The following is a 123,197-nucleotide window of genomic DNA, read 5'->3' on the forward strand; positions in this document are numbered from 1 at the left end:
TAATGACATGTAACACACACAGCCCATCCCCCGTTAGCATTAAGCTTTGTGTCTAGGAGAACAGACTCTACTACAGGGAGGTTGGATCTCATTCAGAATTAGCCAAGATATACACAATAATGGAAGCAAAACCTTTACTGATCAAGTTACACATCACACGGGTTCAGTAAATGTTTTTCCTACCTGTTAAGAGTATGTACACTTCTGGTTCCATCTTTGTTACACTGCCTGTTCATCTGCAAAGTGGTACTGAAATAAAAGTGTTTCCACCCCTAGTTGCAACAGTTAAATCAAAATAGAGTAAAATCCTTTCTGTAGGAGAACAAGGCTACAGGTGATTTCTAGCTACATTTTGTCTTTGGTTCAGGCAGTGAAAAAGGTGGCATGTGATCAGATGAAGATTGGAGAGGAATTGTTGTACATTTCAGCAAGGAAACTAATAGGAGATATTCCGGGCCTGTCCTAGTACTGGAATCATGTTAGCAGCTGGTTATTAAACAAGTCATTACCAATAGACTTTTTGTGTAGCCTCCCTAATCAGCGTGGACTGGGATTTTTTAAAAATGAGAACTCTGCTAGCCAAACCCTATTACAGACTAATAGGTAGTCTACAGCATGATTTTATAACATGGAGTCTGATCCTATGGGCATCATCAGGCACAGGGGTATCCCCTGGGACTTCAACAGGAGCAGGACTGGATTTAGGGGTCTCAGGGTACGGTGGGAGTAGCCTCTCCATAATGCTGAGGCAAACCATTCTGGGACCATACACACAGATAGGGCCTCCATGAATGTGAAGTGCATATGGCTCCTTTCGTGCTACAGAAGCCCAGCATCCAGAACTGATTTTCAGGGTCAGTTATTGAACGTTATTTCAGATCACACATTTATGGTAGCAGATGCCAGCAAGAGCCAAACTTTTAACTGTGTCCGGACAATGCTGGAGGTATCATTTGGTGTAGACAACTGCTCCATTGCTGACTGAAGGCGTCCATTAAAGTTTGATTTGTGCTTTGAGATCCTCAGATAACTATAAAAGGGCAGAGTATTATTACAGTACATTGTTGAAGAAAAATGAAACTAATTTCTTATTTATGTATTAGAGAAAAATCCTTACAACCCGGGACAAAGTGAAGATCAGCAGAAGAGGAGGAGATAGGCATCTGGTAGACACTTTACCCAACAGTGCCCAAATCAGGGGTGGGGAAGGTAAAACAGTAAAACAAGAAGCTTCTGGAAGCAGCAATAGAGCATCATAAAGTGTCCCACATGGCTGCAGCTATTGCTGCATGCTGCAATTTTGCTAACAGTGCGATCTAAGGGAAGCAGCAGGGACAAATACATGCATTATCCCATGTTCATCTGCTACTGTAGTATCCTGTGTGGAGTTCTGTCTGGCTCCTGCCACCTTCAGTTCTCAGTCCTACCCTCCATTTGGATGTAGGCCGGGGGAGGAGAAGAGTATTGTGCTGCTATGTTCCCTGATTCAGGGTGTGGGGTTAGTACATTTATCTGTGCAGTAGTGGTGGGTGGGTGGGTGCCAGTTTCTCACTTATCACCTGTGTGCTTTGCACTACATGGTACATCCCAGCTAAGGGCAGAGCCGGGCAGCCTGAGGGGTTCCCAGAGAAGCCGTTGACGTACCCCTTTAGAAAACATGAGCCACTTGAACTCCTCCGACATTCAGCTCAAGTGAGCACAAGGAGCTGTCTCAAGGATTGCAGGCGTGACTGCAGACCTGTAGCAAGCTACCCTGGCCCAACCCGGCTGCAGAAGTAAGGAAAGGGTAAGATTTTATCTTAGAAAAAAAGCTTGTAGAAATTAAGGTAAGGAAATGTGTTAAAGTTGTTGGAAAGGTTAAAAACAAATGTAAGGTTACTTTCCTTCTGGAAAAGTGACCATTTGTGTGCGTTAAAGTGCAACTTTTCTTTTTCTCAACCAGCTTTGCCCTTGGAAAGCCATGCTTACTCTGGCCAGAGGGAGGGAGCTTGGCTCTTGGCCTCCTGCCACATTAGAAAATCCCTTTAAAATGGTGTTTGTTAACCAGTCTATTGTGCTGCCAGCATTGGGCAGAACATTGTTCAAATGTGTTGGTTTTTTGGGTTTTTTTAGAGCCCCGAGTTGGGGGAGGGAATATCTTTTATTGGACCAACTTCTGATGGTGAGAGAGACAAGCTTTCAGGCCACATGGAGCTTTTCTTCAGGGCTGGGAAAGGTTCTTTTAAATCAATTAATGGTCAGTTTGCTAACCTAGCAGCCAGTTTAGTCTTCAGTCCTGTAAGATGCTGACCACTTTAGCTTAACTTTAAATCTTTGAGCAGGGTCATTGAAATCAGTGTGCACAGGGTAAAAAGCCTGTTTGCCTCCTGTGGGATTTGGTTCTTAGAATATGAGTCCCCACTAGTATGTTATAAAGTGATAAAGTGAAGGCAGGTTATGTTAAACTCATGCAGGTAAAGACTGACTCCCTCTGCACTGGGGATAAAACTTTTTATGAACAGTTTTAAACACTGTTCAAAACCAGTTTGGGCTAATCTTCTTTCCTGGTCAACATGGGCAGGGTTAAGTATTTCACAATCATGTTTAAAAAGCTCCTGGAGACCAGTGTTTAGGCCTAGTGCACATAAACCCCATCTTCGCGAATGGGTTGTAAAATGGGATTCAGACTGATTTGACTATAGAAAGATCTGCTGACTATATTCCTGTATAAAGTCTCTTGAAATAACAGCTGTTATGATTATTTTGTTTTGGATATTTACCTGGCAAGGATTTAACCTCCCATGTAAACAGTTTTTTTAAATGATTTGGATAAATAGTAATCTCCAGTAGCCTGGTTTACACAGCATTTTTTTGGTGCGGGCAGAGAGGAGATTTCCCCACCCTTGTATTACTCTACCTGTTCCGCTCCATTGGTGGGTGCTTTAGGGTATGTCTACCCTGAAACCGGACGATGTACTTTCCTGCTCAAGTGGACGTGCCAGCTTGATCAGTGTTGGTGCAGCCATGCTAAAATAGCCGTGTCGTCTCGGTAGTGCAAGCCGCTACCCTGTGATCCCCTCTGAGATGGTAGGTGTATACTTGGCCAGCCAGCCCTCCTGCTGCTACACTTCTCTTGATGGCTACTCAAGCTGGGAATTATGACTTCCTCCTCAACAGGGCAGAGCCCTTTTACCACCATGCCATCCAACTCAGCTCAGAGCAGGTCTTGATGATAGGAGGTAAAAATTCCTCTGCTTTGCCTCCAGTAGCTCTCCCACCATTTCTGTCACCAGCAGAGGTGCACCAGTGGTTCTGCAAAGATGGGTAGATTTCCTCAAAATTGTTATTGAAGTCACAGCAGATGTGGGCAGAGCCTAACTCTAGGCTGGAGCCAATTCAGGGCACTTCCCATGTCCAGAACCAGGGCATGTCTCCTCAGATGGATTTAGAAATGTCAGTTGTGTTAAAATCTTTAAAGGGCCATGGTCAAGATTAGTCCTAATTAAAAATCCTCTATTAATAATGCCTTAAATTATGAATATAAAATTCTCATTTCATTTTCACCTTTTATGCTGTTTGTTTTTTCTCTTCACGGATGGTCCAACCCTGCAAAAGTTTACTCACATGAATAATTCTCTCTCAGGCAAGCACGTCATTTGACATCAGTGGGATGTCTCTTGTGAATAGGAGTTGCAAGATAGTGTCCTTAGGTTGAGCAATAAAACAAACCTGGTCAGATTAGCTGGTTTTGTTTATATTAGTAGTTATTTTTCTGCTTCTTGTGGGGTTGTAACTAGTATAATATAATGGAAATGAATCCCAAAGAAAATTTTAATTGAATATTTAGAAAATAATGAAAAACATTAGGGTAAGTAAATAAACAATTAGATGTTGTGTTTGAACTACTTGACATGGTTTTAAATGATAGGAAAACATTCTAAAATAAGTCATCTGAATCTAGGATATGATGGCTAATTCTGTGAAAACAACTAGTTGCAAGAGAATACAAAAGGGTGCTGAAAGTATTGGAAATATGAGCTACAAAGTCACTTTTAAAAGGGCCGTTTGTTAGATGGATAAATACAAATACATTCAAGATAATGACTGCTGCAAAATTGTGAACAAAGAAATATAAGTAAACACTTTAGGGGTTTTAATCTGAAAAGGATAAGTATTCAATGATGTACATATGCTGCATTTTAACTGATTGTAATTTTGTAAATGAAAAGATTTAAATATTCAGAAGACTATAGAAACATTGTAGTTTATTTTAAAGAGAATACGTTTGTTATGAAACTTCTGGGGAGCATTTACTTGAAGAGAAACAGAGGAAACCCTTCAATCGTGGATGTAAGAAACATAGGCTTTATGGTATTGTAATATTAGAGTTTATGCATGTGTTATGAATTATGAATGGTGGCTGTCTGGGTAGTAAAGTGAAAGGCTAATTAATGAACAGTGATGTTCCTGAGTGTATCTGCAATTTCAGATTACTCAGAACATTTTTGAAAAGCATCTGTAGTTCAGAAGTCTGTGCCGTGATCCTGGCTGACTAGGATGATTGGCAATAAGGAACCTGCTGTTCACCCAAGTCACTGGTTCTTGATCCAGTCCTGTTCAGTAGTAACCAAATATTACGAGTGCCTTAGTGGAAAGAGGTTGGGTCTCTGACAGTTCCCAGTCAGATGTTGACCTAACTTTCACAATAGAAAGAAAATATCTTAGTGTCTCACCAATCTCATGTTGTTAATAGAAAGAACAAGCTGAGAACAAGTTCAGGCACTGAGTGAACAACAAAACTGCCAAACCAAAGATGTGAGGGAGAAGGAACATTTGAATATAGTTTGGGCAAGCCATGGGCATCTAGACCAAACTATTAGCCACCTGATTGGGTAAATGACTCTGTGAAACCCTGAAAACATTCCCACCTGTTGTGCAAAGCTTTCTGGTTTATATAAACTGTAATTTGCTTCCCTAATTTGAAAATGTTGTTATTCCCATATCCTGCAGAGCTGTGAACATGTTATCCATGTGATGGGCAATCACTGTGTGTCCAGCAGGAATGGGGTAGCTTACGTTCTAATCGAAGTGAGCTAACAAGGGGTTGACTTGTAATTTGATCTTTTCTTAAAGCCTTCTTTACCATTTATTTTCAGAGTTCAGAGCATTATTTCTTTCTGGATGGAACTGTCTGAATCCTAGGTCTTAGTTCAGTGTGTCTGATTGAACCCTCCCAGGAAATACCCACAGGAAGGGTTTGGGAGAAGAAACTCCATTGTGTGTCCTCCCAAGGTTTCCACTTGAGAAGTGTGTGTCGGGGATGGGGAGAGATTTGTCCCCACATGGACCTAACACCAAAGCAGAAGGTTTAGCCCCCACCCCCCGATCTGCTCTCTGCACAGAGACGACTCTGCACTAACTCCTGTTGTTCTCTCTGGTGGCAGAGCTCTGCTGGAGTTGTGCTGACAGGACTCCAACCAGCTTCTTCCACTGAGACCTGAAAGAGGAAAGTTCCCTTGCACAAAGAGGACTAGCTAAAATGTTCGGTTTATGCTGCAATAACTTTATGGTAGCCTCACTGCTGGTTTGATGGACTATAGGGGGAGGAGGGTTAGAGGAAGGGCTGTGGATACATTTTAACCACGGCAGCAAGAGGAGTGAAAAATATCTGGCCAGGAATGTACAAGTTACTTGAACAGAGAGAAAGCATTGAAAGGAATCCATGGCCCCTCTTACAGTAACAGTTATCTCAGTGAGCTATTCCAAATAGGTGGCCAGCAGAATGCATTTCCCATCAGTGCACACACACACACGAGAAAGTAGCAGAGTTGCCGTGTGCGTTTTTCTTTTTTAAAGCTTCTGGGGATAATTAGGAACCAACTTGCACAGCTTTGCCCTTTTTCAAAATGGTTGCCACTCTATTGTTCTTAATGAGGTGAAGCCACAAAACTGTCCTCAATTAAAATAGCCTTTGCAGGCAGCAATGAGGCTGCCCTAAGCAAAGATGGATGCTACCTCCCATTGTTTCCAATTGGACTAATGCCAGATTGGGCTTAATAAAAACGGCCCCTCCTTTGTGCTGTCAGGAGGCAGCGAGAGGGATGAACGGCAGTGGGACAAGGAGTGACAGTGGGAGAAGCAGGTCATGGGGGGGCAGGGAGGGTGCTGCAAAGGGCACATGAAGGGGGCCAGCACAATCTAGTAGAGTAAGGAGGGTGGCTGTAGGAAAGAGGAATGGGGCACCAGGGAAGACTAAAGGGGGCAGAGGAACCCGTGGGATTAGGATGCAGTAAGGTGCAGCAAGGAATGGGGGGCAAAGAAGAATTCGAAGGGTGGGAGGCTGAGGGGGACAGGTGGGAGTTGGGAGACTCTGGTGGGGCACGGAGGAGAATGTGAGTGGGGCAGAGATCAAGAGGGAGAAAGGACAGTGAATGTGGGGAAAGGAGAAAGGGAATCTCCCGTCAAGCAGTCAGGAGGGAGGACAATTGTGTGTATGTTCATTTCAGGGTAACGTTTGAATCTCAAAATTATCAGACACAATTGGGGTCAGGCAGCTTCCCCATAAAGCTGAGCCCCTCAAGTAAATGAGCCATTGATACACAGAGCTGCGTGAGCTCAGGATCCCCTTCAGTGGTAGATTTTTAGAACTGAAACAAGACCAGACTCTGCACCTCTCAATTTCAAATTCTTATTTGATCAGTGGGAAGAGTGAATAAACAGCGGAGCAAATGCAGATCCCAGGGCATCCAGCTAGTCTGGTCTACCAAGTATGGATTGGATGAATGAACTATAAGGTGGACAGAAAGCTGGATAGATTGTTGGGCTCAACAGCTCAATGTCTATAGTTGGCAGCCGGTATCAAGCAGAGTGCTCCAGGAGTTGGTCTTGGGGCCAGTTTTGTTCAACATCTTCATTAATGATCTGGAGGATGGGATGGAGTGCACCCTCAGCAAGTTCACAGATGACACTAAGCTGGGAGGAGAGGTAGATACACTGGAGGGTAGGGATAGGGACCAGAGTGACCTAGACAAATTGGAGGATAGGGCCAAAAGAAATCTGATGAGGTTCAACAAGGACAAGTACAGAGTCCTGCACTTAGGACAGAAGAATCCCATGCACTGCTCCAGGCTGGGGACCAACTGGCTAAGTGGCAGCTCTGCAGAAAAGGACCTGGGGATACGGTGGATGAGAAGCTGGATATGAGTCTGCAGTGTGCCCTTGTTGCCAAGAAGGCCAGTGGCATATTGGGCTGCATCAGTAGGAGCACTGCCAGCAGATCGAGGGAAGTGATTATTCCCCTCTATTTGACACAGGTGAGGCCACATCTGGAGTATTGCATCCAGTTTTGGTCCTCCCACTACAGAAAGGATGTAGACAAATTGGAGAGAGCCCAGCAGAGGACAACAAAAATGATCAGAGGCTGGGGCACATGACTTACAAGGAGAGACTGAGAGAACTGTGCTTATTTAGTCTGCAGAAGAGAAGAGTGAGGGGGGATTTTATAGCAGCCTTCAACTACCTGAAGGGGGGTTTCAAAGAGGATGGAGCTCAGCTGTTCTCAGTGGTACCTGATGACAGAACAAGGAGTAATGGTCTCAAGTAGCAGTGGGGGAGGTTTAGGTTGGATATTAGGAAACACTATTTCACTAGGAGGGCGGTGAAGCACTGGAATGGGTTACCTAAGGAGGTGGTAGAATCTTCTTCCTTAGAGGTCTTTAAGATCAGGCTTGACCAAGCCCTGGCTGGGATGATTTAGTTGGGGTTGGTCCTGCTTTGAGCAGTGGGTTGGACTAGATGACCTCCTGCAGTCTCTGCTAGCCCTAATCTATGATTCTATGAACAAAGTTGGAAATTACCCAGTGGAATTCAGGTGTGTTTTAATTTTAATCTAATCTAATCAATCTAAATTTTTTAATGGATTTTTTTAAAAGAGGGGGAAATATTTACTAGTTTGCTTTTGCCAATCTCTCTGGCTTCCAGTGTATTTTGGTTATGCCAGTTTGTGAGACAAGGGGTTTCCTGATCCGGGATTTAGCAAGCAGATGTCTAACTGGTGGCAGGACAGCAGAGGTGAAAAGGCTACATATAATAAACCTCCAGCCTTTCTCTGTGCCACAGGCTTGTTTATTCCTCTGGAATTGCCTGCTCAGAGGGGACCTTCTGCTTGGACCTCTCCTGTCTTCCACAGGGGTGAGTTGGGATTCAGCGAAGAGTCATTGCTTCTGCAGCACCCCAGCCCTGCAGAGGTCTTCTGCAGGGTCAGGCATCGATGTCTGGAAAGTAGAAGAGATAGGCAGGAAAAGTGCCTATTGCCTGCCCTCATCCTCACCACAGACCTGCACAAAAGCCAGTGGGAAATTAATCAAACCTAAAGGCCCCCTTCATGCTGAAGAAACTCTTGAGAGCGGGGGGCTCGGAGAGTCCTTCCTTGGTATTGTAACGTCATTGGAGTAATGCTGTCAGGGAGGCAGAGGGCTGGGGGCCCCAGGTCCCCTTTGCAGATTCCATGAAATCTGCTGGGCGTGGGGACAAAACTTCTTCCTGTTCCCAGGAGGAAAGAATCTAAGCCCTGTCCCTGACAGAACAATCCTAGGAAATCTCTGGAATGAGATAGTGCTGAGGGTTCCTCCCCTTCAGAGCTCCTTTGCATGGGTTTTCCTTAGGGAAGAGGTAATCTGGGTCTCATGACATTTGATCTTGGGTGATGAGGAGCTGTTGGGGCATGGCACAGGATCATGGGGCTGTGAGTAACTGGAGACAGATGGGAGTTTGACTCCTGCTCAGCATGAAGCTGTGAGACGTCACAAAGTCAGTGAATCATTTTCAATCTTTATCAAACTCATTGCACTTGTAATCTAGGCCAGATTTGGAAGGTGTGCTCACCCACTCCCATAAACAGCTGAGCCTGTGTGAGTACACAGTTACTATCCAGTTCCTCGGCTTGGCTAGGTGAGGTTTCAGACTGATGCAGTCATCTCACCAAATAGGCCCAAGAGAAAAAGACCATCTAACCAAATGAAATCAGCCTGCATTGCCTTCCCATTCTAGAGGTGTAAAGAGATCTGAGTGCCTGACCTACACCCCAGCAACCTGTACAGCAACTTTCCTTTGATATTTTATTTACGTGGGATTATATTTAGTAAGAGTAACATTGCATAAAAGCAGAATTTGTTCTTCTGAATTCTGAAACGTTTCTAGTTTTACACCTTCAGTATTACTGTTCCCAGTATGCTTCATACCATATTTAACATGGGTCTTCAATCCTGACGTTCTACATTTTAAACCTCTGAACGATTTTCTGCTTAGCTAGATCTCTCTTTTGTTGTGAAATCCTGCTCCGGGATATAAAGATTTAGTAACATGCATTCTCAACTTACAATAACAGCATAAAATGTACCAGGTACTCACAATACCAGTCCAAAATATGCAGCATCCTTCACATCAGCAGCACAAAATGTACTGATACTATCTTAAAACAAAGGAATCTGAAAAAAATAAATAAACCTACTGTCCCTTCTCTTGCAGGCACCCCTTGCTACTTTGATATTTTTAGTCTTGAAAAAGGACACTTGTGTCCAAATCCCTCTTTCCTCCTCCCCTTTCGGGAGGTGGACACACCTGATGCCCAAGGAGCTGGTAATACTTCTTCCCCAGTCATTTCAAGGCAAATCCCTTTAGGTCCCTTCTACACTGAGAGTTGAGCTGAGTTAGCCTAATTGCTGTTCTAAACCAGTTCAGAGTTATGCAGTTTAAACAGACCTAGAGCCGATTAAGGTTGGTCTACAGTAGTAGCATATGTTAATGTTCATACAGCGCCATGAATGATGGTTCTTTGAGACAAAACCTGGTCACCCTAAAGGGACCACTATGTCCCGATTTTATAGGGACAGTCCCGATTTTTGGGTCTTTTTCTTATATAGGCTGCTATTACCCCTCACCCCCTGTCCCAATTTTTCACATTTGCTGTCTGGTCACCCTAGGTCCCTTCTCCAAGAATCTTACACAGTGTAGGCTGTAATAGGCTCAGAATGGGTTTGCAAGTATGACTTGCCTTTCAATAACTGCATGTTTTCCGTTACCCATATCTAGGTGGGAAGGATTTTCAGTATTGCTGGAGGAGGCCCAGTTCTGGAGCGGGACAGTGGGAGGTTGAGAGGTCTCTTTCAACACAGGTAGTGAGAGGCTGGGAATCTCATTCACATTTCCCTCCTGGCAACAAAGACCACAACTGCTAGGGCATAGGTGAGATCGCTACCCTGTGATCTGTGAAACCCACCTGGAGAGCTACCAGAGACAGGCTGAAGGCACCTGCTGGGTAGCTTCCCATGTGAAGGACTCCTACAAGCAGAATACAGCAAGTAATTTAAATCCCGCTGCCTAAGATTAACCAGTTCTGTTTCCCCCGCATGTTCACAGGCATTACAATGAACTTTAAAAGGTATTTCATTAGAGTGCTGCACCGTCTCCAGAAGGGGCCGGGATACACATATAAAGAGCTGCTGGTCTGGTACTGCGATAACACCAACACACATGGACCCAAGCGCATCATCCGAGAGGGGCCAAAGAAAAAAGTCATCTGGTTTTTCCTGACTCTGCTCTTCGCATCTCTCGTCTTCTGGCAATGGGGGATCCTCATTGACACATACCTCTCCTACAGTGTCAGTTCATCTCTCTCTATAGGGTTTAAGACCATGAAGTTCCCAGCAGTCACGGTCTGCAATGCCAGCCCCTACAAGTGAGTCCCCTGTCTGCACCAAGTGTGAAGCTGACTTGCTCAGAGACATTTCCAGGGCCTAGCACTATAAATCTTTTCCATCTCAAATTGCAAAGATACGGGATTTCTGAAAGTGTGCATTGTCATTCAGCAAGCCCTTAAACAAATGAAAACAAAAGAAATGAATGAAAACACTTTCTGCAACCCAACCCCATTATCTGGGTGCCACGAAAGGCCAATATCTGCTCTCGGTTACTCCAATGTAAATTCAGAGTAACTCCTGTGAAATCAGGCAGTCCAATGACTTCACTGGACATACTTTAAATTTACATCAATATGACAGAGCAGAGGCATGATCCTAAGTGTAAAGGCCATCCCAGTCTATCTCACAAAACTCAGAGCAGACCCACAATGAGTGGGTTGATTTTTGTATCTTCTCCTTCCAGAGTGGCTCCTGGGTATGTTAGCCCACTGCTGACCCAGAAACCTGAGTTATTTGAAAGATGATATTATTTCTGTAAACACAGCAAGTCATCAGTAAAACACTGATTGTTTAGCGCCTCGCTAATTCTATATCTGGTTCTTGCTCCAGGGTCTGGCAGGTAGGATACATATTCTAGCCTAGATCACTCTTCATGCATGGACTTCATTCATTTTTCAGTAACTCTTTATGAAGCTACCTAAGGCCCGTGTTCTCTATAGAAATTCAACCTACTGCAAGCCACTGCCATCTTCCCAGCAACTGCTAACTGCTCTTTGTCCTTCAGATACTCCAAGGTGAGGCATCTATTGAAAGAGTTGGATGAGCTCACTGAGGCAGCCCTGGAAAGGATCCTGCAGTCCAAGCACGGGGACGCAATCTCAGCTCCCCCACTACACTCCAGTGAGACTGTTTCTCAGAGGTTAGACCTGAAGCTCTGGAACCAAATCCCCTTGGTTCTGATTGATGAAAGTGACCCAGACCATCCCGTCATTATCGATCTCTTTGAGACCAACCAAAGTGGCTCAGGAACCCAGCCTAACAATTCCTCTCCCGCCCTGTCCAACATGACATCAGAAGCGAAGAAACACAAAGTGGCAGTGAAGCTGGTAAGTGGAGGTTTATGGCTCCCTGCAGACGTGCTCTGTACTTCGCTCGAGGACACGTTACATTGTGAGCTGCTTGGAGTAGGGATTGTCTTTTTGTTCTGTTTCTGGACAGCACTAGCACACCAGGGTCCCGGTTGAAGACCGGGGCTCCTGGGTGCTATGATAATACAGAGAATAAATAGAGTTAGACCCTGGAAGCAAGGCAGATAGGGCTTGTGATGGGGGCTCCACTCGCTGCTAAGGTGGCATCTCCTGGCCGTTCCGGGGAATAGCTCACAAGGTCACCGCCGCTTCCCACCATTACACGCTATCTGTCTGCCTCTGGGTCTGAGCTCCACAAGCTGCTACTGCCTCTTCGTGACTCAGCCCTCCAGCCAAGTCACTATATGTGTGTTCCCCTTCTGGGATATCAAAGTCTTTCCTCGCCAGCAGTCCTAGGCAGTCTTCCCATTCGCTGCCTCAGAGTGCCACTTCCTCTGTGGCTGGCAGGGAACCCAGGCTTACCCTCTTGCCAGCTGTCTAGGTCTGTTCCCTTCTAGATCTTACAGCCTTTCCATGAGTCCTGTCCTATGTTCCTAGCTCCCAGGTTTGCCAGCCAAAACGCACCTCCCTTCTCCCAGGGAGCAACTGCAGACTTCCCAGGAGCCGCCCCTTATGCTTCCAATTTCCTGCCTTTATAGTCCCAGCTCAGTTCATTCCTCCTCAGCTGGGCTCCCTCCCTCAGTCAGGGGATTGCTTAGCCACATGATTCCCGTCAGCTGTGGCTTCTAGGGTTCATTAACCCCCTCCATCCCCCCCTGCTTAGTCTTCACTAACCCTTTCAGGACAAGTGCAGGGTGAACACCCCATCGCAGGGCTCTCTCCATCCAAGAGAGGCTTCAAATGGGGCCTCTGGATTTTATTTCTCCACCAGGGTTCTCTCTTGAAAAGCTGCATCGTGTGGTCTGGGCTGGCTCACAAAGGGGCCTTGGCACAGCTCAGTGCATCATTTCCAGCCATTTTCTCTCCGTTTAGAGCTGGTGGGAACTGAACACTGACCCCATGTCAAATGATTTCCTGCACAGGGACACACTGGGGGCTGCTCCGTCAGGCTGGTGCATCTCTAAAGGGTTGTTCCATAGGACTCGCCGGTGTATTGGGGGGCTGCTACGTTTGAGATTTTTTAATCACACCAGCATAGAACCAGTTTGTTTCACTTCTAATCTTTTGGGCCTGATCCTGCCCCAGGCGACACACCCGGGACACTGGCTGCAGTCATTCATTAGGGATTCTGAGGATCCCCACCAGGATTGAACACTCAGGGCTTGTGTGGATGAACAGTTAGTGCACAGAAAGTTGGCATGTAAATCTCTCTCGTGCTAGTGCGCTGCATACTGATGGTCTGCTTGGACTCTGCTCCTGCACCCGGAAAGCTCCTGAGTACACTGCTATCCACCCCATGGGAGGAGTGCAGGGCCGCATGGTAACTGAGCTAGGTGCAACCGACAGCAGATGGGTTCCAAGGTGAAATTCACCTGTGGTATTAGGGCAGTGTTAGATACACCAGTCCACTGAAGCCCTGCCCTGGGGACCATGGGCAGAGCTGCACTTAGATGTCCTTGCTCTGCAGAAAGGGCCTCCATGCCAACCATGCAAATGTCATGCGGGCAGTGGCGATGGAGTGGGCTGGGGGGGGCCACAGGATTTACATTCATGTATGCTGTGACCCCAATACCCTGTGAATGCTACAGAGGGCCACAGTCACTACTCCAGCCCATAGGTTATCCCATCCCTCTGAACATAAGGCCAGCTGCCTGCTGGTTGTCTGTTAGTTACACATTAAAATCTAACTCCATGTGTCTTCAGTGCCACCACAAGGACACCCCACAGTGCATCTACTGGAACTTCACCAGCGCCGCCCAAGCGGTGACAGAATGGTACATTCTGCAGTCCACTAGCATCCTCTCTAAAGTCCCGCTGCAAGAGAGGATCAGGATGGGCTACCAACCAGAGGACATGATCCTAGCATGTCTGTATGGGGCAGAGCCCTGCAGCTACAGGTACGTGGAACCCACCAAACTTCTACTTACTCTCAGGGTCGCTTGAAACTATACAGGGCAAAAGAAGTATGAAGCTCTTCAGAGCAGGGACCACTTTCTTCTGTGTCTGTACAGTGCTGAGCACAATGGGGTCCTGGTCCATGATGGAGACTCCTAGATGCTGTGGAAATAGGAATAATTACTACTACTACGAATTATTAAATCACGTACAAGCCAGGGCCTTACACGGATGTGTGATTCCTGCTCTTTTTGTTGTCTTTCTAAATATTTTCATTGTACAGAATCAAGTCCGTAAAAGGCAAAGAAAAATGTTTAGCTAGAAGTCTATATTAATTTGTAATAGAAACAGCACACGTTTCACTCCTTACAGCAGTGAATTGCAATTCGGCTTTAATCCATTCAGTGTTGCTGGGTGCTTGTTAGCCTGAATAGAGCAGGGATCTCAAAACAGAATCTCAAACCAAATTATGAAATGGCCTAAACTGGAACTAGGTATTACCATCGCAGCTTCCCCATTCAGAGTGTTACTGGATCTCACTTGGTTTAAATTGTAACCAGTCCCTGTTAAAGCCTCCAGCCAAAGTAGTTAGTTATTTTAAAAAAGAAACAAGACACCTCAGTTCGTGCTGCAGCTCTGTCTCTGCGATCCCAGCTAGTGGAGAGTCTCTACTTGAGCCGATTTCACGAGAGTGAAATGCAGCAGGGGAAACAACGCATATAATCAGCTTTATGGCAGAATATTTTTTAATTAAAAAAAAAACACCTCAGTTCAAAAACTTCAACCTCAAAAACCATTCGCCTGATTGGTAATTAGTGATAGACAAAGCTACTGCGATAGGCTTCAGCAGCTCAGGGGGTGGCTGCTTTTCTTAAGCTTTTCTCAGTGAATCATGAGATTGCCAATGCTCCCTAGTTAACACTAGAGTAATGTATCCCGCAGGATCTTCCCAGCTGCAGTGGTAGAGTAAAATATTCTCAGGGCGGGGTTGGTTTGAGTTCTAGAAGCAGGTTCAGGTTGGTCTTTATTTGATCTGAGTTTGTTCACTTTCCCTGCTTATAGTGTCTCATTCTTGTCCACAGGCTCCAACACAATTAGAAAAACCCTACTGGTGAAATCTGATAGTGCTCTCACTTTAATTCCATGTATAGATTGGCATACTGAGAAGTGAACACTTACGGCTTAGCTGGTAAAGTCTGGGTAACTGAGATCAATTTAATTCTGAACAGGAGCATTGCAAAGGAATTTGTTGCCAAATATTAGTTGTAATATTTATATTATGTGTAATATCCACGTCAATCAATAGAAATGACCCTAAGGAGCAAAAGAGCTGACATGTCCATGGGCTGCAGGGTGGTTATGGATTAGTTAATATCAACACTACTCCAAGCTCCCCTGCAAATGAGTGAGAACTATGTGCTCTTCACAGCTGCAGGATTAGACCCATAGCCATTTCTCATCTTCCGTCTTCCAGCTGTACGGACTGAGTCACTGAAAATGCACCTGCGGTTACTGGTGGAGGATCATTTTGGATGATTTGGAACTAACATAAGCTCATAGACTTTATTACTCTTCTGTCATGGTCTTATTTGTACCAAGTGTCCCAATATAGAACAATGCCAGTGTCTGTGTACCAGGTAGAGAGCCTGGGCATTGTCACTGTTTCTTCCTGTCAGCAACAAAGCCAATTGCCCTGGGCATATTCCCAAGGCTGCTGATTACCATTTGGGTATCAGTGGAGTTTGTGAGAGCTGCTACTCTGCAGGGCGCTTGGGCACCGAATGTCCGCTCTGCAGTCTTCCAACGCTCATTGTTATCCTCCACGTGCTCTCAGAGTGGAACCTATATTGACAGGAGTGGGGGCGCCACCTGCTAACAGAGGAGAGACTGTACCAATGCACATGACAGATGGACTTGCCCATCTGTGTTTGAGACTGTACTAACTTCCCTTGGTGCCAGGAGACCTCCAAGAGGTGCTCTGCTCAGCTCAGCAACTTTTAATCGTCCAGTCATCCCTTCTCTCTGACCCGCTACTGGTGTGTCTGGTGATATGCGCCCAGGACAGGGGATAAGAAGAGTCCCTGTCCCAGCTCTGTCACTGACTCCTCATGACCACGGACAAGGAACTAAGGCCAATCTTTAAACTTCACACCCTAAAGCCGAGCACATAAATAAGTGACCTGACTTTCAGAGGCACCTAGCACCTTCGGAGCCCAACTGGCTCCTGGGAGAGTTTGTCTGAATAACTAACCCTAGAGCACAGCATGTGGCCTGGTGTACTGGTCTCAAGCAAAGGCAAGCTCTTGGTTACACATGTTTTCCTAACAGGTTGCTGGATAATACACTTCTTCCCTCATCACGCCTTGTGACTGACAAACCCTTTGTATCTGCAGAACTGAGTATGATTCCAGCCTAGGCTGTAACGAGCCCTTCCCACAGTACTGCTCTGTACAGGACGTTACAAGAATTACCAATAAACAAACAGTTGGGTATTTATCCAAACTGGGCAAGTCAGTTATCACAGCCCTAGGGGCAAGTCAGTTATCACAGCCCTAAGCCGGGCACTTATTTGGGTGTGCCACACTTATGTCACGCTGTAGCATTCAATAGAAAATCACAGGCAGGCTCCTTTCCATCATGGTACAGCACGTACCTCTGAGATGCCAGCTCTGTGGGCAAGACTGTGTCTATACCCTGCCCAGGTGAGCAAGGGGGGTAGTGCTACAAGAAGGCTTTGCCCTCTCTCTTTGCAAGGTCAGAGCTGGTGCTCCCCTGACGCAAGCACAGCCAGTGGCACTAACCTGCCCAGAGGAGATGCGCCCTGGCTAGCCCCATGCTGTGGGCTCATAACGGCTGTGCTTCTAGAGGTACTGGATGCACCTTAGGCACAACTGAGGCTCAAGTCACAGCATCTCCAGTGCAGTTTGTTCCCTTCCCAGAAGAAACACCTGCATTTTAGTTCTGTGTTTAAATGTGTGACATCCCCTTCTCCCAATCTGCCTTCACTGATACTGGAAAATACTGTATTGATAAGGCCCTTGAATACCATAGTCTAAGTCAGGGGTAGGCAACCTATGGCACGGGTGCCAAAGGCGGCACCTGAGCTGATTTTCAGTGGCACTCACACAGCCCGGGTCCTGGCCACCGGTCGGAGGGGCTCTGCATTTTAATTTAATTTTAAATGAAGCTTCTTAAACATTTTAAAAACCTTATTTACTTTACATACAACAATAGTTTAGTTATCTATTATAGACTTATAGAAAGAGACCTTCTAAAAACATTAAAATGTATTACTGGCACCCGGAACCTTAAATTACAGTGAATAAATGAAGACTCGGCCCAGCACTTCTGAAATGTGCCGACCCCTGGGCTAAATTCTCTTTGGGTTTTTGGCTAAGTATAACATATCAATGACACCATTTAAGCCTCCTCACAGCACTTTAGGGTCCTGTACGTGAGGAGCACTGAAAGAATTCACACCATTAAAGACACTGCACCTCCACCTACCTGAAGCTCTGATCTAGTACCTAGGGCATTGCTCCCTTTGCCAGCCAGCACCATGCTTGTCTCAGACGTAGGAGGGATTTCTATGGGACAATGAGTCTGCGACCCTGTCAAATTCAATTGGAAAAAATGAAATCTTGCCATTAAAATTAATGAAAAAAAAACAAAAACTTCAGGTTCCTCTGAAGTCCCACAAAGAGCTGCTGCTGCTGCTATTTTTCAGTGGAGCAATTTGGCTGAAACTATGCCACTTAAAAACTGAGCATCACATCCCAAAAGAAACTGTTGTATTTGTGTGTACAGCAAGTAAACAAGCTAACTGTGCATCCCTGGCATAACTACAGGATATCAAAACGTGATCAATTAGTTCTATTCTTTTACCACCGTAGATGGTCACACCTTATTGTGCATGATTCTTACAGAAATTTCACCCAGATCTATCATCCTGACCATGGCAACTGCTACATCTTTAACTGGGGAATGGATGAGGAAGCCCTGATTTCTTCCAACCCGGGAGCAGAGTTTGGTAAGCACTAAAACCCCAAGGAACAAAGGAAACAGGAGGGCTGGGAAAGGTTTCATCTGCAGCAAACAAGTTCTGTTACAGGTTATGAAGAAGCCAATTAATGGTATCATCTAGGGCCACGACGGGATGGAATCACTTGACGACTCTCTGTTCTATTCATTCCCTCTGGGGCACCTGGCATTGGCCAGTGTCATCAGACAGGATACTGGACTAGATGGACCATTGGTCTGACCACATATGGCCATTATGTTCGTATGAATGAGTTCTTGGGGGCACAGGGAAATGATAACTGACTGCCAGGATTAGAAAGGGGGTAAACCCCACAGACGGATATGGATTACATATGGAATGGCAAAAGATAGAACATGGAATAATGGGATGACTTTAAGAAAAGTGCATCTCAGTTGAATACTTGGGAAAACACCCACAGAATCAAGTGTTTCCTTCCCACACATTGAAAAAGACTCTTGCACTCAGCCAAAGCATTAACAAGTGTAACAATGGTCAATCTAAGGATGAAGGGTCTGTTCTCCTCTCTCAGCAGAGAGGGGTTTCCCTGCATAGTAAGAGAGTTCTCCTAAACAGTCATGTTTATATATAAATGCTGCACTTCATAGTTTGGGTTTTTGAATATTGTGTTTGGTGCCCACAGGGCTGAAGTTAATTCTGGACATCAGCCAACAAGACTACATTCCCTACCTCACATCTACTGCTGGGGCCAGGCTTATGCTGCATGAGCAGAAGAGTTTCCCGTTTCTTAAAGACCAGGGCATCTATGCCATGTCTGGGACAGAAACCTCTATCGGCGTATTAGTGGTATGTGTGACATTTCATCAGAACAAACCATCGGAGAACAATACTCCCGGTATCTGATGGGACAGCAGCCAAGTTTGTTTTCAGTCTTGGCTGAACTGGCTCAATCCAAAAGAGTCAAGTTATCTACTAGCTACGGCTTGGAACATTGTTTATGAAAGATTGAATGCAACTTATCCGGAAAACTGCTTTATCGAAGCCAAAAGCCGCAGCTTAGGTAATTGTTGCCTCTTCCCTCCATGTGTCAGCAGCTGCAGGGCTAAGCGAGTCCAGTTACATTTAACAGTGCAGCTAAGGTAACTGGATGGCGTCTCTGGGGCAGGACAGCTCTTCCTTGCCCCCTGCTTCTCACTAAGGTGCAGTTACCAGAATGTTACACGCGCTGACTGACCCTGTCATTAGTCTTAAGAGCATTGTATCATTGTCATTATCATCGTAGTCTTCCTAGAATTATATAGACAGCAGGTGTCATGTTTCTTTCTGTACGCTCAATGAATAAGGTACTGGGAATAAGGTACTAGTCTTGCTGGCTGTGCCTCTGTCAGCCTTTGCCATGCACTGACTGTGGCTAAGACAACCCCCTCATCATAGATCTCAGCTTTTCATTCAATCCTCCCCTTCCCGTCTGTGGGCAATAATGCAGTTGTCACTGGAACCTAGAACCTGGGGTTTGGGACAGGGTGGAACCCATGGATCTGCCATTAATCCTCCCCAAGAGACAATCAGATGGGGTCACAGAGCAGCGGGCTCTGAGGAGGTCCTCGGGGTGTAATCCAGGAAGCCCCAGGCTCCTCCTGAGCACCAAAGAATTCCAATTCAGCTCCATATATTTCCTAAAGATGATGTTCCTTGAATATTGTAACCTGTGGATATTATAGCCTCTCCAGCACTGCAAAGATCGGGGAAATTGCAGGATCTGTGAGTCTGAAAGGGTCTTGCACCAAACAAACATGTGACAGAAAGGAACTATGACTACAACATACAAATATTTGGTGGGTTTGGTTTTCTTTCAGGATGAACTTGAGCGGATGGGTTATCCCTACAGCGACTGCACTATGAATGGGTCAGATGTCCCTGTAAAAAATCTTTATAATGAATATAACACCTCCTACTCCATACAGGTAAAGGACATTATTCATTAAAACAATTTTTAAAAAACATTTTAAGCAATTTAAATTCTTAATTTATATGAACGATTCTAGAGAATAAAAAAGTTAAACATAAGAGATCAGAATCTCTAAAATAACCATTAAGCATGAACTAAGCACAAGAAACACATTTTAAAACACAAATGAGAGCCCTAATCTTGCAAACACTTATGCATGTCCATAACTTCATACATATGAATGTTCTTACTGAGGTCAGTTGGAAAACTCATGTGCATGTTTGCAGGATCAAAATCTAACAATTTATCTATTCAAAGTCATATTAAGCCACTAGCAATTTTTAAATTGCTCAGACAGAGAATCCAGTTCAGTGTAATTCTCTGTCACTCAATCTTACTACACAGATTGCTGAGCAGAGTGAAGACATGCTGGAGATGGTTCTTTTCACTTTATCCAGTCGGAAGCTTTATTTTTTTGCTTTTCTGTAGCTTTCTGCAAAGCGGTAGCCTAGCAAGTTTCGCTTGCAACATTCCTTATGGTTGCACAGAATTCCAATCAATGCAATTCACAAGCAAAGCAGAAATTTATAAACTGAAAAAGCAAAATGTTTTTGTTGTGCTTTTGGTCCCTGGAAGAGACTGTGGGAGCTCAGGTGACATGGATGATTATTATACATGAGTCTAGAATATCTGTGCATCCTCAAATACATTATGCTCCAATACATCTGTTAGTCTATAAGGTTCCACAGGACTCTGTTTTGTCAGCTTTTTACAGATCCAGACTAACACGGCTACCCCTCTGATACTTGTACATTTTCATTGGATCCCTCCCATTTTCCTCCCATTTATTTACTTTCAGACAAGCATCCAAAGGCTTGCATGTCTGACTCTGCCAGATAAAAGCTGTTAAGAGGGTTGGAGAGAACAGAAAAGGAGTACACAACATAAACTGATTTCCAGTAGAGTGTATTTTAGAAAAACACGCAAAGTGTTGGGTGAACTTGAATGGATGAAGGGGTCAGACCATAAAGGGGAAATGGCAGAAGTTCCCAGATAAATTGCAGGGTGCAACAAAATGTGATGTACCAAAATAAGTGCATTAGCAGTAAAGTAATGGGAAAACTCAACAATGGATAAAGCACAGGGCCTTTAGGGCCTGTAAACAAGAGAAATACCAAGAGGGACAAGGACTCCACGTGAGACGTTCTCACCCAGTGAGAACTTGTTGGCCAGAACAAAACCAAAATGAATGTGATGAAAATACCAGAGCGCTTTTTTTGTTTGTTCGCAGAAGGTCCTAGGGCCTTAGGAAGGCTGGGAGCCCTAGGGGACAAGTGTCCTTGCAAAACATCAGAGCACAAACTCAGGACACTGGTGCTGGTGAAGAGCAGGGTCCAGCTGGGCAGCGCTTGTGAGCTTTGTCGGTACAGTGCTGCCCAGTTTCTGTCTTGGGGCTGAGTGTCCCAGAGTAGAGTCCCCACTGCGGGAGGCCCCTGGTCCACCCTGAAATGAGAGCAAAGGCAGCAATAGGGTGGCTCCAGCCACAGTGTTCAAAGTGTCCCTTCCTGTTCCGGCCTAAACGCTGCGTCTGCCATACACCCTCCTCGAAGGCCACTGGGTGTCCACGGCCTGCAGCACTGGGCACGACTCTATCAGGGCCGAACAAAAGCTGAGCAGAAATGGTCCAGAATCTCTGTAGCTATAAATTACCTCTACAGCTACCATAGGAATTGGGCCCTACCAAATTCACAGCTGTGAAAAGCAGGTCACAGATCGTGAAATCAGACCTCTCCCATAAAATGTAGCTGTTGGAGGGGAGGGGAAGGGGAGGAACGGAGGCGTCCTTGCCGGGGGCTCCTACTGCCAATAGGAAAAGCGATGATTCTTTCAAGGAACTGAACGTCCTTGTGCCCTTAGCTACAGAGAGAGTGAAAGGGGCTTATCTTTCAGTAATCCCAAAGTCAGACTTCATTAGGGGACACCCCTCCTGGTGGAGCTGTGCATAGGACAACAAACGGGTTTGCTAGAGGATGAGATGCCGAATGAAAGTTGTGCCTCCTGCGTTGCAGATGTTGTCGTTAGACAACAGAAAAGAGCCCACAGATAGAAACCTCAAGTGCAGACTCAGCGGGCAGGGAGAAGCTGTGGACGATTGGTGCTGCTCCTGCTTTCATAGACTGTCTAGGGGCTATTGCTTTGGAGGCGGGGCAAGGTGAGAACTTCCCTAGGGCATGGCCAGTGTGTTAAAGGTGACTCGCAAAGGGGGAGAATGGGTGTGAGACCCTTTTTGCTTCTTTATGAAGGATAAAGGGGGCTTGAAACACTTTTTAAAGAGAAATTATCCAGCTTGACTACATCCCACATTCAGGTCTTTTCTGCTCTGGTTTTCTTACAAGACACTACGGACAACAAGAATTAGGGCTCCACAGATACCCAGAAGTCCTGCCTGAGGGGGTGGAGAGGGAATTTTTATTTGGATACTTTGAAATTTCTACTTGTGTTGGATAACACCTGTTTTTTCCACAGCTTATAAACAGTTGGGGAAAAGGTATCTTTGTTTGTTTGTTTAAGATTAAGGGTGCCTCAATCCCTCAAGTAAGGGCTGAGAAAGCTCCCAGTCCATAGCTGGGGCCTCTCTAGAGTCCGCCAACAGGAAAAGGGATGACAAGCGTCTACATTCCTGATATTTCTTAGCTAAATCAGCAACAGGACAATATATAGCTTGTTAATCCCACACTTTACTGACCTTTTGTCATTATAAAGCACCAAAAGGCACAAACCAATGTTTGCCTTTGCAGGTCTCCTGTTAAGGAGCACTGTGATATTTACATAGTGTCAATAAGGAAAGAATTTCATTGTTGGTCTTGAGAGGATAATTGATTTTTGTGTGTCTGATGATTGACTGAAATCCTTTTATTATAGAACAGTGAGTTAACTAGCCAATGGGCGTGGAGTTGTAATGTAATCCTTACGCCTGTGCACCAGGGATGTGCTTTGAACTCAGAAGGGATTATTGAACAATCAGTGGATACTTCACATGCTATTTCGGCTAGAATATTGGAGGGTAATCAGGCTAGAATAACTACTACAGTCTTGGGTGGATTGCAACATAAACCCCTACCACAATTCTGAATGGGAAAATATTTCGAGAAACAGCAGGATTACTGCTGTTTTATAGATATTGAGAGGTTAAAGGTATCTCTGCTCTACGTTGCTGTATAAATGTTATCTTTTGACTTAAGTGTGCTACAACTTTAAACGGCTAAGAACACTGCCTTCTGCAGAGAGGCAGGCACAACTGCTGATGCCTCTGACAGGAACTAAACACAAAAAGTGACTCCCTCATGGAGGCTTCACTTTTGTTCTTTCATTATCTTGTTTTCCTTAAGTGAAATAAATTCTTTTGAGATTTGAGATTGAAAGTAGAGGTTTGGCTTTCACTATATGGAAATGCAGATTCGCCCCAGGCCTTTCTTGTGCTTCAGAATCAAAGAAGGGAGAGAAACTGGGACTGTTTGCTTAGCCTTTATATTGTGTTTTTCATAGAAACAAAGGCTAACACTCCCAAGAGGCTGTAACGAGGCATAGTGGGATACAAGAGAACTGTGGGGTATTTCCTAATAGTGATAAAGGGCAGCCTGCTGTGGAACAGCTTTCTACGGAAAACAGCAGAAGGCCTTTTGCTTGAGGCACTTGCAGCTGGACTGGCGACTAACACACCCATCCCAAGTAGGGCAATGGGCTAGATGGAGGAGGCGGCATTTCACATTTCTAACTTCACATAAATGTTTTAATTAAACCCCTTGACATTCATTTTAAAATATGTATTCAATGTTTAACTAAGCAGATACTTTAAATGACACCATCAATACTTAATAAATAATACTTAGCATAAAGGTTTCTAAATTTTGCCTCAGTCCATCTGTAATGCACATCTCCCAAGGGACGTTTAAAGACCTGTCATCAAAAGGGACCTTTTTCATTGCTCTATGACTAATTTCTAGTAAAGTCCTCAGCCATTTCCTATTGCATGGGAGATATGACCCTTCATTCAGCTGGAGGTGTTGGATTTTTCTCTTTTCTTAGTCTCCACTTTCTTCTCTCGCTCCTTCATCAGTTATCCCAGTCCAATGTCTTATGGGCATCATTCTGCTTCACAATGGGCTGAGACTGAAAAGCTAATCAGAACATTGCAGCCCTCGATCATAGGGTAAGCTACAGCCATGACTGTCTCAAGGGAAGGATGTGGATGGGTAGGGAAGAAAATTCAGGTTTCTGAGAGCTGCTGTCTGTAATAAGAACTTTTAAATTGTTCACATTTTAATAGAAGTTAAAAGGATTTTGAAAAATGGAGTCCAGCGCCTAGTCAGGAATATTATCCATGTACGTTCATAAATCAAAGGAAAATAAGAATATGCCATATGAGGCCAAGAAACAATGTCAAGGTCCATAGGTTTAGTTTAACTTTTTATTTGAGTTTGGAAACCCCACATAACTCCCCAGCAATCCTAAATAATCAGTTTTTTGTGTGACTAGAGGCAAGGTGCTTAAGCTCTCTGAGACTCAATTATTTCACCTGTTAAATGGGGTTACTACCATTTACTCACCATGGTAAAGAGCTTTGAGATCACTAGATATCAAAGCAGTAAAAGTGCAAAGCTGAAGTTCTAAAGCAAAGATTTAACAGTTGGGAATTGTAAACCGAACAGTTCCAACGTCTGCCAGTGCATTCTGATTTGTACACCTGCAGTTTAAAGACAAAAATCCCTTGTATCACGCTTATCACTCCACTTGTAAGAACCATCAGCCTCAAGTCACACAGTGCAGTTCATCTTGTTAAACCAGCAAAACTGGCTCCCCGAGTTAAATTAGCTTTTCCTAACATGAGTCTCCAAAATCTTCCATTCATTGCAGGAAAAATAGGCCCTTTGGGAGCCTGGTAGGAAGGCATCTGGGAGCGGTGTCTGCACTCTTTGATGCATTGATCAGTGTGAGAGCATGTCCCAGTTCTAAATGGCTCCTTGTCCCCTCTTTGCAGGCTTGTCTGCGCTCCTGTTTCCAAGCTCAGATGTTTGAAAATTGTGGATGTGGTCACTATCTGTTTCCTTTACCTGAAGGGGTAAATTATTGCAACAATGAAGATGATCCAGACTGGGGTAAGAACATGAAGTAACGAGGCCCCATAATGCATCAGGGAAGGGATCGGAAACGCACAGGGCTCTGTCAGGAGCAGGGCCGGCTCTAGCAATTTCGCCACCCCAAGCAGGTCCACCGGAGTTGCCTGCCACCCTCCCAGCAACCAGCAGAGCGCCCCCCGCGGCGTGCCGCCCCAAGCATGTGCTTGGCGCGCTGTGGCCTGGAGCCGGCCCTGGTCAGGAGCATTTTAAGTAACTGAATTAAAAGCTTTGCTTGTATGAGTTCAGCAGTGACTCTGTTTGCTAACCAGGTGGATAGTGAGGAGGGAGGCAGAGTTCTTAGCTCTGGCATCAGATTAAGAAACCTCAGCTTCCATAGCAGCTTAGCTGAAGGCTGCTCACACAGAGGTGGCCAGCTGGTAACACCAACACCACGTGGGATGACAGAGTTTTCTACTCCAGTCTATGGAGTGAACAGAAACCACCAGCTTCAGCATTTCAGGTCTCCTAGCCCGGAAAGGTCAGCACTTCTCCACGGGTTTGTACAGATCCCCAGATAAGTTTTCCCCTCCTTCAGTACAAGGTGGCACAGAGCTGATGCAATCCTCAGCATAACTGTGTCTGCTCTGAATGTTTCCGAATGCTGCAGGTCTCTTGTGACAGACATTCACAGAAAAGGGACTGTAGTAAAACAAGGTGCATTAGTATATTCAATGAGGTTCTGTTTCAAGTGGCAGCCCATGATACCTACTGGGGTGATGAAGATCCATCTTATGTAGCACAGTGCTGCAGAATCAATCTGCAAAAAGTTACATCGTCTAAGAGTTGAACTGGTTTTGCTTAAATGGCTTTCCAAAAAAGCCAGAAGCTTAAAGGGGATGCAAATTTGTGTAGCAGCAAAGTTCTCATCTGAAAGGCTTGTTTGCTTTTTGTTTTCACCAAACAGCATATTGCTATTCTTCACTGAGATCAAGTATCAGACACAGGCAGTTTTGTATTGACTCTTGTAAGGAAACGTGCAAGTAAGTATGTGAACTCTCTTTGGCAGCTCTCAAGGTGGCGGGAATCCTGCGTTTCAGCGCTTAGTGAACACTGATCATCTTAAAATCTAAAATCCTGTTTGGGGGGTTTGAAATCAAACTCAAGTTCTGGTGATTTAAGGGAAGTGAGAAATTCTGTGTATTAATGGTCTTGTGTCTTCTTTCCAGTGACACTCAGTACAAGATGACCATATCGATGGCAGACTGGCCATCTGAGGCTTCCGAGGTAAAGCCAAGTTGTAACTTTTAAAATATAGATTGATAATGAAATGTTCTTACCCAAGTGAATCCCTCCGTGTTTGAAGTTAATATATTCAGCTAGGCAACCTCCCTCTGTTTGCTAATCGACACTTTGTCAGCACTCAGCAGAGAACAGACTCTCCAGGATGTGAAAGACGAACAGGGAGGGAGAGCTTTTTCTTTAACAGAATTGGAGCCAGGAATATTGTATCTGGTTATAAAAAGCAGATAAGGCCTCAGTTCTTTCACATAGGTGAAAATCAGGAATAGCTGATAGTTAGTTAGAACCATGTAAAATTGGTGTCAGTGAGAGGAGAATCCGGCCCTTCGTTATTTTAGATGTTCTTTAACTACAATGAGAACAATGGCCACCTCTTTCCAATCAGTACCGCACTCCCCTTTGTAGCTCACTGCACCACGGACAGAGCTGCCCAGCTAAAGCTACACAATAGGAACATGGTCCAGGTCTCCCAGCCGTACCGGAAGGCTACTGTGTTTGGGCTTGGCCTTGCCATTTCACCATAAACTTCCTGTCTAGCTTACGCACCTCACTATGATCTGCATAGTTCACTTACCCAAGAACAGCTGGAAGCAACATGGAACCTATTGGATTTCACCCTCTCTCAATAGCAGAGAACAACAAAAACTATCCACCTTTGTACTAGATGAAAGAGTTGTCTAAAGTGGAAAAATGTGATAAGATCTCACAGAATAGCCAGTGTGAAAGTACAACATTCCATAAATATATTCATTAAATAAATGTTCAGGTTTCATAGTTAAGCACCCAAAGATCAAGAAATGTCAAAAATAAGGTTGCACACAAAGGCTCAACTCTGCCTCTTTATGTATACATGTAGATCTGCAAATCTGCGGATAGCGGCTTTATATCCGCGGACTGTTTGCAGATCGGATGCAGATACCAACTTGTATCCGTGCAGGGCTTTCCATATACGTGACAAGTCTTTAATTGTATGACCACATTCTATATGTTTAATACATCATCATCATACAAGATTTTCGACAAGATTTTAGATGAGTGTAACATCCTCTAGTCTGCGCTACTTTGTGTACATTCAAGACCCAGGTCTGTTCTCGTTAATAGAGACCTTTGATCAAAGTAAGTCTTAAAGTATTTAAAAGTATCTCTCGCTCTCAGCTGCTGTCAACTTCCCTACTTCATTAGTCACGGCTGACTTACAGGGAGTTTTAAATGTGAACAGGATTGAGCAGGGATCCAGCAGGTTTCTGAGAGCAGCAGAAGGTAATGGAAGAAGTGGTGTCACCTCCTCTGGTACAAACCCATGTTAATAGCTGCTGCTTATCTAAGAACAGGTTAGAACAATTATGCAAACCTGAGAGAATGACTCAGGGACTCATTCCATAGTTGGTAAATGCTTCTGCAGAACCGACAGTTGCCTTGGTGTCATCACTGGTAAAAGCCACTAACTATGTCAGCTCACTCTGGATCAGCACAGTACAGAGTCGATGTTGCAACAATGAACAGTGCTCCGGGCAACCAGGCAATTACCTGGAGACTAAAAAAGCAGGAGCTAAACTGACAGCAGATCTATTAGAGCTGTGAAGATAATATTTGTTGAATACATTATGCGTGTAGTCACTTTTCCCCATTTTTCTAGGTAGAACATCTGAGTAATAAAAGTGATTATTCAGAACAGATACAGGTTCTATGACATCTTTCTAATAGTGCATAGAATAGTTTTTATATTTACTCAGCTCTAATCTTCAGAACACCCTTGCCTCCTGTTCTCTAATTTTGCTGACTTCCAGTATACTTAAAGATTCTTCTATTGTTCTCCTTCTACTCTACTTGTGCTTTATTTTCTCTTTAAATGCTGTTCTCTAACACTGATGCAGATTATCCTCCATGTATTTTTAGAGCTCTAGTTTTATTTGAGGTTAACTTGTCACTCATCCCCACTGGGTATCAAGTTTTAGTTGAGGTTTCTGTGAAGGGATATGCTTCTCCTGGCCTAAGTCCCCCACCTGTTCAAACTCTAGACCAGGGGTCAGCAACCTTTCAGAAGTTTTCATTTATTCACTCTGATTTAAGGTTTCGCGTGCTAGTAATACATTTTAATGTTTTTAGAAGGTCTCTTTCTATGAGTCTATATTATATAACTAAACTATTGTTGTATGTAAAGTAAATAAGATTTAAAAAATGTTTAAGAAGCTTCATTTAAAATTAAATTACAATGCAGAGCCCCCCGGGCCAATGGTCAGGACCCAGGCAGTGTGAGTGCCACTGAAAATCAGCTCACGTGCTGCCTTTGGCATGCGTGCCACAGGTTACCTACCCCTGCTCTAGACAGTTCTCATCTACTGCCCCACTTGCTAACACTGCCACTCCCTATCCCATAATAGGCAACTCATTTAAACTGGCCCTTTGGAAGGTTTCATTTACTTGAGTTCAGACCCCAAATCCTTCCAGTGATGGAAATTTGACTCTGCTTCCAGTCTGATCTCATCTTCCCAAACTCTCCCTAAATCACCTCACCACATTCTCTCATAATCAGTTGAGAACAGTGAAGCTAAAATTTCAGGGCCTGTAACATGGACTGATAGAAAATTGGAATCTCTGCACAATTACTCCTCTTACCATTTCAGCAGGAATTTTCTTGTTGATTTGCTTCCGTGGCCTCTGGTTCTATGGCCTGGAGGAAAGTCAAGTATCTGCAATTGCTATTGACTGAATCACAAATTCCTTTATGTAGTGTAACATCAATGGTTATTTAGCATGGGCAAGTGCCAAAGTTCCAGCTTTTTGTGTACGATTTGTGGACCTTGGAGGTGTATTTTACCTCCCCCAGAGCACATGCGGCCCAGAGAGAACATTTCCCTTTTCAGTTATGAATCGATTTTCATTTCCTAGGACTGGATTTTCCATATTTTGTCCTATGAAAGAGATCTGTCAACAAATGTGACTCTGGACAGGTGAGTAAAAACAGATCAGAGAAAATTACAATGGACATGAAATCATGCCATTGTGCAGAACGAGATCATGTGATTAGGTTCTGAGTGGGAAGTGGACTAGAGGCAACCGCCTGGAGCAGACCTGTGACCCTGACTCTTCCCCTATGGGGTCCCAGTATTAGGAGCTGTTAGCCTGGGGTTATTTGCAGACTTCAGTGTTTTAAACGGAGGCAGGACAAGGAAGTTCTCTGCAACTGAAGTCCATTTGCCCAACGGATGATTACAGATAAAGTTGCAGGTTCTGTGCTGATTAGAGAATGAATGCGAGGCTGGCTGGCCATAAAAGGTCTGGCAAAAATGGACAGAAGTAGCACAATAATAATGCTTGGCGGAGCATGAAAGTAAGACCAGCTAGTACCAGGTTTGGTGATGTGCAAGAGACCACGTTCTGTGGCAAACAGCAGAGGAACATTAACAAGGCCTTCACTGGAGTTAGCCTAACTCCATAATAATGTGAGTCATAAAATAGATTTGAGAGACTGAGGCAGAAGCAAACAGGAAGTGCCGCCATGACAGAGACTTGGCAGAAACGAATAAGTAAAGATGGCCAAAATTTTCTTACTTCAATGTTAGGCAATTCTGGAAGTGGCGAGAGCCCACGCTGGCTTCAATGGGAGAGGGGCTGCTTGGCCTCTCTGAAAAGCAGGCTCCTATTTAGGTGCTTAAATAGGGATTTAGAAGCCTAACTTTACCACGTCTCTTTTAAAATGGTGTCAAATGGCTACAGAACTAAGCTCCAGCACTTTCTCAGGAACAGCTCTAAAAACCACCAGAAAATGCTAACACGGGCAAAAGCAAACGCCTCCCTAGCACACAGTTTATGCCATCCCTTGGCTGCTTCCAGAACAGTCGACGGGTTATTCAGATATGTCAATCAGAGCAAAGGTTGCTAATCAGCTCCCAGAAATGTGCTTCTGGCAAGTTCCCCCAAGAGTCTCAAAGCACTTCCAATACAGTCACTAGGCTGCTCTGTTTTTAATGCACCTTTGACCCATTAAGGGATTCAATTTATAAGGTGCCTGAGAACAAGAGCTCTCCCCCAGCAACCAGTCTCACCATTTCTACCTCCTCTACATGCCAGACTGTGTGTTTAACAGAAAGAGTATTACAAATGTCACCCCTAGTGCTGCTTTGGGAAGCTTGATCCCAAATGCCAGCCCAGCCCCTCCCAGGGAGCACCAGAGTCCAGCTGGAACTACAATTGAGTAAACGCACAGGGCTAGAATTTAGTCTGAATTAATTCTTGTGTCCTACAGAAATGGGATCATCAAGCTAAATATTTACTTCCAAGAGTATAACTACAGAACCATCTCGGAATCTGCGGCTACAACCGTAAGTGCAGTATCAGGCTCCTGCTTCTAACACACGTGCCACAGCATATTTCCCTAGCCTTTTCCAGAAGCCAAATACCTGCAGAGTTCCCACTGAAATGACTCTGCCATCTCAGTCTCCGAGCAGTGACCATGCAGCTCCCCAGAGATTAATCTGAAGTATTCAGAGGTGTCTCCGTCACCTGGACTGGGTGGTAAATGCACCTGCGGTGCTGCTCAGTGTAGCACTGAACTCCTCCTGGTTAGTACTACTCTCTAGAGGCTGGTTCACAATCCCTTCTTCATCCCTGTTGCTGACCCACCTCCTCCTTTATGTTTGGTTGGGGCGGGGGAAGTGATGCTTAGGAGCACTGTGAAATCTCCTTTGGGGGTGCAGCTGCCTTCACACACCTCTGTGCCTGCAACATGAGGGCCTGAGCTAAATGTTGCAGGTGTGATCTAGGTGTGGCTAGTCACCTAGTTAAACTTCACCCCCCCCCACTCACTCTCTCTCGGGGCCGGTGGTAGGTGGGTCCTGACCTTGTTTTCCTATTTCAGATTGTGTGGCTCCTGTCAAGCTTGGGCGGCCAGTTTGGGTTCTGGATGGGGGGCTCAGTGCTGTGCCTCATTGAATTTGGAGAAATCATCATTGACTTTCTGTGGATCACCATAATTAACGTCATCAGCTGGTGCAAAGGCCTGAAGCAGAAACGAGCCTGGGCCCAGTACCCAGACACACCTCCGACTGTGTCAGAGCTGGTGGAGGCGCATACCAATCTTGGGTTCCAACATGAGGACACCAACATCACCCCCCGTGATGAAGTTCCTCCCCCTGGAGCACTCCCACCAGAGCCAGGCACCCCACCCCCTAAGTATGACTCCCTGCGTGTAGACCCACAGGCTGGCATTGACTCGGACAGCGATGTAGAGGCCAGTTAAGCAGCACAGAATATTGCTCTGCACTTGGCCACCTGACCCTTGTAACTGACTTGGCACCATGCTCTGCTCGTTAGGAGAGCTGCAGGGGCTAAAAAGGCCACAAAGCTCATTTTAAAGAAATTCCACCCATAAAGCATGGGGGTGGGGGGGAGATTGACTTTACTGTATAACATGTGCCTAATTCAATACCGCAATCTATTCCATTCTAAGACACACTACTGATTTTTTTCAGCAAGTTCCTCCCCCACGCACACTTGTATCTAGAAAGTGCTGATTTGCATGCTGTTTCTGTGATCAATAGCTTCTCATGGAATGACTGGGATAAACTAATCATGCTACTAGGTATACGAGTATGATACCAGAATAAAGGCTATCGCAATGACAACAGGAAATTTATTATATGGGAGGAAAGTCACAAAGGAAAGACTAAGGCTGGCTTGCAGTAGGAAGAGACTGGGCCGTCCATGACATGACAGGGGCTTTGGTCTACGGGGTAGAGCTTTAGAAACTGAAAAGTACCAACTAGAGCTTGTTCTACACTCGTCTGTTTCTGTACAGCTAGCCTGCAAGTAACAGAACTGAAGTGACCCTCCCTTTTTATCTTTTTCTAAGGTCTTCTCAACTCTCAATATTTCTGCCTCCAAGTAACCAGCAGTATAAACAGTGACTACTCCAGATACAAGTTGTGTTGGCTGCTTGCTGGAGCCCGTATGCTTTTTGTTTGCAGTCCTATGCTCACTGCTCTGATTTTTTGTAATTAGTTTCCTGCAGATGGGCACATTTGTTAATATATGTTAGAAGTAAACAGTTCAGATTCCAATAAAGATACAAGCACGCCTACCATGGGTGGAGTGGCAGGTCACCTAACAGTATCATTCTTGGCAAAAGCCATCAGCTATCATTGCTGAGTTTCCTGGTGGCACAGCAGGTGACATTTAGTCTTTCTGAAAAAAGAGACACTGCTAGTACAGGATAGGACTAGGTCAGGTGCAGCTTTGGGCAGCTTCCCTAGGCAGCCAGCTCTGCTACCGCAACACTAGCCCTGCGATTCCATTTTGCAGACTGCCTCGGGGAGCAGGGTTGCTGTGATATAGTAAAATCTCCATAGGGCACTTGGTAGGTGAGCGTAAGACCTTGGTCTTATGGCTGATATAACCATGTCTTTGCGAGAAGGGAGCAGCTCCATGCCAAGGCTACTGTCCCACTGCCTCTCAACCATGCTGCAGCTCTAGTTTACAGAAGTAGTTTTCAGAACTTCAGGAAGAAACAAGATTGTATGGTCAAGTCATGAGAGCCCTGGAGATTATCCCCAGCTCAGCAGTTCCTGGCTGTGTGGCCATGGATGAGTTCTCTCCCAGCCCCTTACCTGTAAAATGGGACTAGTACATTTTCACATATCAGAGGGGTGGTGAGGCTTCATGTTGAAATCCACAGCTGAAAACTGCTATCAAAGTGCAGTGCTATTAATTGGACACAAAATTCTCAAGTCTCAGGCTAGCTGAAGACTCTCCATTCCTCCTTCACACAGCCACAGAAGTGATCGTCCTCACACCCAGCAGCACAACTGAGGTAACAAAATTCTAGCGAGACACACCCTAACAATCACACAATCAGTTACTAGTGCTGCAGGCCCTGGTGGCTGCAGTGCCCTGCCATTTGTGGGTCCCCATATTACACCCAGGGCTTTGCACTGGAATTTTATTATAAGAAGCCCTTGGTTTGGAATTCTGAATACTTCCAGTGATGTTTAAAGAACTAAGCCTTGTGCCCTCTGAAGATCACTCCATATTGCTAATACACACAATGATAAGGAGCTGCATTCTGCACAGGCCTGTCTCCTCCTCCCATTCACATTAACCATTTTGGATAAATTATTAGGCCGTCGGCACCACATTGTAAACCAGGACAGCCAAGTCACAAAGACCACTGCATGTCTGCCATTCTGCTCCAGGCAGGGGGAGCCCAAGGACAGCTTTGTCATTAGCTGAGGGCACAGCTCCTGAGAGCAGAAATTGAATTGGTTTTCCTTTCAGTATGAAACAGGATGGTGTGAATTATTGTAAGTAGGATAAAGTTAGGGATAAGTGACTCATTCTCTAAAGTCCCAAGCCTGCCATGAGCTCTAGCTGGGCAGATATGTGTCCCCACACACAGCCCAGGGGTTCAGTGCAAGCATCGCCCCCCTCAGAACTGATTACAGGATGGGATTCTAAGAGAAAAGTGAATGGCTTTCTTTCCACAGCTGGGAAATGGCTCTCTCCCCATGAGTGTTTCTTCGATGGAGCCACTTGCAGTCTACATTTTAAAAGTTTCTACCAGTTGGAAAGTTTTATTTCCTGCACCTACAATGGGGAACACGGGTAAAAACCAACAACACTTTTCAAAGAAGTAGAAACTTTCTGAGTGCACTCACTGAGAGAGGAAGACTATAACAAGTAACAACTCAACACAGCCCAGAACACTGAGGACACCTTTTTCCTCATTAAGACATATCAGCCCTGAATTTGATTAATTTACATAATAATTTTGGGCAGATTTCTTGTTTCAAAATCAATGCCAAAGGCCTTTTACTGTATTTATAATTTCAATTTGTTAAATACCTGAGAATTCACATTACAGACCAAATCTCTAGTACATCCCTCTATTAAACCACTACTAGAGGAGAGCTAATAGATGGAAATCTCTAATTTCACAGATTGCAGGGATAAATTTATTAAAAATGAATGGGAGCTATACTTTATCATCCTTTCCTGATCTTACCATTTACAGCACCCTGAATCCTTTCCCTCCTTTTGTTAAAGAAAGTTATCTAAATTAGCCACACAATGTGTTTGTTTAAGCAAATGCCCTAAAATCTGCAGAGACTATCTACATCAAACAAAGCAACCTCATGAACTAGGTTCTTAAGAATTTGAATATCTTTTTCCTTACATAAATGAACATTTACTACAGTCCTATAGCTGCAGTTCCCAGCATCACAGAAGTGAAAGCGAATTCTCTTATTCTATCAACCTGTAATTTCATTTGTTCTGTTTACACCAAAGAAAGCTTTTATTTACGAGAACAACCCTTATACCTCCCATTCATTAAATATACAGAAAAAACAGCCTCTCAGTTATCCTTCCGCATTCCCACCCTTTCCTTCTATACTAGGAATACTTATGGTTCTTCAAATAATTTTAATTATTGGTGAAAGACTGTTTCTTGGGCTACTGAGGAGGAGCAGGCTGGGGGAGTTTGGCAGATATTACCAGCAGTCCTTTATATTGTGTTTTCATTTATGGGCTAGAGGCTGATACTATACTCTGCGCACTAGAGAGATTTCTACAAAGAAAGAAAGAAATAATCAGTGCCACATATTACCAGCAGATTTGCAAACGATACAAAACCTGCTTGTTGCCACTAATGCCACCTAATCAATATTTTAATCTCAAAACGCTGGTTGCTCACTCGAAGACAGCATTCATTTTGTCAGGTCTAGGAAAAAGGGGCAGGATCTAAGATGTATCCATTAGAATCTTCTAACTGTCCTAAAATCAGGAGATAACTAGATTAAGTAGTAGACTAATTTTCCAAATACTGGTCTAGCATTCCTGTAACTTCTATTTGCATATCTCATCTAATCACTACATACTTTAAATAATCAGCATTTCAAAATGAAGCTTCTTTAGGTCACTAAATGGAGCCACTCTGTCAAACTTTTGCCTTGAAAATGTGGCATTTTCGCTTTCCATACACAAGGGGAACAGCATAGCTACCTACCACACTTTACTGAGGCTGCACCTCACTTCCAAGGATCAGATTCCCTACTTGCTGCTGAACCAACTCAGCACCAGCCAGGACCATACCCCAGAACTCTCACCATGCAGGGATGAGCTCACAGCAGTCAGTGAGAGAACCCACCTACCCCAGCACTCAAGAGGGTTTGAGGCACTTTAGGTCCCCAGTATCTGCAGCAGATGCTTTTAGGGTTAATAAAAGGGGAGTCTGCTGTCCTGTGCAATAAACAGACACACACATGAACCAGCTTCTCACTTAAGTTCTTCTACTATTTCCAGTTCATGTGCTTCTTATTCAGTTTGTTAGCGTCTGTCTTCTACAAACACTACAGCGGATGGAGACCAGCCTATTCCAGACAGCCAATTATGTTATCTGCGCAGGTGGTGGTGTAAGGAAGAGATCGCCTAGGCCTGAGTACTGGAGAGCGAAACCATGAGCAAGTAAAAATAACCAGAACTGGTGACAGGGCAGGTGAAATGCAGTTAGGAAACCTGCTCAGGACAGCAAGATCCAGTTCTTACAAGAGCTGTCCTAGCCCTTTACTGTTCAACTCCTCACTCCCCTCCTACCCAATAAATGGGTTACTTCCTTAGGCAGAGGATGACTCTATACTGCACCCGCCTTCAAAGAGTTTCCCTAAAGCCTGAGCGTGCTTCACTGTGCAACCCATGTGGCCGTTGCGTGAGAACTGGGTACACGAACAAACCTCTGGTTCTGAGCCAGTGCGTTCTAGCACATTCGTAGTAACACAGAGCAGCTCCTCAGCCACAGACCCCCACAGCTCTGTGCAGCAGCGGGCACACATTGCTCTCCTCATTTTACAGATGAGTTAGTCTAGCCACAGCGAAGCGATTTGCTTACGGCACCAAGCAAGACAACAGGGAGCTGAGAATAAACCCAGGTCTCCTGATTCCACCTCTGATGTCCTAGCCACTGGACAATGCCACCTCAATCACTTGCAACAGCTCCAATTTCATAGGAGCACAACAGCTCTTCCAGCTCAGATCCAGGGTGGATTTAGAAGCATGTGTCAAAATCTCGTTTGGCCCCACTATTGGCCCAAGCCCATGCCTTATGCAGCGGCAAGGCAGAGTACATAACCCTGGGAGGCCAGCTGCAGAGAGAGGAGACAGAGTCTGTTCCAAATCCAGCCCTCACCAGAACAGCTGATGAATCAGGTCCCCTCCAATATAGCATCCTCTAGCTCAGGGACTGGCAGCCTTTGGCACACAGCTCAGAAGGGTAAGCACCCTGGTGGGCCAGGCCGGTTTGTTTACCTGCCACACCCACAGGTTTGGCCAATCGCAGCTCTCACTGGCCAGGGTTCGCCACTCCAGGCCAATGGGGGCTGCGGGAAGCCGCAGCCACCACATCCCTCAGCCCGCGCCGCTTCCCGCAGCCCTCATTGGCCTGGAGCGGCGAACCCTGGCCAGTGAGAGCCGCCATCGGCTGAACCTGCAGAGATGGCAGGTAAACAAACCAGCTCGGCCCACCAGGGGCCTTACCCTGGTGGGCCGCAGGCCAAAGGTTGCCAATTCCTGCTCTAGATCACTAAGGCCTGGCCCAGAAGGGGGCCTCTGGGCACTACAGCAAAAGAAAATCATTGAATCATAGAATATCAGGGTTGGAACAGACCTCAGGAGGTATCTAATCCAACCTCCTGCTCAAAGCAGGACCAGTCCCCAGACGGTGCAAAAATGCACCATCATGTCTAAGATCCTGTCTAGGAGTTCTCAGACCTTTATTCCTAGCTGGGTGCCTGCATGGTTATTCACTCTGCGAACTGCAACAGCAGCTACAACCTGGAAACAAAAGGCAAAAAGGAGCCACTAAACGCCTCACTTTCGAGTTACAAAGCAGAGAAAAGATGGGAGAGGCTCAAATCGTGATTCAGCCCCTCACAGGGTACATTGGAACAGCATGTTCTCTAGCAGCAGGTGGAAAGTTTACAATTCTAGGCATTGCTGGTTTATAGAGGGTGTTTGACAAACTAATAAAATGAAAAATGTGCCTTAGGTACTTGAGTCAGGGTGTTTACTTACTTGATTATTTCAAAGTGATCAATAAGAATGCAGGACGTGTAGGTTTGACTGCCCCTTGCCAATGGGGTATTCTGTTGGCTCAGCAAGCAGAAGAGTCTGGGCCCCATGAAAGGATACAAGCTAACCTCAGACAGTCACATACTGCCAGCAGCTAGCAGCTCAATGGCCTCAGAGAGTTTAGAAGAAAAATTTGCACATCCCTGCTCTTGGGCAGGCTACAAAGAACAAATGAGTTCAAAGCTCACCAGAGACTGGAGAGTCTCCAGTGTGCTCCACAAACAGCTTTGTTCCAGCTGAAAGGAGAGGCTGCACCATGAGACAAGTCCCATACACGTCTGATGCCCAATTCCTACTGTACTGGGAGAGCTGCTCAAGTCAACTTGACCCTTATGCAGATGTTGCCAATCAGCAAGGCTTTGGGCCATTTACAACATATAGGCCCATGATTTGAGGCCTTACCCATTAGATGGGCCAATAATGAAGCAAATAATGAAGGGCCAATCTGCCTGAGGAGAACCTCAAAGTATGAGATTGAGAGGGCAGGAGATAGGGTCACCAAGGTTTGCAACACTAGAATTCCCTCCTTGGTATACACCAAAGCACTTATTGATAGATTCATAGATTCTAGGACTGGAAGGGACCTTGAGACGTCATCGAGTCCAGTCCCCTGCCCTCATGGCAGGACCAAATACTGTCTAGACCATCCTGGATAGACATTTATCTAACCTACTCTTAAATATCTCCAGAGATGGAGATTTCACAACCTCCCTAAGCAATTTATTCAAGTGTTTAGGAAAAAGTTCCTGTCAGGGTAGTTAATGTCCAACCTAAAACTCCCTTGCTGCAGTTTAAGCCCATTGCTTCTTGTCCTATCCTTAGAGGCTAAGGCTGTCACGGAGTGTGGGGGAGTCAGGGCCCCGCACCCACTACTTCCTGCGACTCACTGTGACTCTCAGCCAGCCAGTAAAACAAGGTTTATTAGATGACAGGAACACAGTCCCCAGCAGGGCTTGTAGGTACAACCAGGACCCCTCAGCCAGGTCCCTCTGGGGGGCAAGGATCTTAGACCCCAGACTTGGGGTTCCCTGTCTCTTCCCAGCCAGCCCCAAACTGAAATGAAAAAAACTCTCCAGCAGGCTCTCTCCCCCTCCCCCTTTGTCTAGTTTCTCGGGCAAAGGTGTCGACTAACCCCACCCCTCTTCCTGGCTCAGGTACCGTCCCTCACCTAAAGTCATCCCCTGCTCTCCCATCTCCCCACGCAGACAGTCCCAGTAAAACTAAATGACATTCCCAGGTCAATCCACGCCGCTCCCCACTACATCACAAATGTGAACAAGTTTTCTCCCTCCTCCTCCTGACACCCTTTTAGATACCTGAAAATTGCTATCATGTCCCCTCTCAGTCTTCTCTTTTCCAAACTAAACAAACCCAATTCTTTCAGCCTTCCTTCATAGGTCATGTTCTCAAGACCTTTAATCATTCTTGTTGCTCTTCTCTGGACCCTCTCCAGTTTCTCCACATCTTTCTTGATGTGCAGTGCCCAGAACTGGACACAATACTCCAGTTGAGGCCTGACCAGTGCTGAGTAGAGCGGGAGAATAACTTCTCGTGTCTTGCTCATAACATACCTGTTAATGCATCCCAGAATGTTTACTTTTTTTGCAACAGCATCATACTGTTGACTCAGATTTAGCTTGTGGTCCACTATAACCCCTAGATCCCTTTTTGCCGTACTCCTTCCTAGACAGTCTCTTCCCACTGTGTTGTGTGAAACTGACTATTCCTTCCTAAGTGGAGCATTTGCATTTGTCTTTGTTAAACTTCATCCTGTTTACCTCAGACCATTTCTCCAATTTGTGCAGTTCATTCTGAATTATGACCCTATTCTCCAAAGCAGTTGCAATCCCTCCCAGTTTGGTATCATCTGCAAACTTAATAAGTGTACTTTCTATGCCAATATCTAAGTCGTAGATGAAGATATTGAACAGAGCCGGTCCCAAAACAGACCCCTGCGGCACCCCTCTTGTTATACCTTTCCAGCAAGATTGGGAACCATTAAATAACTACTCTGATTATGGTTATCCAGCCAGTTGCTTCGTGCCTTGCACCATTGCAGGAGCATGCGGAGGTTTTGTTTCTGCTCTGTGACACCCCTGAATGTGTTGCCTTGTTACATAAACTGATGGGGTGTTTTTGTTGATATGCTCAGTCAGCTCCGGGTGTATAAATGACATTATTAGAGTCTCAGCAGCCAGGGGCTGCTGCAACAGCACTTCTGATCTAGTGCACCCTTCCCTGTGCAACTCCCCATGAGAACTGGCATCTCCTCTGGAAGGACACAGCACCTCACCCCTGCTGAACTACAGGGACAGGAGCCACGAAGCAGTAAAAATGAAGCAGTGTGAAATGTTGTTTAGAGACTAATATCCTTAAAAGCCACTTGATTCCTTTGTGTGTCTTCTGATTTTCCCCCCATCTTGAGAGAGGTTTATAGGTCTGGTGCATGCTTTTTACTGATACTGAAAACTGCATGGGGAATGAGTGGTGCAGAGGAACAACAGACACATGGCTGAAGATAGGGTCACTGCTGCATACACATAGTCCAATGGGGATTAAGCGCACATTCTCATCTGCATGAAGGAATCTGGCACAGAACTCAAGACAAGGAGATATCTGTGAAGATGATCCATGATGAATGGGTGCCTCTCTGGCAGAGCATTCAGCAAATCCAGAGAGGACCAGCTGAGATCAGGACAATGCCTCTGTTCTAGCTGGAAAAAGAGGGAGAAAGGACGAAGTGCTGGAGCAAAAGAGAAGAAAATCAATTCTGCAGTAGAGAGGTTTCATTTTTATTTGGTTGTATGGGCTGTAACTGCACGTTTCTTAAGTACACACCAGATAAAAGGTACACTCTGCAATTCAGAGGAGGGAAGTTCACTGTCAAATAGATTATTCCATTCTGATAGGAGAGCAGTAAAACCTCAGGGCTGCTGCTGCCAGCAACCAAGAGTCGTAATCCCTTTCAGGTACAGCCTGTGCTCAGAATCAAGACACACCTGAATATTTGTGTTGGTTTGCATTCCAGATCAGGACTCCTCTCTTGCCAAAAAAAATGGTTAAAGTAATGTTGCAGATGAAGTATCAAATTCTATAGGTAGCTTGGAAAAGAAGTTCAGACTGACACTACACTGGAGCAGATGTTCCAGGGAAATTCTTCTAGTACCATCCCCTTCTTCCCCCTCCCCCAAAAATCAGGCATTTTAAATTTCTAAAGACTTAATTCACCCAAAAAAGGTTCCCAGAAGCTGAACCTTGCAGTTACCCCCAATGGCATTTGTATCAACCATGATCCCACACAGCCAAAATCCCAACAGTGGGATCAGTTTATACTTTCCCCGAGCCTATACCCTGGGAAGTGTTCCTAGATTAGATAAGCCTTTTCGCAAAAACCCACACACCACACTTTCATCCATTTCACAAGAAAACAACACTGCTACATCCAATTCCATAGAAGCTTCCCAATAGCTTCAGAAGGAAGAAAATCTCCTGAGAAACAACCTACTAAACTGGTTTTGTTGTCAGGGCTTAGTTAGGTCCTGCCTTTTCTGCTAATTGCCGAGACACTACCTTCATGAGATTGTGGATAATGAAAGACTTGAGCAATGGGCATTGCCTGCAGGTAGCAGAGTCCTCATTTCAGTTGATTCACGCTGCACATACCCTGTAATTTCAGTCTGCATTGATTAGACTGCACTAAAAAAGCCCATCATTTCATTGTCATGCAGCATGTACTCTCCAGCTAGCGTCAGAACACTTGTCACAAGACAGCTCTAACTCACCCAGATGGCTATAGGGAAATGTGGTCATTAAGACATTTTTCTTTTCCATTTCATAGTTCAAAACACTTGGAGAGCTCTCTCAACATTTCCAAATGAAGAAATGTACTAAATGAGTCACAAATAAATTCCTCTTTTCCCCAACCACATTCCCATCATCCTTGGAAAGTTTATTGGAGAAAAAATTCAATTTAGGAAATTTAGCCTTTAGCCAAGAACTCCCCCACTGGTGTTTTTCGAGGGCTTGGAGTTAATAGTCCACACTTCTCATGGTGGCGATGTTGCTTGCTAGCCTGCGGGGCAAGCTTTTGGCTGTTTGCCTGTAGTCTTCTGGTTTGGTCTTCAATAGAGTAACAATGTTTTGTAGTGTCATCGAAGGCTGAAGGCCGAGGGCATCCATCACATTTATTAGATAATCTACAAGATTGAAGGACAAAATGGATTTAAACAGGCAACGGTTACTATGTCAAACAGTCCCCAAAGTAGTGTCATGGCAATTCTGCCCCAGAGCACTACACCAGATGTCCTCTGTCCATCAGCACTAGTTCAGACTAATTCACAGCACCCAAAAAACGGTTGGAATCCAATTACGCTCCCGTCTTATATTTTGGATCTTTCGTTACTGCTTTACGTGATTAGTGGTTTTGGTCAGAGGAATGGGGCACATGGTGCTACATTTCAGTAACTGCACAGACTAACAGGAGAGGATTCAAGCACTTCTCTCCCCAGCCACTTAACACCTGTTGGAAAGGCCCAGCTCCTCCAAGTGTCCAGGAGACAAGTCTTGCCAAAACAAAGCTGTCGTGTTCTAACTCTGACCACTTGGTTTATTTCTGCAGCTTTACTAGTTGATATTTCACTCAGAGAGGGTCTTGGCACTAAGGACATGTGCCAGACTGCAGCCCAACAGTGGGGAACAATGGGCTTTGGGACTGAACCACTAACCAGCCACCTCAGCTGTTAGCTGCAACATCGTCAAAAGCCTTGATATGCAAGATATCGAGCAGCTCCGTTAGGAGCTCTGATCTCCCAAAAAGCCCACTAGGAAATGGCAGCAAACCACATTGTTTGGGAGGTTACTGGCACACTGCAGGATTGGAGTCTAGGAGAGTAAGGCCTGCTAGGGAGAAGCAGCTCACTAGACAATGTATGTTCTGCGCTCACCAATGTCCGTGGCAAGCTGCTTCGCTGAGTGAAGGGTGAGCGCTGGAATCTGTAGGATAACTTCACAGTAGGTTTGCATGGTAGCTCTGGCGATGGAACCTAGCCAGTAGTCAGCCATGTTGTCTAGCTCAGGTAACTCGTCACCTGAACAGAAAGTTCTCATTAGCCATCAGAACCCCAACTAGCCTGCGCTGGCTCAGTCTGTAGCTGGGGGTGAATTTTGTGCTAGGTAAAAGAAAAAAAGTCAGCTTAATCTAAAAACTTAAAGACAAAATCATTATCATCAAAAGCTAAACCACACATCGTATTCTTAGCAAGCTACAGGAGGAAAAGGTAAAGAACAGAATTATCAGACACAGATGAACAAGATTTGTTGGGGAAGAGTCAACAAGACTTTTGTAAAGGGAAATCATGCCTCACCAATCTATTAGAATTCTTTGAGGGGGTCAACAAACACGTGGACAAGGTAATTCAGTGGATATAGTGTAATTGGACTTTCAGGAAGACTTCAGTAAGGTCCATCACCAAAGGCCCTTAAGCAAAGTGAGCAGTCATGGGATAAGAGGAAAGGTTCTCTCATGGATCAGTAACTGGATAGAAGACAGGAAATAAAGGGTAGGAATAAAGGGTCACTTTTCACAGTGGAGAGAGGTAAATAACAGTGTCTCCCAGAGATCTGTATGGGACCAGAGCTGTTCAACATGTTCATAAATGATCTGGAAAAAGGGGTAAACAGTGAGGTGGCAAAGTTTGCTGATGATACAAAATTACTAAAGATAGTTAAGTCCAAAGCAGATTGTGAAGAGTTACAAAGGGATCTCACACACTGGGTGACTGCGTAAAAAATGGCAGAAGCAATTCAGTGTTGATAAATGCAACGTAATGCACATTGGAAAACATAATCCCAACTACACACATAAAATTATGGGTTCTAAATTAGCTGTTACCACTCAAGAAGGATCTTGGAATTATGGTGGATAGTTCTCTGAAAACTTCTGCTCAATGTGCAGCGGCAGTCAAGAAAGCGAACAGAATGTTTGGAACCATTAGGAAAGGGATAGATAATAGGACCGAAAATATCATTATGCCACTATATAAATCCATGGTACGCCAACACCTTGAATACTACGTGCAGCTCTGGTTGCCCCATTTCAAAAAAGATACTTCAGAAATGGAAAAGGTACAGAGATGGCAACAAAAATAAATAGGGTTATGGAACAGCTTCCACATAAGGAGAGATTAAAAAGACTGGGACTATTCATCTCGGAAAAAACAACTAAGAAGGGAATATGATAGACTTTATAAAATCATGAATGGTGTGGAGAAAGTGAACAGAGAAGTGTTATTTACCCCTTCACACAATACAAGAACTAGGGGTCACCCAATTAAATTAATAGGCAGCAGGTTTAAAACAAACAAAAGGAAGTACTTCACGTACTACACGGACAACCTGTGGAACTCATTGCCAAGAGATGTTGTGAAGGCCAAAACTGTAACTGGGTTCAAAAAAGAATTAGATAAATTCCTGGAGAATAAGTCCATCCATGGCTATTAGCCAAGATGGACAGGGATGCAACCCCATGCACTGGGGTCCCTAAACCTCTGACTGACAGAAACTACGAGTGGATGATGGGGGATGGATCACTTGACGATTGCTCTGTTCTGTTTACTCCCTCTGGGGCACCTGGCATTGGCCGCTGTCTGAAGACAGGATACTGGGCTAGATGGACCTTTGGTCTGATCCAGTATGGCTGTTCTAATGAGGAACGCAAAGCATCAAGCCATACGCTGCTTCAGTTGTCAGTGGAAACAAATGTCCATAAGCGATTCAACACCACAGACCAAGCCACTTTACAGTTTAACACTAAGGGGATGGAATGAGGAAATCAAGTTACAGGTGCTTTCCTTCAGCTCTCACACAGGTCTGGGTGATCTGAACAGCAACAGCAGAAGGAAGAGCCCTTGATAATCCTTACTTACACCAATCTGGATACAAGGGCAGGTTGGAAACATGAACATTGTGTATAATTATTGTTCTTTACAGTATGTCTAGTAAAACTGCTCGGCAACCCAGGACACCCCCACAATATTGCCTGCCCTGTGTATCTCAGTTGGGAATGCACATATATGCACTGGCATCCATGTCACACGAGCAGCTATCCAGGCCAGCTTTCCATGCCACGTCAGGGTACAAGCACAGAGGTAACAATTGAAGGATCTTCTTCCCCCAGCACTCTCTCTCCACTTTAGTGTCGCTATGTACTACTTAGGTATGGCCTGTTAGAGTGCCGAGATCATACAATCTTTAAATAGCTAGACAAGATGATCCAAACAGCTTCCCTGTGGACAGTGGTTCTGTCAAACATCAGTGGTTTGGTGCCAGCCAAAGAGTGGTGCTCACAATGGACATTTCCACACTGACAGCACAGCTCCAAGCCTTTGTCCCAAATAACAAATACTTAGAGCTAGAAATAAGTGAAGGCATCAAGTGCAACTACAATTGTGACCGAACTCAACACCCACAGGTAACCACACAGCATCTCCCAGGAACTCACACTGATGGTGAGAGAGTTCCTAGAGAACCAAATAAGGAATTGGCGTTGGCTCGTTAACCGACTCATCTCTTCACTCTCACACATATCCTGCCATGGGGGCTCATCCCCTTTGCAGAGCAACTTCCCTCAATACAGACATCAACACAGCTTGACCTAACGCTTCCAGTTTCAGTAAAGGTGCTGAAGTTTTCCTCATTAACTATGGTCTCATTGTAAGTATTGGTGAGGACAATTGGAAGGCACTATATGGTTATACAGTAAGGTACCACATCAGCAGGGAAATCAACCTCATATCACCTCATCCCTGCAACTCATATCTCTGCAATGCTAAAGACACACTTTCTTCCAGGTCCCTCCGTGAATAGGTCTTGTCCTACCTTGCTCTGGCGGATACGGCAGTTTTCCAGCATGTAAGGCTAGTTCCAGAGCGGAATCTTCCTGAGTAACAAATGGCTCGAGGTGAAGTGGGAGGGACATGATATATTGTCCAATCTAGGATAAAAAATAAAAGGACTGTAAGTGTGACACTGAGCTATTAAAGTTTGTGCATTAAGTGGGCACTTCACTGAATGAGACACCAATGAGAGGAATCCCCACCTACCAGTTCTGAACACAGACGGTGACAGCAGCTCACCAACATACACTACGCCAGGAAGTGATGTCCATCTCCCATTGACCATTAATTCCCTCTATACAAACAAAGTTTATTTTCCAAGAGGTCAAGGCCCAGTTATAGGAGCAACAATGGCAAGAAAAACTGGTACACAGATTCACACCTATAATTGCATCCTTGACCCCTGCAGGAATTATTGGCGATTCATTTTGTAGATAGGAATCAAACAGTCTGCTCTGAGCAAAATCAGGGAACAGGAACCTTAGGATCACGTTACACAAGAATAAGTTCACAGACATTATCCTTCCCAGAATGCCACTGAGGCCACACAAACCTAGGCAGGAGTCATGTGACCCCATGCGGCCAACGGCATGGCCCTTGTCCTTTGCACATCAATTGCCTGCATGCCCCGGACAGGCTGCTCTGGGCAGGGGTACAACTCAGAGCACTCTGCCATCACCCTCTGGTCCTCTGGAGAGCTGACTGAGTCTCATTAACATCTCTTTTACTGAGCTCACGTTGCTCTCTCTCTTCTACATATGAAGTCCAGTTATATGGATTTGATTTTAAAAAGCACTTGTAGCTTTTTGGCCATGCGGCAGCTTGGTCTTGGGGCCACCCAAGGAGAGTCTCAGTCGTCTCAATCCATAAATCACGCTCCCTTCTCAATCATAGGTTAAAGGGTGGCTTAGGAAAGGAAGCAGACTTTCTACATCTGAACAAGTCCCAGAAGCCACTCCTAGGCCCAGAAAGGCTCAAATTCCCTTTGATTCCCTATAGAACGTGACCCTAATTGATACCATGATGTGCTTGGTTTAAAATTGCACTCAACTGCTGCCAAACATATCCATCACTCATCAATCCCACCAGTGCCTCTCTCAGGCAGTCTGCATCAGCAGCTTGCTTACAGGAATCTGGTGGCTGGGTGGCCTCTCTCTTTTCTTCCTGCTACACTGCCCAGGAACCTTGTGTTGTAACAGAAGCCTCCCAGGTAGCTGAAGTTAGAAATAAGTGGGAAATGACCCCAAAGTTCAGCAGGCTACCAACTCTTGGCATCTGCATGCAGTGGGGAGAGGCAAATTTCAGAATGCCAACACCAGAAATGAACTGACCGCATCCTATGGCCTCAGGCCCTCCCGTCAGCGCTCAGCTGGGGCATATCCCTCCGGGTCTGTTCCTTGTGCATGTCAGAGTGGGAGACATGCAGAATTAAAGCAGTACTGCCCTGGGCACATCACAGTGAAGAGCACACATCCTCCTGTTTGTCAAATTACACTTGGGGTGGAGTCAGCAATGAGCAGCCAGTAGGTCAGAACAATTCTCCTGAGTATCGGACTGATCTTTGCTCCCTGGCGCAGGCTTCGGAACTACTGCCCCCAGCCCATTTAGAGGTGATAATGAGAAGCAGAAGCAGCACTTGGAAGAGGTTAGGGAGCAGTCCTCAAGCCTCTGCTGGTGAGCAAGGATTAAACAGATAAAACCAGCGAGAACTATCCAGCGAGACTCCTGGCCCCCATTCACTCTTGGCATCCCACCACCAGAAGATGATCTCTGCGGCAGAAAGGGAGACTGGAGGGGCTCCCAGGTACTGAGGAGAAGAGAGATCAAGCTCTTTTCAAATCAATAATGCCACAAAGTCATGCCAGCATACAGCAGGGACTCCAGCCCTATGTGCTGGGTGTGATTACTCTGCTGAGTTAGCCTCTCCAGGAGCTGCATGACTGAAGAGATGCTGACAGATGCCACTTTTCCAGAGTTACTAGTAAGCGGTGGGCGGTGTGAGGACTGCGGCAGCGTAACCCACCCCAGTACAAGTGTTATCACAACTCAATAGAGAAGTCATTTTCCATCACCTTTACTGGGATCTCCAGAAACCTCAGTGCTTTCCTGGCACCCTTTACAAGAGGTCCCTTTCCAACAAGTGCCTAAAATCCTCAGAGTGGTGAATAGAAATCCATGGGATAGGGAAACTGAACCAACAAAACAGCAACTCCTGCCCTCATACAATGAGCAAAAATACTCCGACAGCCAAATTACAGAGTGCCCCAAGATTCAGCCATTTCTAGGAACTATCCTCGTGTGCTCTTACATTGCTGATGTACTCAAGAGGAGTCAGACTGAAGTTTGGCAGGTCATCTGTTAGTGTCTCACCAATGCCAGCTGAGCTCCAGCCCTAGGAAGGAATAAAGCAGAGAACCAGTCAAAGCTCTCTTCAGCCAGCACGAGTAGCAGCCCCAAAGAAAGGGAGTGGGGTCACACGGTAATAGGGTTCGTGATTGCCAGTGGACTCCTAAAGAAATCAAGGACTGTGGAAAGACCCCTCCTCTAAAACATTCCTCACAGTTCTTTGTACATAGGTTGAAATTAATTATTTTCACAGAAATGTTGGAATGCTGGAGACACAAACCCCAGCAGATGATGCAGTGGTGGTGGGTCCCTGGGGGCTCTCCACTGAAGCAAGAGCACAGTTCCAAGAAGGGAGTTTACATCTGAGTAAACAGAAATCCCCACAGGCGTGAGGGCATTCAGTAGAGAGGCAATGAGGGCTTACTAGTCCCAGGCTCCCATAAAGTATGGGGAGATATCCATGCCAGGTTTTCCCACTCGCTATGCTGGATCAGTGGAATCATCCAGGGAACTTACCTCCATCTTGGAAATCAGTAAGAGCTGCTGTTTGATGCGAAGGAAAACAGAGTCAAACGCCAACTGGTGCGCTAGCTGGTTGAGGTGGGTAAGGGCAGACCGAGATGCAGACAACAGGTTATGGTTACTCGTCCCTTTCTCCTAACATAGAAAGGAACAGTTACATACAGATGCCACTAAACTGGTCATAGGAGGCCTACGTTAAAATATTAGAAAGAAAGGTTTTGACTGGGCTCAGCACAAAGGATCCTTGTCTCGCAAGGGTCAGACATTACCAATGGAGAGCACTACCTCCTCTTCCTACTCAAGGCCCTAGGGAGCAAGGTCCCTGAAAGGAGGCATGGAAGGGTGGCACCCTTCACCACCACATCCACTCCACACCAGCCAGGTCAGGCACAGAAGGGAGCACAGCTGTACCTGCTGAAAGGGTGGAAGAGCTGCCACTGCAGTATGCACTCCCCACAAGAAACTGTGGCTGAGTCCTAGAGCGCCACCCAGCAGCACGCCCTCTCCACACCCCAGGCAGTACAAACCAAGGCTTAATAGTCACAATCCAACCAAAAGTTTCTCCCTGGTTCCATATAACTCCATTGGCCATTTGCAGGAGGGGCTGGCAACAGCACAGAGATTTTATTGCACTCTGCCAGGCAATCACTAAAAGAAAACTTAGCTCATATAATCCATTTGCTCACTAAAGCTATACTGAAGGTACAGAAATAAAGAGGAGGAATACAAACATGACCTTTACATGACCATGGTCAAAGGGCACAAGCAACTGGCCTGCTGTGTGGAATCAAGGAACAGCTTTGCACAAAAAGTTGGTACAGAGAAGGCTGAATACAGAGAGGTGACTATGTTATTTCTACACAAGTCAAATGCGTAATATTGAGGGTAGCGAAGCATGAGTTATATGTAATTTAAGTACCAAAAAATTCAGAACACCCTGGGAAAATAAGGAAGACAGAACAAATAACTTAGCTTTATTATTACAAACGATCTAATGAAGGCAAACATACATAAATTAGATCAGTACTGAAGATAAGTGGGGTTGCTTTACCCTGTTCACAGATGCACGCATGAATGCATGTGCAGAATTACAGTTCAGGATGGGTACACCAGCAGAGTGGAACCTGCTGAGAAAGTCCTGGAAAGACAATGACCGGACTTGGAGCTCAAGTTGGTCCTCAAATACAAACTTTCCATTGCCTCTTGCCTTGGGATCTCTCATCTGAGCTACACACAACCAGAGCTCCGTGCTTCAGAGAGAGGGAGTGACCCCAGAGCCTAACAGCGCTGAACATTTCATTCTCTTGGTACTGGGTGTGTCAGGAGAACTTGGAACGCCCTTCCCAATCAACAGGCTGCTGTTACGGAGGCATGTGACCAGGCAGTGGCCCCAACTGCCAGATGTGTCCTTGGCAGCACTGCAGTCCTACCTTTAGGGTATGGAGTGTTTCCATGAGGCTGGCATACTCAGACGGAGTCTCCTTCAGGAGGTAATTGTATTCCTGCCAGGGGTTCTTGACTGAGCTCTTCTTCTCTGCAGAGCTGGCATCCTGAAAGCCAGACAGACTACAAGGGCTGTAGGAGTCCAACAGATACTTCCCAGCAGTGGATAAAATCCTGAAACCAACCAACATGACTAACAAAGTTACAAGCAAACTCCACTGAAGTTGGCACTGGGTTGCTCCAAGAGAATTCCCTGAGCTTCCTCATGGCCCCTTCCCCAGCCCTGCCTGGAATTTCCCCCGTCCCTTCTGGGAGGCCCCATCTCAGCATCACCAGCTTTACTGACACACAAGGCTCCAGCTTGAGCAATAAAGCAGAGAACAGCGCTAACAGGCCCCCTGCCCTCCACATGTTTTTTTTAACTTTGACAAACAAGTTAAGCAGCCTCTACGGGGCCCTGTGGTTAGTTCACTCTGCCCTATCATGTTTCACACCCTCCCTACCACAGTTGGCAGAAATGGTGCCATGTGTTGCTCTGTCGTGACCTCAACCTCACCCCAGCAGCCAATCTTGGAGCATAAGTCCCCATAAGGGAGCCCTCCAGGGCCAAAGGAATGTCTCCAAGACAAAGTGGCCATTCCACAGATCTATCTGCATCAGAAACTTGCTCCCATGTGACAATGTGAGGACACACTGCAGCTACAAGTATCAGAGGGGTAGCCGTGTTTGCTGCTTTTACAGATCCAGATTAAGAATCCTGTGGCACCTTATAGACTAACAGATGTTTTGGAGCACGAACTTTCGTGGGTGAATACTCACTTCGTCAGATACATGTAGTGGACATGCATCTGACGAAGTGGGTATTCACCCATGAAAGCTCGTGCTCCAAAACATCCGTTAGTGTATATAAGGTGCCACAGGATTCTTTGCTGTTACTGCAGCTACAGATATCTGTAGAGACTCTAAGAATAAGCTTGCAGCATGCCAGAATCTCGCCCCCAAAATCAGGATGGGAGACAACCCAACCACAAAACCACTCCTAGGTTTAAGGGGTTAAGAGTTGGGGCATCTTCTGTGAAATGTCCCCTTACCTGCTCTCCCAGTCACCCCCAAAAACCACTCTTCGTACACTGCAAATGAAGTTCCCATTAGCTGGTGATTTACAAACTCTTCGATGGAAGAGCAGAAGCCTCAGCAATACAGGGCATGCTCCTTTTGTCTGGCCTGATTATTTACCGAGCTCCTGAATCTCCTAGAAGTCACTAAGATGGCTCCTGATAAGAGAGATGGGCTGTATGTGGGCTGTGTCATTAACCTGCTCATCAGAATTTCCCAGCAGCAGCAGCAGGTGGAAACTTTACTGGCTGCATTTCGTGCCTTCCCAGGAACAGAAGCGAGTACCTCAATTCCACACAGCATAGCATCCACGCTGTCTTGCTCTGCCAGTGCATGCTCTTATCTCTATCTCTAACCATCCCTCATTAGAAAGCCCAGCTTCATTTTATAACCCCATAATGTTTCAAGCTATTGCCTCCCTTATTTCCCCTCCCCTCCATTTTATAGGCCATTATTACACATTTGGGTCTTGACCGGGCAGACCTAGGTGGACAGGCTGCATACACAAAGTCACTGCTTTTTCACTGCCATTAACGAAGTTCATAGGCTCTTGCGTTCCTTCTGTAGCCTCCATACAGACGGAGCACCCTGGGGTTTGGTTCCTTTTAACTGGATAGACACACATACGGATTGCATGCTAACCCCAGCATTTCCTACCTGTTTGCTAGCTGCTGCTCAAAGTCTCCGCACTGCCGAAGGAGTTCACCACAAGTAGCTATTATCCTGGGAGGGAACAGAACAAAAATACACCACACTGTGAAGCTGGGGTAGGCAGCACAAAGGTTCCCAGACTCTCCCTCATGCCATCTAGCCTTAGTAAGCAAGTCTCTGGGAATAAAGTTCCTCACCGGTTGATTAGAGGGAGCTCTCCCCATGGTAGGAATCACTTTTTCAGCTTGGCAGTTAACTTGATGCTCATACCTTCACTCTCTCCTGCTGATGTCGCACTGTAGCCAGGTCTGCACTATTCCCACCATGGCTAACACCAGCTCAGCTCCAATGGTGGGAGCCCTAGTGGCTGCTGCTATTTTAAACGATGTGTCCTGCTCAGAGCAGAATTAGTCAACGCGGTACTGAAAATGCCAACAGACACCTAACGCTTAATCTCCACTAACACTTCCACATAGACAGAGCCCTGTGTGAAACTCAACTAGCAGGGCCCCATCAGAGCCACATCTGTCTGATATCAAACCAACTGTAAAGCAGATCATACTGGAGGCCTAAATTATGGAGTGTCCTTTTCTAAAGCATTCAGATGGTTACGGCCTGAGAGACAAAGGTGCCAGGGTTCCAACTGCCTTGGGGTTTGTTAGGGTTTTCAGAAATTATCACTTTGCCATCCCACTAATATTTAAGAACAAAAATTAAGAACAAAAATCCCTCTAGTTTTGCAGCCCCTATTACCATAGAGAGTCCTGCCTTCCCTTCTCCCCAAGCAGCCTGAATCTGAAGAAGCAGTCAAATTAGAAACATTGTTTTCCACAGTAGCTGACAACACTACCACACAGGCCTGTTTGCAGGAGAAGATGTCAGAGAGCTTTCATTCAGTTGTTGCCACAAAGAAATCCATTAGTTAATTTCAGCTCTACTCAAAACTGAAAGTATGGGTGGACAAAGAGAATCAGAATTAGCCAAAGGTACCAAAAAATGGTGAATAGGAGTAGAGATTCTTCATACTTCCAAAAGAGAGTCTCAAGCAATAGAGAAAAAAGGAGCTAAAATATCCAGGCCAAAGAAAATAAAATGACCTTTTCCCCTTCCATTTTCACCTAAAAACCAGTTCGACCTCGGGACCAAATACCACGTGCCATATCTCAACAGCCCTGCTTTCAGTGTTTGCTGCACTGTGAGCTTGGCTCACACTGGCACGTTACCTGATAGAGTTTTGGAATGCAGTCCAATCCTCCTGGAAGAGGGAATCCGAGGCGATATCATCCAGTTTGCACTTCTTTCTTATGGACTGCAAAGTAGTAGTGAAGTCAGACACATACCTGTGTAAAGAGATGGAGCAAGACCTCAGACTACAGCAATGGCACTTGCTATGAGCAGTTCGCTTCGTCTCAGGCAAAGAGCCAGAGACACTTGCACAAAAAGAGGAGCACAAAGGAAGTATTCCTTGCTCCAGCCCAAGTCCCGACGTTTGCAGGCTAGAGGTGGCCAGCAGTAGCAGGTTCAGGCCCAACCTGGAGGCCGAGAGGGTAGGGTGGCACCCAGAGCACCAGCCAGAATAGCTGAAATAGTAATACTGCTTTGCATCTAAGTGACTGGAAGCCACGGTTATCCAGCAGGTATGAGCAGAGCACTTCTAGTGTCACATGCATTACTGCTCTCTTCTAGAGCAGAAGAGCCAAAGTCAGATGCTATTGCTGCTCGCAGATCTCTCGTTCCCTCACCAAAGAGCAGTGCTCTGCTTTAACCTACTCACAGAACAGGGCTCTCCCCACAGAACCAATAATGCACTGATGCCAAGGCTTAGTTTATGTAAGGTTAGCAGCTGCGTTGGCCCAGGGAAAAAAGGGTAAGTAGGGGAAATCAGTACTGGAATGCTCTCTTCAAATGGGAGTATGTAATAGATTTAACAGGAAAAAAATACATTGCCTCTAATTAGTGCCACTCGTTCTACAGGGAAGTTATGCAGCAAATATTGTAAGTGGAAGGTCACTTGTACACCTTAAAGTACATGTTTCCCTCTGAGGTTTATGCTCACCAGCCTACCACGCCTCTCTTCTATTAGGTCCTCTCAGAAGTGGTTCTTTCCCAGAAGTGCTTTTAGGCACTTTATCAATGAAAATTCAGGCATACTGCAGCTATGAGAAGCTTTACCTCCAGTCATGTTTAATTTCCACTTTTCATGAAAAGCAACAAGTCGAGGGATCTTTATTGGCTGAGCGGAATGGCAGATCACAAGGGAAGGGATTATGCTAAATACTAGCTGTGTCTATAGAGATGTGACAATATCACAAACCATAAAGTCCTCAGGCTTTCCCCCCCATTGCATTCAGAGCCACCTGTTGAACACTCACTCACTCGCCAGGGATAAGTGTATTAGAAAGACAGAAAATGCTTTACTTTTTGAACAGAGCTTTCAGTGCCTTCAGCAGCCCACACACCCCCAGCCCATCAGTGAGTTTAACGCAGTTGTCGATGGCTCCAGAAGCCAGACTGAAGAGTTTGTTCACCGAGTGGCTCAGCTCCTGGACACAGTCAATTACTTCCCAGTGCTCCTGGAGAACAAAAAATACACTGGTTGATCCCAGCCCTCCTTCACCAAGCATCCCTGCAGTAACTACACTGTACCAAGTCTTTCTGTAGCTAACACTGTAGTTGCTGTAACACCCAGATGGGAAAGGAAGAAGTTTAACCCAACAGGCAAACCTTCCCGTCAACATCTAATTGTCTCGTGGAGTGCACTGAGGGCTAACAGTCTCCTTTGTTTTCATCCTCCTACACCGCCGTAGCACATAAAAGTCAGATTGCCCTCTCCTATTCTCATCACTGCCTCCAGACAGAACACACTGACCTAACCTTCCTATGGGACAGTGTTTCTCAATTTTTTTTTGCTGGTGATCTCCTTTGGACTTTAAAAAAAATGGTGAGCCTCCTCCTAAGCTGGAGTTTGAGCCCCGCTGCCCTGGGCTGAAGCATGTAACTTAGCCTTGTAGGGCCCTCGGTAGCACAGGGCTCCAAGCAACTGCCTTGCTTGCCACCTCCTAACACCAGCCCAGCACTTGCAACCCTCAGGTTGAGAAACACTGCTACAGGAGATTCCCTCTCCCACCCACGCCGTCTACGGTAAGAAAACAACAGAGGAGGCAGGAATGCACATAGCTAGTCTGTGTAACCATTTGTCATGGTTATGCCATCCTCCCTGCAGTGGTTTGGTATATCCACTTGCAGCATAAGACTTTGGGGCAGGGACTATCTTCTAGCCTGTACAGCGCCTAACACAATACCCCACCTCCACTCATCCTGACTGAAGGTCACATATGCAAAAGATTAAGCTTCTAATAGTCTAAGCGTCCAAGAAGTTTTCTGCTTATCCCAAAGGTTTCCCCTACATCAGTCAGATGCCTGTAGCACCAGTTCCTGAAGGATTGCCCAGGAGCAGACAAAGCTGCTGGAATTAATTTTATAACTTAAAGTAAAAAAAGCAATATTTAATTAAAAGACAGACATCAACGGAAATTGCAAATGGAAAATGCTAGCCAAAATCTAGGGTCCAACCACCCTAACAAAGTTCCTTTCAACTACTTATAAATATCAGCCTCCAATTACCTGCTGACTACTACTGTACAGATGGAGCAGAATACATTACATTACCAAGGGCACTGCACTGATCTGGATGAGGAGATTTTCTTCTTCCAGGTCTCCGTACCGCAGTTGGTAGGGCTTATACGGACCATACACTACTACCACCAGTTCCATCACTTTCACCAGGTTATGCTCTTCTAAAAGGAATCAGAAGTGAGTGTACAAAGAAATAAACCAACAGCTAAAAGGTGGCCTCAAAGCAGCACGTTAGGCTCTTTCAATGAGCTGGGCCTATTGACATCCACTACCATGTGTGCATATACCTTGGGACTTTGCCCAGCAGCTTTAAAGCTGAGCTGCAGACTTTTTAAACAAATGGGAATATCATCACTATCGGCTCCTTAATATCCAGGTATTCTATTTCAACAAGCACAGCATGAATATTAAGCCATATTCCTGGCTGCTCAAGAACAATCTGGGGTCACAAGATTTCCAGCCAGCTATCACCCATCCCAGCCTGCATAATGAGAGATGAAGCAAGGAATCTGTCTGAACTGTGCCTGCCTACAGAGGACAGTTTCATTTTATGTCCCATCAAAGATTCTAAAAAGCAAACTACACAGTCTTCATCCATACCTAAAATAAACAAAGCCAACTCGTTTCATGTAGACTACTACACAGCCACAGTCACTCCTGACCCGGCCTGAAAGTGAACCAGTTGACCCAATGCCCCACTGCCAATCTGCTTAGTCACCCAGCTCCTCCATTCCTGTGATGCTTCTGCTTGTGTGTGTCGCTTTTGGAGCATGTCACCTTGTTGCAGGGTAATATGCAAATAAAGAATGCAAATTTTACTCTCAACAGTTCAGTAACTGGTTTCCTAGTCTCTTATTTTACAGACTCGGGCTTCTTCTCTCCAAATTCCTTCTATACAGTGTCTATAGTATTTGTTACCTACCCCAATTAAGCCAGACCAGGGTGTAGCAAGTGTTCGTTAAGAGTGCACAATGACTTCTAATGAAAAGCAGAACACAAGCACAGAACAATAGCCACACTTCCTGGAATGGCACAGCTGTTAAATGTGATCTACTAAAACTGAGTTTAAATAACTGAGGAGTATGATGCAAAGCAAACACAGGCAGGAAATGCAGCGTTAAAGATAACCCATCAACCTTACCCTGGGAATTTCCTCAACGCTCTCTTTGAAGGGACACTGTGCCAAATTTGGATACCTATAAATACCTATAAATGTTCATCCATTAAAACTGTGCTGAGCCTATATAATCATATGGGCTCATTACTGTTAACTCACCTTCCTTCCTCCCTTACCTCCAAAGGTTTGCATCAACCACTCATGGATTTCTGTCTAAAATTAAACTGCAAATGCTTTAGGGCAGGGAGAGGGTCTTTACTTTGTTCTGAACAGCACAACACTTTTAGGCATTAAACAAAAGCACACATCAGAAATAATAAAATTTGACCCAGCAGTTTAATTTGGTTAAACATTGTTTTCATAAAACAAAAGAACAACAGAACAGTTTCCACCATGTTTTTTTAAATTCCAGTGAAAACCATTTTGGCAAACTTTCCCTTGCAGAGTCTGAGAAAGCAAATGATCAGGAGAACTTGTTAAGGGAGGTGCGGTCTAAAACAAGAACTCCTGAGTGTTTATTGCCATGTGATCTCAGTCAAGTCAAGTATCTTCTGACTCCATTTCTCCAGTTATAAGACAGGAATAAAACTGATCCACCTTATAGGGATGTTGTAATTCACCCACACAAATGTTGTAAAAGGAAAGTGCTAAGTATTATTTACACAAGGTAGTATCAAAATAGCTCTGCTTCAGTAAACACAGCCAGGATTGTGTCAATATATTTGGGATAAGTTCAATATATGTTTCAGTACAAATATTATGTAAACAGCAAACACTGCAGATGAAATCCAAATCCCTTACATGAAAAACAAAACAAACCACAGAACCCAAAGGCTGTAGAGAGGGTTACATAAAAATACATCATAAAGTCGGGGATATATTCGAAATAACAGTCCCTACTTAAGTTAGACAGCATTGCTACTTCCAAGCCTCTTGCGAAGTGGGCAGTGGTGTCATGCAGCTCCAGCAGCTTGCTTAGTTTGGTTTCCTGGCCGGCTCTCTCCATTGCAGTGCTGAGGCAGACTGGGATTGAAGGCACCAAGGCACCTAATGTTTGGATCAGCAGCACAGTCACAATTTCATGGGGGTTCTTAAAAACCTGCATGAACAAGAAAGCTGTTAGCATAAGCATGTTAGCAGAAGCAGCCCACTGCTTCTGTGTAAACTGAGCCCCAGAACAGGAGCCCCACGCTCCACCACTTTAGCAAGGACACCAGCACAATGACCTAGTCAACAGAAACCCCCAGAAACAATTCACAGGGCAGAAGAGACTAAACTGCCCCAAAGATGAAATCTAAATTCTGTTCATTAAAAGGCAATTGCGTGGCACATCAAGAACACCGCACTCAGGAAACTGCCAGATCACTGGATCCTCTCCGTGCATGTGCAATCCCAGCTAACACTAATGGGAGCACATCTGAAAACGCACAAATGTTACCAGATTAAAAGCAGGGCCAGGTAAGAAACTTGCGGACTCAGCACGCAGAAGAGGCTGACTAAATGGTATGAAAGCAGAGTTAATCATTGTCGCTTAAAGAGCCCAGACAAGGAGAGCACTTTATCTAAGGCAGCAGAGAATCTATGAGGTTGAGCAGAGGCTGGATCCAAAGGAGGACAGGCAAATAATGGACAGAGTAGAGAAACAAGGTAGAGAGCATGCTGTGTCTTCAAACAGAATTTAAACAGGTACCTTTGAAAGACATGAGGAAAGGGATAAAGAATCCCATGAATAAGCAGTTAGGTGACTAGTCAGGATGGACCGAGGAGAGAGTTGGGAAGCACTACGTTCTAGCCCCAGCGAGAATGTAACCAGTTGGCAAATGTTATCCTGAGATCAGCATAAGGCTAACTTCACATTCACATCCATCACCCTCATCTTTGTTTGCAGTGGCTTTTATCATTGCCACTTCTGACTGACTGGTCAGCTATTCTCTCTGGGTATTTACACTGCCCCCACCACTGCAGTACCAGAACATATACTCCAGTATCCAACTCGCAGCAGTAAAACCATGATCAGCAAGTAGAACAGGAAAAGAAAATGGGTTTCCTAACACAGGCAGTGCAGGAGGACTAGGGAGAAAAGCCCTGGGTGACATGAACTTTGGCCCACATAGCAAGGCCCCTCACAATACCCCGGTCCTAGAGCACATGCTAGTGAATAAGCCAGCATCTGAATTGTGATTCACAACTGCTATGCAGGAAAAAATCCCAAGACATTATTTCAAGGTAAGGCTGGGTATCCTTGCAGGAAAGGCCTCAGCCCTTGTTACAGACTTCATACCCATAAGATAACGATCTCCCTTACCCTTCACGGGTGAAAACGCTGACAGACTCAACAATGTCCAAACACAATTTGTTGGGCTAAATGAAGAGAGGCTAATTCTTTTTGAGGTCAGGTGTAAGTATGGTAAGCTCTGCATTTACAAATTCAAATGCTTTTCTTGGTACTGCAGAGTCCTGAGGGGTTCCAGGAGTTCCCCCAGAAGTCAATACAAACCACCACAAATCAGTCAAGCAATCCCTCCAGGGCCTCCTCCAGGTCAGGCAATAATGAAATTCAGGTATTTCAAATGTTTTGCAACAGAACAAAATGCAACACTGACAAATCAGATTTCATGTACGATACAGATGAAAGAGATAGAGCAGCTTTAACAGCAGCAATGCAGAGATACTGCCACTGGTCTTGAGTCAAACATTTAATCTTTCTGCGGCAGCAGAGAAGCTAGATCGGGGTCGGCAACCTTTCAGAAGCGGTGTGCCAAGTCTTCATTTATTCACTCTGATTTAAGGTTTCGCGTGCCAGTAATACATTTTAACATTTTTAAAAGGTCTCTTTCTGTAAGTCTATATTTACATACAACAATAGTTTAGTTATATAACTAAATAAGGTTTTTAAAATGTTTAAGAAGCTTCATTTAAAATTAAATTAAAATGCAGAGCCCCTCAGACCGGTGGCCAGGACCCGGGCAGTGTGAGTGCCACTGAAAATCAGCTCGCGTGCCGCCTTCGGCACACATGCCATAGGTTGCCAACCCCTGAGCTAGATCCTGAAAGCAAGAGCCAAGACTTTAGTGAAGACAGTGAGCTGATCAATTATTCTGCGCCTTATGGGAATTTGCAATCTGCGTTCCCACGCATTGCACTGATGTGATTAACTGACAGCAACAGTACCTGCATGACCCACTGGAGTTGTGAGTGCCACGTTCCAAGCAGAGTATCATATAGTTCAGTCAGCTGCCGATTTAAACTTAAGTCGCTTTGGCAAAGATCCTGCCAGACCGTCACCAGCTGCACCTGCAAGGGTAATAAAAGTCATGCACGCTACAGAACTGGGCATTGTTAACTCAAACAGAGACATGTCCTAGTGAAACTGTTTTTCCTCAAAGGCAACACCCCTCAGATTTGAACGTACCACCCTGCGATCATTCAGCACCCAAGAGGACTCAGACTTTAAAATGTGAAGCTAAAGGCTTCTTGGCTTATCCAAAGATTTAATTAACCTTGGTATTTTGCTCATAAATGAGACTGAAACCAATACTATCCCATAACAGTTGAAATATTTGGCAGGCCCCAGCCCTGAAGCTAATCCTCACAAGGCCCATTGATAACAGGCCTTTGGAGGATCAGGTTAAGGGCAATGAACCATCCAGAATTCCAATCCCATCTGAAGAGAGTTTCCATAATTCAGCGGCAGCAAATTACAATAAAGTTTATAACAACCAGACATCAAGAAGGAAAAGGCAACAACCAAACACCTTCTCAGGGCACAGAGGGATGCACAAGTACATTTTTCATTTGGCCTACTAGCTGCTGTAGGAAGGCACAAGAAGACTCCTTTGGAGAGTTATTCTCCAACCCCCCTTGTGTGAAGTAATCACAGCCAGGAAAAGATTCAGGTGGATGAACCGTGGAAGAGAACAGGCATCATCCTCAGTTTAAATTGGACAAGTGACATGACCAGAGTGGCAGCCCCCTCTACAGGCTAAACCAAGGAACTACTCCACATTTCACTCCCCCAAATTAAAATGTGACCATGACAGAGACTAGATACCTTGTGACATTTGTAGTAATAAGCCAGGAGTTGGGGCATCCGATCAATTTCATTGAAGACTTTCACAAACACTTTTGCCTGGTCTAAATACAACAACACGGAACATTAGTTAACAGGTCACAATCCTAACTTGTGTGACAGAGGTACTGCCCTGAGCAAAACAAGTCTTCTGGACTAAGCAGGAAAATCCACCCTCTTCAGTTTGGAGAAGAGCCTGGATACACTGTGTGGGATGTAGCTCCACAATACATGAAGAAAGTGACAAGGCCTCCCTGTGTTCCTTTCCCTTCACTTAGGGCAGTGCCTCTGAATCCATGGCCACAGAAATTCCAGAGTGGGCAGAGTAAAGTAATGATGGAAGAGTTTTTAACTTCCCTTGGAAAAACATTTCTAACTCCAGACCCCCTGTAACAGTACTGAGTCCCAAAAAGACTAGATGCTTTTTTCAGACAGAGCTAGTGCCCTCCAGCCCAGAGCATGCCTCAGTTTTGCCTTCCTCACTCCCTGGTGCCAGGACCACAACTAGCTGTTTCTTCACCTTGACTAAATGACCCAGCTATCATTCACTCAAAGCCTGAAAGTCTCTCTGCTCCCTTTGCATTACAAAACACACTTGGATTCAGAGATGTTAGTAATGACGTATTTAGGAACTTGTTTCTAGTTTTCTGGCAGGGCCCTGCTGGCTTCCTGTAAATCTGACACACAACAAGTAGCTAGGGTTGCTCTAGAGCAGTATAAAGGAGAGAACAGCACCTCCCCCCACCCCAAGGACATATTTGTTATCCTGTGTTCCTATCCACTGGGTCAGATCTAAGCAAGAACTCTTGAAGAACATGTGAAATACTGTCAACAGAAAAGGAAAAGTATGTTTGCGAGCTGCTCCGGAGGAAATATTAAAAGGGTCATAGACTCAGGACTGCATTTATCTCAAAGTGAGCCAGAACATTTTGAATAACTAAGCTAAGGAATGGACCCATTTCCAATACACAAGCGCCACCTGCTGTCAGTTTCTACCACAGCTACATATCAGAGGGGTAGCCGTGTTAGTCTGGATCTGTAAAAGCAGCTACATGGCATACCTAAAGAACTCATATGGGACACATTAACATCATGCAGCATCTATGAGGCTCTCTTCTTACAGGTGGGAGAAAACATGCTCAAACATCAGTGTGTCCTGCATCTGCCTGCAAAAGGGCCATACAGCCCAAGAGCAGCAACAAGACAGATACATATACTCTGAGACAGATGCAAACAGAGCCAGTGTGATGAACTGGAAGACCAGAAATGGGAAGAGAAAAGCAAAGAAGAGAGGAGTAAAGGAGGAAGGGTGTGAAAAAGAACACAAGCACATAAACCCTTCATATTAACCTCTTCCTTCCTCCCTCTGCTTGCCTCACTCTGCATCTGGTCTTAAATTATAAAATAAGCTCACTGGGGCATGGACTGTCTCAGTCTGTGTTCGTGCAGCACAATAGCATGATTGTTATGGAGGCCTCTAGGTCAGGGGTTTGCAAACTGGGGGTCAGGACCCCTCAGGGGGGTTGCAAGACTATTACATGGGGGGGTTGTGAGCTGTCAGCCTCCACCCCAACGCCCGCTTTGCCACTAGCATTTATAACGGTGTTCAATATATTTAAAAGTGTTTTTAATTGATAAGGGGGGAGAGGATGTCACACTCAGAGGCTTGCTGTGTGAAAGGGGTCACCAATACAAAAGTTTGAGAACCTCTGCTCTAGGTGCTACCAAAAGACAGATAATAAACTGACAGTGTAAGGGTGGGGAAAGGGAGCAAGGCCAGACCAAAAAACCCAAACCATTTTATAACTTTCTCCCTTGTTTCGAATGCAACTTTTACAAGGCAATAAAGAGTCACAGCATTTCCCAATGAATTTATCCACTCATTACATCATCAAGCATTGCTACATACGCTCAGCAGCTCTTCGATATAGCAGCTACAGGGGTCTTAAACACACTCAGGAAACATTTCCCAACCTGGATCACATCCAGGGGTGGAAAGAAGGCTGCAGACTATGGGAGAACCCAACACATCGTGGGCTGCAGACTGCTGTCCTATGCATCTCTTTTCGTTTGGTTCTGGCAAGAAAGTGCACATAACCCAGCCCCAGAGAGACCCAATGGATACACTCCCAACCCAGGCAGCATTTAGCTTTCTGGTGAGCAAACTCCAAAACAAACAGAAACAGAAAGCAAAAAAGACAAGAAAGGAAAAAGGATAGACACAATATGAAGAAAGGACAAATTAAATAGGAGATAGTGGGAGGCGTACAAGGCTTGGCAGAAGGAGCACCAATCTGCCAGTCCATGGCAAAGGGGGCTCCAACAGCAGCTGGGGGGGCTCAAAGCATGCTACTGAGAGCACCATGACTCACTCTCCTGATGAGGGCACTATCTGTATATAAATACGCTGAAGACAAGAGAAAGAGAGCCGTACTGACCTACAGACTGAGCATTGAAAGTGGCCACAATCTGGGGGCTGGCCATGGCCTCTAGTCGGTTCTTCAGAGCCTCTAGGTGCACACATTTCTCAGAGTAGTCTGGAGTGTCCACAAGCATCGCTAGGCTGTTCTGCATGCCTGTTAACTTGGCAGAGATCACAGACACATCCTGCCACCAAAGGAAGTTAGGGGGTTGTTAACACAATATCAAAAATGCCAAGTCCTAAGCTCCACAGTGACATCTGGGAAGCAGAGGCATATTTCCATTTGAAAGGTGACTTGAAAGGACTTTTTTTAAAATGTGGTTTCTCTATGATGGACAACTTTCATGCCTTTGTCTTTTTCAAGCAGGTACCTACTTGTGTTTTAAAAGTTTCCTCAATATCTGCACTCAGTGTGCTCCACTTGTCTGCCTCCTGGAGGGACTCAGCAGCCAGCTGCATTCTGGATTTCACTCGATCAAGCTCTACCAGGACCTGAAACAGAGATGGAACTGCTGCCCATCAGAACTGGGGACAAATGTGCAAGCTGCTTGATTTGGTGGGGAGTCGGGTGGGGGTGGGGGGCAGGTTATTTGTTATATTTGGGTTTAAGAAACCGGGTGATAGCAATTTCAGGAGGAAGTTGGCTAAAATCAATTTTAGGGATTTACACAAAAGTGGGTCATCTCTCCGAGGAGCTGAAGAAATTAAAATCAATTTTAAACTTGAACTAGCTCATGAGCATCATCAGTAGAGATCTGAGAACATAATGGGGAATGTTGCTTTTATTCAGGGTCTACACTCAACTCTAAACAATAATAAGGATATGTGATCCGAGGGGAAGGGGGATGGGCTCTGATGGCAGCTAAAGCTGCAGAAACAACTTGCAAAACAGTTCACCAAAGATCTGCACTACTGTGGGTAAACCAGCAGCCCCGTTGCTTGAGCAGCTCACTCCTGAATTATCACAAGATAACAAGCATACCTATAAACTGGTTTGAATTTGGGATTCAGTACAATCAGGGTCCATTTTGTCTGGAAAATGTGAAGCAACTCTACAGCATGTAATTAATACACCACCACCATCAATAAGCTCAAACAATAAAGGCTTCTGCATCGTGCTGCCTGTCATGAAAGATGGATCACTCACATGAGGAGAGTTATAAGCTCTTGAAGGCCTGATCAGAGCTAGTTCTAGTCTGGGTTGCTAACATCTATGTCCTGGTGGTAAGGTGGGTTACTGCATTAGTTTTTCACTTCAGAGTACACAGTGCTTGGCTGAGTTAACAAGGAAAATGCTTTTGGGGATTTCAGCCTAGTCTTCCAGCTGTCCACACATAAAACCACCATACAGAATCACTCTCTGCTTAAGAGAGGCTTTGGACTAGAATATCAGGGGTGCTATAGCCAAGAACCAAGCCACAATCTGTAGGGATGTTTGCATTGCGTCTGCCCATGCTGCGTCCCACTCTGGACACTTCTATTAGTTCTTCAATTTAATAAGCACTATCATTCATTCACAATAAGAAAAAGTCAGTATCTCCAGAACTTTTTACTTCTTCACAAAAGTACGAAAAATCTGAAGCCGCTGACAGGGCATCAAATTGCTGAAGCCTAGCACAATCAGACTGTAGTTCAGAAAAGCGACCAGATTGTAGGAGTTTTCAGTGAATGTTCTGCTTGAAAAAAACATAGAGATTCCTTGCATCTAGGATCTCATAGCCTCAGAACTTGCTGAAGTGCATCAGGATGACAGTAGCAATTTTAAAAGGACACAATATCAGAGCAGGAAATCAGTCTCCCTTACTTGTCAGCATCTACCAGAGCTCAAACTGCTACAGAGCGCTAACAGAGCCCCCCTGGGACTGCACAAACCAAAACAGTCTTCAAAAAGAACAGGAGTACTTGTGGCACCTTCAGTAACTTTGGCATCTACAGCAAAAATGGAAATCACAGGCAAATATTTAGTGAGGAGAGAAGCTACCTGCATTGACTGAGCTGTGTCCTCTTCAAATTTCTTAATGTCCTCCTTAACAAGGATCATTTGTTCCTTCAGGAAAGTTGCCTCCTGTTTCAAGGCTTCCACATCCCGATGGACTTTGGGCATGTTCTGGAGTGCTTGGTGGCTTGTTTCTGCAAAAACAAACAGCAATGGAATGACAAGGGACTCAACCCTCACATAGAACAAACTTCCCAAGGAGCATGGTTTACAACAAATCTTCATTGCTGCATTCAAACTACAGCAGAATGTCAGAGTTACAAACATCTTGGGAATGGAGGCTGTTCGTAACTCTGAACAGAGCGTTATGGTTGTTCTTTCAAAAGTTTACAACTGAACATTGACATGAGACAGCTTTCAAACTTTACTATGCAGAAGAAAAAAGCTGCTCTTTTCTTTTTTAGCAGTCTACATTTAACATAATACTGTACTGGCTTTTGCTTTTTGGTTGGGTTTGGGGGGAAGGGGACTGTCCCTGCTGCTGCTTGATTGTGTACTTTTGGTTCCAAATGAAATGTGTGATGGACTTGTCAGTTCATAACTCTGAGGTTCTACTGTATATTTAATAAGATCTTCCAGATCTAGAACAGCAGGGCATGCTGCATATTAGGGACAATCCTCTGAGCATTTGGCAAGTGCCTATCAGCATATATAAACAACATTAAGGACAAAGCATATAAAGCAATGCTGGCAGGGGGATTGGTAGCAGGGCAGAAGAGAAAGGAACAATCAGGCTGGAATACCAGAAGATGCTACAGGTCAGGACAGAGATGGGCAGGAAAAGACTCTCTCATCCTGCAAAAGTTTTCGAAATTTCAATTTTTTTTCCTATTCCAAATCAGCACAAAAAGTCAAAATCCTCAAACTAATAATCTAAAAAAAACCCCAAAACACACAAAAATGGGTCAGGTCAATTTAATTTCAATATTGCCTTTTTTTAAGAACAAAACAGTGGACATACTGGGTCAAACCAAAGGTCCATACAGCCCAATATCCTGCCTACCGACAGTGGCCGATGCCAGGTGCTTCAGAAGCAGTGAACCTAACAGGCAATGATCAAGTGATCTCTCTCCTGCCATCCATCTCCACCCTCCGACAAACAGAGGCTGGGGACACCATTCCTTACCCATCCTGACTAACAGCCATTAATGGACTTAACCTCCATGAATTTATCAAGTTCTCTTTTAAACCCTATTATAGTCTCAGCCTTCACAACGTCCTCAGACAAGGAGTTCCACAAGTTGACTGTGTGAAGAAGAATTTCCTTGTATTTGTTTTAAACTTTTTATTTGTTTTGGCTTTTTTAAAGAAAAACTTATTTAGTATAAATTAACACTTTAAAATGAAAACTTGTTTCAAAATTAAAAACAAAACTTTGTTTCAAAAATATCAACATGGGATGTTTCAATGATTTCAACAAATAAGTTTACCATTTTCAAATTGGGAGATTGGTCAAAACTGACCCTGTCTCACAAGCAATTGTGGTTTCTAGGAATCAACGTTTGTTTGTTTTTTAAAGTGGGGGGAAATTCCTTTAACCCATTCTCCTCAGCAGGGCGGTGGGCTGGCAGCGTTCCAGGAGGAAGCCAACACCCGCCCTGGCTGCAGCGAGCGCTGTCCCCTCCCCACAGGGTCACAAAACCTGCTCCCGGGTTTGAGAGCCCCGCGCAGGGAACCCCAGAGCGGCACCTTCCACGGCGTTGTTGACCTCCTGGATGAAGAGCTGCAACTTCATCACCAAGGTAGCGGCATGGGCGTCCACTTTGCCGGGGGCATCCTGCTGCTGCACGGCCCGGAAGGCTCCGTTCACCCAGCCCTTCACCTCGAAGTCATCGGCCAGGAACTTGGAGAAATCCATCGCGGGCGCTGGGGCCGCTCCTCCGCCGAAGATCAGAGCCGGGCTCCTAAAGACCGGAGGAGAAGTGGGGAAAGCGGGGCTGAGCGCAACACCGGGGGTCACCTCCTCTCGCCAGCCCCCACTCCGCCGGGGGGCAGCGCAGCCCGCCCCCCAGCCCGGTCCCTGCCGCCCGCCCCCTGCCCCCCAGCTCCCGGCCCCTGCCGCCCGCCTCCTGCCCCCCGCCCCCCAGCTCCCGGCCCCTGCCGCCCGCCTCCTGCCCCCCTGCCGCCCGTCCCCTGCCCCCCAGCCCGGTCCCTGCCGCCCGCCTCCTGCCCCCCAGCTCCCGGCCCGTCCTCCCCGGCCCGCAGCCCCTGGTCTCACCGCTCTCCCGCCCCGCCTGGGCCCGGGCAGGGGGAGCGGGAGTCACGGAGGCCCGGACCCACCCGGGCCAGACGCCCCCGGCCCACGCAAGGCCCCGGGGGAGGGGCAGGAGGCCGACGGGGGAGGGTGGGACGCCCCCGACTCACCGTCCCCGCAGGCGGCGGTAGCCATGTTGGTTGGGTCACGAACAACAGAGTGCAAAGGTTGCCGGGAAACGCCAAGTGCCGGTCCCAGCCGGCCACCGTACCCAGCCGCCCCGGGGATTGCTCTGCGATCGGCCCCGCCCGGCCACCGTAGCGGCCCCGCGAAGCCACCGGCGGACTGACGGGCCTCGCCCGCTGCTCCTGCCGAGGGGCCGGGCCGGTGGCGCCTTCCTGCGAGCCTTGGCCTGGGGGTGTCGGGCCGCTCCGCCCCTCCCGGCGCCCCAAAGCGCCCGGCCCGGCCCAGCTGGGGTAGCCGGGGGTCCAGGTTCGCCCGGCGCTAAGGCAGGGCGCTCAGCCCGCTCAGGAACCGTGACCAATGGGAACTATGGGGCGGAGCCGGCGGGCTCCGGGGGGTGCGGTAATACATGGGACAGGGCGGAGGTGCCCCACTGAATGGGCGAGGCTCGGGGTCAGCCGGGGTCCGCATGGGGGAAGCTCCCTGACAACCCCTCCCCACCCCCCCCCAAAACCTGTTCCAGACCTTTCCCACCCCTGCCAACAGCGGGAATCCCAGAGCAGCAGCGCTCGGGTTTCCACCACCAGCTGGGGTCATAGCCCACTGCCAGCCCGGGCTTCCTTCCCCCAGCACCCAGGAATGGTGCTGAGTGGGACCCTGGCTGGCAAGGGGCCAGCAGCGGGCTGAGTGGCTCAGCCCGCCCCGCCTGCCATCAAAAATTGGCACACGTACCGTAGGTTGCTGACCCCTGTGTTAAGTAAAAGGCAAGTTTAGTATAGCGTTAATAGCCTCAATGCCATAATTGTGATAATAGCCCTGGGCCCACAGAAGAGTTAATCCGGTCCTGACGAGGAAATACTTTTCTCACACTTGTAGATTGGATAGTGGAGTAGGAAGGGTCTGTGCCACACACTCACACTTAAAACATGGCTGGACAAATGGATACGAGTCTGGGGTCAGACTAGATCATTACAAAGGGCCCTAAAAGTGATGGAAGATTAATGTAGCCCGACAATTGTGACATTTTTTCCAATGGCCTTAGAGAACGTTGGCAAAATTTGAAGAAAGCTGCTCCAAGTGTTACTTGAGTTACAGTGTTAAAAAAAGACCCAATTTAAATTGTGTGCACGCACGAGAGAGAGAGATATGAACTTGGCCCTTCCTACCCAGTGGCCAGGTGTGGCCTTCTGCTCTGGCTATACATTAATTTTATGATGGTTTCTAAGCCCACAGGCAGCAGCCCCACCCAGCTCATGCTGCTGTCCCTCATTCCTGGGTGCTGGAGGGGTACAAGCTTGCTTTGGGGGAGTGAGAGGCAGGACACCATGTATGGCACATCTGGGAACAAGCCCTTGGTCTCCTGAATCCCAGCCAGGGGCTCTATCCACTGGGCATCACTGCCTTATTGAAATAACCAGCAATGGATCCTATTTCAGGGGTTCTTGCAGCAGGTCCAGAGCTGAGGGCAGGGTGGTGGTGGGTGTTATCCCATCCCACATTTTCAGCACAGTGGGAGTCCCTGGACTAGCTCCTGGGACTAGTCTGTGACAATAGCTCCTTTCGGGGCATTAGGTAGCACATTTCTCACTATGAAACTGTTTGGGGTTCCCAGGTGCCACCGTAATATAAATAACAACAAACATATGGACAGGACATCCCCTCTTTTGCATCTTCTTGTCTTCTGGAGCCACATGCTGCCAAGGAGTGAAACTCTAAAAGCCGTGTGTAAAGGCAGTTCCAGTCAGGGTGAATTTAGAAGCACGTGTAGGGTTTTCATACCTGCCTATTACTGCTCTTTAGCAGTGACAATGAGAGCAATTGCTGAGCACTGGCTGCCCAGCCACACAGAGACAGACAGAAGGCAGAGTTCTGCTCTGAATTCCAGTGGCTCAGCTTCCCCCCTACCCCTGCCATCATGGCACCAAAAGAAAAAAAACTACACCTGCAAGTCCATGCCCAGTGACTGGCACAAGCACCAAGTTCTGGGACCTCTCCTCCTAGCGGGGCACCTGCCCAGAGTTATTTGCTCTGTAAAAAGCAGTAACATCGATGCCTGGAAAAGAAAGGCAAAGAGCAGCTGCTTTCTAATGTGGTTAATGGGGGCAGAAGGATTGAGTTGTGAAGTGCTTGTGCCTTAAAGAATTTGGTGACAGAGGAAGAGTCAGGTGGAAAAACATGCTAGTAAGTCAGCGGAGGAGCATAGATCTTCAGGCCAGAAGGAACCAGATCATCCCGTCAGACCTCTTGCATAGCCCAGGCTACCAGCAGCGCCCACCACCCGCAACCCAACAACCAAAGTCAGACCAAACTATGACAGCCCACAAAGGATGAGACTATGATGTGCCACAGGAATAGAGCAGGAGGGGCCAGGGGCCCCTGAGCCCAAGGTCCCTGCAAATGGCAGGGAAGTGATTGAGATAGACCCAGATAATCCTGGCAAGTGACCCACACCCCCATGTCACAGAGGAAAGCAAAGCCCCCCAAGGTCACTGCCAATCTCACCAGGGGTGGAGGTAGAATTCCTTCCTGTCCCTACACATGGTGATCAGTTAGACCCTGAGCATGTGAGCAAGAACCAGCCAGCCCAGCACCTGAGAGTGAGCATGCTCAGAGCTGCCTTGGAGCCCTGGCCCTCCCAGTCCAACCTCCCATCTCCAGCTGTGGCCATCAGAGGAAGGTGATGACAAAACCCCACAACCAACCCAAAATATATGGGGAGAGGAATCCCTTCTAGACCCAGGCAGGTGGCGGCTGAAGCCTGAGGCTGTTGGCCAGGCCAGAAGTTGGCTGGGCAGGGCCTGACCCAGTGATCTGGGACAACCGCACCTTTCAGAGAGATTTGATGGGCACTTCAGTGACAATATTAACACTGACCTCCGAAAAGGGAGGGCCTTGCAAAGTGGTGGGGGGCAGTGGCACAGAGGGAGGAGCTTGGATATCCCAGGGATGCGCTGGGTGTGAGACCTGAGACAGACCCCAGGCTACTTTGGAGAGGGGGCGTGAAAGAGGCCCAGGGCCGTGAGGGAGATGGCAAGAGAGAAGACAGGAGGGATATGCTACACAAGAGCCGGGGATAGCATGTCCTCTCCTCCGAAGGCCCTTCCAGCCCTAGGGATGGCTTAACAGGATCCCTACTCGACAACCACTGCTCAGACACAGATCCTGTCATGAACCAGACATCTGCTATCTGCTTCCAGCTCTCTCCTCCGCCCGTTCCTAGCTACAGCAGATGATCTCTGCAGCAGGAGCCTTGTCTTCAGCTCTGGCTATGAAGTGCCACTGAACGTGTTTGAATAAAATGGAAAGGCTAAAGCCCAAGTGCCCCTCATCCCCCTCACTCAGCCATTCTCCTGAGCAGTGGAGACACCTTGCATGCAAACTCAGGAACCACCAGCAAGCAACACCTGTCCAAGCAAATGCTGTTTATTATGACTGTACCTGCGAACCCAGTGCTCTGTACAGTATAAAAAGCTCTAACAGTGCCCTTGTGTGGCCAAACGCCACTGAGCCGGGGATACCTAATGCTAGGGCATTTCAGTCACCAGCAGCAACAGTGACAACCAGGAGTCAAAAATACTTTGATTAAAAATGTGCAAGTTCAGCATCATATAAAACCTGACGCACAGGACGCTGGATTGGCTGGCTGGACACGTTCCACTAATAACAGCACAGGGGGTCCTTTCTCCTCTGCTTCCCAGCACAGAGGGAACAAGGGGAGAGCAGGCCTAAGCAGAGGTTTGTCTAGACACAGATGTACAAAGTGATTTCTCCAGATAAGCTCTCCCCATGGAGCACCTCAGATGCCTTAGTACTTGAGCCATGTTTCCACTTGTGCAGCAGTGAAATTCTTTATACATTTTTCCCCTTAAGTTTTGAGTGACCAGGAAGGAAACAAGCTCTGCATAGACACAAACCCCCATGCTGCAGGGGGCCCTGCCTGCAAGAGCTCCCTGCAGGATGCTCCCCAGCGTGGAGGCTGCTTCAGGAATCATGGTGAGGCTGAGAAGACACCGAGGATCCCAGGTAAGGGGCAAGGACCCAGGCCCTTGAGGTGCTGAGGCTGTGGCAATACCCAAAAGGTTTGGCTTATGGATTCAGCCCTGTTTCAAGCCACAGTCGTTCCTTTCTATACCCAGGTGCTCACACCACACCCACCACTGCAAGGTCAGAGCACTGATCCCCAGACACTGCGGACACCAGCATCAAGAGCTGGGAGCAAACAGGGCCCGAATTGGAGAATTGTTTTCAAAGAGGCCAGAGGGCAAAATGGCTCAACAAGCAGGAGAAAGCAGAAAGGCTGGTAGAAAAGGAGCATCCAGCCACTGGAGGGATGAATGCTGCAGTAAGGCAAAGAGCAGGAGCAGCTGGCTTGCACTCTCTCCTACCAGGTACCCGCCAGGAAAACCGGAGCAGGAGTGGGAGACTGGGCCCTGGGGGACAGTAGCCAGCATGGAGCCCACCCCAGCTTTCTGGGTGCTGGGCGCCTTCCCCAGCCACACACACACAGTGGAGGGGCTCTCGCTGCCCCTCTCAGGCGGCACCTCCCAGGGCTGTGCTAAGGCAATGCAGCAATGTCCACGTTCCATCAAAGCAGCAGTTCAGCTCCCAGGCCACAGTTCGGCTTCCGGGAAGCCAGTCACCTCCCCCACTTGGCTGAAGGGCCGCCCGCCCTGCGTGAACATTAGCTTGTACCGTAATCGGATGGGGTCCTGGACAGGGGAGAGAGGAACGTTACATGGACAGGTTACGTGGTCTGCTCCCCTCCACCCCACCTCAGCTAGTACCAAGGGACTGATGGGTCGTGCAAGGGGAGGGAAACACGCTGAAGCAATGAACACAGCAGTTGTAATGCTACTAGGGGGGGAGGGAACTGTGCCACAGGCCACCCAAGGGAGTTCCCAGACAGCTGCGCCTGGCCACATTCCCTCTCTGGCTGCAGAGATGGCTGAGGAACCCACAGTCTACCCCATAACCATTAACTGCAGAGTCACCTTCCAGGGCCTGGCCAGCATGAAGAACACATCTAGGGTTGCCTCATGTTCCAGCAGGAAGAGCCACCAGCGTTCCCATGCCATGTCAGCACCAGGGAGCCCACCAGGTGCCACCACTGCATACAGGCTGCAGCGGGGTAAGGCAGTGAAGAGCTTCAAGCTGCAGCCCGCAACAGCCAGCTTCTCCCCCGCCCCACCTGGAGATCACCAAGCCCACCAGCTGGAGTCTCCATTCTCACTTGGCTCATCCCCCCCATTGCCCTACAAAAAGCTCCACTGTCATTGCAGCTTCAGATATCACCGATTTCTCCCAGGATTCGGAGCTCTGCACTGCCAGGAGAGCTCCCCAATGCTGCTGCCTTGCTGGCAGAACCCAGATGGCCCTGCCCCTCCTAGCACCAGCTCCACATACACACATCCAAGGTGAGCGCTTGGCAGAGTCACTGCCACGTACTCTGTGTGGGTTGGCGAGCAGCAGAACCTGGGATATCACAGCTGGAGGGAGCAAAGGGCTGAAGGCAGGAAGCTCAGAACCAGACGCCGGCTGCAACTTTACTCTCATAACCTGCCAGGAGAGAGAGAACACAAGACACATGTTCTAATCTCCACTAGAGATGGGCTGGGAGCACTCAGTGCCCCAGAGCCAATGCTGGGTATGCCACCCACATGTCTTGTCATCAACTACAAGACTTATGCATCATGAGTGAAGAGTAAGTGCTGAGAGGAGCATGCAATGGATCCATACAATGCAAACCACCCTCAGTGTCCAGAGGAAGGAAAGCTGCTACTATCGCCTTAAAACCCAGGGGGCAGGGGTGTCCTGGTTCTGTGCCTGGGTGCCTGATACTGGCACACAAGCTCAGGACAGAGGCGTGCATGTGGTCTCTGGAGGGCATGGTCAGTGCAAGGGCCTGGCTGTACGTGGGAGCAAAAAGCTACAGGAGTCCAAGGGCTGGGACATCCCAGTGATACTGGGAGGCAGCACGATGCAGAGAGAGCCAGGGGACAAAGGTAGAGACTCCAGGGGTTTGGCACAAGCATAAACCTGGTGAAACTGAGCACAGACCCAGTGTGTCAAATCCCTGAATTCTGTACACGGCTCTGTTCACACAAGTGTATAACATGCCTGGGCTTTCCCCAAGGCCCAGTACAGCGAGGGGGGCCTGCAGAGGCTTTAAGCCAATGCATGCCCCTTCAGTAGGATTTTAATTAAAGGCTTTTAATTGAGCATAGGTACAAAGACAGAATGTGTGGCTTCCTCACAAGGTTATTATCCTCAGTGCTAAGTAATGCACCCAGGCCAGCCCTCAGGCCAGGTCTCCTGCAAAGCAGGGGGCAGGGCTGCATATTAAGCAGCTAGTGAATACATTACCAGAAACTAGCAACTTGGTTACTTTGTTATTTCAAGTGTTCGAGGACACCCCTAAGCCAGAAACGACAATTCTTTTACTCAGGATAATTTTTGCAGGTCCCGCTCCCACGTTCTCACCTTTGGGACCGCAGCCTGGAACACAATGTCCTTAATTGGCTGAGTGGATGTGCTGAGCATGGAGAGCACCATCACCAGTACATCTGGTTGTCCAGGGGCTAGGTCTCTGGAGAAATGGATCATGACCTTGAAACCATCTTTATCATACACTGTAACTGGAGGGATACTGCCTGTCAAAGACAAAACCAAGAGTCAGGAGCTGCCCCTTCCTTCTGAGAGAGAACAGGAAAGAGCCAGAATGAGGAACAAAGAAAAGGAAATGATCTCACAAACCGTCACCTTCCGCAGTAACATCACAGGTCAGTGCCAAGCCCAAAGGTGTCTGTGTGCACCTGTCCTGCTGCTCCTTTGTGACAGAGCACAGGGAACCTGAGCCTGCCTAATGTCAGGGCAGGGAGAGCAGCAGCTCCTATTTTACCATCCAGCTGGGACTTCACTGTCCAGGCCCTCCAAAGTCTGCTGAAGTCCTCCACATAAAAGAGGGAAGGCAGACAAGGAGGTAATGAAGCCTCTGAGTCTACCTTCATAGCTCAAGGAGCAGCAACAGACAGGGCCTTTAACATGACATTGATATGCTTCGGCTGTACCTTGCTTTGCTGGGCTCAGTATCACAGGGAAAAGAGCAGAGTTCTCCTCAGGGAAGAGAGAGGACCTGCCAATGCAGGTTAAGACAAACTCTGGCATAGCCAGTGCCCAGGCCTGGCAGAGAGCTGCTCAGAGCTAGGCAGGGGATGATGCCACCTGTAGGTTTCAAAGCCCACTGTACAGTTCACGTCTCTGTATCGTGAGAACAGGAGGTAACCTGGCCATGGGTAGGGAGGGCTAAGTACATCTCCAGGGCCAGGCTCACACATGATAAGTACTAGGCAGAGTCGTCCTAAAATCTGTCCAGCTGCCCTTCCCTACCCCTTGAGCAATCCCAGCCTTTAATGCCATAAAGAAGCTGAGGTGAGCAGAGCTGGGACACAGAGACCAGTGCACTTACTCGGTGTAATTGAAATGAGTGGGACAAAAAGGTTTGCCAAAGCAGCATCACTGGAGGCTGGCTGCGAAGGAGCAGCAGGTTTCAGCTCATAGGCTGGGTCAGAGAACAAAGCGTCTGCAGCTAAGCTGCTCGGAAGGCTTGCCGCGGACAATTGCACTGGTGGTAAGTTCCTGGAAGGAAAAACATTCAGATAATTGACATTAACTGAAGAGATCACATATGGGATCTCATCCTGTCTTCTCCAGCATCTGCCCTGCCCTCAGAATCATTTACCACCTTTAGGGTACAAAGAACCTACTGTCCGAAGACTTATGGGAGTTGTCAAGTTTGGAGGCAAGTGGGCAGGCAGGCAGGCAGCACTATGTTACACTGAAGACGCTGCTGCCTCAGTGTTCGTTAGGCTGAACTTTTGTCTCTGTCGCAGGGAGCAGATTTCGTTAACAGTTTGCTGGCAGTGGCTCTCCCTGACTGCTGCAGCCAGACTCCACTACAAACCCTCCTTTCAGTCTCCCTGTAACGCTGGAGCAACATTAAAATATGCTTCCGCTCAGCCACAAAGTAAGGAGTTGAGGCAGGAATCACTGTGTGAAATCCCCTGGCCAGGGATCAGGCTAGATCATTACAATGGGCCCTTTGGGCCTTAAAATCGATGGAAGATTAATTTAGCCTGACAATTGTGACATTTTCTCCAACAGCCTTGGAGAACATGCTGGCAAAATTTGAAGAAAGCTGCTCCAAGTGTTATTTGAGTTACAGTGTTAGAAAAAGACCCAATTTTAAATTGTGTGTGTGCGCATGTGTGACCGACAGACCACGGGTCCATCTAGCCCAGTATCCTATCTTCCAACAGCAGCCAGTGCCTAATGCTTCAAAGGAAATGAACAGACCATCCCCGACCATCTTGGCTACTAGCCATTGAGGGACCTGTCTTCTATGAACTTATCTCGTTCTTTTTTGAATTGGGTTATACTTCTGGCCTTCACAACATCCCCTAGCAAGGAGTTCCACAGGTTGACTGTGCATTGTGTGAAGAAGTACTTCTTTTGTTTGTTCTAAACCTGATGCCTATTCATTTCATTTGCTGACCCCTGGTTTTTGTGTTATGTAAATGACACTTCATATTAACTTTCTCCACATCAGTCATTAGTTTACAGACCTCTATCATATCTCCCCTTAGGCATCTCTTTTCCAAGCTGAAAAGTCCCTGTCTTTTTAATTGCTTGCTACTAACCCTTGGGATTGTCCATCAAGTTAGAACTCCTTGAAAATGTGGCGCTGGTTATACCTGAAGACCCGAGCTTGCAATTCAACAAAGCTAGAAATGACAGTTGTATCCAATGATAAGTTACAGAAAGCTGCCAAACAGCTTGCCCTCTACTGGCAGGTTGCAGTTTAACAGATGATAAGGGGTTTCCTGTACTTCAGTGCCAGGACAGAGGACTCCCCTTTTTCCAAACCAGTGCTGTAGTTTGCTTACGTTGGAAATGGCCTGGTCACAGGAGGAGGAGACAGCTGCCCTGCCAAATCCTGAGGAACATTCCTCTCTGATGAGCCGCCCTGCCAGCTATCCCCCAGCACCACGGTTTGATGGGTATCAGCATTTCCGGTTTGATTATATCCATTGTGCCCAGAACTCTGCCAAATAAAGAGGTTCTTATTCATCAAGCAGCTACAGAACACCAGCAGAAGCCACACACGTCCTGCTGAAACAAACCGTTTTTAAACACAGGTTGAAGCAGGACAATTATAGACAATGTAGTGGCAAGTCTCACCCCAACAACACTGCCACTCTCAGACTAGGGCTGGGGGACACATGCCTCCCCAGCCTGTCATCCTGGTGGCTCTTCATCCACAGATACCTACAAACCCGAGGAGTGTCCCTTGACCTCCTGTGTTACAAGGCATAGGGAGCACATGGCACAGCCTTCTGCTATAGAAACAGGGGCCTTTATACCTAAGATGAAAGAGAATCTCCCTTAGCTGTCTACAGTATTGGGGCTCGGAGCATCTTCTAATCTCTCCAACTCTTGCAGCAAGATCAGAGCACGTGTCGATCTGATTCTGTCCAGTAGGGTTAAGTGGTGCTCATACCAAATCAACCCTCCCGGTGGCTGGACTTCCATGAATATTGATCAGCACATTATTTCCAGCCTCTCACTGGGAGAATGGGGGACAGCCATTATTGTTTGTAACTCTATGCCCGAAAAAGCATGTGTGGGGGGGAGAAATGAAACCTACAGCTAATGCATGTTGGGGCAGGCTAGGTCAGCAGAAAACTCTAGATTGTACATGGAGAACTATGCTACCAGGCCAGGGGACCACTCACCTGTACTGAGCTGAAATCAGGTGACGGTCTCTGTCCAACAGGGGAATCATTGAGACCTACAGTAGGTAACCAAAGTACAGACCAATCAGAGCAGGCAGGGCACTCCCATTTGCCAGGCACCTACAAGGTCTAACAGCAGAGCAGGACTGTGCTTGGATTCCCTGAAAACTCCCAGCATTTGCCCTGGCTCAGAGGGCTCTGGGTGGGTCATGACAAACATTAAAAAGAAAGCTACTGAATCTGTAATATACACTGTCATTCCTAAGGATCAAGGACAACCCCATCCCTGCGCCCCGAGGACGGACCTAGTGACATTAGCTCCTCGTCGAGCAGGCAGGCAGAGGTGCTGCTGTGCTGAGCGGCGGCTGTTGCATTCACGCCCTGCTGCGTGAGAGACTCGAACATGGAACCCAGCTCGGAGAAGTCGATCAGTGTGTAGCTCTTCGTACTGCCCCGCGGGGAGTGAGGTGCTTTGGGAGTGAGAGAGCGTGTTAAAAAGCTGCCACCCAGCCATTCTGCCCCAGGCACTAGCTCAGTGATGGTCTGACTTTTTGTACTGGTGACCCCTTTCACACAGCAGGCCCCTGAGTGTGATTCCCCCCTTATCAATTAAAAGCAGGGGGGTAAATTTAATTTAATGGGGGCTGTCAGTCACATGGAGCTAACAGCTCATGACCCCCGTAACCACCTTGTGATCTCCTGAGGGGTCATGACCCTCCGTTTGAGAACCCCTGCTAGCTGATTCACAATGAGAGGGGAGTGCTTTCCTGAACATTTTTTTAAATATGTTTGTTGAAAATCCTATGGCTGGAAAAATCCTAGAAAATCTCAACTGGACCAGCATTTTCTTAGGAGCTCAAGGCCTCTTTCAGCTCTTAGGCTCCATCAATACTGGGCTTTGAACTGTATCTGAAAGCAGGATTTGAACATGGTTAAAACATGGCTCAGATTAGATGCTTTCACAAGGGACCAGACTGGCCAGGGAAGACGGAGCAAAGCTTATTTCAAACTCTTCTCAAGAGCCAGGCACGAGCCAGTGACACTCTTGAGTGCAGTTAACAGCTGTGTTAACACTGCTCCCCCTATATGCAGTCTGTCTCATTGTCGAGAACTGAAATAAGTGGCCTGTGCAGCACTGTAACAAGTCTGCGAGAATAGGGGGCCACATGGTGCTACTCTACATAGTCAGCTGTCTTTTCAAAGGCTGGGCCCAGCTGTTTAAGAGTGTCCTGCAAAAGACTTTGTAAGAATTGGGATTGGGCCCTTTTCCGCTTCTTTCTGGCGTAGAAGGAAACCTAAAAGGGTTTCCTGATTGTTTTATACCATAGAAATCTCAGGAACATCTAGTCGAGTTCTCCCTGGTTTTGCTGGAGGACTCTGAGCAGGTTACTTGCGTACTCTCACCTTAACAGAAGGATAGCTCTTTAACAAACACTTCCTTTCTCCTGGGTTAGTCTTTGATGTTAAAGAGATATTAGCAAACCAAACTCTGTCTGAGTCTAACTAGCGATCCTTTCCCCTCTCAAGGACTCAGCCTTCACTCTCTGGGCAATGGTGATGTCACCATCTGACTATGTCTCCAGCCATCACAGAGTCTGCCAGCCTGGAATTTCTACTGTAACACACAACGTTTTAAGCCACTTGGATACAGCAGAAAGATGCAGAAGGATTTTTTTTTCCCTTTGCAGGTCTCCTTAGTAAATACACAAAGAGCTAGAGTAGCTACCTACTCACACACCTGCTTAGCCTGAGGCAAGGAGGAGGCCTAATATAGCCACACTCCAGTAACCTCCCTGTCCCCCAGCAGACTCACTAAAAGGTTTGGCAGTGGAACCCCAGGTGCTGTTCTGTGCATTTCAGGGCCTTCCCCACATTTGGTCTCCAAGCCCCAACCCTCCTTCCTTCCAAGCCCCATTCAGACACCATAAACCAGCCAGAAAGCAGGTTCCTTTGCAGCTGTGGGGGACCCTGTGGGATCCTTTCTACCTGAAGCTTCAGTGGAGCTGGTCACCGAACTCCTCCTGCCCTGGTCATGGCCCACTACAACCTGCCTGTACAAGCCGAGCGCCTGAGTGAGTTTGTCATTGGCCTGGAGAATCTCCGCTGTGGAAAGAGGAAGAGAAACAAATTATTAATATTCTAACGGGAGGGTAACGGACTGCCACATTCTGCATTGGTCATGACAGAGCCAGAGTCTGCGTCTGGGAACTTGCCATACACTGGGCAAAGCCCAGCTGGCCACTCGCCTTTTGTTGTAGGGGTTGAGGATAAGTCCATTTAATACCAGCTTCTTTCTCAGACTGACCTACGTATATCTAGCTGAGATGCTGTGATGTGACATACATGCCCTGTGAGCCCTGCCTAGAGGCTGCAGCCTGGAGCTGGGATTCTCAGCTTTGCCACTGGTTAAAACAAACAAAAGGAAGTATTTTTTCACATAATGCACAGTCAACCTGTGGAACTCCTTGCTAGAGGATGTTGTGAAGGCCAAGACCATAATAAGGTTCAAAAAAGAACTAGATAAATTCATGGAGGATAGGTCCATCAATGGCTATTAACCAGGATGGGCAGGAATGGTGTCCCTGGCCTCTGTTTGCCAGAAGCTGGGAATGAGCAACAGGGGACATGTTCCCTTAAACTGCCACTTTCTTTGTTACTATTTGATTTGCTTAGATCTGAGCCTGACTGAAGTGCTGGGTGCGTGGGACACAGGGATACAGTGCCTGAGACATGGGGGCAGGGAGTCAGGATATCCTTACGTGGGAAGGTAGAGGATGGACGGAGCCAAGGGCCTACTCTCCTCCTGACTCCAGGGGGTGCTATCACCATGACCCAAAACGAAGGTGAGAGACATTAAATGGAACCCCCAAGATGGAGATGGCTCTTGGTTAGATCCTGTCCTCAAAAGCACAGGGAGTTTGGGGATCTTGATCTATTTTCTGGGGGGGATAGTTTACACTTCACCAAAATCGCAGCCTTTGATATGTTTGCTCCCACGCTCAGGGGGCTGAACAGCAGGGGCTGGTGCGGCAGGTGAGGAAGGAGGTGCATTTCCAAAGCTGGGGGGCTCTGAAGTGGAACAGCAGGGATGCTGCTAGTTAGGAATGGGTAGGCCAGGTCAGTAACGTCAGAAGAGCCACACAGACCCTGCTTGCACTAATATCCAGAGTTCAGACAGTAGGATAGGGATTGAAGGAGGTGAGGAAAGAACAGCAACAGTATATTTTGTTACACACCTAAAGCCTCATCATTGTCAGTAGTCTCGCTGGCAAGGCGGAAGAGCAGTGCTCTGAGCTTCTCACAGCGTTCAAACAGGCTCTGGAGAAGAGTACAAGAGTCAGGCTATTTGTTTGTCAGATCTCAGGTCCTCAGAACCCTGGCCCAGTCTCTGGGGCCGCAGAGGCACACTACAAAACCCACAGAGGAAAGGAAGTTAGCTATACAGGCAGCCCTAGTAAAATGCGACCAAGCTTTCTGCTCAGTTTCAGACGGTGGTTTTGTCGACGTCAGAGAAGATAGTTCAGCTACTGACTGCCCCATTCAAATGTGCAATAAGTAAGGCTACGATTTAGTCACAGGTATTTTTAGTAAAAGTCACGGACAGGCCATGGGCAGTAACCAAAAATTCATGGCCTGTGACCTGTCTGTGACCTTTACTAAAAACACCCCTAGCTAAATCTTAGGTGCTGGGGTGGGGGACCACTCCCGCGGAGGGGGCGGGGGGGGCACGCTGCTGCTGGGGGGGGGGACGGCCTGGGGGCCCTGCCACTGCTGCTGGGAGGAAAAGGGGGGCTTCACCGCTGCAGATCCGGGCCCAGCTGCCTGGGGCCACCCAAGCAGTGACTGGTGCGGCTGGCTCTGGGACCACCCCAGCTGCTCGGGCAGTCCTGGGATCAGCTGCACCAGCCACTGCAGAAGTCCCAGAAAGTCATGAAATCCATGACTTCCATGAAAGACTTGCAGCCGTAGCAGTAAGTCCCAGGTGCACAGACTGACATGGATGGGAAATTTCCCATCCGACCTCCCAACTAGCCTCACCCCTTTTACACACACAGATGGGTCTTGCAGGACAGATTGCACTGTGCAACGTTGTCCAACTTAAAAGAGATGGAATCCAGGAGTTTGTGGATTTATCTTTGAATTCAACATATAGTAAAAGCATCATGGCCACTAAAACTGGCACTCACCAAAGGAAGCAAATGTGCAATTTGTAACTCTCCTCCCAACAGCAGCACCATGCCCAGCATTTCCACTCTGAGGACAGCCCTCACTGCAGTCTGAAAGTGCCCCACCAGCCCAACACAATGTCTCATTGGGTTGCTCTCAGCCAAGGGAAGAGATCTTTCCACTTACCGTAAATTCAACCCCCCAAAGGGTTTTGCTTTTGGAATATGTTTGTAGTGTTGGTGGATACTTGGGGGCCATGAGCTGGCTCAGATGTTTCTTTAACTTAGAACTATTTACACTCAGAAGTGAAATCCATGTGGCCAATAGGCCGAGAGAGGAAGACTGCAGAGACAACAGCAGGAGCTGGGGAGCTCACAGCCATCTCCAGCTTTCAGCACATCCAGTCAGGTCTTGTAGTATCTGGCTAACCACACCTGGCCTGGAGGGAATTCCCTGGGATTTACCCCACCCCGAGGGAGGGGGATCTGCCAGTCACAACACTCACAAGTACAGATTAACAGGCAGCTCTGTCCCCAGTTCTCACATCCCATCACTGCTAGACACCACCAGTGATACCAAATCAATGAGCCTCCAGGCAGGAGGAATCATTCACCTGCAGAATCTGTAGGTCAGATTTGGATAACTCCTGCCTCTTGTAGCTGGTCAGCATTTCACCCAGAAGCTTAACGCTGCTGTGAACCTCATCAATTGCATTCAGTCTTTTGGACACTTTGGCAGATTTTTCTTGTTCCTTTGAGACAAAATAAAACACAAGGCAAAGGGGGTGAAATCCCTGATTTAGCCAATGACTTCATCACACATTACGCCAATAGCTTGGACTTCCTCAATATCCCATTGCCTGGCCAGTAATTTCTACCTGTATTCCATAAAACAGAGAACCATGCTAGAAAGGAGACACAACACACCTCCGTGCTAGATGCTGTGGATGAAATTCACCCCGTCAGAGTGCAGCACAAAGCTTGCGCCCCCTTGAAGTGCCAAGGGTTGAGCCAGACTCCCCAGAACTCATGGGCCTTGTTCCGGTCCTCTGCATGGGGCGAATTTCATCCCAGCTGCCCCAGTTTGTGCTGCACAGTCTTCAAACTCTTCTCTCTGTTATAGCTAAACAAGTTGTTTTCTAACCAGGCAAACCCGTGAGCTGCCAACGGCAAGTCGAGCCAAGCTCTGCCTCATTGTGAGCAGAGACAGACATTATGCACACAGTGCTTCAGAGGGTCATTGTAAAACCAGACTGTGAAACTGCCTCCCCTCCCCTCCCGCCTCTCCCCACACCTGGTAGCAGCAGCTTCTTTGACAGAGGGAGCTGTGAGCTTCTCATGGTGCCTACCTCTTTAATCATGCTCTTGATCAGCCTGTTGGCTGCCTGCAGGTCCTCAGGGTGGTTGCTCTTTAGAAGCCTTGCTAAGAGCTGTGGAGTGGAGACCATTAGAAGATAGACAGCGTGAGCAACAGCCCCAGGCACCAGAATGCAGCCACTCACCAAATAAATGCAGATGTGTCCAGGGCCCTACTGCCATAGCTGGGATATAGGCCTACAGACATGTGGACTCAAGTCTCACAATCTGGTCAGGGTCACACTGCTGCCTCACAGGCTGCCAGCCTCACTGAGCTTGTATTGCTGCCTGCACACGTCAGCAAGAGGACAGAAGGAAACTATGGTCAACAGTGCATAAGGAAAACAGGTGACAAACACAAGCCAGATGTTTAGAAAAATGAATACTGGTTCTGACACAGACTCTCTCTGGGGGATAGGGCAAGTTACATAATTCTCGGTGCCTGTTTTCCTTGTCTCCAAACAGAGATAATGATACTCACCTGTCTGACTAGGGAGTGATAGGGTTATTTATTAGACAGCACATTTCATGCTGCACAAAGGCTAAGTATTAGCATTATTCTAAGGAGATCTTCTCCCTGGAACTGTAAAGGCCCAAAATACGACCACACGCACTTTCCTGACAATACAACGTAGCCAGAGGAGGACACAGATTTGAAAACCTGAGAGTTACCTTGGATTTCTCTTCATCAACATCAAAAATAGAATTCTTTGGTCTCGGAGAAGGAGGTGGTAAAATTTTGTCTTCTAGGAGTTTGGGGTCTTGTTTTATGACTCCTGAAATGAATAGAGAGAGGGAGAGAGAGATTCTACCAGCCCCCATGCAGCTTTGCATAGTGTTCAGCCGGGTACCGGACCCTGCTGACCTCTAGCACGTCTGCTGGCAACTCAGTGCCCCAACACGATTTTAAGAAATGAGGGAAGCAGCAACCAGTGGGCTTAGCATGTACCCCAAAAGCAGGTACACGCTAAGAGAAGAAACACACAACTCACCCAGCTGTCTGAGACCAAGCGAAAGGGTCGGGGAGGTTTTCAGGACACGAAGCTGGGGGAATGAGGAATAAGAGCTTGGTGGTTTTCCTAGAGGGGAATCTGTGGCTCCATCTCCCAGAAAGGGCTTTGTTCTCCATTAGTTCAGAGTTAGGCAGGTCAGAAATCCTTTCTGAGCCTGCTTAGCCCTGCAGGGTCATCTCCCAGAGCCATAAAACACAGGCAGCTCACTAACATGAACACACAGCAGAGGCAGCCTCAGAGTTTCTGTGAAATTCTCCTTCACTCCCTCCCAGACACATGCGTGACAGGCTGATGTCGTCAGACGTCACCAGTGTGGTGCTCTGCTCTGTTTAATGTTGATAACAGTCAGCCGCATGTATGAGTTCTCTGTGTGCTGCCCCAACTCTGCAGATCGCTGGCACAGCAGACCCAGAGAGAACCCCCAGCGACCACAGACTCCAATAACGTACGAAGGCACCTGGCCAGGTTTATTGTCAAACGAAGCACAGTAATAGTTCTCTCTAGAGTCTACTCTACAGGACATACTACGAATATGTGCCTCTGACAATGGACCCGGCTCAGTCAGTGGCTGGATTCTCCACTGCCCCCCTAGGCCAGACAAAGACAACTCTTCAGGAGTACATTTTTATACAAAAGTACAAACAAGTTACATATCACTCCTGACACACAGAGGTACAACTCCTCTATGTATTAGGTTGCCACCTCTCACTTTGTGCATGTTGGTTTGAACAAAACAACTCTATCCATCATATTACCCTCCTGCCCCTCTCTTTAGGATGGGTCAGCCTGCTCCTTGTTATCTATGTGCAATGTGCTAGTACCAGAATGTTCTGGAACCATTCTAGCACATTTATATTACTAGTGTTTAATACCTTTTAGGTATGTGTATATTTGTAACATCAGCCCTCTCCCTGCCAGTTTCTGTGAGCAGGACCCGCCTCTGGCTCACAGCTTAACTTTGCTTTATGTTAGCAAAGTCCTGACTATTACTTTAGTTCAGGTTTTAGGTCTCATATCAGACCTCTGATACAAGGGCTTATGTTTCAAGGCCTCATCTTACCACAGCTGAATCCACTGCTGTGTGCAGGAGACATTGCAGCCAGTCACACACAAGGCTGCTGACTGGTTTTGTGAAGATCTGTGCTGTCCAGCCAACTGACTGATTTACTCTCCACCTGACCTCTGCAGGCCACCAATTTGATACCTCTAGTTCCTGCCTAGTGCAGGCTTCCCAACAAATCTAAACCCTCCCCATCAAACACTAGCCCTGGCCTCTGAATAAATACTCTTACAAGTCAGGATTTGACAAAGAGTCCATGCAAGCTTGGTATAACCAGCCCATCTGGGCAGCTACTATATCCATCAGTGCCAGCCCTGCACTGGGATAGACAATCCCAAGCTTCCGGCTGCTCACATTCCCATCTGAAAGAGGCTTTGGTCGCCACTGGCAAATCTGGGTTATTCTTATTCTCAGGGCTGGCCTTGGGTGCAGTTCCTCTGGTCTTCCCACTGCAGCTCTGTGGACAGACACCTTGTCTGCCCTATGCTTCCCACCCATCTAATAAGGCAGCACTTTCTTTACCCCTGCCTAGTCTTGCAGCACGTTTGATACTAACCTACTTCTCTCTAGCCCTACCAAATAGCTAACAGTTGTGGGTTCTCTGATCCCAGCCACCCCAATCCCTGGGCATTTCCACGCCCTCTTCATCTCATTAATATACAAGCTTTCCTCTGACTGCGTTGTAGTTCACTGAAAAAGAGCCAGGGAATCTAGCACATGACACAATCACACAAACGGCTTCACAACAGGACAGCATTTTAATGTGCCTGTCAAGCGTACAAAAGATGTTTGTTGCCAGAGCACAGGACCAACCGGTAGCCAAATATTTATAACTAAACAGAAGTTTCTTGTAGCAGGAGACAGGGCCAGATTTACAGACCCGTGTAGGCACAATGGTATTTAGGAAGATATTTATTTAGGATGGTATTCAGCTACGGAGAAAGGATGGGCATGGCACTAGCCTAATATTTGGGAGACAAGAACTTCACTTAGATTTCCTGCTCTGCCACAGACTTCCTGTGTGCCCTTGGGCAAGTCAGTTAACCTCTCCGTGCCTCAGTTTCCCATCTGTACAATGGGCATAACAGCCCTGCATTGCCTCCCAGGAGTGCTGTGAAGATAAACACATTAAAAGACTTTGAGGTGCTTTAAGATCGACTAATGAAAAGTCGTTATGTAAGAGTTAGGGATTTATTATTATTATTCTAAGCTTGCAGGTAGGCACCTAACTGGATTTAACTTTCAGACGTGCTTTTATTGATCCCACTAGTTGTTTATTGGCATCTTTAAATGCCTAAATCTCTTTGTAAATCTGTCCCTTAAACCTTCATCTTGTACAAATAATCATGTATGGAAAAGTCAAATCACATGGGATGAGCTTTAAAACAATTACTCAGCTATTCATGGTTTGAATCCACATGACTCTGATGTGACAAAAGGAAACTGAAATAACCGAACCAAACCTTGTTTCTTCAGCATCTGATAAGCGTTCCGGATTTTAACTTCCTGAGGAAACCAAACCGTCCAACTGAACATTATTTCTATAACTCTCGATTTGACCTTTTCTGTAGACCAGGTTCCAAGATACTGAAAACAAAAGAGTAAGTGATTACAACCAGCAAGTTACTGTCAGACAGGAGTCAGGGATACTGCCCAGAACGTTCATGCTGAAAGACTGGGGTGAAAATGGGTTCTCAATGCATTATTCAGAGCACTGTCAACTGTACACCTTACAAAAGAGATAATTCCACATACAGTTACAGTGCTATATGTGTAAGTGCTATATTATTAAATGTGTAGAATTTTATATAAATAATCTATCACTACAAAAAAAATGGCACATTCAGTGCTGCTTTGGTCAGGTTTTACCAAATCCAGGATCGATATAAAGTATTATTTTTCATTTGTTTTTAATTACACTGAAAATAATTTCCTGCTTGGATTTAAACATCTCCCCTCAGCATTATAACCTAGCCAGAGCAGAACTGGTCTGGGCCAAAGCCAGAGCGAAACAACTGAAAACTGACCATAAACAAAAGTGAAAATGCACAGTATGTTTTCAGTGCCCAAGTTATATCTTTCTAGACACTTGTCAGTCCCGATCACCATAGTATCCAAACACCTTGTTGAATAAAACGGAAAACCAACCAGGATGAATGGTGAAAGGTAAATGTGAGTTTTAAAATTCTTTTAGTTTTAATAATCTCAGACATTACTATGAACCCATAGACAGATACCTGGTGTTTAAAATACGAGGCTTGATTCTTCATGACTTTACCACAGCTCTGAACTGGTGCAGCACCACTAAAACCAGGTTTTCCTAAATCCAAACTCAACAGAAGCATTTGCTTTAACCTATTTGGTTTTTAAGAACAATGAAAACAGCTTCATTAGATTTAACCAATGGAGGTCATCCTCTGCCACAGAGTTGGGGTAATGCAGAGCAAACCAAGCCCATGATATTTAACCTGACACTGTCCCTGTAATTATTAAATAAATTACCAGACTGAGAAAAAGTCCCCAGTTTCACTAGTTGATCCAAAGAACTGCGAGAACTGAGGTGATGATCATGCACAGTGAGTGATGTAAATTGCTCTCAGTTTCCCACTATTACAGGAGGTGTCAGTGCACTGGAAAGCTTATTCTCTCTGCACATTGAACTTTAGCATTTCAAGCTAAAATTCCTATTCTTAGCAGTTACTTTTGCCAGGAGACGTGGAGACGATACCCAGGAAGCTGAAGGGAGCCGGGTGTAGCGCACACCCCAGAAAGTGAGATGAGCAGCAGAGACAGCACACTGCAGAACTCAAATTAGGTCCCTGCAATCTCTCACTTGAAGCAAGTCAGGGCAGAGTCTCCAGGTGCCTACTGGGAGTTCACAGTTCCCAATCTGGGCTTTTGGGATGTTCCCAGGGAAAGGGACCCGTGGGGCTCTCATGGGCTTGTGCTGTGTGTAGGCACTGAAGACAAAAGCCTAAGAACAGTTCCAAAGGCTGGAATTTGAAGAGAGAGTGGAAGTCAGGGGAAGAGCCTATGATACAAGGCCAAAACATGGCCCGTGAGCCACTTCTCCCACTGCCTCCCTCTTACTGTGCGGGACGAAGGGTCCAGCCTGGCGAAGGGCAAGCTAGGGAATGACAATGGCTCTTCTAGGGTCACTGACACATTGCAGTGGAGTTCAGACCAGTAAATAGGAGGGGGAACAGACAATCAGAAATAAACCAGACAACCAGGAATAAAACCTGCTGTATTTACCAACAGTTACTACCACAGGACCTGGGCCCTGGCACAGCAAGCACCTGCCTCACACTGGCCTTCTCATGGCACCCGCCAAGTTGTTCAATGCTTTTAGATTTCACCCCAACTCTGTACCCATCTCCCTTCCCCCTTTGAATTCAAAAGAGACATTTCAGTTATTATCCTTGTTGCTGGGAAATTCATGGCCTGTCTCCTGCCATTCATTGTCCCAGGAAAGCACAGCAGAACAGTCACACTCAGTGCCTATGTGGAATTGGTATGAAGTTCACATTTTCTCATCTGAGATTAAAAGTGCACTTTGCCTGCTAGACCAGGCTGGCTGGGCACATACCTTCGGGGACAGCACTTTTATCAGTTCATTCAGAAATCTGAATTTTGCCACTTCGTTGTAAAACCTTTCGCCACAGTTATTCACACATGTCTCCAGCACCTGGGAGGAGTGGGGAAAGCATGAGACATAAAACAAACTTACCAGGCAATTTAAAAACCTCTTCCATCAAGACAAAGATCTAAGAACCTGTCAGCAGCACAGACACAGATACAGCATAGTCCCCTAGGTGAAACTGCCAATTAAGCAACACGAGTCATTTTTACCCAACTCCATCACTCATTTTCACCCGTTTAAAATGAATGAGCAAGAGCAAACTGGCAGCGCTTCATAGTTATAAATACAGACACTGACAATGGCTAAGACGTTTCCTGTCATAATCACCACACACAACATTCAGGCCATAAGCTTCAGGGACTGAGTGACAAAGGGAGCTGACGTGTGATGGCTTCTACCTTCCAGGAGCCAGCCTCCATATCTGAACTTGGCCACCAGTAGGAAAGGAGGGCGGGGCCTCAGTCTAGTCCCTATCAGATATTTGTTCACATGAGAAAAGCAAAAGACATTCTGGCAGAACCAGAAATCTCCGCTCAAGAGGTGCCCAGGAGTGGAATAGCTAGGGGTGCTGTAAATCAGGAACGAGGGGTGGGAGGAGCTGGGACAGATCAGATGGTAATTTGGGAAATTATATTTGATATGAAGGGGATTATTGAGGCATATGGAATCACTGGGATGATGGGAATCTTACAGCTGTGAATGCACAAGAAATCCTGGTGACCATGACGAGCGACAGGAACAAAGTTACAAATCTGAACGCAGTGAAGGGTTAAAAGGGAGAGACACTAATTTTTTTTTTAAAGAGGCAGATACAAAAATCTACCACAAGAAGTACATTTCCAGCTTGTCCCAGCCCATGTCTGTGTGCTGATGAGAGCACTCACTGTTAAGGCATGAAGAGCTTCCATCTCCTGAGGAGACTGTATCTTATGTGCTAGCAGCCTGGGTGCAATGGATGGGCTAGGGAGAAGAAGCAGCAAGTCAAACAGGAAGTTTCAAGAAAAGCACACTGCTACTTTTCCTGCAAAGAGAAAGGCAGTTACCACGTTCCCAGATACACCACATCACAGCAACCCTCCCCTGGCACAATGCTGGGGTCATACACACAAGAAGTAAGGAAGAGATTAATGCAGGCAAGGAAGCTAGAAGTGTCCCACAAGTGCTGATTACAGCTGCTCTAAGAGCAGTCCCCTAGAATGGAAAAGGGGGGAGGGAGAGGGCCTTGTACTCTTTGCAGAAGCATCACATCAACTGAGTCACTCAGCATTTAGCAGAAGTGCTCCACTTTGCTATTCATCACGGCTGGCCCTTTGTCTCAAAAGTCTCCCACAGCAGGAATGTTCATTAGGCAACAAGTGCAAGTTCTATAAACAGAAATCATGTGTATCTGCTCAACAGAAATGCTACTCCAGGGACCTTTATCAGCCCTTACATTTAATCTGCACGTATGCTTTGCTGCATGTATCTGAGACAATCCCATGAGCTGCAGGGGTGGGGAAAGCCCTGGTGGAGACCTCACCTCTCAGAGAACAGCAGCTAAAGCCACATCAATAGCTACAGATGCTCAGGTCTTCTCTGCAACACAGCCCAGAAGAAATCAGCATTCCACCCATAGCACAGAGATTCTGAACAAAGAGTGGGATCTGACCACCTCTGAGACTGTGAAGTGGAGAAGGTGCAGTCTCATGCTAAATGAAAAGTCCTTTCCTCTAGATCTGCCACGTTACCACAATGTCACAATAGTCTGGCCACTCTTTATCTACCCACTTCTTGCACAGGCATCTCCAGGAGTCACAGTAATTAGCCACTCCCTGCCATTCCTCCTAAGGTCTTACAAAACTGCAATTTACAGATTATCCTTCCCCCTCTCAGGTCAGATGCACAGCGCAGAGAGAATACAAAGAGCCCTTCTGTCCAGCTTACCCTTCTGGGTCTGCGCTCACTTGGTCACAGAACCGCTGGATACATTCCCAGTTTTCTTCAGGGATGCTTGGGTCCGTGGCTTTATCTTACAGGGAAGAGACGAAAAGATCACCTCAGCGTGAAATGCATACAAGTGACTGACTGATGAGACAGTTCCAAATACATTCTTCCCCACTGCAATTCCTCCAGGCTCCATACTCACTCCCACTGCATTGCACCAGCTGCTCCAGGACTGTTATCAAACAGGCAGAGCTGCTGATTAATACAGGACCGGACTCCCAGAGTTAAGAGTACAGCATCACTGAGACTAATACATTAACTATGAGGCAGGTGTTAAAGTCGTGGCAGGAAGTAGTGGGGGCTATTAAACTCCCAGAGGTTGTTGGACAGGCTTCTGCCCCCTACCTAGGGCCTGTCTATGGACAGTTACATTACGTACAGCTATGTGCCGTTAGGGCAGTCTAGGCACCTTCCAAGTTCATCCAGACTGTTCTCCTTTCTCTCTTTTCCTGATTTCCCCCTGGTGTGAGTGGGTGCCACCCCACAGATGTCAACTGGGTCACATCTACTTACACCAGTGAACAATCTGGTCCCATTGTTTAGGGGAATGCGACAACAGCTGGATTCCAGCTGCCCCACAATTTCTGGGAGATGAAGTTTTGCTTTAATTAAATTTCCAAAATTCATTGCAACAGATGTGAACCAAAGACAGGATAGCTCTCTAGGCTGAGGAACATTCTCTGGCTAATCATGAAGCCATCCTCTGCATTTGTCCCAGAAACACCAGATTGTACACTCAGCTCGATGGCCCTTCTCTTCCTGTAATGCAGCAACTTTTGAAAACTGCATCTGATGACTTAAAACATTTCAGAGAATACTCAAGTATCAATGGGCAAAACCCTATAAATTCTGGTGAAAATCTGAAAACCAGAAAAGCCTGATTTCCACTCAGCAAACTATTTTGATTTCCTCCGGATCCAGGAATGAAGCAGTGACCTCAGGGTTAGGCTTAGGGCTAAGGCCCCAGCCTCCTCTGCCTGCAGCAAAACACAGGTATTCCATGAGCCTGATTCCAGTGGACAGCAGGCTGCTGAAAGCCTCTTGCATCCCTCCACCAGGCAGGCCTGTTGCCCCCACTCCGGTCAGACCCAGGGCCGGCTTCAGGGTTTTGGCCACCCCAAGCGGTAAAAATAATTTTTTAAATAAAATAAATAAATAAATAAAAAACTGTGATTGGTGGCACTTCGGCAGCAGCTCTCCCGCCATCGCGTCGTTCTTCAGCGGCAATTCGGTGGCAGGTCATTCCCTCCGAGAGGGACCCACCGCCGAATTCCCACCGAAGAGCTGGCCGCCCCTCTCCACTGGCCACCCCAAGCACCTGCTTGCTGCGCTGGCGCCTGGAGCCGGCCCTGGTCAGACCACCCTCTGGGGCCAAGCCAGGCACACAGCTCAGCCTACATAAACTTGGTTTGAGCATTGGGCTGCTAAACCCAGGGTTGTGAATTCACTCCTTGAGGGGGTTACTTAGGGATCTGAGGCAAGAATCAGTTCTTGGTCCTGCTAGTGAAGGCAGGGGGCTGGACTCTATGACCTTTCAGGGTCCCTTCCAGCTCTATGAGATAGGTATATCTCCATATATAAACAACCAAGTGTGAGACCTTTTCATTTGTTATGTCTCCTCGCAATCTTTCCAGTGTAGACTGCTCACAGTTACACTTTGCAGGGCTCATGGGTGACTCAGGTTTCTGGGGGATGTGTGTGAAAACAAAATGGCTTAAGATGACCAAGCAAACACACATTGCCCCTTCATTACAGCAGTAGTCCCAGGGAGCCAGGTATTTGCAGAATGGCCTTGCTAAGTGCCTTAGCACAAGGCTGCATTTTACAACCTGAAACTTAGTAAGTGAGACAGGCAACACATGCAGAATAGCACAGCCTCTGGGTAACACCACTGTGACTACACTTCGATTAGTAGTTGCTTGAACAAAACTTACACCCATAGGTCTCACTCTAGCAGTAGTTTAAAATGCCGGCCTTTCACCTTCAAGGTCTGTGATAGGTGTTACAGGAAAACTAGGCCCACAGGCAACTAATGGAATTTTAAAAGCAAATATTCAGCTGTAGCTGCTGTTTGACTGTCTGCTGTGACGTGGGCTGTGCAGCCGTTTGCACCTCATTCTAAGCTATCCAAAAGCCCAAAATGGATACATCATTAGCTTACTATTTCCCCCTGGGTCCTAGTATTTAATTCCTGGCCCTAGGTAGAAAATTCAGGGCAGGTCTGAGAAACCTTTTCCCATTACTGAGCTGTTCCCTGGTCACCATGAACCAAAAACACAAGACCAGGAGCTACTTCCTCATTCTGCTCTGGGCAGCCTGCTCAGATGGTCTCTGCCTGGGCAGTTACTTGCTGTTTGGAAACAGTGACCCTTCCAGAGAGCGCTGCACTCGGGGCCTAGCTGAGGGCTAGTCTCCACTACCACTGGTGTAGCGTCTGGTGAAGATGCTCTGTGCTGACAGGAGAGCACTCTCCCCATCGGCGTAATTACTCCACCTCCATGAGAAGCAGAACCTTGGCAGCGGAGAGCATCTCCTGGCAACGTAGCACTGGTGTGGACAGCACTTAGATCACTGTAACTTGTGTTGCTCAGGGGATGTTTTTTTCACACCCTGTGCAACGTAAGTTACATCGACGTAAGCGGTAACGTAGACAAGCGCTGAGACTGTACCTACTCCCCCAGAATGACACACAAGAGAGAACTGCTATTTGTCTCCTGCTATGGAGATGAGCAAAGAGGGAGCGAACTTGGCTAACTTCATCCCACCATAACTCCACTGAAGCCAAAGGGGTTTACCAAGGAGTGACTGACTGTCAGGGTCTGTTCCTCAGGAGAAGGCTCTGCCCAGCCCCTTCTTGATGAAAGGTACTTGGAGCTCTACCCGCTGCAGGGCAGCGACCGTGAACCCCCTTTGCCAAGCCCATTTTGCCCAGGCCTCCCACTCCTGGCCCGCAGCAAGGGACGCGGGGGACAACAGAAAACCAGGTGGGCAACCAATTCTGTAGGCACTCAGTCCGTCTGTCCGACCCCCCCACACTCCCCGGGGCAGCCGGTCCGTCTGTCCGACCCCCCCCACCACTGCCCGGGGCGGCCGGTCCGTCTGTCCGACCCCCCCCCCCCCCCCACCACTGCCCGGGGCGGCCGGTCCGTCTGTCCGACCCCCCCCCACCACTGCCCGGGGCGGCCGGTCCGTCTGTCCGACCCCCCCCCCACCACTGCCCGGGGCGGCCGGTCCGTCTGTCCGACCCCCCCCCACCCACCAACCACTGCCCGGGGCGGCCGGTCCGTCTGTCCGACCCCCCCCACCACTCCCCGGGGCGGCCGGTCCGTCTGTCCGACCCCCCCCACCACTCCCCGGGCCGGCCGGTCCGCCTGTCCGGTCCAGCCCGACCCGCTACTCACGGAGCCAGCGCTCCAGCGCCCCCAGGCCCGCCTCAGCCATGGAGACTCGCCCGCCCCGGCGGCAGCCAGCGACCTGCCCCGGCCCCGCCGCTGACGCAGCCGCGGCGCAGGGAGGCGGCGCCTGACGGGCCGGGCCGGGCCCCTCCGAGAGCCCCGGTCCCGCCCGCGGGCGCAGCGCTCAGCTCCCCCCGGGCCGAGATGGCGGGGTACAGGCGCCCGCCCCCACATGCAGCCCCCTCGGGGTGCGGCACGAGCCCCGCTCCTGGGGCGGCCAGGCACGGGGCTGTCGGGGTCCCAGGGCGGGGACTGGGACCCGCTGCAGTGTGGGCTCCGCCGGAGACCCGGCCCTGCAGAGAGCAAGAGGAGCGCCTTGTGCAGAATGGAGGAGACTCCCTCGCCCCTCATCTTTGGCACACAGGCCCCCACTGCAGGGCTTTATCTCGGTCCACCGGTCCTCCCCTGGCCAGCATCGGCTGGGAGCTGCACTCTCCACAGGCAGGGCCGGCTATAAGCCGATTCCCCGGAATCGGGCCCTGTGCCAAAGAGAGCCCCATGCCCCTGCCTAAAGGGGCCCCGCTCTGGGGGGGTCTTCAGCGGCATTTCAGTGGTAGGGGGTCCTTCGGAGCAGACGCCCCGCCGCCAAGTATTCTAATCAGGCCCCACAGCCGGCCCTGGCCAAAGGCTCCAGCCACACGAGCTAAGGTCTGCACTTCCGCCACCCTGCCATTACAGCAGGGAGGGCACAAGGAAATTTGCAACACTCCCCAAGCTAAGGATTTGCAAACCACAAGTAAAAGATCTGTCAATGACAGCATACATGGCGCACCTCCCCCAGCGCAGAGCCCCACCTTTTGACATGGAACATTCCCAACCATCTCAACTTCATGAGCCCCCTTTCCTGACATGACTAAAAGTGCGTTTCTCCCAAGGCTTAACACAGAATATATAGCTCAGATCTGAGCTTATGTTTGGAACATGTTTGAGTGGCCATCAGTTCTCTAAGGAGCAAGTGTTAAATCTGTGGGATACACCCAACCTTGTTCCAGACTTTGCATGTCTCTATATTCAGTTTGTCGCACTTATGTTTGTGTTGACTTCAGAACAAAATGGGGCCCATCATTATTTATCCACAAGTAAACTCACATATGTTTAAAATGCAACACTTGGACACTGAGGGGGAGCACACAGTAGCTTGATGTTCCCTAGAAAGCACCTATCCCTGATAATTCTCCCTGGACGTATTGGAAGCTACTACCTACACTTCTGAAAACACCTGATTAACAAGAATCCCCAGAGCCTTCTGGCCTCATCATCCAGTATCATATTCACATTTAAACATTTTGCAGGTCAAATTTAAAATCAGGACTTCAAGCAGTATTTTTGTATAGTCTCTTACACAACACAATATGCATTCTCACTCGGATCGCTCAATTCCCAACCTATCCCATGGTTTATAGAGAACTTACTACATGTAAAACCAAGCAGGGACAATGTACAGTTCTTGAAAGACCTGGACACTTCCCCACCTCAAATGCACTCCGACTGTTGAGAGAAGGCCACAGTAAAACATTTACAGATTTTTATTATACGAAAGAGTTACACATTCACTTCACATTTAGATACAGCTGTACAAATGTGCCTGATTTCTCTGCCATGTTAAGGGGGGGCGGTGGGGGATGGTGGGAAGGCAGGTAAGATTACCTGCAAGAAAAGGATCCTGCATCCCAATTTCATGTCAGAATGAAAGTGCATTTGTTCAAAAAAAGCAATTTGATTTTTAAAGCTCCAACTGGAAATGATAATGTGCACTGTGATATTCTAGCAAAGAAACTGCTGTTCGTTATCTTTTCCTGGGTCCAGTTCAAAAACATCAGGGACTTTTTAAAAAGTAGAATTAAGTATTAATGAAAAATGCAGGTTACAGTGCTAGAAAAAAAAGTCCTCGAGTCATCCACAAAACAGAGGCAATGGAATGTGTACACTTCTTTCACACAACAGTCCCCACCAACATGCATCAAGCCAGACTGGAAGGGCATTTTGTATGGCAAAGGGGATCAAATCTACATTGCCCATTTACAAGTGATCTCTCTGCTCACATTGTCAACTGGGGGCTAATTAGCATCAGCTGTGACGGTTTCTGGGTCATGTGGACACAGCTCCAAAATGAGATCACCACCCTGGTGGCTTATGGGAAATCAAACAGCCATCAGAAGTAACCATTTTCAGTCACTGCTAAGCTAGACTTGAACATACAGTTAAGATGAAGGACTCCATATCCCAATCTGAATGCCAGCCTGGTCCCATGAGATGAAGACAATGAAGCAAGTTTGAATCTGAATTCAGTTGCACCTCTTATATGAACTACGTTATGCCTCATGAAGACACACAGAGATCTGCAAATGTGCTGATGGCACTCTCACAAATTCAGCATGATATAAGGCTCAGTTCCTCTGAAACACTGTGACCACAGAATTTAGGCCGGGGTACTGAAGAATACATGGGGCTCAGAGTGTCTGAAGGGGAGTGCTGTCTGCTGGAGCCATTCCCTCTAGGAAGCTTCTTGCTAGTTGGAGAGTGCCTTCTTTATCCGTTCACACACTTCTCTAGGTCCCAAGGAAACCATCATCTCAGCAATGCTTGGTCCGTGCTGAAAACACACACAAAAGACACTGCATAAGTGAAAGCCTGCACTCTGTTGTGCTACTCACATTCCCACACTGCGCTCATCACAAGGCTATCAGAAATTGGAGTTTTTTATGTTTTTCCCTTGGTAACATCTAGTGGGTACAAGTCTGTATCACTCTATACTGGAGATGACTGAATGATGAGTTGTCAGTCACCTGCGATTAACATATCCTGAAATTTCTAATATAAGACTCTGGTTCTGTAGTCTGGGAAGAAAAGTCCTCAACATCAGGCCAACTTCTCTGCTGGGGTGGCACTATCAAACTCAGAGGATTTATGCCACAAGAGAACTCGCCCTGGTTTTTATTCATTTTGGACTAAAGGAGGAATTTATTGTTGGTTACATTATGAACCATGACACACACAAGAACCCAAAAGCTGACAACGCCCCTTACAAAAAAGCCAGCTGCCTTTCCAACCACAGGTTTGCAATTCTAGGGGGATGGCTTGGTACCTCTTTCCTTCCTTAGCATCTCTCTCTGCCAAGGAGATTTTTTCACAATAGCACATTCACTTATTACAGTAACTGAGAAAAACACAAAAAAGATTTAGCACTGAAAAGCCTATGTCTTGTGACCAGAGAGCAGGCTGTTATTACGGGATCCTAAGGTCTCAACTTCAAATGGCTTTTACCTGCTGTCCACTGAGGGCCAAGCGGAGGAGTTTCATCATGCTGCTGTACTCGGTCCCTCTCATCTGCTCCTGCAGGCCTCTCAGGTCTTCATTTAACCCTTCTGTAGTCAGAGCAGCAGTCTGCCCTTCCATCAGCCTTTGGGAGAGAAGATGCCATCTCAGTCTAGTGACACATGGAGGTGAGGAATTCCCACTGACAGTAGGAGCTGCCCCAAATGACCCTTTTGCATACAAGCAAACTATTGCTTTTAGGAGACTAAGCACTACCTCAGGAGCACCAGAAAAACAGTAGCTCAGATAGGCAAGGGATTATAAAATGATGCCAGAAATCTGAAAAACTTACCCTATTACTAGCTTTCCTATCTCATCTACTTCTGCTGAAATGGTTTGCAGCTGCTCTCGGGACACTGAGGGCCTGACCCATAAGTAAGAATATTCAGGCGCCACCAAGTTCTTCAGGCGGTTTATGTGACCCTGTGGGATGGAAAGGAGGGCTGTCAAGGCAGCTGAGGGAAAGAAAAGATAAAGTCTATTTCCAGTTAGATGTCAGGGTGGCAAAGGGGTCATTCACCACTGCTCTGCACTCTCATCAGTTCAGAGAGCGGAATGCTGACACTTGGCTTGGGTAGCATTTTACACCCACTTTCCACTGGTGTAAATGACAATGTAAGTGCTGGGCAACAATGAGTCAGAGCCATTGAGCCTCTGTAGGAGGCCAGCGGTAGAGCAAGCAGGCTGAGTCAGAGCAGGACTCTACAAATGGCTCCCCCTACATTGACTCACTGAGGGTAGAAGCAGGAAGTCACATGAGTAATTTTGTATTTGCTGCCATAGTGAAACCACATTTTCAAGAGCCATTCCTGCCTTTCTAGAGCAAGATGTGCAGTGACCCCCAAACCCGCAGTGATCTCATGGGGCTGGAGTGTAGGAAACCATGTGGCCTTGCTCATGTAACATTAGGCAGGGCCATCATCTCCTCTTCTCCCACCTCAGCCCTTGCTTTGCCACTTCCTTTAAGATGAGGGCTCTGAATTAAGGAACCCCCTTGATTTAACCACAAAGTACCACATGTGACATCACTGGAAACATGCTCTCCCCATTTAGTCCCAGAACAGGCAGAAGGTAGGCAAGCTTCTCCAACAGCACAGCCAATGCACTCCGGAGATAATCAATCTCCTGGGGCAAGAGAAGGCCCGTTCAGTCCTTGGACTCTCTGCTGAGACCACCATCTGTGATGGTGGGTTTGGTGATACAAATGACTGCTCACTACCCAGCAAGGTCATTCTGCATAGGCATGTATGTCTCCAAAGATAGTGGAAATGCTTGGAGTGTCATACCTGCAACCTGGACTGACTCCACAGCTCCATATTCTGGCATTAAGCAGGGATGCAGGTGTCTGGAACTGGCAGAATAGGACTTCTCACTGTTTGCAAGGCCTTGGAGCTTTAGAGCTCAAGTTCTAGAACTGCCCAGAACCCAGCTGGGTTACCTGTAGAGCTTCTGCCCTCCCCACTCTCTACTCCTCTCCCAAAGGGCACTACAGCTTTACTGCTTGTCATACTTTTCTCAGTAGGAGGACTCGCTCCACATAATTCTTCTCTAGAACCTCTCTGTCCACAAGCCGATCGCCATAGACCTGCTCCACCTGCATCTGCAGCTCCATCACCAGCTTTCGTCGTAGCCTCTCATCTCCAATCTGCTGGACCAGGTGAATCCTGCACAGAAGACAGAACCATCCCAATGACTATAGACCTCTTTGGCTTAGACTCAGACTAATGAATGTCATTATACAGTGTTTACAAAATAAACGCACAGAACCCTATAGAAAAATCCACATTACAGTGAGTGTAAATATTCAGTAGTCCTCAATACACGGCTCTGGGAGAAGGTGGGGCACTTCACAGAGGTACACCATTAATAATGATAATTTTTAAAAAGTAATTTCTCACTCAGACTTAAGTCCTTGTATTCTCCTTGCAACATGGCCCATCTAGCTAGGCTTTCCTACCATGACCACCACCATAGTATCCAAGCTCCTGGCATATGAATGCTAGTGTGATTAGGTGGCTGGGTCAATTCCCCTCATTTGGTTTCGATTCGCAGAATAGTGGATTTCAGGGCCTTGCTCCATCAGGTGAAAGAGGAAGGGAGCAATTGCGCTGAACCTCCCATTGTGTGCAGTGGGCAGGACGCTTATATGGAGCTGCTGGAAAACTATTTGCTTTTCAGTAGATGGAGGGGCGCCCAAGGGAGAGAGGAACCCCAACAGTGGAGAATACAGAGAAAAGGTCATGAATGGGACAGCAGGCCAAGGGACCAGGTAGAATGCGTCATCAGGTGAAGCTAAGTACACGAAGGGCAATTTTTAGAGTTGGTTGGAGACGAATAAGGTGCTACATCCAACTGTCATACCTGTTGAATTCTGGGAGTTTATCCAGATCCAGCAGGGCTGAGTGAGTGGTAATTCTGCCCACGTCAAACTCCAAGATCAGCTCCTCCAGTGTCCTGCCCATCTGATTCCCTGCAAAATAACCCAAAAATGGCATCATGCATTCACTCCCAGGGAGAGCTAGTATCAGTGCTGTTCATTGTAGCAGGGAAACAGTGACACTGGAGGGTCCCTCCACACCTGCTCAGTGCCAACACGGAGCAGGATACCTTCTTAAAAGAAAGGCAGAGCCCCCATGCCAAGACTTTGTGCAATACCAGTCTCATTCTGAGAACAGACTCCGCCAACTTTTCTACCAAGTCTCAGCTATAGGCAGTGCCCAGGGAGTTCAGCCTGTTTTAAACAGGTGACATTGAATGAAGCATTCGAGTAGAAGTGCCATTACCTAACTAATAATTTCGCCTGTATCTCTAACACCTGCCCATGCAGCAGTCTGCCCAGCAGCGCCAGTGCAGGGTACCCAGGCCATGTCACAGCAGCACTGAATTGTTACAAAGGTTGGGGGGAAAACACTGATTCAGAGCATTACTGCGAAGCTTCATAGAACAATACTGCATCTCCTAAGCACCAGACAGCTTGGAGAGCCCTATGGCTGATTGGAACCTGGGACTTTTCCCTCTGGCTTTTGCCATTCTGATTCAGTTCTTAAAGAGAAATCATCTTCACGATGCTCAACCCATCAGCAAAAGTGTTCAGAGGGAGAAAGTTTCATCCCGTGGGAAGGGGTTAATTCACAGTGGGGTTCCTGAGCCACATGCAGGAAGTGCTGTCTTGTTAAGACATGAGACTGTTTGAGACTCCTGCAAAACCAGAGTCCGAAGGGGAGTGACTGGCCTAGCTTCCCATGGACTTTCAGGTTAAGCAGGCAGGGGAAAATCTTTAATGTTGTGTTTTAAATACTAATCAGAGAGTGGAAGTGTCCTTAACGGTCCCCAGAGGAGCTGCTGCTCCCCTGCACCCCACCTCCAGCTCTTTTCATTTTACAGTGAAGCTGGTGCTGAACAGACAGTCTTGGGGACTGAAATCCTCTAGCATGAGCAGGGCAGCAGGACGGCAAACTTTCCCCACTCCACCCCACCCGCGCTCTGGAGGGGCCACCTCCCAGATGGGGGGAGGGAGAGGGTTAATCTCCATAATCCATTCCCTCTCTGCTGAGATTGTTAGTAGGTAGCCGTTGCCCACTAGGAACTGGACTCAATTTTAAACAGCTCCCCAGAGGTATCCTGACCCTCGGCACTCTTGTGGGGACTTTAGAGGAGCTGGCAGCATTTTGGTTGTAGAGACCTTTTTGACCCCCTTTGAAGAGAGCTCAGACAGTGCTGAAACATTAATACACCAAATCTTTCCACAAGCAGCAAACGTGTCAAGTAGCCAGACCTAGGGGCAGCTCCCAGTGTGTTGGGCCTCTCCCCAGTACCTGCAAATCCAGAGCCGCAGTTGGTGATGATGTCCAGTAGAGCTTGTGGCAAGCAGCCATCTTGAACAAAATGTTCTAGAAAAATGTCTCCCTGCCTTTTGGACAGTTTACTGCCATCTTTGTTCAAGAGCAACGGAAGGTGGCCAAACCGAGGAGGGTCCCAGCCAAAGGCTCTGTAGATAAGAAGGTGCTTGGATGTTGAAGTAAGCCACTCAGTTCCACGCAGAACATGGCTAATTCCCATGTGATGGTCATCCACCACATTTGCCAGGTGGTATGTGGGGAAGCCATCCCCTTTTAAGATCACTGGATCACCTTCCACGGTAGCTACTTCATGCTTGCTCCATCCATAGACCAGATCATGAAAGGGCTCCATACCTTCCTTCAGCCGGAAGCGGACCACGTAGTCAGAGCCCTGCGCCAACTTCTCAGCCACTCGCTCTGAGCTCAAGTGTCGGCACCTGTTGTCGTACCTTTTGGGACAGGCGAGCAATGGTCTTGGGTCAGTACCACTGGCAAAAGGTCAGCTTTTTCTATTCTAGCCTGGATCCTGAGTTCTAATCTCAGCTCCGGCAACAGTTCACTTGGGGCTGGGTCAAGTTATCTCACCTCTATGTCTCAGCCCCTCGTTCTGTGAGGTGGGGATAACGTTGATCTACTTACACGCCTCACTGGGAGGGCGGGGGATTGAGAAGCTTGGCCAGTTAATGCGTGTAATGCTCTTTAGAGACAGTGTGTGCTATATAAATGTTAAACATGGTCATTTAGGCTAAAGACTGGGACTTTCTCTTCAACAACAAGATACATTTGGAGCTAAAGACAAAGTGATAAGTAAGAGCTCTAATTATTCTGAGCTGTTAATGCTTTCAGTGCCCCTGTAGTTGGGTAGCTGGTGTCTCAGAGTCCAATGCCAGAGATTTCTTAACTGGTTTTGCATGGACGCACTCCACAGGAAGCCCCCTACCGTGGTGTCTGCCGATTCCGTAGCGCATCCTTCTTCAGCAGTTCCAGGCGCTGAGGGGTGCAAAAGCAGCGGTAGGCAGCGCCATTCTCCAGAAGAACCTCGCTGGCTTTCTTATACAGCTCAAGTCTGTGAGACTGCTGATAGGGCCCAACCGGGCCTCCCTTGTGAGGACTTTCATCAGGTGGGATACCTGGAATGCCAGAGTTTTGGGATTTAACAAGCTCTCAATCCAAGGTAAAATTTGATGGCAGAGCATTCAACAGGGATCAGAAGGCAAGATTTTACTTTGGAGTGTGTCCACAGAGCACACTGCTCACACGCAGCATGGGACTCTACTTGGTGAACTATAGTGGAATCTTCCATAGTCATCCATAGTGTTAGCATTTATAGCAGGAGTGGCCAAACTGTGGCTCGCAAGCCACATGTGGGTCTTTCACAGTTAAAGTGCGGATCTCGGAGTCCCACCCCATTCTCCACCTACTATTCTCCACCTACTAGACTTGGGTGAGGAGAACGCTCAGGACCTCTGTCTTGCAGGAAGATGGTGGAGTAGGGGCTTCTGCCCAATGGGGAGGGGGGCCTTGGGGAATCCAGTCCTGCAAGGCACACCTGCTGGGGCTCAGGGCTTCAGGGGGAGCGGGGCTGAAGCCCTGAGCCCCAGCAGGTGCCTCCCACAGGGATGAAGCCCCAAGCCCTGGCAGACCTACTCTTGAACTTCTGAAGATTGTCAGATTCGGCTCAGAGGGTCAGTAAGTCTGGCCATCCCTGGTTTATAGTCTCTTCAGGTTTTCAGCCACTGACAGGTGAGACCATCACAAACTGGCAAATACTTGAGCAGGTCTAATACATTTCAAGTAGCCAAGTATGGCAGTATGTAAGTATGGGCACATGCACACACTTTCCTCTGATAAGTTACACTATCTTCATAGAAATACAACTGAGATTTTGAACCCATTATTTTCTCTACTGTAAAGTTATTTGATTATGAGAGTACTTGGAATTCTATCTTTAAATATAAAGATGCTAAACAGAATTTACAGTAACACTATCTTCTCAAATGCTCAGCATCAATGTAGTAGCTTTAAAACTCGTCCAAGCACAAAAAGAGGCAAAGGATGCAACCCGGGGACTGGCGTGTACACAGATGAACGGCCACCTCTGAATCTTATAAGACACGTCATAGAACCTTTTTCGCAAATTACATACACACACAATTTTTTTTAACTCATGCTGAGTTTTCTTAGTTCCAACTCCTGGCCTTTTCACCAACCTCCCACACACTTCTTTGGTAGGGATGCATCTCTTTCCAGGTAAACATGCATGGGTCCTTCTGCACAGGATAACCAAAGAACACTCACCTAATCATTAGCTAAAGTCTTACTACAATAGGACCCTTCTGGCTCCTAGCCCTTTATGATAACCACTAGATCAATATATTGAATAGCAAGGGACAGTGTTGCCAGGATTTTGAATTTTAGAGAGGCTCTTTTTAATGGTAAAACTCTTCATGGTGTAGATTGTTTCAGTAGTTAAGAAGTGAAGTGTATAAACTTGGAAGTTACCTGCCCAATCCAGCATATCCTCTATTCCTTCTGCAGCCCCAGCCACCACGCGACTTTGATCCGTATCTTCCAGTCTCAAGATAAAAGACCCTTGGTGTTTTCTGGCAAAAATGTAATTGTACAAAGCAGTACGAAGGCCACCCAAGTGCAGAAAGCCTGGGTTATCAGAGCGAAAACAGAGCAAGTCAGGCCAAATTAAATACAATCGACAAAGAGGTTTTTCAACAGGAACTGTAAACTATTCTTTATGATGGCATTTAACACATTCTTGCACCTGAACAGCACAGCGAAACAACAAATGGCTATGCAGGCCATTAAAGCTCTGTCTACACTAGGAAACTGAAGCACTGATGACTGGTTTTCAGAAATGGCTTCCCTGAGCTGGTGCTGAATATTGTTTAAATGACAGTGTCCACTGAAGAAAGCCAGTCTCAAAACTCTTTCCGAAGGCATAACTAGCTTCTGTCTTCCTCTCTGAAACACTGAAGAGTTTTGTGTGATCTGCCCTAGCACTTACACAAGTCTCAGTACTGGTTATGGGGATCTCATATGGAAAATTATCAGCAGCTGTTCAATTTCCTATTACAGACAAGTCTTCAAAGAGTAAATAAGCAAACTGAAGGTCAAAAGCAATGGCATACTAAAGACAGGGTGGGCTGTTAGATCACAAGAGTCTGCACGGATTGCCAACTCTGCCCAAACATTGGCCAGTTTGTAACTATCCCATCCTCTAGCGGAGGCCATTAGTCAGTGCTTCTAGTTACAGAGGAAGGAAATTGCCCTCTATCTTATTTATTTGGGAGACATGTATCGCTGGGGCAGAATACTGCAAGATTTTCTCCTGACTCAGCATACAACCTACCCACATGCAGTTTAACTGATCCCTAATGCAACTAATTGCAAAATGTGATAAGACAGAGAAGGGATAATGTCAGTTTGGTGTGAAACGTACATTTTTTAAAGGTATTTAAATGTTTTGGGAGCCTTCACAGATGAAAGGATGTAAACGTCAGGTATCACAGAAGTGAAGGTTCAGTTTCAATTCAGAGGGTTTCCCCCGCAACCCACATTAAACAAACCCTTGTAGCAAGCTACAAGAGAGAACCTGAAAACAAAAAGAACTAAAAATAGACCAGTGTATTTTCACTGGGAGAGAGTGCTAGTACTGAGCATGCAGAACTAGCCATCTTAGGCTCTGTTATTACAAACCACTCAGCACTAAGACACCAAAGTGCATGGGGCTCTGTACAGGCTGAAGGGCTCATACAGATAGAACAATTTGTCAGATTGTGTCCTTAATTATTTTTAAGGCACCTATTCCTGTGACATAGAAGTGGCAGCTGGTAGTTGGAGTTCCATTCTCAGATCTGCCACAGGAACAGGCCTTGTTTAGATACAAAACTTGTATCAGTTTAATTTTTTTAAATATATCTATTTACTTAAACCACTGCAAGTCTCTGTGTGGATACTCTTAAATCAGTTTTCTGTTGCTTAGATATATTGCAACTTAAATTGAGAAGGAATCAGCTTAAAACTATATTGACACAACCCAGCTGTAAACATTGGTTTAACTAAATCGATTTAAGACATTTATTCTAGCTCAACTGATGCAACTTCAGTGTGTATACAAAGCCTTTGTGTGTGATCCTGGGCCTTTAAACTCAGGAGAAGAATGATATAATAGAGATCTCTCTCACAGGGGCATTGTGAAGCTTATCTAATTGTTTATAAAGTACTTTGAAAACTTTTAAATTAAACGTTTCTCCAAAAGTGCAAATGCCAACAGCAGGCAGATTGGGAAAAGAGCAAAAAATATTATTGATGGGGAAGGGTTATTAAATAGCAACTTTTAATTTTTAAAAAATTATTTCTGGCTCTGTACTAGATAAGTGATTTTTATAGTTTAAGTTAATATTTAGATTCCAAAGAAGTTTACATCCCCACTCCTGAATCACGAGAAATGAGGCTCATTTTTAACTCGCATCAAGTTTATCCTCTCGAATATGAGCTACATTTCGGTAGTTTTGGTTTAGTTTTCGGGCACTTTTTGAATGTCTCAATGGGCGTCTCAAGGAGACATTTACAATTGACATTCAAATTATACCCTCCCCCCCAAGTGTCCCTTCCAGTAGGGCAGAACCCCCGCCGGCCAGTAACGTGCTATCCCCTTACGGGTAACTTCAGATGTAGGCAAGGACAAAAAACTCTAACCCCAGCTGCTACCGCCACCCTGTGCTGGGACTGGAGTCCTTTACCTGTGGGGCTGGGCGCGAACCGCACCCTCACCCCAGCTCCGCAGGGCACATCCCCCGCTTGAGACGACACTCTAGCGCCCCGCGGAGACAGCCAGCGGGGAGCAACCCGCAGGAGGGCCCCAACACCCCGCAGCGCAGGGGCCATAGAAGAGCCCGTTCCGGCACAGCCAGCATGGGGCTCAGCACGCACGTGGGTGCGGGAATTACATCCGGGTTTGCACAGCCAGCCAATCGGCGGCACCCTCACCCCAAAGGGCGGGGGCCCCTTAAAGGCGCAGGTCCCGTTTATCTTACTCCTCCGCTCCAGGCATTGTTGTCGGGTACTTCGCCGTGTCTAAACCGGGGGCCCGAGCTACAAGTCACTCCGCACTGGCCAATCATAGCCCCCCACCCCGACTAACTCCGGGCCTCCCAGGGGCCGCGGGCGTCAGGCTGGAGAAGTGGCGCTTTTTACCCTCCGCGCCAACAGCACGCGGGTGTTTCCCCACGTGCACACGGGCTACGTTGCTTCGCAGCGCGCGATTTCCCGGTGAGGTGTCAACGTCACATCTCGACGGGCACCGCCGCGGCCTGGCCCCGTAGCGAGCCATGGCCGGAGAGCGCGGAGCCAGCCTGCTCCGGGCAGGGCCGGTGGTGCGCGGGGGCCTGCGCCGCCGGGCCCTCAGGACCGGCCAGACCAGGGGGTAACGCCGGGCCGGGCCGGGCTGCGTGCGGCCCGAGCCCGAGCCCTCCCGTCCCGCTGCCCAGGCGGCAGCTGGGGTTTGGCGCGGGGTCTGTCAGGAGCCCGGCAGCAGCCATAGACCCCGCCGCCCCGGACCCATTTCCTGCCCGCGCGCCAGGGCCGAGGGGAGCGGGCCCCGTCTGGCGGCGGGACTGCGCTCTGAAGCAGCGAGCGCCACCGAACGGCTCGTGCCTAGGCGCTTCTGGTGGTGGAGGCGGGGTACGGGGACCAGTAGGGGCCAATCCTGGGCGAGTGGGGGCGGGGTACGGGGGCCAGTGGGGACCAATCCCAGCGCACGGCGTTTCCCAGCACCCCCCGCGGGCGGATTGTACACAATCATCATGGCCGCCGCCTCTGCCTCCCCTGATGGTGAGAGCTGGTGGCAGCCGGGGCAGGGACCGTGGTGGGACGGGGCCTCGTGCCGGGGTCGGAGGGCTGCCCCCGAGGCTGCCATGAGAGGATAGAGCCCCGGGAGGGAAGGCGCAGCCCGGGCAGCGGGGTGCTGAGACCCGGGATCGGGGGGAGCCCTGGCAGCTGCCCCCCGCCGTGGGAGGGGGTGTCTGAGTCTCACGGGCACCTGGGCCCTGGTTCCTGGCTGGAGGCAGCAGGAGCAGAGGCGGAGGAGCGAAGCGGCTGCCTTAGTGCCAGTGTCTCTGGCCCTGAGGAGCACGGGGACGGGGGAGAGCGGAGCCGCCGGCGGGAGACCTCAGCAGCGTTAATCGCCCAACGTGCCTCCCTCTGGGCTTGTCTGGGTCTGTTTGTTTTCTTAGAAGTTGATGAACCTGGTATGGAAACAGAAGCTCAGAAACTGCAGCTTAACTGTGGAGATACTGGGGAAAGCAATTCCGCTGCTGCTGGAAAAGCCTTGGAAATGGACCAGCTACAAGAGGATGCAGCCATTTCACAGGCTTCAGTCAGCAACGGTGGCGATTCCGAGACTGAGAAGGATCTAGTAGAATTAAAAATCATTTGGAACAAAAATAAATATGATGTGAAGTTCCCACTTGACAGCACAGGGGCTGATCTGAAAGAGAAAATTCACTCTCTCACAGGTAAAATCTCGAGTATGCAGCATGCAGACATAATTACTTGCGACATAGGTTTGTTTCTCTTCTGACCACAAATATGGGGGTTTAAAATGCTCTTTAATTCTTGCCTCTTAGGCCTTCCACCCACTATGCAGAAAGTCATGTTTAAGGGGCTTCTACCAGAAGAGAAAACATTACGGGAAATCAGAGTAACAAATGGTGCAAAAATAATGGTTGTTGGTTCAACTATCAATGATGTGCTAGCAGTAAATACTCCCAAAGAAGCTGCTCAACAAGAGGTGAAATCTGAAGAAAATAAAAAAGAGCCGCTTTGTAGACAAAAGGTAAGTGCTGTCTCAATAACTGTTGGCATAGGACAAGGAAATTTGGGCTCCTACAGTTCTTGTGTAACATTATGTTCTAACCCTTGAGTTCTATTCCACTCTGAAGTAGACTATTTTTCTTACAATCAGTATTACAAGAAGGGGCCAGCATAGATCAGTTCTAACAGAACATTCTGTGATATTGATATCTGTCTAGTCCAGTGGAAGCCCTGGATTCGCAAGGTCAGTGCTGCTCTAGTGACTTATGGACCTCAGCAACTCAATAAAACAAATGTTAATAGCAAGGATTCACAAGAGACAGACTTCATATTTCTATTTTTAGTCTCCTCTTTTAGGTCAAGTGAGCAAAAATTGGTGGCTGTTCAGTCACTAATGTGAAACAACATAATGATCTTAGTCCCATTCCTAGCAGTCTAGTTGCTATGTCTCCAAAACCACCTTCATAGTTGGCACCTAGTGGTCCCTTTTTTGGCAGCTTCATCAGCACAGAGAACACTGAACTCCTCACATCTAAAAGTGTTTTCCCCCCATAAGAAAGTTCAGCTACAGTGTAAGAAAGCATGCTGTCATGGCTGTGCTGCTTCTGTGGTAGAGCTGAGTAAAGGGCTTTTAATTCTAGTTGTTTTCAGCCACGAATCTTTCATCAGCAACAAATTCCGTTAAAAGTTAATGTCCACTGTTGGTCTGCAATTCTTTTATGAAATATGCTTTTGTCTTTTTATAATCTATCATAGTTCACATTTACTGTAAATTTCATCATTGTTCAAAGGTACTCAGCAAACTTGTCAGTCGCAAGCATGTTTTTCATAATTACTAGTGCTCTAATTTATTCTGGTTTTGTTGCTCTGTTACTTTATTAAATCTAAGGATTGTATTTCTGAAAGTCATTGAACATAACACCTGATTATTACAATTGTCTTGCTAAGGGATAACTCGTCTGTGATATTAAACTGGTGCCTGGCTTCTGTACACAATAGAAGACTTTTTCCTTTTTTGCATCTTCTTTAGGTTTTGATTCACAGTATTTCTTTAGACAGTCATAAAAAAACCAGTTAACTTTTAAAACTAACCAGTTTCTGTATGATAAATGACTTTTACCCTATTTAAAAAAAAAAAAAGTTATATAGATCTGTTGCATGGTATTTCAGGAAGTGGTCTGGAGTAAATTAAAAGCTTTATGTCACATTTCAGTAGTCTAATGTCTGTTTTTCATTATAGCAACACAGAAAAGTATTGGATAAAGGAAAACCTGAAGACGTGATGCCTTCTGTTAAGGGTGTTCAGGTAAGTTAAAATAACCACTCGGACCACTGTCCTGATCAGGAAATATGCTACCAGCCTATTGATCGTGCTCCCTTAGACTTTTTCCAGATTTGTTCCCCTTGCTATCTTAGTACTCTACAGCTTTTTCTTGTGCATTTTAAGTCTTGCATTTTCACTTTTCGTATTGCATATTTTTAGGAGCGCCTGCCAACAGTGCCCTTATCCGGCATGTACAACAAAACAGGGGGGAAAGTGAGGCTGACCTTTAAACTAGAGCAAGATCAGCTGTGGATAGGCACTAAAGGTAAGTGACTAAGATTATTACTCCAGGTATTGACTAGTTGTGTGTGTACAGACTAGACTTTAAGGTCAGAAGAGACCATCATGATCATCTAGTCTGACCTCCTGCACATTGCAGGTCACAGAACCTCACCCACCCACTGCTGTAATAGACCCATCACTTCTGGCTGAGTTACTAAAGTCCTCAAATCATGATTTAAAGACTTCAAGTTGTGGAGAATCTACCATTTACACTTGTTCAAACGCTGCAGAGGAAGGAGAAAAAAACCCAGCGTCTCTGCCAGTTTGACCTGGGGGAAGATTGCCATATTTGAAGTCAGGAAGGAATCAGATAGACCCTGAGCATGTGTGCAAGACCCATCAGCCAGACACCTGGGAAAGAATTCTCTGCTGTAACTCGGAGCCGTCCCCATCTAGCATCACGTCTCCATCTGTTGGCAATATTTGCTCCTAGCAATCGCAGACTGGGTACATGCCATTGTTGGCAGTCCCATCATAAAGATCAGTTTCAGTCAAGAATAAATGTTCTTAAAGGAATGGCTCCTGCTCTTTTTATATGAATCATTCAAAATCGGATGTTCACTGTTTCTTTCCCAGATAGGCTTTCTTCAGGAGGCTGAATATTACAAAATATTTTACATATTTGTACTTGGAAAGCTTGAGTTTATTTGTATTATTATGCCATAAGTAAGGTTAAGATTTTGTCATGGTTATTTTTAGTAAAAGTCACTGACGAGGGGGGCAGCACCCACCACCCATGGGAGCTCATTGCTCCGGGGTGCCCTGCCTCCCACAGCAGCTCGGAGCTCCAGGGCCGGCACCTGGGAGATCCATGACCTCTGTGAAATAAACTTATTCTTAGCCCTAAATCTCAATTGTGGATTATAATACTTAGCATTCATAACATTTGTTATCTTCAGAGCACTGCATAAGCAATTTAATCCCCACAGCACAGGGAGGCTCAGGGACTTATCTAAAGCCACAGAGGGTCTCTCTCAGAGCTGAAATACTGCTAGGAATACTGGCACCACTCTCATTATCTGTTCTAGGAACTGAAATGATTTGGGTGACTTGTTTCAGGGCTGTGCAATTGCAATCTAGTTTAGAGATGACAGATGTGCCATGGCAGGGAATTCAATTTATAATCTTGAAGACAGGCCAGCAGGAGCTGAAAGTACTGTGGAGATAGCACAGTGTGCGGGGGACATCACTCTCAAATTAACTCCTTTGCTTCCAGATAACTAAAGGAACCCATGCCTTGCTCCCCTTTGCCAGGACAGGATGATGCTGCAAAAATGGGGGAGAAGAATGTGGGGGACTTGTTGTCTGAGTATGAGAGCTTAGCTGGACTGTTCTGTCAGCTTGGATAACAATTTCCTGCTGCAAGATGATGATAATTAATACTTCTATATTGAGCTTTGCAAACATTTGCAAACCTTAGCTCCCATGCAGCACAGGTCTTCTTCCAAAGCCTAGTAGAAATTGCTGGCTGGGTTCTGTGGGCCTATGATGTCCAGGAGGTCAGACTAGATTACCATTATGGTCCCTTATGGACTTAAAATCTATGAATCCTGTGGCAACACCCAGTACGGTGACTTCATTTTTGTTAGGCTAAATGGTTGTTGGAGAACTAGTCCTATTACAGCATGGGCTGGGTGTTGGTGCCATCAAGTCAGAGTTGCTCTCCGTTTCATTATTGATAGGTGTGTTCTATTGGCTAATTAGTGTTTGAATAATTACTTACCTTTCCCTCTGCTACAGATTTTGAGGATTAGTATTTCAAAAGCACCTTTTGATCCTAGGGCAAACAACTTCCTCTGGCTATGCCTCATTGACCTGTCCATTTCAGAGATGTTATGAGAAGTAATCAGTTAATATTTGGAGGATGCAGAATAAGTGCCAAGTAATTTGCTCAGTAAATGATCATCTTCCCATCAATTTGATTGGAATTGGTCTGTGACAGCCATAGGGTCAGAGTAATTATTGCATTAAAATGGAGATTATTGGTTTACATTTTTACATTTTTGTCTTCTCTATGGTGTAACAAAATGCCTCTGCTGCTGCATTTTCTTATGTATCTTTTCCGAGCAGTTGCTGCTTTCTGCGTGGCACTTCAAAGAGTGTTCCTCGTTTAAGGTGTGCATTGCTTGGCTTATCTTCTATAATTAGAGCTTGTTTTTATCTGCGTTCTGCTCTCAAGAAGAGGAACTTAGAGTGCCAGACTGACATGGGTGATGGAAGTAGGAATTAAGAGGAAAGATTTTAGTTTAAAGTCTAAAGGAAGAAGTGAGGACATACGTCATAGATAAGGAATGGAAGAAATCCATCGTTGAGTCCTATGCTTTAGTAATTCATCTTGATCACAGCTGACTACCTAATCCATTATTTTGTAATGTTATCATAGTCATTTTTTCAATATGTCTTGTATTTTCTCTCCCTTCTATACTCTTATTAATATTTCCCTTCCTATCATTTTAATACCTTTATAATAACCACTACATGCGGTCTTGTGCTGGAGACAGGATTAGATCTTGATGGAGAGTTGTACACTTTTCCATAGCTCAATTCTGCAGAAATTGGAAGGATGAAAAGAGGTAATTGTTTTACACACTTAGACCCTGATCCCACATACATATATGTACGTGCTTCACTTTACAGTTGAGTCCTATCAATTTTAATGAGACGGCTTACAGTAGTAAAACTAAGCACATGCATAAGTGTTTGCAGGGTCAGGATCCTATATTGGTTGGTTGAAGAAATTAAGTTGTCTGGTATTTAGAGGGGCTACCTGGCACAATATGAGTCATCAAAGTTTGGGGGGCAGGGACTGGGATTACTCTGAATTGCTTGCATGCTGCTACCCCGTCCCTCCCCCAACAGGAGTGTGATAGATGGTGTCTGAAGTCAATATGAAGCACTGTAGCAAAGCACTGCTGATATATCAAACATTATTTTTATCCATTTTAATGTAGAGAGAACAGAAAAAATACCCATGGGGTCCATTAAAAATGTGGTGAGTGAATCTATTGAAGGACATGAGGATTATCACATGATGGTAAGTAATTCCTCTGCTTAAGTAATAATGGACTAATAACTTGATGCTAATACATTGAACAGGAGGTTTAAGTTAGAAAAAGGCCAAGGTTGACAGCCTTGAAGGTTTTAAATGCTTCTAAAAGGCTTCCCCTTCAATATTGTCTGCTATTGCAGAGTAAGTATTCTGAGCAGTATGAGCTGAATGCTTGCCATGACTTTGAGATACTGAACAGTTTCTACCCAAGCTTTAAAGCCATTTAAAATCCTATGGCTTGAAATGAGAGCACAGCCTCTGTCAGAAATGTTTAAATTTGGAGTATTTCCTAAAATGGTGTATCATTATACTTGGGGACAGACTTTCAGAAGAGCTTAGCTTGTTGTGTGCAGATTGGGTGCTGAACTCTTCTGAAAACATGGCCATAATCCTATCTGATTTTATTATAGTTAACATTTGTCTTTTCAGTTTCTTCCTTTGTATCAACACTTATGTCCCTAACATTGGGGCCAGTAAGAATTCCACATCTTCAGCATTACTTTCCACTAAAAAATTTTTCCAGAACAATCTTTAGCTCAGTAAGAACTTAACTAACAGTTACAATAGGAGAAAGTTAGTAGTCCTAGAGCAGGGATTGGCAGCCTTTGGCATGCGGCCCACCAGGGTAAGCACCCTGGCAGGCCAGACAGCACATCCCTCAGCCCACACCACTTCCCGCAGCCCTCTTTGGCCTGGAGCGGCAAATTGATCGACCGAACCTGCGAACACGGCAGGTAAACAAGCCGGCCCGGCCTGCCAGGGTGCTTAGCCTGGCAGGCCGTGTGGCAAAGGTTGCCGATCTCTGTCCTAGAGTGAACTTCTCTCTGATCATTTTCTCAAAATAAACACTTTGTGGTGATGTTCCTTTGTCAGAAAAGAGGTTAGCTCTTAGGTTACTGCTGGTATTATTTCCCCATATCTGGTTCTGCATTAATTCCTGTTGTATTCATTTTCTCTACTTGCCTCAGTGGAGGTAAAGAATTTTCCCACCCTCCATTTTAATGTACTAAATCTCTGAAAGGTTGGTAATGTGTTTAGGAAAGTGATACATATCAGGCAAGGGTAATGTCAATTCTGCTATGGGGCTTGTTAAAGTCCAAGAGTTCTTTTTTTTCCAGTTCAGGTCTTTCTTTTAAAGAATATCACTGTAACTAAACTTTGTAATGTTGAGATAAGTTTTAGACAGAAATTCCACTTCTTTCTTTGTGGGAGGAAAGGGGAAAATGCCCTGAGCAAAAAATTATCTGCAAGAGGAGGCTGTTCCATGCCTTTTCCAAGCATTCCATTTGTGATCACTCAGATGGAAGAGCAGCCTCTTCAGATTAGGGCATAAACTGTTGCTCAAACCACAAGGATAGAGACTGTTGCCACTTCGTAGTTCTCTCTCCTATTTACATCAGTCATAATAAATAGATAATGGTATTTAACATTTAAATTCAGCAAGTATTTTGTAACTTCAGCTGCTACAATGCCGCCATCTGCCTCAGCCCTTGGTTGGCTTCTCAGCCCTGTGCACTGAGTTATCTGGTTAGATTTTTTTCTAGGAGTTGTGCTGCAGATTCTGCACTGAGTATGAGGTAGGAGCATTTGGAGGAGGCAGTAGTCACAGTAGATTAGATTAAATTAATTTCAGAGTAAATGAATTGGCCATCCAGATTGTCTGACACAACTTGTTCTGTTTGTTTCCAATCTGTAAATGCTACCTGTTGTCCTCTTAATTTTGCAGGCATTTCAACTGGGCCCTACAGAAGCATCTTACTACTGGGTCTATTGGGTACCTACTCAGTATGTTGATGCAATCAAAGACACAGTACTGGGCAAATGGCAGTATTTTTGAAAGCACGCTCACCTCTGGCACAGGAGACTGGCACAAAACAAAGGACACTGCTGGGAGAGGCCTCCAACATCCCTGGATGTGACAGTCCTGGAACTTTATTAATAAAATACGATATAACGAGGCATTGACGGAAGCCAGAGGTGATGTTCTTTCACCATTAGTTTACTTTTAACTTAAAAATTTCAGCATCCCTTTTCTGCAGTCAGCTTCAATCATATTTAAAGTAAATACAATGGAAATCAATAAATCTTAATTAATAAAACATTGTGTGTAATACACTTAAATCTGCTGAGAGTAGATCTTCCAATTTAGTTTTCAGAAGAAAATATTACGATGTATTATTGAGGATTTTTTACTTGATTTGAACAAAAGACAAATATTTTCATAATTCTTCAGTTACAAACAGACTTAATTTAATTATTTGGTTGTGATTGAGAGTTTGAAAACAGTTTTTAAAAATTTTTTACACAGTATGCAAAATTAGGGTTTAGTAAGCCATATTACGCTGGCCCTTTTATTTCAGGTTTGACTTCTTTTAGTAGCAACATTTTAACTTTTTCTTTTTTTTTTTTAAACCCAAAGATGCCCACTTACTCTGTTTTTTATACCAGCAGCTCTGGGATGATGCTTGCAATGTTGCGTATTGGGAGCAGGAAGATGCCACTGTAGACTTTCTGTAGCCAAGATGGCTTGGTTCTGCTTATATCCCATTTCATGCAATTTCAGTCATTCTTTGTTGCTTGCATAGCTCTGCCCCTGTGTCTCTTTCAGGGGGATTCTGTTTTTAGGGGCATCTTCTTTACCTTTTATGTTGGGGTCCAAAATCATATTGCAGCAAAGTCCTAACACTGACCTAGCTGGCTGAGTTAGTATTGATTTTTCAGTCTGCACTCTGCAAAGGACTCCTGGAGTCAGTGCACTGCAATTGTAACAAAGATGATGCTAAAGGAAGTGAACCAAAGAGACCTTCCTATTAATTATTGGGATAAGCTGGCCAAGATGCCACTTGATTTGGCTACTGCATAAGTAGGGTAGAATAGTCAGTCCTATGTGATCTGGGTTTGAAAAGTCCTAGTAATATAGTTCAGTGAATCTTATGAAGTTTTGTACCTGCACCCAACTACTGGCCTTTATCTTTAAAGGGTAAAGATGGTAAGGCTACATTTCAGCTTTTCTTTCCTCAAGTTTCCAACAGATTTTTCTAGTTCTTTACTGAGTTCTTTCTGAAGTAATGTTCCTCATCTGTGGCTCATGACATTTTGCCTGTCAACTTAGCAGTTAAGTTAAAGTGCCATTTATCTCAGGTTTTCTGAGTGGACCCTTTCAGTCCTGGAAAGGTTCACACCCTTAACGGATTGTATTGCACAGCATGGCTGAATCAGTCCTGCTGTCCGTTTAACCTACGTGTAACAGATCACTGTTCTGATTTTTATCTCCTGTTTTTAAAAAACAAAAACAAAAAAAAAACACACACACACACACACACACTGTAGACTCCTTAGTATTGTTTGACACGTGTAGCTCAAAATATTGTGAAATTGGTTGGGAAACATCCCTCTTTAGCAAAGGCTAAATTTAACATATTCCTTGTCTATATTTCATTTTATTTGAAATAACCATGTTGAAACTCAGCAGATACAAATTCCTGAATGAGTATTTTTATAAAGATAGATGGGGAGGGAGTCAGTTATGGTGAGGGCTTTTTTTCTCCAAAATATGGTGGTTGAAAGTCAATTTGGATTAGGGTTCTCTATCTGCCTGTAGACTATTGGTGGCAACATAATGTTGGTTCTGATTTGTCTTTCCAATCTGAACATCCTTGCAGTATAAATCAGTGTTAAAGGTGTTCTACTCCCCTTGTTTATAAATTGGTCACATGCTTGTTACACTTGTAGCTTGAGATACTTCCTTTTCATATGAAAACCGGTACTAATGTGTCTTGCCATATAATATATACATTGTAACAGGGATAGTTTTGAAGTAGTACAATGTCAGTTTCCTAGGACAACCTCTGAAAGTTCTTAGCAAGTACAGTAACTCCGCACTTAACGTTGTAGTTATGTTCCTGAAAAATGCCACTTTAAGCCAAACGATGTTAGGGAGGGAGTATGTGTGTGAAAGAGAGAGATGCATTTCCCCTTTAAGTACACTCCCTTGTTAATTAGATCAGCTTGCTGAGACCAGCTGCTGCAAGCTCCCTCTGTCCTGAGCCCCGGTGTGTCCCCCCTGCTCTATGGAAGATGGGGCAAGTGGGATGCAGGAGTAGTGGGAAGGGGGACACCCTCACATTAGCCCCCCTCTTCCTTCAAGCCCTCCGCACAGCAAGCAGGAATCTTGGGGAGCAGCTCCAAGGCAGAGAGCAGGAGCAGCACATGGCATTGGGGGGAGGGACAGCTGCAATTGCTAGCCTGCTGGGTAGCTGCAGCACCCCAGGGAACTTAGGAGGGCTGCTGGTCCACCCTGGTTCCAAGCCCCCACCAGCTAGCTGCAACAGGCTGCTCTTCCTGCAAGTGGCTGCCAAAGGACGGTAGAAGGGAGCATTGCACAACTTTAAACAAGCATGTTCCCTAATTGGTCAGCAGCATAACAACAAAACAATGTTAACTGGGACGACTTTAAGTGAGGAATTACTGTACATTAATTCTGGTAATAGAGTTGCTGTCAGTTCCATTACCTTTGAGCGATATGTAAAACTTAAATGCAGATATCATGCTTTATATTTTCTAATGTCCAATTTTAGTATTAAGGCTAAAACTGCAATATATGAAGGAAAGTGTATGTGCTGTACCTACACCAGACGGTACCACACTCTACATCAGTGCATAGCAAGAGGCAGTGACGCACATGTAGCATTTTCTGTCCCTCATACTCATTCATGTACACCATCCCCCAGCCTTGCTGATTCAGCGATTATCAGCTTCCACTCACTGCCTCACTTATCCCTGAACTTGTCCATAAAACCACTTGTGTTCCCTTTCCTGTGCTTTCATTGACTTCATTTGAAAGGCCCCACTGCATTCTGTCCTGTTTTGCAACTCCTTCTAAACACTCCAGTGAATTCGGTGTCCACACTCAGTAACGTGGCTGAGCGCACTCTACCACCAGTGCTTGTAGGTCTGTGGTAGTGTGGACATGCGACCTCACCACTTTCAAGAGAGCAAGGGCACCCAGGACACAGAATCCAGTGTAACATTTAATGTTCCTGTTTGCTCCTTCCCTGAGGACTTTATTGATTCTACATCCTGTGCCTGGTAAAATAGATCACTGATATTTAAAAGGACACTGTCAGTTAAAAAATTCTGATTTTTTACTTGTTACAAACATTTTATATTATTAGAGATGAAGAAAAATATTAAATTCAAATGTACTTGTCCCTGTTTATGTACCTTGTTTCCTTTTTACCTTCATTTGATTTAGAACATGAAATCCGTTTAATTTTTGTTCACCCAATTTTACTTTGATTCTAAGGGCAGTTGTTTGGGTTACAACGCAGCAAGGGGAGATGTCTAACCTTTTTTCATGTTTTTTGGCTATGTTTATTGGTTTAGGGTTTTATGAAAGTTTATTCTTAAATTCAACCTGAAACATGCATTTTAAAGTTGACAGTGCCCCGTCAAGTTACAGACGAGTTTCATCTTACGCTGGGGTTACGTTCCGCTATCAGCATGTAAAGCAAAAATCATGTATAGTCAAAATTACATTGAGTGTAATGGCGGGCGGAATTGCCCGCACCACAGGTGCAATATTTAAATTGTTATTTTTCTCTTTGTTTTTTGTTTTTGCCGACCACGCAAAGCTGAATTCGCACATGTTAAATGCGTGTAAGATGAGACTAGCCTGTATCTCAACACTGCTTGGAGTGATATGAAGCTTTGTGTCTTCTGGTATCACCTAAAAAAGTAACTTAGGCTATGTCGACACTAGCAGTTTTGTCGGTAAAACTTTTGTCAGTCAGGGGCCTGAAAAAACACCCCTCCCCCCGACTGACGTAAGTGATATTAACAGAAGTGCTGGTGTGCATAGTGCTATACCATTGGGAGATGCTATCCCACTGACATAGCTACCACCACTCATTGGGGGCAGTTTAATTATACCGGCAGGAGAGCTCTCTCCATTGGCATAGAATGGCTACACGGGAGACGTTACAGCAGCGCAGCTGTATCGGTACAACAGTGCCGCTGTAAAGTCTTTAGTGTTAACATAGCCATAGTTAACTTTGTTAATAAAAACCTAGGAATACACAATAACTTCAGCATACGTTCTGCAGTCTGCTGAGTCCAAGTCCCAGAGCCCTGTGTCTTTACACTGAATTCTCTTTATGTAAGCATGGGAAATTCCTTGCTGAATCCAGGATATCCATTAGTCCTAAGAGCCCAAGCAGCACATGGGTACTGATGGAGTAAAGAGTACATTAATATATCCTTAAGTAATAGAATCATTTATTACAAAATAAATGTTAGAAGTAAAAGTACTAATAAAATATATATTTTTAAATTGGCTGAATAAGATTGTTAAAGATCTTTCATAAAATCCTTTCATAGGGAGTCTGCCAGAATTCTTAATTATGCTTATGAACAATACAGAAGTTGAGTTCCTTATTTTCACATTAAACCCTTTTAATAGGGGGTTCTGTTCCCTAGTCTAAAAGAATGTAATTCCCAATGAAATGGGATGTAGCACCCCGTTATTAAGTAGTAGTGTAGGTACTTTGCCCCACTGTTATGGTTACTGGCAAGCAGTGAAAGTATTTGGAATGCAAGTGAGGATATTTTTGGTGGAAATGAGGAAAGTATTTCCATGCATAGAGACCCTAGATGCTTTTCATATGTTGTCTGGCCATAGTATCCATTTTAGCTATTCTAGGTGCCAGTACTTCTTTGAAGTACACTAGCACCAACTCATGTAAGTGAGGAGCCTCACTGAAGTCGAACACCTCATGGTGCTGGAGCTGGTGCTACCGTTACCAATGTAGTAGCAAGCCCTTCACTGAATTAGTTTTAATCTTTCCTTGCCTGGATTTCTCATTTATCTCTGCTCGTTTTGAATGTAATATTCACTCCATAACTCTCTGCATCCCAAGTATAAACACCTTCCTGATAGTATTTGCAAGTCAGTACAATAAATGTTTTTTTACATTTTTGCTGGGCACAAATATCAACTGCACCAACTCTTATGCTCAGTCATTTTTGTATGAAGAATTTTTAATACCTGTAAGTTTCCCATGTTAAGTTCAACCTTAAAGTAAATCATGCATTTTTCTTAGCACCAGTAAGTACATCTCAAGGATAATGTATTACAAGCTAGGATAAGGATGCTCTTGTGGTTGTTAGTTGGGCAGTCACAAGAGAAAAAGAAAAAGTGGTTCAGGGGAAGGATTAGTTAAGAAACTGATAACATGCAATACTCTAACTTGTAGCACATGCATACAACACGATAAATTATGTAGATGTTTCCACACATTGTATCCACCATTTCATATGATTAGGGCCAAAGATAAACAGTTCATTTGCAATGCCATTTATCTCAAAGGTGCCATATTTTGGTGGGGTTTTCTTCCTTTTTCTCTTTTACCGGACTCCAGCTTTCCCTCAGAATAATTGTTGATGCAACTATCAGGGCACTGGCATGTTCTCTTCAGAGCACATGCTCTATACTCTGTGATCCAATTGATTGGTGTGCCAACTCAGTGGTAGAAGTTTTGCTTTCAAATTCTCCTTTCACTGTTTCTCCTCTCTCTCTCTCACTGTGCTTTCCCAAGGCACCTGTTTCATTTGGAGATTCATACTCTAGTCTTTCACTGCCTGATGAGTTGATTCTTTATTATGTTTATTGTCAGGGTCACTTTTATTATACTTGAGGGAGGCCAGGATCACTGTAGCAAGTCATTTTACTTCCAGCAAAAGATTTCCTTTGTGTGGCTCGAAGTTTACTATGTCTTACTCATATTCTAGGCAATTCATTCTTTGGTTCTGTATGTTTAAAAAAAATAGACCATGTTTAAGTTTTCACTGCAGAATTATTATAAAATGGAATATGTAAGTACCATATTTATGGTATTTTAAAATCTATTACCTATTTTGGAGGAGGGGAAGATGACATATTTAGACTTAGATTTGCACTGCTGGATTTTTTTAAGCGTAACCTTGACTGGTTATCCTATTGTTTTATTCTGTAAAATTAGTCTTATCTATTAAAGTTTGATAATTAAGCATTCTGTGTTTGAGTGATTTACATTCTACACACCCTATTTCCTATTGAAAATAGAATTCAAAAATCATCTGTTAGAGAATGACTTCATATGTACCAGGGACAGAAGGGGACCATAGTTATCATCTAGTCTGACCTCCTGTATGACACAGGCCATAGAGCTCCCCCTTCCATATAGATTGAGGTGTGGGTGCTTTTTGTTTTTTCCTCTCTCCCTTACTGCGCTCTCCTTTTAAGTGTTTTCCCTCTTCAGGATTTTTTGCTTGCATTCTGTTTTTCATTTTTTTCTCATGTCCTATCCTCACCCCTTTAATTTCATTAAAATAAAATAAAGAAACTGTATTCTTACCAGTCACTGATAAATTCATAACCCTTCCAAGTTGATCAAAGAAGTAGAAATTGTCCTGGTACCAAGAATCAAGGTGTAGGTAATTTATAGATCCCAAAGGCATGCTTGTGGTCCACAGCATACTGGTCATCTCACAGTTTCGCTTCTCCTCCTGTATTCCTTTATATGATGCCCAGGAAGTCAGGATTCCAGTGATACCTGTTGGCACTTCTGTAGACTAGAGTGTCTGTGCTGGATGCTGGCTTCCAAATATAGATGAATTAGCTATGTAGTTTGTTCTCTGTATTATTTAAAAAAAAAACAAAAAAACCCCCAAAAAACTGACTTATGAGACTCGAATATCTGCATTTATGCTTAAAAGTCAGGTTAGGTTTTGTTTTAAATGATAGAATGTGTGTGTTGAGTGTGCACATACTAAAAATGTAAATACATAGAAGTATAATCTAAAATACAGTCAAAAGTCCCACTTTAACTTCCCAGTCCACAAGAAGGGAGATCCTGAGGAAAAGTTTGACTTTGTGCAAGTCCTGTCCTGTCTATCTGGATTTGTACAGTCTCTAAACAGCCTGGGGTCCTGGTGTGCCACTTGCTAGTCACACAACTTTTCTGCAGTTCAGTTTTCCCCCTATGAAAAATGGAGAAAATTACTGCCTCTGAGATCTGTGATTGAATAGTGCTGTCAGTGCTGTCTACTGTGCAGTAAGTAAAAACTTGGAGTGCATCTTAATAATTTCCAGTGTGTCAGTGCATTCTACCTCCACCCAGGAAATTAAATGTTCATTTCCAGACTTTCTAAAAGCGGCAGGCTTTTGTTTTTAAAGTATAATTGTTGGGAAAAAAAAGTGTAATTGTTTGGGTGTGAGCTAGACCTCATTAAAATCACTTTGAACTTGGTTGCTTTTTACCAGATATGTTTATGGATATCCATGTGGGGTTATTTTTAGGAGGCTAAAGTTTATTTAAATAGGGTTGATGCAGGAAGAGATCTCTACTTTCTGAAGATGTTAGTCTATAGGAAGGGAGTGTGCTGGAAGTTTATACGTGTCTGGACTATAGGGCAGCGGAGGTGGAAGGACGCAAGGTATTCCAGAGGGCATTCTGCACCAAAAATTTTAAAATTCCGTGCACTATATTTTAAAATTCTGCACATTTTATTTGTCAAATGTGAAGGCTCCAGCATGGCATTGGGGAGCATAGGCCCCTGGGCTGCACAGAGATGAGATCACTGTGCAGCTCCCACCTGGGACACAGATTCAGCATTGAGGCTGCACCCAATCCTGACACAGCACAAGGACCTGGCTTGCCCCAGAAACACCCTATGGCCCTGCCCCTCTGTGTGGGCTGGCAGGCTCAGCAAGGCAGCCTCAGAGTGTGGAAGGGCTTAACGTGGGGGGATCCAGGTGAGAGGGTTGTGTGGGGCAATCTGGGTCTGAGCGGCTCCGGGGCGGTATCTGGATGCATAGGGTTCTGGGTGCAACAGTAATGGGACTCTGCTGGGGGTCCAGGTGAAGGTGGTTGGGGCTCAGTGGCAGGGGGAGTTGAGTGTGTGGGGGATAGAGCTTGGCAGACGGGTCTAGGGGGCTCAGTGGGGGATTCAGATGCTGGGGGGTGGAGATTAAGGGGTAGCTGGTTGGGGCTCAGTGGGGTGGGGATCTGGGTTCATGTGGCTAATCTGGGTGGTCTAAGTGCAGTGTTGCACATTGGGGTTCTGAGCGTGGGGGGGTTGAGGCTCGGCAGGAGGATCTGGGTATGAAGGGGTCTGAATGCATGGGGGTTGGGCAGATGTGGGAGCAGCTCCCTGTACAGGAGTCCCTCCCTCTGCAGCTGAAGAGCAATGGGAGTAGGAAGTGGCAAGGGGGAGTTTGCAGAGCTTCCTGCAGCTGAGAGAGAAACCTGGGGGTGCATCTCACCTGGCCCTGGATGCTGCTGATGAGAAGAGAAAGTCCCATCCTGCCCAGCCACGTAGGAGCCACCAGCTGGGTCTGCCCTAGTCCTGCCTCCTGCCCCATAGTGATTTATCTCTCTGCCAGCTGCCCCGGGCACCCGAAACATACTGCTGGGGAGGGTCACATGATTGCTCTTGTGGCTTCCCTGTCAAAGTCACTTTTCTACAGGCAAGCAAAGAAACCTGTGGGGGACATCAATTCTGTACCGGTGCAGAATTCCCCCCAGGATAGTGTTTTCCCCAGGAATTTAAATGGGGGGGGGCGGGTCAGGGCAGATATGGGGTAAGACTGAGGGTGACGGCGGGCTGTATTGCACTATAGTAAAAACTGAAAAATGTTTCATGACCATTTTATTAGATTTAACTCATGTTTTAAAATCATCACATAAATTAAAGTTGGCTATTCAAGCCTTCTATGATGCTCTACATCCCTCTTGGTTCTTGTTATAATTGTACGCAACTCTGTTAATGAACTTCTTTAATGCAATGTGTGCATCTTTGGTGGCTTCTCATGTGTCCAGTACTTCCATTCCTTTAATTGATACGTTCATTAGTTCATTCACATGATCAAGCAGAAGGGAAGTTCTTTCAGAACACAAAATTCTATTCAATGAGGCAAAAGAACACTCAACTGTAGCTGTTGTGACTGGGAGTAGCAAGAGATGAATTCCTACTTCTTTCATTCCAGGAAACACAGCACAAAGATGGGTCAGGCCACTAGTGATGATAAAAAAGAAGTTGAAGTCAAATCTTCATTCCTTCGTCATAGGATATTCCACTCTCTGTTCAATTTCTCTATTCTGTCCTGAGCACATACATGGCAGCCCCATTGCTGGCAGTGCCTCACTCCACTCAGCTGTCAGTGTT

At 46.3% G+C, this 123,197-nt stretch overlaps 5 protein-coding genes across 16 annotated transcripts; 2 read left to right on the forward strand and 3 right to left on the reverse strand.

The window, feature by feature from the left end:
- The first annotated feature begins 1,719 nt into the window (after positions 1–1,719).
- Positions 1,720–32,284, forward strand: SCNN1B (sodium channel epithelial 1 subunit beta). 2 transcript variants are annotated; one of them, XM_050968591.1, is made up of 13 exons: positions 1,720–1,826; positions 10,396–10,714; positions 11,461–11,782; positions 13,628–13,821; positions 17,746–17,849; positions 18,502–18,665; positions 19,676–19,783; positions 24,806–24,923; positions 25,849–25,924; positions 26,111–26,168; positions 29,073–29,134; positions 30,430–30,505; positions 31,042–32,284. In XM_050968591.1, exons 2-13 carry the CDS (start codon positions 10,404–10,406, stop codon positions 31,420–31,422), a joined length of 1,974 nt encoding a protein of 657 aa, XP_050824548.1. In that variant the 5' UTR covers positions 1,720–1,826; positions 10,396–10,403; the 3' UTR covers positions 31,423–32,284. The 2 variants fall into 2 exon arrangements, with proteins under 2 accessions (XP_050824548.1, XP_050824547.1); XM_050968590.1 differs by lacking the exon at positions 1,720–1,826 and having other exon boundaries at positions 9,884–10,714.
- On the reverse strand, positions 3,793–66,990 carry COG7 (component of oligomeric golgi complex 7). Of its 5 annotated transcripts, none has more exons than XM_050968571.1 (18): positions 66,876–66,990; positions 66,201–66,415; positions 64,497–64,645; positions 62,891–63,007; positions 62,532–62,700; positions 60,076–60,158; positions 59,196–59,318; positions 56,925–57,123; positions 54,941–55,068; positions 53,690–53,844; positions 52,495–52,611; positions 51,278–51,343; positions 49,492–49,678; positions 48,056–48,196; positions 47,502–47,585; positions 45,177–45,291; positions 13,852–13,981; positions 3,793–8,315 (listed from the first exon to the last, which is right to left on the reverse strand). In XM_050968571.1, the coding sequence occupies exons 2-17, from the start codon at positions 66,367–66,369 to the stop codon at positions 13,854–13,856; spliced, it is 2,130 nt and encodes a 709-aa protein (XP_050824528.1). In that variant the 5' UTR covers positions 66,370–66,415; positions 66,876–66,990; the 3' UTR covers positions 3,793–8,315; positions 13,852–13,853. The 5 variants fall into 5 exon arrangements, with proteins under 5 accessions (XP_050824528.1, XP_050824526.1, XP_050824525.1 ...); XM_050968569.1 differs by lacking the exons at positions 3,793–8,315; positions 13,852–13,981 and adding exons at positions 40,070–41,497; positions 42,245–42,388 and having other exon boundaries at positions 54,941–55,065; XM_050968568.1 differs by lacking the exons at positions 3,793–8,315; positions 13,852–13,981 and adding exons at positions 40,070–41,497; positions 42,245–42,388.
- Positions 66,991–70,295: 3,305 nt separating this feature from the next.
- GGA2 (golgi associated, gamma adaptin ear containing, ARF binding protein 2) lies at positions 70,296–94,849 on the reverse strand. Of its 5 annotated transcripts, XM_050968593.1 has the most exons (17): positions 93,302–93,379; positions 89,841–89,925; positions 88,802–88,877; positions 87,864–87,962; positions 85,738–85,861; positions 82,874–82,977; positions 82,195–82,275; positions 81,460–81,597; positions 79,916–79,997; positions 78,666–78,782; positions 76,985–77,149; positions 76,680–76,735; positions 75,831–75,988; positions 74,354–74,523; positions 73,369–73,538; positions 72,334–72,444; positions 70,296–71,597 (listed from the first exon to the last, which is right to left on the reverse strand). In XM_050968593.1, exons 1-17 carry the CDS (start codon positions 93,339–93,341, stop codon positions 71,487–71,489), a joined length of 1,887 nt encoding a protein of 628 aa, XP_050824550.1. In that variant the 5' UTR covers positions 93,342–93,379; the 3' UTR covers positions 70,296–71,486. The 5 variants fall into 5 exon arrangements, with proteins under 5 accessions (XP_050824550.1, XP_050824552.1, XP_050824549.1 ...); XM_050968595.1 differs by lacking the exon at positions 93,302–93,379 and adding an exon at positions 94,768–94,849 and having other exon boundaries at positions 71,505–72,444; XM_050968592.1 differs by having other exon boundaries at positions 71,505–72,444.
- A 14-nt stretch (positions 94,850–94,863) lies between these two features.
- Positions 94,864–105,522, reverse strand: EARS2 (glutamyl-tRNA synthetase 2, mitochondrial). Of its 2 annotated transcripts, none has more exons than XM_050968604.1 (9): positions 105,267–105,522; positions 103,012–103,167; positions 101,450–101,639; positions 100,486–100,958; positions 99,032–99,140; positions 98,181–98,334; positions 96,963–97,093; positions 96,620–96,755; positions 94,864–95,948 (listed from the first exon to the last, which is right to left on the reverse strand). In XM_050968604.1, exons 1-9 carry the CDS (start codon positions 105,409–105,411, stop codon positions 95,865–95,867), a joined length of 1,578 nt encoding a protein of 525 aa, XP_050824561.1. In that variant the 5' UTR covers positions 105,412–105,522; the 3' UTR covers positions 94,864–95,864. The 2 variants fall into 2 exon arrangements, with proteins under 2 accessions (XP_050824561.1, XP_050824562.1); XM_050968605.1 differs by lacking the exon at positions 94,864–95,948 and adding an exon at positions 95,955–96,512.
- A 743-nt stretch (positions 105,523–106,265) lies between these two features.
- Positions 106,266–114,107, forward strand: UBFD1 (ubiquitin family domain containing 1). 2 transcript variants are annotated; one of them, XM_050968622.1, is made up of 7 exons: positions 106,266–106,356; positions 106,758–107,039; positions 107,151–107,359; positions 108,578–108,643; positions 108,821–108,926; positions 111,895–111,977; positions 113,719–114,107. In XM_050968622.1, the coding sequence occupies exons 1-7, from the start codon at positions 106,329–106,331 to the stop codon at positions 113,827–113,829; spliced, it is 885 nt and encodes a 294-aa protein (XP_050824579.1). In that variant the 5' UTR covers positions 106,266–106,328; the 3' UTR covers positions 113,830–114,107. The 2 variants fall into 2 exon arrangements, with proteins under 2 accessions (XP_050824579.1, XP_050824578.1); XM_050968621.1 differs by having other exon boundaries at positions 106,291–106,356; positions 106,761–107,039.
- The last annotated feature ends 9,090 nt before the right edge of the window (positions 114,108–123,197 follow it).

Source organism: Gopherus flavomarginatus, chromosome 9, assembly GCF_025201925.1.
Source record: "Gopherus flavomarginatus isolate rGopFla2 chromosome 9, rGopFla2.mat.asm, whole genome shotgun sequence".
In the NCBI taxonomy this organism is placed as follows: Eukaryota; Metazoa; Chordata; order Testudines; family Testudinidae; genus Gopherus; species Gopherus flavomarginatus.

Bases quoted from the DNA above. Each gene is read 5' to 3' on its own strand.
- SCNN1B (XM_050968590.1), top strand. From the start codon at position 10,386: ATGTTCACAGGCATTACAATGAACTTTAAAAGGTATTTCATTAGAGTG. The intron at 18,666-19,675 runs GTATGTGTGACA...GTTTTCTTTCAG, and splicing joins CCTCTATCGGCGTATTAGTG to GATGAACTTGAGCGGATGGG. The intron at 24,924-25,848 runs GTAAGAACATGA...TTCACCAAACAG, and splicing joins TGAAGATGATCCAGACTGGG to CATATTGCTATTCTTCACTG.
- COG7 (XM_050968568.1), bottom strand. From the start codon at position 66,369: ATGGATTTCTCCAAGTTCCTGGCCGATGACTTCGAGGTGAAGGGCTGG. The intron at 48,197-49,491 runs GTAGGACTGCAG...TTTCTATGTTAG, and splicing joins AAACACTCCATACCCTAAAG to GAGAAAGGGACGAGTAACCA. The intron at 45,292-47,501 runs GTAAGAGCACAC...TTTTTATCCTAG, and splicing joins CTCTTGAGTACATCAGCAAT to ATTGGACAATATATCATGTC.
- GGA2 (XM_050968592.1), bottom strand. From the start codon at position 93,341: ATGGCTGAGGCGGGCCTGGGGGCGCTGGAGCGCTGGCTCC. The intron at 82,276-82,873 runs GTAACTCTCAGG...TCCACTCCACAG, and splicing joins TTGATGAAGAGAAATCCAAG to CTCTTAGCAAGGCTTCTAAA. The intron at 77,150-78,665 runs GTAGAAAGGATC...TCACTCCCAAAG, and splicing joins CAGCTCCACTGAAGCTTCAG to CACCTCACTCCCCGCGGGGC.
- EARS2 (XM_050968604.1), bottom strand. From the start codon at position 105,411: ATGGCCCCTGCGCTGCGGGGTGTTGGGGCCCTCCTGCGGGTTGCTCCC. The intron at 96,756-96,962 runs GTAAGTTTTTCA...TCTCTCCCAAAG, and splicing joins ATAGGAAAGCTAGTAATAGG to GCTGATGGAAGGGCAGACTG. The intron at 95,949-96,619 runs GTAAAAGCCATT...GTGTGTTTTCAG, and splicing joins TGGCCCTCAGTGGACAGCAG to CACGGACCAAGCATTGCTGA.
- UBFD1 (XM_050968622.1), top strand. From the start codon at position 106,329: ATGGCCGCCGCCTCTGCCTCCCCTGATG. The intron at 107,040-107,150 runs GTAAAATCTCGA...CTTGCCTCTTAG, and splicing joins GAAAATTCACTCTCTCACAG to GCCTTCCACCCACTATGCAG. The intron at 108,644-108,820 runs GTAAGTTAAAAT...GCATATTTTTAG, and splicing joins CTTCTGTTAAGGGTGTTCAG to GAGCGCCTGCCAACAGTGCC.